General features: G+C 40.2%; 3 protein-coding genes across 9 annotated transcripts; 1 reads left to right on the top strand and 2 right to left on the bottom strand.

The window, feature by feature from the left end:
- Window positions 1-51471: 51471 nt before the first annotated feature.
- On the bottom strand, window positions 51472-75299 carry LOC308384405 (zinc finger protein 516-like). Of its 7 annotated transcripts, XM_080862954.1 has the most exons (7): window positions 74892-75299; window positions 67310-67350; window positions 66605-66688; window positions 58643-60155; window positions 56468-57751; window positions 56023-56087; window positions 51472-54596 (listed from the first exon to the last, which is right to left on the bottom strand). In XM_080862954.1, exons 4-7 carry the CDS (start codon window positions 59973-59975, stop codon window positions 54546-54548), a joined length of 2733 nt encoding a protein of 910 aa, XP_080719080.1. In that variant the 5' UTR covers window positions 59976-60155; window positions 66605-66688; window positions 67310-67350; window positions 74892-75299; the 3' UTR covers window positions 51472-54545. The 7 variants fall into 7 exon arrangements, with proteins under 7 accessions (XP_080719080.1, XP_080719078.1, XP_080719077.1 ...); XM_080862952.1 differs by lacking the exon at window positions 66605-66688 and having other exon boundaries at window positions 74552-75299; XM_080862951.1 differs by lacking the exon at window positions 66605-66688.
- Window positions 75300-84535: 9236 nt separating this feature from the next.
- Window positions 84536-85888, top strand: LOC308384882 (relaxin-3 receptor 1-like). Its single transcript, XM_080863516.1, has one exon. The coding sequence runs from the start codon at window positions 84649-84651 to the stop codon at window positions 85852-85854; it is 1206 nt and encodes a 401-aa protein (XP_080719642.1). The 5' UTR covers window positions 84536-84648; the 3' UTR covers window positions 85855-85888.
- A 6501-nt stretch (window positions 85889-92389) lies between these two features.
- On the bottom strand, window positions 92390-140890 carry LOC308385265 (ras/Rap GTPase-activating protein SynGAP-like; the record flags this gene model as incomplete). The annotated part of the gene is made up of 19 exons (XM_080864097.1): window positions 92390-96156; window positions 99026-99098; window positions 103230-103441; window positions 105930-106091; window positions 106186-106704; window positions 110074-110652; window positions 111050-111254; window positions 113334-113524; window positions 114356-114557; window positions 117827-118063; window positions 118450-118594; window positions 119405-119549; window positions 122900-123235; window positions 123332-123571; window positions 123712-123810; window positions 125408-125561; window positions 130241-130362; window positions 130525-130613; window positions 140737-140890. 19 exons carry the CDS (start codon window positions 140888-140890, stop codon window positions 96130-96132), a joined length of 3891 nt encoding a protein of 1296 aa, XP_080720223.1. The 3' UTR covers window positions 92390-96129.
- Window positions 140891-144179: the final 3289 nt, after the last annotated feature.

Below are 144179 nucleotides of genomic sequence, written 5' to 3'. Positions count from 1 at the left end.
ACTGATAATTTGAAAGTCTTAGTTTTGCTGTGTTTTAAAATTATTGGCTGACTTAAAGGTTAACAGTCATCTCATCAGATGAATATGCACTCTGTTCTCAAGACAGACTGCTCCTGTCTGTAGCGACACAGAGGTAAAAGTTTGAAAGAGTCTTGAAGCACAGGGGTCATAATAAATTATCATGTCATCTGTGTTCCTCTCCCCTGTCTTCAAAACGCTGCCCAAAGACTTACAAGTCTTTAGAAGATGTGTTAATAGAATAAGTAACAATGCCCAAAGTGATATTGAGGCATTTTTGCAAGTCCACAGTTGAGATTCTGCTTTCATTGCCCACGTCAATATCATGATTTAGTACCAGGCCCTGCCAGTCCTTTGTCACTTGGGCACTGCAATCTTTCTCTGTCAGTTGCCAGGGGGAAGGACTGAGATTCAGTTTTTCCAATAAAGCTAAATGCATCGCCAACAGCGCATGGTCCAATAGCTCATGAATATGAATATACATATAAATAGACAAGTTGAGGAGGCGGATGGATGTTGGCCTGTCACTTTTGCCTTGCCTAACATCTCCACCGAGGGTAACTCATGTCCTGGATCCGCAACACAACCAACTTCCTGCAAAGTCAAACCAGGCCTCCCCCATTCTCTCTTTTACTCTTTTAAAGGCACTACATATGTTATATCTCTGTTTTTATTTTCTAGCCCCAAATTAAGTTGCTATCACTGGCAAGTGTTTGACATCTCTTTAATTAACAGTTATCCAACAACCATGATCGCAGCAGAAATGAGAGTGACAGGGAACTGAAGGGAGGGGGTGGGCGGTGGAAGAGCGGTGACGAGCGTGGACATTGCACTAAACTGAATTATACGATGAGCTAGTTTGGGGAGCTGAGCACACCCACATAGCTGTTTTAGCAAAGAGGACTGGCTGCATAAGGGCAGATTTAATCTGAGGCCATTATAAGTCAAACGAGAGATCGAATTTGAGATGTCTATCATGTGATATGAACTCTATAAACAGCACTGCTGCAATCTGGGGACACTGTGACTGTAAACATATCAGTGTGGTTTCCATTTTTAAGCGAGTTTGCAGTCTCATGGCTTGCTTTTACCTCGTTTAAATCAAATTAAGTGATTAGCTTAACTGTTGATGTGTTTGACTCTCACACCATTTATTTTTGCTTCTTATTTTTTAGTGGTTTCTATGCAACAATAGCCTCCACAAGATGTAACCATTGTAACATCACCTATTGGTTTGTGGACTAAAGACGTGTGTTTGGCATTTCAGCCGTCACCACCTTGTTTTTTTCTATTTTTTGTGAGTGGTTGAATTTGGCCTGGAGAGGGAAGCACTTTAAGTAGTTAGTAGAGAAGGACAATATAAATGCCTCGCTATTTCATTCTACATTTGGTTTAATTCTGCTTTATTTATATAGCACCTAATCACAACAGCAGTCACCTCAAGGCCTTTATAATTTAAGGTAAATGTCCTACAACACTACAGAGAAAACCCCAACAATCAGACAGACCCCTTTGAGCAAGCACTTGGCAACAGTGGGAAGGAAAAACTTTCTTATAACAGGAAGAAACCGGGCTTAGGGAGGGGCAGCCATCTGCTGCGGCCAGTTGGGTGTGAGAGAAGGAAGACAGAACGAAAGACACGCTGTAGAAGAGAGACAGAGATAAATAATATAATCAGATCTGTGGAGTTGTCACAATAGAAAATGAACAGGATGGCAACCTCCTCACAGCTATCACAAATCAGTGGTTGCTCTGCGATTTTATTCAATTTCTTGCATTCAGGGACCAGCTACAAGTGGTCGAGGTAACTAACTAGTTGGTTGAGGTTGAGCTTGCCTCGCCCTCAACCTTTTTGTCACCACTAGGTGACCACAAGGTGCTTGCACTGGTCATCTGGCGGGATGTCTCCACACAATCGTGCTCTGATTGACTGTAATCACAATCAGACAGATTGGCGAAGGTTTGCAAATTATTGCAAAAACTTCCAATTATAAATGGAGACAGACAGCCAACACATCACATTCAGAGCACCAATCTTCTACAGTGCGTGTCTTTGCAATAGCGGACTCCTCTCAACTTGTTGTTTTCTGCTTTATTTGGGGAAGCTGTGGCTCAGGTGGTAGAGTGGGTCATCCACCAATCGGAAGGTCAGATACTGAACGGAGGTAAGATACTGAACCCCGAGTTCCTCCCAAAGCATCCATCAGAGTGCAAGCGAGCGAATGTTAGTCAAAGTGTTTATATGTAGAATAAAGTGCTCGCACAAAAGTGTGTGTGAATGAGGAATGAGGCTTGTAGTTAAAAAGTCCCCTGAGTGGTCAGTTATAGTAGAAAAGTCGTAGTCAATGCCATTTTGCAGCAACTACGTCACTATTCTATGAGGTTCTGGCCGGACTCTGAATGTAAGTATAAATGTGAATTTGTGTGCACGTACACATCAGCACATTTGCAATTTTTTCATCACAAATAATTGCCAAATTACTACAGATTTCATGTAATGATGCATAACATAATACAGTTTTGTGGATCAGATCTCTTTTTTTATTAATACTCCAGAGTTAGCCACATTAACAGAGGACTGTGGAACCTTAAGAGGCATTTGCAGTAAGTGGAAGATCCACATTGCCTTCAACCACTCCTGATCAGAGATAGGCCAATTACTTTTTTCAAGTAAAGAGTAAAGTAAGGGATTACTATTGCAAAAAAGGTAATTAGATTACTGTTACTTTCCCGTAAGCACGCTGCGTTACTGCGTTACTGTGACGTAAGCGAGTGCGACGTTCATGGCAACAGCTGTGTGCAGATTAACAATGGATAATATATCGAGTGCGGGAGAGCATATGACTGTGCAGCGTTTAATGCCTGGAAGTACCTGACCTTACTTTGAGTTTGATTTCGTAAAAAGTGACAAAAACATTAGCGTCCGCTGTTCACTGCGTGGGAAGAAAACTTCTTTTTACAGCGAAAACCCCCCCAAAACTTCCGAGCAAGCACAGAGTGCGCTGCCACATAATGGGAAAAATTCACAGAGAAACTCGCGGATTCTTCCACTGACCACGGCACACCTGCACCAGGGTACACCTCCGCCTGCCACACTCCTGCTATACAGGTGAAAATAGAGCAACAGGACCGCTGAATCTTTGATTTTATTTATTTTCTGCTGTGTTTCACTTGCATTTATTTGAAAGACTGAGTGTAAACACAAAAAGCTGTTTTATTTTATGTGCTGGAATGTGCAGAAAATAGGTTTAAATGTTAAACAAATTTAGGGGATAAATCATGCTTTAAAAAGTAACTAAGTAACTAATTACTTCTGAAAATAAGTCATCAGTAAAGTAACGGGATTACATTTGGGGGGAAGTAATCAGTAATTAGTTACTGATTACTTTTTTCAAGTAACTTGACCAACACTGCTCCTGATACAGAATATATATATATATATGTATATATATATATATATATATATATATATATATGTATATATATATTTATATATATATATATATATATAAATTATAATTTTAACACATTTAATGATCAGTGCTCAGTTAATACAATAAAAAGTGAATCTTGCACTTTTATCAAAATGAATGCAGGTGTAACTGATACGCTATCTGTATACTTACCTGTGAATAAATCTTTTTTTTTATTTTATTTTAATAATTTGTTGGTATAATAGGACTATTGTGTGTTGTTGCTTCCAGTCAAGTCAGCTGCAGTCATGAGCCGTTCTTTTTTATTTCACTCAGCTTCTCAAACATGACTCCTGCTCAGCCTCATGCACTGTGGAAAATGTTATTTTGCTGAATGAAAATTATTAACCTTAGATTTACCAAAAAGCTTAATTCAAAGCTTTTTGATCTAATACGAGACCCACACTGTTTTGAAACTGATCGATTCTCACTTGAACTTTGCCTTTATGCATAATGCAAACATTATTTCAATTCAGTGTTCAGGAATTACGCTCTGTGTAACACAGACAAACAAATTCTTGTTCTTAAAACGAAACCAAAGTCTTGCTGCATGCAAGATAAAGTCCTGTTACTTTTGTGGGTTTTCATTTTGGAGATTCATCTTGTCTTATCTTCTAACTAAAATATGAAGGTTATTAAAAATTGTATCTGCTGGTGCATAATTTGAAGAGTGCGGTTTCAAGCATTCTTCTTGGGGAAACTACAGTTATTGCTCTTGTCACACCTGTCCAAGACACAATGCACGGAGCAGCTCTGCTTTGTTTGTCAAGATACTCACCAAACTCTGCTCTCCAACTCCTGGTTTAACTCCCACACTGTCAGGTATCTGGCTTCCTTCTCCACCGCCGTGGGAGTATTAACGTATGACATCTACAATGGCCCTAACACAACACGCAGAGATTGAGTTCCTCATGCTGCCTGTACGCAACTCTTCTTACCTTCACTCTGAGTTAAGCCAACCCCAGTGCTGGGAAAGAGATGTGACAAAACCAGGGGGAAGGGAAGTGGGAAATAAGGCAGAGCCAAAGCCGATCTGCCACTCAGCGACAGGCGTTTTGACAATCATAGGCTGTCATCACGTTCTGATCAGACCTGTCAGCAAGAAATGCGGAAACAAGACAGCACTGCAGAAGGAACATCCACATGCCCCCCACCACCCCACCTCCTCCCCACAGCCCTCCTTACTGCACACAGATATTCAGAGTTGTGTTATTTATGTACACACACATCATACAGAGACATGCAAACACATCAAATGTGTCAGAAAGTGCTAGGTACCCTAAGAATAAAACAGGTTTGGTTACCGAGTGTAGAGTGAAGTGGCTGCGCTCTGCCAGTGCCGCAGGGATGTCCAGAAAACCCAACGTGATGCCACACTGTGTCTTTCCACAGTGACAGCTGGGGAAGGAAAAGTTTTTTTTGTTGCCTTTTTTTTCCTTCCTCAGCTAGTTAAATAATTTCAGCACTGAACGGCGCACAGGTAAAGTTCTGACAAACACTCGGGCCCTATCCATCTTTTTAGCTGCGTCGTCCTGCTGTAGAAATATTAAAGTGAGAGTAAATTACATTGAAACATTTAAGTCGCTTGTTAAAGTAGTCCGCCTCCTGCCAGCGGCGTAGTGTTTACTGCTAAAAAGCAAGAAATCGGCAGCAGTTTGAAAACAAAATGGAGCTATAACGGAGAAAAATTGAGAGAGTGCCATTAAACAGATCCAATTATTATTCTCTGTCCAAACAGAAACAGAGAAATGAAATAACATCTGTCATGTCATCTGCCAGTCAGGGAAGCCAGGCTGCCATCTGTGTGAGTGATGGGAAAGGAAAGTGATCTCAAATCGTTTTTCATTTTTCATTTTGAATTATTTAAAGACACAAAGTGAGAGGACAATGTCTCACTTGTTTTAAGGAAATGTGATTTTGGATTTCTGTTCACTGTTGTCCCAGATATATTTTTAAGTTTTAGTCAGAGATCGTTTTATCTAAGATTTCAAATATTTAATACGAATGTAATGTGTTTTTGTTTGTAAAGAATTAAATGTGGACCAAAAGACAATCTAACTGGATTCTTACTTATTTGTTCCTAAACCTCTCTGAAAAATGCAGAACGCAGACTGAAATATGAGCTAACCACAATCATGCTAAGAGGTGTAATAGTGCATATACAGCATGGGAGCTACTCTTGATTATATGTTGTTTCTTAAAGATCAAAAAGGTTTTTTGCCTTTGGGAGGAAAGTTTGCCGCAACTGAGAATGAAGGAAGTGCCTTAAAGATTCGTTTTGAACACAGTCGCTGCCCAGCTGCATTTGGCTGTGAGCCTGCCTAACTTGCCTTTCTTTGCCAGTTTAGCGGCGGGTATCAATTTGCGACGAGTCCGGCATCACATTACAGAGCTTTGTTTAACATCAAGAGAGTCTGTCCGAACACCCCATTCATTAGCTGTACATCTGTTACTGCTTATGATCAGCAGAACGCCAACAGCCACTAAAGCTGCAGTACTGAGAGACATCAGAGAGGCTTGACTGGCAGCTGTCAGCTTCACAATGACTGAAAGTAAATGTTAACGCCAGCTTCTTCTACAGTGCAGTGGATTCACTGATGATGATGATGCACTAGATTTAGTGTGTAAATCTTTTACCTTTATAGTTTTATTTATTCATTGATTGAGCCAACAGTCAAATTGATTATGTTGCTAAATTACATGTGTATTCACCTGGATATCAGCTGTTGTTTTTCACTTTTTTTTACTCACACATGACCGTATTTGGACACAAGGGTAGAGCAGATAAGTTAGTTTATCTTATCTCCAAAGTGCATCTATTACTGATGCTACTTCTGACTGGTTAAAAACAGACTCAAAACTAAATGTGGCAGGTCCTGAGACTTGTCAGCCACCCTCCTGGAGACTCTATTCTGCTCCAGAAACCTCTGTGATTGTTTAGGTCACCACCAGTTTTGTGTGGCCGCCTGCAGTTTGTATGGACGACACCAACTTGACCAACTTGTCTGCCGCATTAACCAACTGCTCACCGAGTGATGGTGAAATGTGAAAAAATGCAAACAAGAAACATCGAGTGTTCATCTTCAGCGTTAAAGTTGTGACTTACTCCCACAACAAACACAATTCACATTACACGGCTTTTACATTCTCTGGTTTGTCTCATTTTTCTCAAAGCTATTTGGTCTTTTGTGCAAACTAAAGGCTAAGGCCTTAGCAGAAACACTGAACAGCTGTCTCCTTTAAATACAACAGAATTTTGAACAAGTGAGGACACTGTGTGCTCATAAGCTTGCTGAGTAAGCACTTAGGGTTTGGGTAAATGTGGGAAAAAACCCCAATAAATATTATAATATCCCACTATATATAGTGGGATATTAGAAAGAACACCCTCCGGTCCCTCTTCTTGAAGATGGGAACCACCACCACGGTCTGCCAATCCAGAGGTCCTGATATCCATGCAACAATGTCCAAATTTCCTTCGAAATGCTGTTGAAACTCTGCTGACAGTAGGAGCTGAAGATCTTGCGGACTGGGGCCTCTGCCAGGCGTTCCACCAGGTGGTGATCAGTTGACAGCTCAGTACCTCTTTTCACCCAACTGTCCAGAAGACGGATCTGATGATACGATTACAACATCGATCATCGTCTTCCACTTATCCAATTCAGGGTCTCATTGGGGTTGAAGCCTACCCCAACAGTCATCGGGTGAGAGGAAGGATACCTGGACAGATCACCAATCTGTTGCTAACACATTGAGACAAACAACCATTTATGCTCACATTCTCACCTGATCTTTGTTGCTAATAAAGTTCAATAACTATGAAGGCTTCAATAATCTTACAGTTTTTGATCTTTTTATAGATTTAAATGTTATTATAGTATCTCTTTTGACCTCTGCCTCTTCTTCCAAGTCTTCATTCAATGAAGGATAAAAGTGAAATTAAATAGAGAGTAAATTTTATGCAGAGGTTAACAGTTTTAAAAGTAAATGAGAACAAATGGAAGCAAATAGGAATAATGAGTTTGCTATTCAAGTTTTCTTTTAATGTAAGTAGATTTGTTTAAGTGTTTGCGTTGGGCTTTTGCATAAAAATCAAAGTGTGACTGAATTTTCTATAAGAAGAACAGGTGCAGAGTGAAGAGTTAATGTGTCTGCTTTAATCCAACAGACACATTCAAGAAGCAAGGGGAAGAATACATGAATGCATGCAGACATTAATATGCTTCTTAAAGGGAAACTTGACCCTCTCATACCTCTTAGCATTACTTAAGAGATATTTGAAAGCTCAGATCTTTAAAAAACTAACTTCTTTTACATTTTCACTTTGCCATTTGAAGGCATCATACGATTGTTCAGTCTCACACATTTTTCTTGCTTGTTTTTTCCTTTAGCTGTGATCGAGCATCGTGATGGAAAAAAATAAAATAAAAAATTCTTCATGTCATCTTCACATAATTAGAAATATCTGCACACAATGGTCAGTTCTCAGAGTCGCACCCTCATTGTTCTCCAGGTAATTATGACAAGAGGGAACCAAAGACAGCAGCGGTGTGGCAGGCGCACGCATAAGAAGGTTCTCTGTGTCATCCTCTGAAGACCCTGCCTGCTGGAAAACCAACAAAAATAACAACCAACAAGACAACACACTCGGCTGATTTGACTCGGTGCTCTCGGTACAACTTTCTGTTCAGAAGCTTTTTCTCTCACTCCTTCTTCTTCTTTTTGTTTTTAAGTTAAACAGCAAAACAAACAAGCACAGCTCCCACAACCTTGAGAGTGACTGTTAGCCTTCATCTCATTGACTTTTATTTTTTCCTCTCTTTTTCATTTCTTTTCCTCCCACTCAGGCATCACTCGAACAGACACCAGCCCGCTGTTTGATGATCCCGCGTTAAGCGCTCGGCAGCTGAGGACGTTGTTTGCGGTGGCTCTCCGTGTCAAGGTGTTTGCAGATATTAAGTGATTGTTACACACAGACTAATTAAAAAGGTGAATTTCAAAAGCAGTAAATGAATATGCAAATGGTCTGTGTCTGCGCCTCGTTTTCTGAAGTGGTGATAACAATGTGGCTCTAAGCTCTTCTCTTAACTCTAATTTTCCTGATCCACCGTGACAAACAAACAGAAACGATAATCCTATTATATTTTTAATGGCACAGTTTTGTTTTCTCAAGGCAGTTGGTGAGAGATGTTGTTTTTTCCGCGCACGGTTTTCTTCGCCGTCACTGACAGAACTTGAAATCAATTTTCAGCCATTTCTCTTTCAGTCTTCACAGTTTTTCATACTAATTCTGCCTTTCTCTTTGTCTTCATTGTGATGCGTGTACGTACGTCCTAGCAGCGGTCAACTAGAGAGAGCACTGTTTCCTTCTCCAGGGCAGAATTTACATTAAGTAGCTTAGCTTTACTCTGGGTTATTATATGCTGCCATTTTTCATTACTGTAGGAGAGATATGTCCATTTGTTCTGGAAGGTTTTTCCAAAACCTTGACATTTGGAATATTCTGTTGTCTTTCTTATTAAAGCATTTAAATTAATGTCTCCCGTGAATTGTTTTGGGGCTTTATTCGCATAGAGCACTCTGTTTTATTAACCTCAAACACAACAGGAGTGTGTTTGTACTTGTGGCTGACAAGAAAGTCAAAGCAAATATAATTCAACGGCTTCTCACAGCTAGGCATTGCAGGCAGCAATGTGCCATCTGCATTAGAGGTTGAGTAATTGTTTTTAAACCTGTATGGGCTGTGAGTGATCTGCCGAGGCCACATAGCAGCTCTGTTCCAGATGTGTCAGAAGAATTTGAATTATAGTATTGGAAGTGTAAGATTACAACAAATTATTGTGTGCAAGAAAGTTACATGGAAGAGGAGACTTTGTGTTGTGGCAGGCAGTGGTAAAAGCTGCCCAATATGCACTTTATGATTGCCATAGCAACAATCTAGGCAGTGGATATTTGCTCAAAGAAAGAGGAACGTGTTTTCGAAATCAGATGTAAGTCACTGCAAGTCAGAACTGCATTCTTTTAAGTCTGGCTTTCCAAATAAATACTGAACTAACATTCGTAAGAATTCATTTTCCTACCAGTTTTTTCTTAATCGACGCCACTGTCTGCAAAGGCTGTGCGTTGGCTATGTTGCATGTTTTGCTTTTTGGGTGATGTTTGGTAGCTTACAAGACTTCAGCTTTTTTCCTGTGAAACCAGCTCCCAGTTTAGATTGGGAGACAGTCTCTGCTTTTAAGAAGCTTTCCTTTTTGATAAAACTTGTAGTTACAGCTGGATCAGATGGCCCTGAATAAGCTCAGTCTGCTGCAGGACTTCCTATGAAATGTTCTTTTCTTCCCCTATGTGCTTATAATGACAACAGCAAATTTTCCCTTTATCTCACATAGTTTGTGTTTGCTCCTCCGTCTTGTTTTCTCTTTCCCATTTCCAGAGAGATGCTGGAGGCCACCTCCTGGTAAAAGGGAGTTTTTCTTCACTACCATCGCCAACCACTTGCTCAAAGGGGATCTGCAGATTTTCTTTTTTTTTTCTTTTAATATTGCAGAGATTATACCTTGCAATGTTTAGCGCCTTGAGCTAGTTGTTGTTATGAATGGGTGCTATATAAATAAAATGGATTCAAACTGAACTGAATGGTTGGAGGGAGAGTATCGTGCAGTTTAGTCGGATACGGTCCACAATGCATGAACTTAATACTCAATACCAACTCAAAGCCAGGTTTCTTGAACCTTTCCTAAAGTGCTGTTACAGTCACAGATTCTGGATGTAAACCTTGCTCTGTGCTTTGTTTACTGACTGTCATAAATGTGACACTCTAAAATCGGTTAAAGAAATCCAGCAAGTCAATATTTTACTATGGAATCATAGCTGAGAAAGAATTTAGCTGTGCATAACAACACTACAAATGTATTTTCGAGAGAGGCTCGCCTCAGAAACAAACATCTGCTCATTAACGTGTTTCGAAGCTTCAGTGGCGTGGCATAGTTGTATTCAGTTTGCTCAGGATGTAATGTGGTTGAAGGCTCTAGATCAAGCGAGCAAATGGACACCGGGTTCATACCGCTTTGTCAAACTCCCGTTTCGAGGGTCGAGACACTGTCAAAATATTTTGACATTCAATCAGGATTTCTTAGCATTTCTGTACAAAGAACTTTCCTCCACTGGTAAGACAGGTACCACATGTGTCTACACACAGTTTTGACAGTCACATCTCAGCCTGCCAAATTCATACAAATGGCCACTCATGTTTGCATTCAGCAGCACCGGTCACAGCTGCTTGAATGTCTGACAGGCACATCTAGAGTTCAGCCACCCTGTCTGTGTTGACAGCTACTGCTATTAAGAACACCAGCAGTCCACGGCTTCCAGTCGGGCTCCTCGCTGGTTTAGAGAACACAGGGTGAATGTGTTTTGCTTTAAAATGCCACAGATTTTAAAGTGTTCGTTTACTAATTTCCAGCTGAATGTCGGAGGTAATGGCCAGATGAAGGCTTTGGTTTGAGACAAGAGGCAAGAAACAGCAGCGTGACAGCTTCTTCGGGTGTATAGTTCAGTATAAGTAACTTCTAGGACATTTGTGCATGTATTAAACCATAAAAGAGCTAAAAAAAAAAATGCAATATGAGCGCAAAATGTCAACCCTCGAGGATACCGTCAAGAAAGAGTTTTGGCATGGCTGCCTGTTTCCTGATGACAACCAATGGCACATTCATTTCCTAACTAATACCTGAACTAAATGACTTATTCCTCCTGAACTCTCAGAAGGCTTCTAACTGTGATGGCATTATTTTACGATTTTCTCTGCCATGTGCCCTAATCAGTGAATAATAGCGTTAAAAATTCTCAGCTTGAATAAACACCAGCGAGTGCTTATGCTGACAATGTAGGAGTTTCATTTTAAAATGTTTTACCTTCTCTGCTGGAAACGAAGAAAAGTCAACATGTAATTATTGTGGAAGTGTTTGTTTGAATCTTAGTCGACAGAGGTATTTAAGAGTCTGAGCCAAATCCTTATGCAGTCTCCCTTGAACCCGACAGAAGACACCGAGACCCCTTTAATCTTGGAGGTAATGCACTGACAAGCTCTTCTGACGCACCTTTCATTTGAAATGTTTTAATGTCTCTTCACATTCTGCTCCTGTCGTCTCCTTCTCCTTTGCTTCTCCGGGCTCCTCACCCCTCTTTCAGGAGGTAGGCGTTGTCAAACGTATTTAAAAAAAAAAAAGAAAAAAAGAGGGAGCTTGAACTAACTTCTGAGGAACATCAGTCCAACCTTAATCAGAATGTTAGTGCGGCTTTTTAGAGAAGTTCATTTAATAAAGTGATGGCATTTGGAGGAAAGTGCTCAATACCTGCATTCTCGGGGGGGGGCGGACCCAGTGTCTTCTCGTCCATTAGTGGATGGTGTGTACAGTATTGCATGAACCCCACTAACATCCCCTAAACTAGGCAAGATGCTGTGCACGACTCATACTGGTGTAAAACCGATGCAAAGATGTGGCTTTTTTGTGTCCTCTCTGGCTTTATTGCCTGCCTATTGCTACCATTTATCTTTTTCTTGTCCACGGATGGATGGATCTGTGTCTTACATTTCTTTGTGGTAATTTTGTTTGCAGTCTCTTACTGTGTGATTTTGCAAATGGGTTTTGACTACTTTGGTCCTTTGGCCTTTCCCAGTGGTCCCGCTTAGCAGTTCATCAATCTGGCTGAAAGTTCTAAATGAAGCCTAAACAGCCACATTCGTTTTCTCTTTTCAGGTATCTTCTCTTGCATGAATAAGCTAAAATAAATAAACCTATGATGTTATTTATCCATGTCTCTTTCATCACTGAGTCTGTATAACAGACTTTACCAAGAGCGATCCTTAATCTCATGCACTTTGTTAATTGGAACCTCTTAACTGTCTGTTTCTTTTCAGACATCAGACTAGTGTAAGAGGATTGAAATGCTTCACATACTCTTCCTTTGAGACTGATTTGTCTTAATACCAAATGAGACATGAGAAAGATTTTTAGGCTTGTTTAGAACAGTGGGAACAAGGTTGATGTTGACGAAACCGCTCTGCTTCCCACTGTGTCCACCACAGGGGTTTGCAACTTACCATATGGTCCTGAGACATTCAGGTTTGGCTCTGATCCAAAGCACGGTACATTTTTTATATCGTAATATATGTTGTAATAAAAGAATCCATAGCCGCAAGCAGTAGATCGTGTTTTTTTTTTCACCAATTACTCTGAGCTGTGTGTGAGTTTTAATTTTATGCTGACCATAAAGCGCTCCTCCTCTAAGCGTCAGTAATTTAAAGGCCCTTAATTTTAAAATACCTCGAAAATTAGGCAACACTGAAATCATAAACAAGGCCATAAATCCTCTTTCAATTATACGTAAGGTTTAACATATTAGAAAAGAATCATCTGGTTCTTACATGGACAAAAATTAAGTCAAAACGTGGAAGCATTGTGTAAAAAACGCCCTTACTGCTTCCACAGGAGTTGAGATGGTAAGTAGCTGCTAATCAAATGTACTCGATAACCTGATCGTCAGTGTTGTTTCTTTCCTGGTCTGGAGTATTCATGTGTGTGTTAAGAAAATGCCAAGCAGGAACATTTGGAATAATCTGAGAAAAGAAATCATTGCTGTCTGTCAGTCAAAGAAGGGTTATCTGGTCATTTCCAAATCATTTAAAGTCCATTATTCTACAGTGAGAAAGATTATTCACAAGTGGGACATTCAAGTCAGTTACCGATCTTCCCAGGAGTGGACGTCCCAGCAAATCCAACCCAAGGTCAGACGGTGCAATGAAATATTGCGAAAATCAGCCCAAGAGCTACTTCTCAGACTCCACAGACCTGAGTTATCATGTTAAATGTTCCAGTTCATGACAGAACAGTTAGAAAAAGACTGAACAGGTATGGCTTGTTTGAAAGGATTACCAGGAGGAGTGATGATTTGGACTGGGTTTTTTTTTTTTTTTACCTGGGCACCTTGTAGTCACCATGTCAACCATTAACTCCTCTGTATACCAGAGTAGAGTCACATATGAGGCCATTGTAAAGAATAGTGTCCAAAATTCCTCCGTAATGGTGTGAGAGACTGACAAAGATATAGAGAAAACCATTACAGAAGTTATCCGGTTGTTCAGTCTGACGTCACTAGCCGTGTCTGGACCTAAACTCCGCTGCAGGTCCATATATCAAACGATCACTATGGCATTACTGAGAGTTGAAAAACTGTCTAAAGTCTTTCATCTTTAATAAAATGATCAGCGTTCTGCTCTACCAGGTGTAACAATTGAGTTTAACATCCAGGCATCCATGAAAACGGAATTTATGACATTTAACGGAGTTAGAAGTTAGCAGGAAGTTAGCTCGCTAGCTTCTATCTAAATACAATATAGCATGTCCTGACTGCGGGGTTTTGGAAACAAATTAAAACGTACAGCTCTGCTATCACTTCCAGCATAAATGAAGACAGGAAACTAAACAGCAGTGACGTTTGTAGGGTTACTGAAGTTGGGCTAGCTGGTATATAATGATGTGCTACGTGACCGCTAGCGACACGGCTATGTTAGCATAATATAAACAAGCTAACTTTTTTCCACTCGATAAAAGTTAACGTGAGTGTTCTCGGTGGTCAGGAACTGTAATCGCATGGCAGGATGCTGTAAAAGGACCAAACTTCAGCCAGGAGAACAACTGAGATAATCCATCCACAATACGAGGTTAGTCATTCATATACTGCTGAATGGGCTGGGCTGTAGTTACATCCTAAGGTTTTAAAAACTGAGCTTAAATAAATGATTAGCAGTAATAAAAGCCAAGGGAGGTCAACAGTGATCACTGACTGTTTTAGGAGCTTTTTGAGATCAAATAAGAGAAAATACAAAACATTAAACATGTTAACAACACAAAAGCCATATTAAACACAGACTACTTTAGGCCCGGAAGTAGGATTCGTCGTGTCATCACTGAACAACCGGATTGCTCCTGAAGATGGTTCTACATGCTATCGAATCATAGGGTGTACTTAATTTTTTACACACTCCTCCTTTGGTTTAGGTTTTGTTCCTCATAAGATTTTTTTATTACCTTAGAATTAAAAGAGTCTGTAGTTTCCCTTTATCATGACTGTACATCGCTATTGAGTGGTTTTCTTAATTATTTTTTAATGAGGAACATAATCTGTGCCTCCCACAGTCCAAAGACATGCATAGGTTTAGGTTAAGTGGTGATTCACAGTTGACTGTGAGAGTGGATGGTTGTCTGGCTTGTTATGTTAGCCCTCAGGTTAAGCCTAAGGTGTACCCTGCCTGTTGCCCTATGACAGCTGGGATAGCCTTTAGTCCTCCAGAGACCCTGGACTGGATAAGATGGCTTGGATGGATAAACAGTACCTGTGTTATGTTCACGGCCTTTTTTTCCTTTTTTTAAAAGTAAAATTTTCTACATGAGACAGAGTCTGTGGATTTAGTCAGATTCAGGGGAAATATTATTGCTTCATATACAAATATTATACAGTTCAGTGGCCATACAGGCCTAAACCTGTAACCCTCTTCTGTAAATGCATATAGATACAAATGCACATCACGGAAACACACACACACACACACACACACACACACACACACACACACACACACACACACACACACACACACACACACACACAGATCATTAATGTATTTCACTTCAAAGTCTTGGCAATTTTTTGATGACATTCACACTCCTCCAGGGTCAAACAGCATCTCACTGCCTCCGTATCAATTATTAAATATTTTAAGAAGCATCCCACCTCCACCTCCATCACCCCCTCGAGACCAATGCTGTTATCATTTTTGTCAGAGTCAGTTTCCATCTGCATTTGTCATCCCCACACACATTTACGAGTTATCAATCGCTGTGTCAGGATGCAAAATAACTGATGTTCTTTGGGGCAGGATTGGATGGGACTATCTCGGGCTTTCAATCAATGCATATTCTCTCTCCTCCTCCTTTCTCTTTCTCTATCTCCCTCTCTCTCGCTCCTGTGCCACAACTCCCTCATAAATCTCAAAGCATTGTGGGGCTGTAATATATTTGTGGGGGGTGGAGGCTCTGCTGTGGGTGTGGATGGGGTTGGGGGGTTCTGGGTGACAGAAGCAGTAGTTATATTATCAAACATTACACCTTAGGGTGAACACGGTATCAAGGGCTTTCAGACTGTGTAAGCTCAGCGCAGAGGCAAAGAAGGAGGCACGACTATAGCGCGCAGGACGAGAAGGGATTACTTTCTGTCGTCCATAAATCAACTCTCCAGCTAAACTAATCTTTCTGGCTGGATGGCAGAGTAAATACACAGGGTACAGGGATGTAATGTGTGCTTGATGCATCTGGTTATTGCTGCCTGGCTGCTCACAAGAAGGGTGAGAGGCACTCTGCCAGCAGTTACGAGTTTGTTACTGTATGCTCCTCTGCCTGCTATATCCTTCTCTATCTTGTTTCAGATGGCTGTGATGGGTCAGCCAGCTGCACAGCTCTTCATCATATGTGTGTACAGGTGTGCGGATATTATCACAGGCACACAAAAAGAATTTAAGCTCTATAATAGGAGCAGTGGTCATTCTTTTCACAGACAAATGAGAGGCAGAGAATCAAGTCCAGAGAAAAGTTAACATGCATGCATTAAATGATTTCCCTTGGATACCTACTTACTTTCTTTTTTCCTTCCCCAAGGCACGAACCAAGGTGGAGATATGTGATAGGTGCTGTTTGTCTGTCAGCAAGACTAAAGAGGAAATAGCAAGCTGGGTTTTATGAAACTTGGCAGAGCCTAAGCAAAGAAAAAACAACATTAAATGTAACCGCGGGTGTGGTTAATGGGCAGAGGATGCACTCCCAGAGCTCCATTACATTTTATTAAATACAATATTTAACATAGTGGTTTATGTGCTTTTCAGGTGGACCAACTTCCGTTTCTATCCAAGGAAAAGTCAGCACGTGGAAAATGTGTTCATTTAAAACTTTTCAGAATCAGATTCAGAGTACATTATTAATACAAAAATACAAAAAAGTATAAATATGACTTTTAAAAAGCAATACAGTATGAATGTGAAATTTAGAAAAATATGAACTGTAATACAGTAAAATAAATATTCCAAAGTTTAACAAAGTTAAACAATGTAATGTAAAATGATTATGTTACTTAATTGCTACTTGTGTCAACACAAGTAGCAATTAAGCAGTTACATGTTTGTGTTCACTTATATATGGATAATGCTGATAGAAGCTCGCTGGTTTCATTTTCTATGAGCATTGAGATTGGCATTTGGACGGGTCTGAAGGTGAAAACCTGTGCTCATTGGCTAACCACCTTGTCAATTACACGATGACTGGAGAATTTTATTACATAGTAGGACCAAGATTTCCACAGCATGTCTTTTATCTGTGTCTCTCACCCCAACCGGTCGCAGCAGATGGCCGCCCTTCCCTGAGCCTGGTTCTGCTGGAGCTTTCTTCCTGTTAAAAGGGAGTTTCTCCTTCCCACTATCGCCAAAGTACTTGCTCATAGGGGGTCATTTGATTTTGGGGGTTTTCCTCTGTATGTATTTTTGTAAGGTCTATCTTATAATATAAAGCGCCTTGAGATGACTGTTGTTGTGATTTGGCGCTATATAAATATTGAATTGAAGATTTACAACATATACTTAATTTTGTTGTTGTTGTTTATGACCCCAAATAAGTGACTGAACACATAAATTCAGCACGAAAGTGTTTGTAGAAGTCTACACAGGAGTGTAAGTCATTTTGCAACTATAGCTATCGACGTCTGTTGGACTTCAGACAGAATGCAAATTTAAGGTGCTTCCATATTGGCTCAGTTTTTCCAACCCAGAAACCACATCCATGTTTTATGCTATGATATTGCATAGTGTGCACTGCTGCTCCAGCCGGGCAGCAACTTTTTTATTTGTGCAAGCTTCCTAGCTGTTCAAATTTCGGAAAACCAACAAATTTTAGAGCGTCCATTGACTTTCATCAGTCATGCCTACAGCAGCTGAAAAACACCATATTACTGCATTTTTCATCCAAAATAGTAGTCCTAATTATTTTATTAGCCTGTGTCACTTGGGTCAGTAGCATCATTCTGAGGAATCGTTTGCAGAAAACACAAAAATTATATAATATAATTATAGTCTTTTCAGTATTAATTTCTGGTAGGTGATTTTATTAGCTTTGGACAGAGTCAGGGTGTTTATCAGTTTTCTCCAGATGTTGATTTTTAATTAATCAACATATTAAGCAGACAGATATGAATGATATTGATCTGATCGAATTCATGGGAAGAAACTGTAAATGGTATAAGCATATTTATCAAAATGTTATATATTAAATTAAAGGTTTTAATATTTTTAAATATAATATTAATATAGGCATCATATTTTAATATTTGACATTTAAACTGTAATATTTAATTATTAAAAATCTAAATACATTTTTTTTATCCTAAGAGGCAGCGTTCGACCGTGTCTGTGGATAGGTCTTTATTATAGGGTGGGAAAAATGACCTACATTACATTTAGCTTATTCTTATTTTTAATTGTGTAAAATGTTTCTAACATATGCAATAACATGTTTTCAGTTATAAAGAACTGAGTTTCTCTCTTCTTTCTTGTGTGTTTGTTACTTGGAAAATAAGACTTTAAAAACCCTCCACAGCAGTTTGACAGATGGTTATACAATAGTAATGGCGGTAAAGAATGAGGGCATTACCATTTGAGAACACAGTACACCTGGGGCTCCCTAATGTTAGAGCAGTAGGAGGGGCAACATAATGAGAAGCCAAGCCAGGTCTTCACAGAAGCAATTTAAGTTCAAATCAGACCTCAGGGAAACAAAGAAAGCCCTGGTGACATGTAGCCTGCTCAGACTAAATCACCTCTTACATTGTGTCTGGGTTCACCTGATAAGTTGTTGGGTTTTTACATTTCCTTGTGAAAAGGATTTTGTCACTGCGGTTGAGAACACCACGAGGGACTCGGGACCTAAATGACTATCTGGAATAGCAGCACGGACAATCCTGCATCCCTATGGAAAACAATAATTGACCCAGAAGATGCATAAATGGCTGTGGAAATTCTAACAAGGCGTATTTCTGTTAAAAATGATCTCAGCAGAGTACTATTTCATTGTACAGTTAGGCTGGAAGTGCTCACTGAAAAAAAAATCTGCAAAATCGCAGTTACCGCCTGTGCCAAAGTGCCGTGGCTGTACTAATCATCATTTAACATTTTAAATCAAAAATTATAAAATATGCGACACTGACAACCTCTGAGTTCTCAGGACTTGTCAAATATCAGTAAACTGAGCATCCTTTAATATAATCTCCCCCATTTTTCACTATTTTCTCAAATCTGACACATTAAATACTTATTTTGATTGACTTAAAAATATCTAGGTTGCAAATTTCAACTGATCTTAATCAGATTTAATACATTTCTTAAATTGTTATTGTTTTTTCCACAGGTTCCTTTTCCTGTCTCGTTGTGTGAATAAGTCTGAGGAGTTTCTGGTGATAAGTGAAGAACAGATTATTGACAAAGGTGGAGATCAGCCATCGTGCACGTCAAGCTAAATGACAAATCAGTAGCTGTGGGAAGGAAAAAAAATGAAGGAAGGAAATGTTTACAGCTCTATGCTTCAGTCTTGATCCTTTCAATCTTCAGATCACGTAATGTTTTTGTTTTTTTTACTTAAATCCACAAAATTACAGATAAATAAAGCTGTTACAATACAAGTAGCTAACAGCAACCTTTTCACTGCAATAAAACTGAATCTTTAAAGGTAAAGGTGCTGCTCGAAAACTGGTGAAATACTGGAAGCCTTTTGTTCAGATTACCTCAAAAACTGTAAGTGTGAATTTTAACTGTTAGCTTAAACCTTTCGCTCTACTTAACTTGAACTCCTGCAGGCCAGGAAGATGGTATGATGGAAAAAAGTGACATAGCAAAGCTTGAGTTACACTGGAAAAACCTACATGATCTAAAGGACAGCAGCAGCATTTAAAAGCATGCGACGACTCTTGAGTCATGATTTTTTCTCAACTAGCACATTAACTGTTTTTCTCATTGACTGATTCTTTGTTCCTTTCATCTTGATTTCTCATTTAAAGTTTAGTATTCATTATTATTATGTTTATGCATGTATGTACATTTAAGAAAAAAATATGATGAAAATGCTAAAGTCTGCCTTAAAAGATGTGATGTGGCTTGTAGACAAACATTTTGGATCTAATTTAACACCTAAAGCCAGTTATAAGCTGAAATTCCCCGACGTTTATAAATCCCATAATTTTAACTGATTTAAAACTTACTGGACATGCCCATCCTGGGAATGTTAACGTTAAGGCTCTCAGCCAGGTACTTCTGATCCACAATCCTCACTTATTCTCATCAAACTCTTTAGTCGTTTTCCTGCAGTGCTGGTATAGTGGAGTCTCTTTGGAGGAAGATACTGAGAATAACAAGCTGTTTACTTCAAGTTCAACAGTGCCTTCATATATGAAAACCACCAAAAGAACAAAAAAGTGGGGAAATAAACTAGAAAAAGATTAAAAACGTAACAAAACAAATTAGATGGAAGTAGACGCGGATAGAATGGGCAGGCTGGTTGTAACTATATCTCCAGGAGACGTGGATCATGTATCACACAGAGTAAAACCCCAACAGGATCTGTTGACCTTCCTCCTGAATGCTAACGTGCACTCACCTCCTTTTCATTCCAGCAAACAGAGCTGTTTGCCTCCACGTCGACTTCTATGTGTCTGAACGTCATTGCCTAGATCCAACTGGCCAGCTGCAATATTGCATTATTCATAAAACATAAACACGCAAAATGGATTCCTCTGGTCCACTCCCCACCAAAGTCAGAAGATTAATGAGTCACTCTTTAGGTTATAATTCAAAGTTCATCCTCACATACATCATATTTTGAAGCACATAGATTATAAGAGAGAGAACATTTATCATGCGACAGGGCATACACAAGCTCCCCTGCACACATAACACACACACACATGAGTCCCGTCTACAGTCACACACACACACACGCAATTTGTTTTAAGCAGCAGGCCTCACCAGAGTGAACCTCCTCTTTCACATCCAGTTATTCTAATTTTATTCAGACACGTCTCTGAAGCATTAAAGGGCCATTTGCACAAACAGATGAAAGATAATAGTCTAAGAAACTGGTCATTCCTATACTCTGCTGCCCTGTGAGAACAAGACAGATGATAATCATTCATCACAATAATCAAACCGTGAGGCACGCGCAGGATCTTCAGCGGCTTCCTAAAATATCTGAGTCGTAAAACTGGTGCTTTGAAACAGGAGAAGGTTCAGGCAAACAGCAGATGGCCGGTTAGAGAATTTGAAATGAAGTGATTTATACGATTTTAACTCATTCCCCTAATTAGAAAATGCTTTCGAATAGACGATATCGCCTGTGAGGTTTTTCTTCTTTTGAGCATATTGAGCACCATTTATGTATTAATGAGAGAAGGCTAAATAATAGAAACACCTCACATTATAATGCAATAAACCTTAATAGCACCACACAGATTTTTAATTATAGTTCTAAAGAAATATTACTTATTATGTTTTCTGTTTTTTGTTTAGCTGATATTATTCTTTTTTGAGAGGTGCCTTTAAGAACCAGTGTGAAGCCATATTTGTTGAAGGAGCAGTCTGACCTTCTGGGAAGTAGACTTATTTACTTTCTTGCTTAAAATTAGGGGATGCTGAAGATCTGTCTCATAAAAGACTGTCATTTTGCTTTTTGAAATACTGGGTAAAAACTGGTAAAGGTGACTAAAAATGTGCAGATGATTTCTAAGGCATAAGCAGAAACCGTCCAAGAGCTTCCAATAGTCTTGAACATCTTCTAAAACCCAAGTATGTGGTTAAATTCTATTTATGCAGATCACATAAAGACTATAGTTAGAAATAATGGGAAACACATTTTGTTACCTCTATGCCAGTGGAGGCAGTTGTTTTATTGCTTACTCAGTTGAATCCAGTTTTGCCTTCAGAACTGCCTCAAAACTTTGTGGCATAGATTCAGCAAGGTGCTGGAAACATTCCTCTGAGATTTTGGTGCATATTGGCACGATAGCATCACACCGTTGCTGCAGATTTGTCGGCTACACATTCATGATTTGAATCTTCCGTTTCGCCACATCCCAAAGGTGGAAATTTGTGCCAAGTGAATATGGCCACACTATTCCACCCCCAGCATTCCACTCAACCAGAAGTATTGATATAAGGCAGGATGGATCCATATATTCATGTTCTCCACAGCAAATTCTAACTACCATTGTAATCAGATCAGACCAGGTAAAATGAATCAAGTCTTCTCTTGTCCAACTTTGTGAATTTTAGCCTCAGCTTCCTGTTCTTAGCCGATGGCAGTGGTGTGGTCCTGGTGTGGTCTTCTGCTGCTGGAGACCATCTGTTTTAAAGTCATGGTTATTAGAGTTACTGTTACTCCTTTGAGCATGAAGCAGTCTGACCATTCACCCATGACCTCTGAGATCCCCCATATGGAAAAGAAATAGTAAAAACCTATATGTGATTACTCATGAAAGTGGCCACTTTCATGAGTAAATCATATAAGGCTTACATGATTTTCTCATGAAAGTGGCCACTTTCTCATTACTTTCATACATTGTTTTAGTAAGTATCCAAAACATACAAGTTTCATTATATAATTTTTCAAGGGATCTTATATCTGTTTTCACTCTTATATGCTTTTCATACAAGTTTCACACAAGACAGATACAAACTTTATAAGATTTATATATATCTTTTCCATATGGGTCAACAAGGCCCTTTGCCGCTCACTGGATATTTTCTGTTTGTCAGTTTTGGAAAAACCTCAAGAGGGCAGGAAAATTCCAGAACATCATCAGTTTCTGAAATATTGGCACCATCCAGAAACCGCAGCCACTTAAATCACCTTTCTTCCCCATTCATTTTGACCATTAATGGGAAGGATGATGCTATATTTCATCATAGTTTGGTTAAATCTACATACTTAAATGAGTTGCTATTAAACGATCAACCGATTAGAAATTTGCATTAAACGTGCCGTTACTGTAAACAGGTGTACCTAATAAATTGTAAATATAAATTTATTTAAACAAACTCCTGGCAAGAAAAAGGAGATTACCAAATCAAACGTGTAACAAAATTACGATGGTGTTTAGCATCAATGATGAGGATAACGTGCTGTAAACGTTTGGAAGAAAACTCTCAAGCAGAACCCTTCAGGACAAGTCGGAAAAACTTGCGCAGTGACAGTTACATTATGGACTGTATAAACATGCATGAAATTGACAAAAAAAAAGGAATGGCAGCCTCATCAAAAATAATTCATCCCAGAATACAAGTCTGGTACACTGGATTAGCTGCTGGTCACAAATGAAACACAGACTTCATCAACTTTCTAGCAATTTGTACTGACAGCTGATAACCTCTCAAATATCCCGGCAAACATTAACCCTGCCTCTCAAAATGATAGACTGTATTATGTTCTAATCTTCCCTCAAATACTTGATAAGAAAGGCTAATTTGAGTGCTGATGGAGTTGAGAATACAGCTGAAGCTCAAGAATAGATACAGATATGGTATCGTAATCACAAAGAGGCCTGACTGCACATATTTAGAAACAAATTGGGCTCTTCACAAGTCCAATCACACTTTTGGAGAGTTGATGCCAGAAGATTGAATTCTCTCTAAATTGGCATGCCAATGTCACAGATGCCACTTCAAATGAGGTTTGAACATATATTCATTCTGTAGCTCATTGGCTTATGTTAATCCTCTCCATTTGCCACTTGTCAGAGGCAAGTGTCTTTTAGCGTCGCCATCCTCTCCCAGTCTTTCTGTAACTCACACAAGATGTGTCAGTCTCTCAATCAAGCAAAGGGCTTTGAGATCAGCTTAAACTTTTCTAGCCACTGATTAGATAATAAATTATGCCAGAAATGTATCCAATTTAGCAAAATTTAAGCGCTTTGTAGAATGATTTATAGACCAGGGGCTATGTGGAAGCAGCGGATGTGTCCACCCAGCATTAAGTATAGAACCAAGACCAAACATCATAAGCAGCTACAGGCTACACGGCAGATGGAGCCATGAAACTCTACACCCTGCTTCCTATACCTCATGACTGCTGTAGAGTTGCATTACTGTTAGTTTGGTATCTAAAACTGCAAGCAATGCGGCGTGGATTTGTAACACAACCACGGATACTGCTTTTTAAAATTGCATTGTGTGGTTTTCAGATATTTCACTTTTTTTTTTTAAAAAAAAAACCTTAAAACTGAAAAATATCTTTATACCTTTTTAATGTATTTTTTTAAAGCTTCAGTCAAACTGTTGTAAAAATTGCACAGCAACGTACTTGCAAGCAGTAAAAATCTGTGCTTTTCCAGTGATTGCAGTGAATTTTTTGCTGCCATAGGCCAACTGCAAGTAGTCATGGCAACCAATTGCCCACACGCAACCTCTGAGCACCACTTTTGATCACTGGTTGCCTGGGTGGAGGCGACCAGAAATTGGCAAAAGTGAATAATTACTGTCTAATTTATAAACGCATTGCAGTATATCTATTTTCAGAAGACTCAACTCTCCTGGTTGCCGACTGGTTATACTCTGGTTATATTCCTGTGTTAAAGCAAGGTTTGCAGTTAAATTCCGATCCTGCAGCAACTACGTCAATTTTTGTGGAGGAATTTCTAAATTTCTGTTTCAAATCTACAACGATCAAGCTGGACTATGAATGTAAGCTGTAAATAGGAATTTCTGTGCATGTAGACAGTGACAGATTTGCACAAAGATTTATTATAGTTCCTGTCACACCTCAGATAGATTTAATTTATTCAACCATACAAACTGTTAGCAGACTGACTTCATCCAGCTGCCATTTTTCACCATGTTGATGCACTAAAGAAGGCGATATCTGACGACGCATGGTTGTAAACTTTATCCCAGCAACAGGATTACAACTTCATTGCGCATCGTTGCAATAATTTTGGTTGTGCCACAGTCTCCAACCACTATGTGGCCATCATAATCCGATTACTTTTTTTAAGTCACGAGTAAAGTAAGGGATTACTATTGCAAAAAAGTAAGTAGATTACCCTTGCTTTTCCGTAAACATGCTGCATTACTAAACTGTGATTTTGTTTGTGAGAGTGTCTCATGACAATGACTTAAGCGCATGCATGTCCATGGCAGCAACAGATGTGTGCAGATCAACAATGGATAATATGGAGTGCGGGAGAGAGTACGACTATACAGCGTTTAAAGCTTGGAAGTGCTGACGTTACTTTGAGTTTGATTCTGTAAAAGTGACAAAAACATTAGCGTCCGCTGTACACTCTGCGTGGGAAGAAAACTTCTTTCCACAGTGAAAAATTACGCTTCAAATCTGAGCAAGCACCGAGCACGCTGCCAAAGGAATGTGAAATTCACAGAGAAACCCCCGGATCCCCCCACTGACATGACCGCTGCGGCACCGAGCGAACCTCCACCGGCCCCACTCCTGCTAAATAGGTGAAAATAGACTTAAGATCGACAGGACTTAGTGCTGCTGAATCTTTGATTTTATTTATTTTGTGCTGTGTTTTACTTGCATCTATTTGTTAAAGTGAGTGTAAACACAAAAAATTATTTTATTTTATGTGTTGGAATATACAGAAAATAGGTTTAAATGTTAAACAAATTTCTTCAAGTTAAAGACAGTTGCATATAATTTAATTTTTGCTTGATGCAATGTGAATAAAGTTAAAAGATTCAAACTAATAAAACAATTTTTAATAAGAGACTTTTCCATTTGATTCAGTTTTATATGATGGATTATGCAGAAAAATAGAATTGGGCTGAAAGGTCTGTTACTTTATTACGTATTCAGGTTGTGTACCATGTTTTTTTAAAAAGAAACTAAGTAATAAAGTAACTAATTACTTTTGAAAAGAAGTAATCAGTAAAGTAACGGGATTACTTTCTTGGAGTAGTAATCAGTAATTAGTAACTAATAACTTCCTTGAAGTAACTTGACCAACACTGGTGGCCATCGCATAATCAACCCTGTGCTGCTCACTCACGTCACATTCAAGCTGAAATGTTGGTGATAAAGATTCAAACAAGAACAAAGATGCACTTGAGAATTCGTTGTCACTTTACACCCGACCACATTTGAACATTTCTGCTCACATTGAAGCATCAACAAGAATTTAGTTGAAACGTGAAAAAATTAGCATATCAATGCTACGGTGCAGTTAGGTAGACAACTAGATTGATCACCTGACAATATCTCCAGGCTGTAACATATATTGAACGCACCTTTGGCTGCCATGTCAAAGCTCCGCCCACTCCTTTGCCTTGTGCACTTTCTAAACTGCTGTGTGTGCTGAATCTGAAATGTAGCACTCTTAAACAAATCTACCACCAAACAGGATGAACTCTGGCCCGCAGCCTAATTACATTTGGCCCGCGAGGCCATACCAAATTACTATTATTAGAGCTGGCCCGCCGGTCTTAAGCAGCGCATGTACCGCTAATACTACAACTCCCAGAATGCTCTGTTGGCGTTTTGGCGCGTCAGTCAGGACAGGACCAATTAACGCCCTCTCCTCTGTTGACTGTAGTCATAGCAACCGCGCGAATACTGCCGCGCTACCTCTCCCAAAATGGCGAAAAGAAAGAACGAAAACAGGAGCTTCCTGGACAGGTGGGAGACAGAATATCTGTTTACCTATGTAAAAGACAGACCTGTTTGTTTTGTATGTGGAGCTCATGTGGCTTTAACCAAGGAGTACAACATTAGACGACACTATGAAACGAAACACCAAGAGAAGTACAAGGACCTGGACATGACTCAAAGGCGCCGGAAAGCAGAAGAGATGAAAAGAAGTTTTGTTTCACAACAGACTATGTTCAAAAAAGCCATATCACAAAGTGAGGCTGCTGTAAAGGCTAGTTTTGTTGTGGCAGCAGAGATCGCAAAATCAGCCCGGCCCTTCAGTGAGGGAGAGTTTGTGAAAAGTTGTATGATGAAAGTTTGCGACGTTGTGTGCCCAGAGAAAAAGCAAGCATTTTCAAATGTTAGCCTGAGCAGAAACACAGTAGCCGATCACACGTGAACTTGCCAACAATCTAAATAACCAGCTGATGGAGAAGGGAAACAGTTTCGTTGCATTCTCCCTCGCTGTGGATGAGAGCAGCGACGCCTCTGATACTGCCCAGCTTTCAGTCTTCATCCGTGGTGTGGACTCAACTCTCTGTGTTACGGAAGAACTTTGAGGATTAAAATCAATGCATGGAACAACCACAGGGAAGGAAATATTTGAAGAGGTTTCCAAATGTCTAACTGAAATGAAGTTGCCATGGGAAAAACTTGTGGGGTTAACGACAGATGGTGCACCAGCGATGTGTGGTCAAAGGAGCGGACTGGTGGGCAGGGTACGGGAGAAGATGCGAGCGGAGAACTGTGCAGGTGAGCTGACTGTTTATCACTGCATCATACATCAAGAATCACTTTGTGGCAAAGCCCTAAAGATGGAACATGTTATGACCGCAGTAACACGAGTAGTTAACTTTATAAGAGCCAAAGGCCTGAATCACCGCCAATTCAAATCTTTTCTTGAGGAGTGTGGTTCGGAAGACGTGCCGTATCACACGGAGGTGAGGTGGTTAAGCCGAGGGAAAGTACTGAACAGATGTTTCGAGCTACGCGAGGAAATATTTCAGTTTCTGGAAAGCAAAGGGCAAGACACAGCTGAGCTCAGGGAGCAAGAGTTTCTGTGTGAGCTGGCCTTTATGTGTGATATCACGAGCCATCTCGATGCGCTGAACCTGCAGCTTCAGGGACGGGGGCATATCATCACAGATATGTACGCTGCAGTGAGGGCTTTTAAAACGAAATTGTGCCTGTGGCAGAATCAGATGCTACAAGGAAACCTGGGCCATTTTCCCTGCTGCCAAACGATGAACATGCAAATCTCTACTGCTGTGTTCCCATGCGTACAGTTTGCTGAAAAACTCTGTGTACTCAGTACTGAGTTTACCCGGCGGTTTGCCGACTTTGACGCCCAGAAATGTCGATTTGAACTGCTCAGTAATCCTTTTGCAGTTGACGTGGCAAAAGCACCAACAAACCTCCAAATGGAGCTGATTGAACTCCAGTGTAGTGACACGCTGAAATCAAAGTATGATGCTGTGGGCGCTTCACAATTTCCACATTTCATCCCTGACACAATGCCTGGGCTCCGCACCCACGCTGCTCAGATGCTCTCCATGTTCGGCAGCACTTACCTATGTGAGCAACTATTCTCCTCAATGAAGATGGCCAAAACATCTCACAGGAGACGTCTGACCGATGAACACCTTCACTCGATCCTGAGGATTTCCTCAGCTCAGAGCCTGAGCCCAGACATTGAGGAACTAGCATCCAAGAAGAGATGCCAGGTATCTGGCTTGGACGCATCAGAGTAGATCAGTGTGTAGCAAACTGAGCTATAATTACCATTTTCTTTGTGCAATTTGTCTTGCTACTCCCAGACATGGGCTTGAATGGTTTCACGTTTAATGATATTTTTATTAGTTAAGTGGTTTATTATTGTTATTTTATTTTTACATTTATTATTAGCCTGGGGAAAAGGTTTACTGCTAAAATTTAAATCAGAAGGCTGCAAATACAATTTTTATTTAAGAAATGCATTCCAGTGATATGTTATTTAATTGGAATTTCAATTTTGCATGTGTGCAATATTAAGTTATATATGTTTATATAAGTTCTATATCGTTCAGTATTAAGCGTTGCTTATTCCATATTCAGTTTTTCAGCAAAACTTATTTGAGTCTTTAAGAAAAGGTTCCTTGTTATATCTGGAGGAAGATTTTTTTCAATAAATATTAACGTTGGCCCGCGACTTTGTTCCAGTTTTGAATTTTGGCCCACTGTGTATTTGAGTTTGACACCCCTGCCTTAAGGTTTATTCTGGGTTTCTATTTATGAAATCACCCAATGGCCTCAGTGAGCACTTCATGCCGGATGTAGAGTTTTACTGCAAATTGGGATATCTCATCTTGTCAGATCACCTTGCAGGATTTACTGCCCTGCTTCTCCTCATCAAGGTACGTGTTTGTTGCTTGGTGACGTCATGTCTAGGCCTCGGTCACATAGCGCTTGTTTGCAGTAACATAAAGCTTTGGGGCTGGTGACAAAGGTACGGTACACTCTTTAAGATCTGCACATGGGATGTGTTTGTCTTTGATGTCTGCGCGCTGTGTGTAATATTTGCGTTTGTATTATGTTCTTGTGGCGCACACAGCTATCTGTCCCTGCTGTTTGGAACTTTTTCTTTATTTTATGTGGCTTTTTAGTGCATACTAGCTTTGGGGATGTGAACATGAATATTGCAGACAACTGTATGTGATCATGTTCCATTAGTATTTGTTTCCTGGGAAGTTAGCAAAGTATTCTCAAAACACAGGTCATGAGTCAGTTTGTTTATTATTCATAATAACTAACAGACAAGCTGTTTTATCCTTCAGACTGCTGCTGCAGCTGTCTTCAGTTTTATAAGTACTTATGGTCATCTGCTGCTTATTTAGAGCTCATCAAGCTTTTAGTCATCTTCTGCATACTAATGTGTCTGACTTTCTGATGTGCACTATATCAATTACAATTATCAATAATGATTTCCCTTCATTTGTATGTATGGTAATTATAGTGGGCCAATGTCCAAGGACCAGACCATATTTGTTAGAAACACACAACTGTTGCCGATTATTTATAGTAGTACTACAGGTACTAATAGATGTACAGTAGGGTCCATAGTTTGTTGGACAATTACACAACTTTGTACTTTTTTTTTCTTTTTTGTTTGTTTGTTTTGTACACCATTACAGTAGATTTTCAATCAAACAATCAACATGAGATCCAAGTGCAGACTTTCAGCCTAGTTTTCAGTTTCAAGGGTTTTAACAAAATCTTACAGTCATTTTTATACACACTCCTTTTTACGAGGCTCAATTAGTGGACAAGCCATCATAATTCTAATGATCAGGACTGTTTTTAATTCTTCAGTAAAAACTGTTTGCAGTCAGTGACTGCCTGAAGTCTGGAACCCAGAGACATCACCAGATGCTGCGTTTCCTCCCGTGAGAGGCTCTGCTAGCCTTTACTGCCGTCACCTTCAGTTGTTGCTTGTTTGTGGGTTTCTCTGCTTTCAGTTTTATCATCATTAACTGAAAAGCTGAGGTACTGAGGTGAGATCACGTGACTGACTTGGCCATTAAGTCCCATTTCTTTGCTTTGAGAAACTTTTGCATGCTTTGGGTCATTATCCATTTGCAATGAAGTGCCATCTGATCTGATGTAGCCGATTTCTGTCTGAACAGAGAGTATAGCCCTGTACACTTCATAATTGATCGTCCCACTTTAATCATCATAACACTGATAAACAGTCGTGGCTTTGTTCCACTGACAGTCATACATGCCCATGCCATACTTCAATTCAATTCACTTTTATTCGTACAGCGCCAAATCCCAACAACAGTCGCCTCAAGGTGCTTTATATTTTAAGGTAGACCCTACAATAATATATACAGAGAAAAACCAGCAATCATATGACCCCCTATGAGCTTTGGCAGCGGTGGGAAGGAAAAACTCCCTTTTAACAGGAAGACTGGCCATTACCTTACCTCCACTATGTTAATGCACTCTGCTTTAGATCATGAGCTGTTTGTCCTTCTCCATACTTTTTTCTTTCATTTCATTTGGCCACACGTTCACCTTGGTTTCATCTGTCCAATCTGTTCTTGATTATACACCTTGACATTGTCAATGACACACCTACCTCCTTGAAAGTGTTCTTGACTTGGTTAGGTGCTGTTAAGTTTTTTTGTTACCAGAGAAATAATTCTGTCCGGTACTTAAGTCGTCTTCTGTGGTCTTTCAGTCCTTTTTATGTTGCAGAGCCGGCCCGTGCTTTCCTTCTTTATAAGATTGTTGATTGGGCCATTCTTAAAGTTCTGCCACCCCGATGTTCTCCCTCAATTTCACTTGTCTTTGGGTTTCATATTTAAAATTACAGTTAAATTAAAGCTATAAAATACCAGTTCAACACTTTGAGTAAGCTTGAGATATTTTGCTTTCTTCATTAATCATGAAATATTACCTGGCCATGAAACTGCTTCTCTGTCTGTGATGTAAATGTATATTATTTTTGAGCCTGTGAGCATCACGACTGTTCGATTTCAAATCCACTGTGGTGTTGTGGCAAAACTAAACTAACTCAACTGTTTGACTTTAATCAAATTTGTTGGAATTTCAGTTGAATTTCTTTAGAAAAGGGTTGTTTTTTTTGCTAGCCTTACATTTGTAGGTTTGTTTACCAAATTTGGGGTTTTAAAGAAAGAAAATACATGCCGGGGCTTGATGTTTCATCTAGTGCTTTGTTATGGCTAGTCTTCAGTATGCACCAACTTTACTTTACTGTGCTTATGCTGAGCTGTACCAGGAAACAATCATAGAGAACTGCTCTCAAAAACGGAAATCCTCATTTATTCCAACATGTTATGTAGGCATCAACAATCCCCTTTCAAGTACAATTTATATTGTTATCTGTAGTGTTAAAACAAACACTGACAGCCGCCCGTTAAATTCGCACAAAGGTTGTTACAGCAGTAATAAATCCCTAATTTGATTACAAGATTAAACAGTTTTTACAACACAAAAATTCCGTAAGGCTTCAATTACAGCTCTGATTTTCCCATTTTATGTTTAGACAATACTCACAAAGCCACAGATCATATTCTCTGCTACTACAAACAATTCCTTGTTATTATAAGGCTGATTGCTAAATGTTTCCCTTGCTTTCCTTTTCCCCCGTGTTTTCACTGGCTCACACACTGCATCTGCCGCCCGCTTCCCTTGAGGAGCATTGTGGGTAGGTCATATGATCTCACACTACTCATCATCTTCCCTTTGATGAACAAATGAGAAGTCCTGTGCCCTTTGAAGCATTTTTGTGTGGCACATTCAGGCAATTAATGCGTGCGTAAAAAGCCAAAGCGAGGATAGATGAGAGCTGATGACAAGGATGGCGGCAGGAAACGAGAGGAGTCAGAGTGGAGGGACAAGGCAGCGAGAGAGGCTGGTTTCAAGCTTCATCACCTCTTTCCAGGTGTCTCTGCCCGCATGATTTCTTCTGTGCACTGCAATCAACTTCCTTAATGAAATAAGTAATTAACATATTATAATTGTGCTGCAGTTTTATTTGCCGGAAATCATTTCCCACATCTAACACTATGCTAATTTAATCTGTTTCCCATTCAACAACGTGACCTTTTGTGATTAAGTTAATGGCAGATTTTTTTTTTTCATTGTTCTCACACGTATGCGTGAATGTATGGGAGAGACTAAAAATGTCAAGATTTTAATGTTTTTGCTGCGGATACTTGTATTATTTTTTCTTAATGGAGAAAAATAAAGTAGTGTCTGCATTATTATTATTTTCTGACTCACCGAGTGTACATAAATCAAAAAGCAGACTCGCCGCGCAATCTTGTACACCTTTATTTCGATTCCTTTGTTTCTATGCATGCATAATCTTCTTGAAAAACTTACAGGCTTGATGCAATAACTCTTGCAAGGACGTGGCCATTTTTATTAGGCAGCACTGGGCGACTACGGCCACTTTATTAGGTACATCTGTTCAACTGCTTCTTAAGCAAATATCTAATTAGCCGATCAATCTGATTGGCTAATTTCAACTCTTAGACAGGGTCATGGTGAGCTGCTGATTTACTGAGATTTTCTCACACAGCCATCTCCTCTAGGGTTTACTGAGAATGTCTGAAAAAGAGAAAATATCCCATGAGTAGCTACAAGTTGGATGGCAAATACAGATGTGGTTGCAGCTTTAACACAATTTAACATAGCTCCACCTCTATTCTGGAAAAAAAGAATCTTTCTGGCAGCAGTTGCATTTGGTCTTGTGATATCTACTGGAGGGGTTGATTTCTTTTTATTCTGATTGGGATTATTTTGATGCTGCCACTAAATAACGTTTAACCAGAAAAGCGGGACACACGAGTGTTTAAAAGCTAGCTGCTTAATATCGTATTGATGCCTCCACGCAGCCAGAACAGCTCTGCCTCTATTGCTGCATGAACACAGGACCTCTTGGGTTGCTTGTAGTGTCTGGCACAGAGACGTGGGCATCCAAGGCCATAGGGGATGCGCCTTAGTGTGCAACATGTCAAAGGAACGTCCGCATGAAAGCCAAGACCCAAAGGGTTCCCTGCAAGAACTGAATTCTTGAAGACGATCGGCATTATCCGCTTCTCCTGTCGGTGGTTTTAATGCTGTGACAACACAACCTCCTGCTGTATTGCCAAATAATTTAAAAGAGAAGAACAACTGTGGTTTCAAAGTTGCTGGATTGATGCATTATTCTGACACAATACAGTGTTTCACAAGCTGCTGTTGGCTACAGAGCATCCATGTGTTCACGTTATTATTCCAGTTCTTGTACATCGTGCTTTGCTTTTAAAGTTTTTTTTGGTTGTTATTTGTGGCGCTCTCCACTTTACAATGTGGCAGGCAGGATGTAAAAAATATTCTCTGAAAGAGCACAATTCTGTCATCGACACAAGAGCAAAAAAACTCAAGCAGTAATCTGACTGCATATTGTTTGAATGTTTTTGGGGTTTCCAGACAGCCAAAGAGTCCCCTGGCTCTTAAGTCCTTCTACTGGCTGACAATCAAACTCATCAGGCCTCGCTCTTTCCAAGAAAACAAGCTGCCTTCAGCTATCAGCAGACTAGCAATCATGCTCATGGGAGACTGCAGTTACGGTGATCACATGAGACTCAAGCTATCATGATCACAAGCTTTCGTGTATGGGAGATTTTACCCTCCAGAAGAAGCAAAATAAATATCATTTTACGTAATTACAAAAGGTCAAACAGCCTGCAAGAGATGTAGGAAGTGGAGAGGAAGTAATCAGAGCAGCAGTCTGGCGTTAGGAAGACTGACAGAATATGTGCCAGCCAGTAACGAGACAGCGTATCGCTGAGGTTCTTGTTTTGCTCCGTGATGGCTCTGAAGCCTCGGGGTGCACTGACAACATTACCATACTCTTCACCTCCTATACACAATGCTCGTGTCATCATCGCCTTGGTGTGGCGTCGCCCGTTTGAGACTTTGACACTGTTGCTATTTTAGAGTGTCACTTAAGGTTTCAGGCACAAGCTTATTAGTTCAATCAGACTCAGAGCGGATGCTTAGTATGTGCCAACTTAAAATCAAATCTGGGCACGCTGAATCCCAACTTCGCCAAATCTCTCCACGTGGCTCTTATAGTCAAGTGTAAAATTTGATTTTAGAGAAGAAGGTGATTTACGGCAGTGACACGTCTGAGAGGAGGCCTCTCTGGTGTTTGAGGAAACGTGCTGGATTTTTAAGGTAAACCGTGTCGCCGAGAGCAGACACGGGAAATACAGCCGAGCAGCTCTCTACGTGTTGTTATTTTCTAGTTTCATTGTCCATTTTGATGCGTGCCTACTTAGCTTAATTCCCCTGGGATTTCCTTTCCTGCAACATATCCTTTTCTCACTCTCTACTTTTCTGCACAGTGGAGTCAGTCACGAGCATGGCGACTTCCTGGCTATTGATTCTCCTGTGAATAGGACCAAGCCCAACAGCTGAGGTGAAAATAGATTTGTTTTGCAACTTTTGCTAGCACGCTGCCTTTTTTTCATGAAAACTGTGAAAAGGATTGTTTGTTTACGTCCCAGCAGTGGACATACCACTTTCACATTTTCATACTGAACACATGCAGCATTATTTACAGCAGATATCCTGTTTATACTTGACTGTATGACTTCTTTTAAAACAATTCAGCCGCTAATCAGACACGTAGGTACAACTGCCCTTAAAATCACTAAAAATCCTTTTTTAAGGGAAGGAAATTCACTAACATATTTTTTTAAAATTCAACTGTTGATCAATTTCCTTTTTAATTTTGCGAGTTATCGTGCGACAATCAGGTCAGAAAGTAGTTAAAACAGGCCCTTTCAGACCCAGAGGCTTTCTCCATCTTTTATGTACAGTCTACTCTCCGTCTTTAAACCCACAGTGAAAAATTTAAAAGAGATTTGTAAAAAGTAAGGCAGAGAAGGTCAGCAAATAGTCACAGATGAGCATCCATCCACCCGTCCTCTGATGCTTATCCCAGTCTGGGTCGAGGGGGCAGCAATCTAAGCACACCGAGGGTGTTCCCAAGCGAGCCAAGAGCTGTAATCTCTCCTGAGTGTCCGGGATTTATCCCGGGGCCTCCTCCCAGTTGGACATGCTGGGAAAGCTGAATCCCCCTCAGCTAGCTCCTTTCTGTTGGGAGGAGTAGCAGCTCTTCTTTAAACCTCTCCTGAATGAGCTCCTCACTCTACCTCTAAAGCTGCTGAAGCTCATTTTGTCTTCACAGTCTTATAGTATACATAAAAAATAACCCTTGGTATAGTGTGGAAACATTTAGTGTAAAAATTCTATGAAACTATGGAATACTCAACACATTTTTCACTGATACTACACATAACACATAAAATATTAAATTCCTTGTATTTAAATATGTAAAGGACATTATCCATGCAGTATGCACAGAAGCTGATTCTGCTAATTTACAGTGTCTTACATTCTGGCACATAATAATTCACACAAATTTCTAACACTTTTTTTTCTGTACTCTTGTTTGTAATTGAAGAAACATCAATGCAGAGGATAAAAATTCTGTCTGGGTTTTGTGTCAAACAGCTCAACATCTCATCATGCAACTTGTTTTTGTTTGTGGCATCAGATACGTACGACGCTGTGATGGATGCATACAGTTCCCTCAGTGTGTCAGGAAGGGAAACTGTATATATTCACATTCACAATGTGTTGGCGTCAATCAAGCAACATGTTAAACATCTGGTATGCGAGCGATCGAGAAAACAAAGGGTTTCTTTGTTTTAATTCTTTCTTTTAACTGAAGCAAACAGAATAAATATAAAATAGCAGGACTGCACCGCAGGAACGCCTCCATTTAGTAGCATTCTCATGATTTTCAAATCGTAAATCAATGTATTTTTTTTTAAGTACAGTAGAAGTAAATTGTCTATTTAGTTTTATTCTAATGATTTCACTGCATGTGTGAGAATGCATGTGGACGTGTTTATGTTTGTGCCCGGAAGGGGAAAAGAGCTTCAGGTTGGCATGGCACAAGCTTGTTATTCTACCCAGCACTCAATCACACAGCAGCTCCATGAAAAGAGAATAATGTTGGAGAATCATCCTTCTTGGTGCTTTCCTCTTCTTCGACCTCTGTGTTCTCTCTCCCTCTCTCTGTCTTTCTCTTTCTTTTCCCCTGCAGTGTGTGTGAGTGGTATCCATCTGTCAGTTGTCAGTGCCAGGGAGTGATACAGAGAGCTGTCACTTCTCATCAGCCTGCATTGGTGAGGCCTTTTGCAGCTGCCCTGCCTGACTCGGGGCCAGAGGAAATGCGTATGGGGAAGAAGGCGGGGTAGGGGGGTTGAGAAGAAAAAGAAAAGAGAGACAGGCCAGAGAGGCAGACTAGAGAGAAGGGTATTCAGGGGGCAGGAAAGCAATTAATTTGGAAACAATTGAAGGAAAGATGAAGAGAGACTGGAACCAGCACAGGACACACAACAGACTGTAAATATCACATTACCTTAATATGCTCAACAGTATCAGTATGTGCTCTGAAGGGCATTCAGCCACCCGTGACCTTTACCAGCCTCTGTTGGTGACCAGCAGGAACTGCAACAATGTGAGAACACATTTCCTTCAGTGTTAGATCCATGTGAATTATTCCAAAGAGAGATGATGAGCATATCTAAATGGAATTATCACACAGAAGGAAAACACAAAACACTGCTTTGTTTTGGATCTGTTAACCCAAAACACACATCTGCAATAAAGCCTATATCTCAACACATTATTTTAAAAAGAATCTTTTTTTACAGCACTGTGACAGAGACAGTAGCTGATATTAGCTTCCTCCATTTAGGAAGAAGGGAACACTGAAAGCCCATCTGCTGATTTACCTGTTCTTACTAACCTGACGCTCTGGTAAACTACTTTAATGAAAACACTATGGGTTGTGATACCACAGTAGAAAAACGCATTTTACTGTTTGACTTTTCTTTTAGCTTGATTTAAAACCTTTAATGTTTTGATGTTTTCTTGACTGAATAAATGTGCTAATTGGTATTTGTTGTTTCTGTACTGAGCCATAGAGCTCTGTAGGGTACATTTTTTTAATGTATTATTTGTATTATTTGCAATGTGTGCATATAGTCTGATTGTGTGCAAATTGTTTCGATGTACGGTGGCCCTGAGAGGTCAAATGCTCTGCCACTTAAGAAAGGAAATAGAAAAATGCTTAGAAACAAGAAACTTTGAATGAAATACAACAGGAATAGAAAATGGAAATGGATTTTATTCACATTTTGTTGTGTTTGTTGTGCTTTTTGCTGCATTTTTCAGTTTGCTGTTTGATCTCTCACAGCCACCGTATCTGTGGAAGAACCGGTCAGTCCCAAAAAACTTGTGTGGATGGGCCACTAAACAGATGTTCTAAAAATACTTCACTATAATAAAAATCATCTTCTTTCTTTGTCATTCTCTCCCAAACACAAACTTATAGAAGCATCCATAGACACACCAGAGGGTGTCTCTGCCACTCTGGTATCTATGGCCCTGGAGGAGAGTTACAGACAACATGAAGAAATCTAACTGTGAATTAAAAATGTCACAGTTACAGTTAAGGCAACCTGAGACAACAGTTGCAGCTTTTGCTGCCGAAGTGACCACTGTGCGTTTAGATGAAGCGGCCTTCATTCGGTAATGTTTGGAACATGTTCTCGCACTCTCATCTAATCAAATGTTTATTTAAAAGATCAAAATAATGACTGTACAAGAAAGGCTCTAGCTTACAGCGAGGGCTCCACATGTGAATATTTCTTCACCTCAGTCCCTCCCAGCCTTTTAGATGAAGCGACCTTCAGGAACATTGACATGACAAGCATGACGAGTCCTGTGTAGCGGTGAGGGATCCGAGTGCTGAGCCTCAGGGGCCCTCACTGGGAGAAACACTTCTTTTCACTTTATCTTTCATCTCTCCGTTGAGTCTTTTCAAATAACTCAATAAAGAAACAAAGATCATCTACACCTGCTGCAGCTTTGGTACTGATTGAAATGCAGTTTTACTCCAAAGATAAAGATTTTTTTGTTGCAGTCGGGGAGAGTTTACTTTTTATGAGACAAGCAGAAAAATGTGTGTTTTATTTGCTTAAAGTGCAAGTGTATTTGTAAAGAAGTTTGCAGGAACTACAATACAATTTTTCTTCATGTTTGTAAGAGACTTGTGTCGTCATTCTGTCCTTTCTCCTTTTCCCCCCACTTTTTTCTCTTTTTTTTGTGGTCAAATTAGGATGACTAATGTCACAACATGATTGCCACCTTCAGGAATGCTATAATTCAGAACAGAGCTATGATGTTGAACATTTCAGCAGGAAAAATGTTCACATTTCAGCAAATTGCAGGCTCAGCACAGTTTATGAATCATTTGGCAACACGACATGAACGGAGTCAGAGCACCAGTTTTACAGCCAGAAATCACCTCGGTGATGAATAACGCACATCGGCGGGAAAAATGTCATTTTATTGTGCAATACTCTGAAAAGGTAAGTTCAGCACCATTTTTATAGCAAAGTCAAGAGGCTGCCTTTGCGGGCGACGTAGTAAACACACACAATATGTGGACTCTTTTTTTTTTAACAGTCATATTTATCATTTAATTTCCAAACAAGCTTGTTTTTCTGTATTATGGACATTACAAATTGCTTCTAGGGTTTTTTTTAATAGAATAATTTAGAGTTATATAATGATTTGTCTTTGTCTATATTTTTTTTTATCTGTTTAACTTGCGTGATGCATTAATAAATGATTGCACCACTTTTTATACCACAACAAATATTAATGATTAAGACTTTCCTCAGTTCACTTGTATTTTTAATCCACACCCTGTATATCAAAGATGTCAGTGCGGCCAGTGCAGAAGTAGCTTAAAGCTGCATTCTTTTTCTTGCCACCAGGGGGCTGCCACAAGACTTCCAGTTCTTAAAGTCAGAGGGGGAAAGACCTCATTAATCACTTTCCTAATGCTTTACAGGCTCAATCACTTGTTTAAAGTCACACTAAACAAAATATTTCGGTCGGAAAAGGTTCTAAGATGGCAAGAGTAAAAACTCAAAGTTAAAGGCTTCATAATTGACACATCGCAGTGGCTACGTACACCTAAATGACTGACTGTGGCTCTGGCAAAACTAGGTCTGTATCAGAAGTAAAGTCAAGTTTGTCACAAACTAAGCTGTACCATCATGGCAAACAGGAAACGCACACAACTAACACTTAACAAACTGAATTTAACCGACCAAAGACCATTTGCCCTATAGTTTGTTAGTGTGGGTGTGGGTCGTTATAAGCATAATATTGCAGTACAGTTTAAAAATATCTGGTTTTAATGTCGCGAGTCCCAACTCTGCTTGGGTCAGCTGATTGCTGTGTTTGTGCCACTCCAAGTTCCTAACTGGCTTCTTGTAGACAAACGATGCAGCATCAACACTCATATCATGGTTGAAGGGCGATCCTCCCATCTCTACTTCTTAAAAGTTTCCATTTATCAGCCCGTTTTTAATTTCAGATATCGATAAATAGCTAATATTGGCTAATATACCCGGCCTTCTGATATATGTGATGGGTGTTAATGCGTTTCGCAAACTCTTCACTAGCTCCATTTCTAAAAAGCTCCTGATTCGGTCCAGTCAATCAGAAAATGATCTTAAATCAGAATTTACTTAATGAGTTTTCATTAAGTAAAGATGAGTCTCTTGGTTGTGGTCAGTGGAATGCTTGCTAGATGCTCATCCTCTGAGGAAAATTATATAATTAAAATCAGCCCGGACGACTAAATAAATCTGAATATTATAATCCAGCTGGTATACACAGCATTTTTAATTCTCTTGGGCATTTCCTTTTATTCCACAACTGACAGCAGAGAAATGAGACCACACTCAAACCAAGGATGTCTCTGTTCGTGATCACCATTAAAATCGGTGTACCAGGTTTTTTTGAGATATTGACGGCTATGAAAGGATAAACACATACACCAAAGAGCAGTTTTAGTCGACTTTTCCATCTGTTTTATATGAATATACGAACATTTATAATCCCACAGCCTGGCCCAGTAAACGTAATATTTCTCTGATGTCTAACTATGTCTCTGAGTGTGTGCGGTAAATTTTGTGTGTGTGTCTTGGATACGTGACATTAGCAGGATAAATAAAAATCAAATGCTGTTTGGAGACAAGAAAAACATTGCACACCTTTAAGAAAACTCTTCTTCAAAGCTTCACCACCAAAGCTAGAAATTCCTTCCTGAGGCATCAGTGAAATCAAAAACAACAAACACCGCACTTATGCTCCTGTTTAGTTACTCAAATGTTGTTTCTTCTGCTAAACTGGAGTTGTGCTACAGCAGGAGAGAGAACAAACCATCAAGAAAGTTTCAAAGTTCAAACACACGTATGCTCACTGTATCAGTTTTTGTCTTTCTTATCTCAGCATGTTCACCGCAGACACGAGCAGACTGTGTTTTTCTTTTCTTTTTTCCCTTTTTTTTGTCTAATGTGGGTTTGTGACAAAGGGTTGGCAAATTGTGACAAATTGCTTTTACCTCTTCTTTGGTGGTTGGCACCATCGTGACTGAGTTTGAATTACGATCTGAGCTATTTGCATAGTTTAGTTAAAGTGAGATTAAAGGGAGTTATTATTATAACTGCATTTAAAAGGACAGAATTTTAAGGTAATATTACAAAAAAGCTCATTTCCACAAACTAGACAGACTCCTGCTGAATGAGCTTTTGTAAAATGTTGTTTTCTCACACGCGTTGTTACAAATGCGAATGTTGGTTGTCGACGGGAGAGGTTTTTTTGTGCGTTTCCGAAGATGCCTACACGTGAGCGAGAGAGGCAAACTGAAAGAGATGCGTGGAGCTCTTGCCCTATATACATGGTCCCCAAGGGAAGGGTGGAAAATCTTTGATAGTCTTTGAGTAGGCATTTTGTCATGTTTTATATCATTCAACTAATAAAACACAAGTCCTTGACTAAAGACTCGGGCTCCCTCTGGACGTCTGCTCTACATGGGGAGCAATTGTTTGCCTTGACTCACTCCTCCATCTCTTCCCACATCTGCAATTACCTAATGCATTGTTTACTGCTTAAACATGTTCGTTTACCATACATTAGAGATTCTTGCCTGGATGATTTTTCTTTTTTTAATCCTACCATAAGAGAACTGTAGCGATACTTATTTAAAGCTCCACTTGGCACAGTATCAGGGTCCATTACTTCCTCTTTTTTTCTGAATATTTATAACAAGGAGGCAACTGTAAGCTCAGACAAAACATGCCAGATGGTGCTAAATAAAGAGTTAATGCTGTTTGGAAAATGAAATGTCTGCTTTTGAACCCATGACCATCATCACCTTGGTTTGTTGGAGGTAGAGTATTAGTAGTTTTCACAAAGTAAAGGGGATGCACAAATTCCTCGAACAGGTTGTCAATGCAATCTTGAGTTACTTTGTTGCATTAGAAACGCTCCAAAAGGCACCAGCACCTCATAAAACGGTCCAGTTAGGTCAGTCAAATTAACCAAAGGGAGGCATAGAAGACAGCTAGCAGCTAAACCTCTATTAATGCAGAATGTTAAGCTTTAATAAAATTTAAAGAGTGAATATTAGCATTGTCAAAAAACTAAAATTGATGACAAGAGTCTAAAATCTGATGAGAGACCTACTTGCAATAATAAAACAGTGTGCTATTTTGCCTCCTCTTGGCACAAAACTTCAGTGTCACTGCAGACATTCGACCCCTCCCCTCACTAGCAGCTGAACGCATAAATGGTAGCACAACAGACCTAGAAGAGCATCTTAACGACTGTCACCGTGGTCTGTAGGGCTCTGTCGTATCATATTGTCCACAATATAAATTTTTTATGTGATATAAAAGTGCAATATCACATTGCTATAGCAACGCCATGTGTTTATGTTTTTTTTTTTTGTTTGTTTGTTTTTCCTTCCCCCCTGTGAACAACAACAACAAGACAAGCCTGGGCATGTTTCAGAGCCACGTGTCAGATTTAGTATTTAAAAAGGGAGCTATCGCCAACAAAGCACAGTGCTGTGCAAAAATGTGGACTTCTGGAGTCAGTCTCAAGTAACCAAATGAAGAAATCAAGAAATTTAAATTAGGTGTCAGAGAGTCAGTAAAGGCATTAAGATATATAGTTTTCAGTCTAATGTTCAGTCTGGATTAAAGTGGATGAGCAACCAACCATTTCACGACCTGACATTGTCAATCCACTGTTGTGCTGCCTATTTGCCTTTCAGTTCTGAGTACTATGGTCAGCGTCTTAACTGTTTGATTGACACATCAGCTCTATTCCTTGATCTGTATCATGCAGATTAATTTAAAAATAAAAATAAAAAGGAGGTTTTTCTGCATCTAATCCAACAGTTCTGCCCCCCAGATGTTTCTCTGCCTTTGAGGAATTTTAAAAGGAGAAGGGGAATTTCATTGTTAAGTGGGCTTGGACACAGTAAAGAGCCGAGAGCTGGTGTTTAACAGGACTATTAACAGCAAGATGGGAGATCGATACAGCAAGGTAGTGAGGAGGCGCATCTCTGTCATCGTGATGTGTTATTAGTGCCCGACAGTGGAGGGGTCTGGCTTCTTTCCAGTTCCTGGGCCTTGTCATGTACTCCGCTCCACAGCAATTAAACCAAAACCCCTCTTTTCACTCTGCTCTACAGATTCAAAGCCTGTAAATAACCATTTCATAAATTACAAAGCATTAACAAGTGTCGCCGCACGGCGAGCTCTTTGACATAACAAATAATACCTTTAGCTCAGAGATTTATTTTGGCACCGTGGAGATAATATCCTCTCGGTCTTTTTAACAACTGCAGTATATGGCTGTGATATCTTCAAGGTCTTGCATAATGCAGCTCTCATATTCATAACACAGTCAGGTTACTCTTTATTTGGCGACAGATGCTATTGCTCCTCCTACTGTTCCTTTAAGGGGCCAAATGATGCACAGCCAATGCAGCACTGTTCCAGGATTTCTTGAGGTGACAGAGATGGCAGAGCAGCTTTACTAGGCATTTTCAAAAAGAAACCTCAGATGTAGTAAATAGTATCCATAAAAGAGAAAAACCAAAGAAAGCCTGACAATATCTTCACATCCAAGTTGTATGAGAAATCCATAGTCTGCTGTTCTGAAACATTAAAGGATGTGACCAGTGAAAGTTTGTGTGCGCGCTCTGAATCATGACCTTTTTAATTTTCTGGTATTTCTGCTAATGCTGTGCAATACTGCAAATTTGTAAATACTGTAAATACAATACAATACCAGTACCGATACCTTTAACTCATAAAGGCAGCTTATGTAGGGGATAGCAGTGTGTCATTATTTATCATCATCAATTTGCCAAATTCTGTCTACTTTTTGATGACCACTAACTCACTGTGATTTTTTTTTTCTTTCCAAATTTCTTAGTCAACACAACAAAACACACGTGTCAGCTTCTCATGCATTTTCAAACAGGAGAGCTGGAATGTAACTATGCCTTTATCTAAAGCATTTTGGGTCTGCTTCTGTTGTTTAAATGTGCTGTATGCTATAAATAAAGTGGATGTGACAGTCAACACACAAAAAAAAAATCCAGACATTTTTTATGTGTACTATGTTGTGCATGTTCGGGTGGATGCTATCGAGCGGGGATTGAATCGATACCAATACCAGCATTGTTATTGATACTGTCGATAATTTGGATCGATATGCCCACCACTAAGTCCTGCTATTAAACCTAGCTCTTTATGCAAAATATGAAAAGAAGCTTACAGACATTTTCCCCTAAAATAACAACATATTGTCACAAACCTAAAGTCCTATTTATTTATTTGTATCTCTGGTATGTGTGGGCAAAGATGTGAAATCTTCCTTTCTTTCAGTATCTCACATAACACTCAACTCTGCCTTAATTTTCTTTTGGCCCTGACTTTAAAGTGCATCTTACCCTCATACTTTTGCACTTACTGCTGAAGAAAGCACATTCATAAATGTACTGCGAGATGCTGGATTACATGGCACTGCGGTTCAAGAACACGATGGAATTAATTTCCAAAGCAGTTTCACGGCACACGAATGCACCACTTACATTTACGACATGGTTGTGGACAGGGTGAAGAGAAAAATGCATATTTGTTTCCTTTTCTCAGATTCTTTTTCGTTCCCGTCTTTAGAATAAATACATTGCCGGGTTTCATCTTTAGCCGCGCTTTCTCTGCAGCTAAATGCTTGCAGACGAATGACTGTAGCTCTGATGGGTAAAACCCAAAAGCGCTGCCACAGGTTAGATAATGTTTCTCTTTATTTTTCCCGTGTTGACACAGAGAAATAAAAATGAAAAGAGAAGCTGGAGGGCAAAAACCAGAAACTCAGGGATGTTTTTCGTTTAAGAGAATCGTTTAAAGATCTGCAAAACAACAGATGACGTACCTGCTTACAAATGATTCCCCATCACACAACACGAAAATGTGTATTAATGTATATGTACAGAGAGTTAAACACTAAACTCCCTGACAAAGGCTTGTACACCGGACCACATAAGAATTAGGTTTATTTTTTCAAAGTAAAACAGGACCATGTAAGGAGGTACTGCTCTGTGTTGGGGGTCTGGAACTGACAGCCTTATGCCAGTGGTCTACTTTCTCCAGTGGCAAATATGCGAGGGTCCGAGACATTTGTGTACACTCTGAGGCGTTGTGCGTGCATGCATAGGGGGTGCCCTTATAGTGGGCACCTCCTATGCATGCGTGTACCCTCCAAACAGTTCTAGAATAGCTATTTATATTTTGTGTCTGTAGATGTTTGGGTCTTTCTTTATTTTTATTTTTTATTTTTTTTATGAAATTAGGTGACAATGTGAAAAAGTGTTTTTCCAGTAATCGTAAGTTAAAGGTGCTGGGATGCTCTTTACCCTCTGAGATGGTAACTGCAGTGCTCACTTTGTATTCCAGATGCAAATCGAACCTGATTAGTGGAAACAAGCAGAAACAATTTTAAGCAATTAATGAGGTTAGTGAAACAGTGGTCTTAAAGATGTGACGTCCTTGTGTCAGAGTGACTGAAAGGATTAAGCTGATTCATTTTATGCATCTTTGTTACCAAATTGCATCATATTGACTTTTGCCAGCACACCCCCATTTGCCAGGAGTGATGGATGTAGGAGGTCCGAGATGATTGTGTTGGTTTGATTTCAGTATTTTTAATGGATGGTTCAGACTGCAGCTTGTGGGTGTATGTGTGGGGATGAGGCGGGGATCTGTTTGATGAAATGTAAGGTGGTGACTCTGTTTTAACCTTGCGGTAGCATTTTGCAACAAATCATTGGATTTTTCCCTGTTTGTTGTTAGTATTTTACTACATTAAAGGCACATACATTCATTTTTTTTCACCCCCTACCCTTTGGAAGTGTGTCATAACTAAGTGTGCAGTTACTGCTCGAGTTTGTCCTCCAGATGTCTCTGTGAACTCCAGATGCTCTCAAACGCCATCTCCTGCAATCATCCTTCTTCATTCCCACTAACAATTAGATAATGAAATATTGATTTTTAGTTAGATTCATATTGATGCTATTAGCTTTGCATTGATAAATCACTGATGCTGGGAGCCAGACCAGGAAGACATTACTGTGTGTTAATCTGATGGATATGCCTTCTTCTGTCCTGTGTGTCTCTACCTGGCCTGTCACACGCTGTCTTTACTACATATAGAATAGCTTCATATCATGGCCCAAATAACTTGTATTTCACTGTATTTGAGGTCTTGTGTTTGCAGACAGTTGAGGATTTCCTTGTTGATTAAGAACACTGTAAACTTAAAGTTCATACTCCTGTAAAAACCTCCTGATGTAAACAAACCACTTAAAATCACCAGGATTCCTGCATGAAACGGTCATAACATATGACCTAATCTTTGTCAGTGTCATGAAGAAAGAAACACAACAGAATTAAGCTAATAACAAGCCAAAAATTATAGTAATATGTATTTATTTAAAAGCTTATGTGGCAAAAAAAAACCAACCCTCCGATTTAGACCCTCCTTTACCAAACTGCTCGAGCTTAGCCATAATTTTAGGACTTCCAGGGGAAACGGCTACATCTTGAGGTCACTGCACAGCATCATTATTGGGTTAAAGTGCTTAGCTCTGACTGGGCCACACTGAAAGGCAGATTTTCTTTGTTTGAAGTCATTCTGTAGTGGATTTACCTCCAATACCAGGGTCATTACTGAGTCTCCTCTGTATTATCCTGTAAGATACCAACTTGGGAGGCACAAAGAAAGCAGCCAGCCTCAACACAGCTTTCTTCTTGGTGTGTCCTGCCATCCTTTGCATTGATGCATCACAACTTTCTTATGCTAGGCTGAGATATTAACTGCTTCATTGATTTCTTTTGGTTTAGCTATTACGCTTCACTTTAAAAAAAATAAAAAAATAATTTATATATATATATATATATATATATATATATATATATATATACTCTCAGTGGCAAGGGAACAATAAGAGAACAGCACCACCAAGGCTGGAGACGGAGCAATACTGGAAGAGCATATGGGAGAAGGATGCAACCCATAACGGCAATGCTCAGTGGCTAGAGGATCTGAGGGCAGACCACAGCGACCTCCCTGAACAGGGTCCAGTAACCATCACAGTGGCAGATATCCAAGAAAGGGTCTCCAGTATGAAGAGTTGGACAGCACCAGGGCCCAACATGGTTCACGCCTACTGGCTGAAGAAGCTGACTGCACTCCACGAGCGTCTGGCAGCACAAATGAACCAGCTGCTAGTTAACGAGAGACACCCGGAATGGCTAACTGAAGGCCGGACGGTCCTGATCCCCAAGGACCCCAAGAAGGGACCGGTCCCCTCCAACTACCGACCAATAACCTGCCTCAGTACTACATGGAAGCTCCTGTCAGGCATCATATCGGCTAAGATGAACAGGCACATGGGTCAATACATGAGCGGGACACAGAAAGGAATTGGCAAGAATACCAGAGGCGCAAAACACCAGCTACTGGTAGACAGAACAGTCAGCCGAGACTGCAAGACCAGACTGACCAACCTGTGCACTGCCTGGATTGATTACAAGAAGGCCTATGACTCAATGCCCCACAGCTGGATACTGGAATGCCTAGAATTGTACAAGATCAATGGGACCCTAAGAGCCTTCATCAGGAACTCAATGGGGATGTGGCGTACAACACTAGAGGCCAACTCCAAGCCCATAGCACAAGTCACCATCAAGTGCGGGATCTACCAAGGAGATGCTCTGTCCCCACTGCTGTTCTGCATAGGCCTGAACCCCCTCAGTGAGATCATTAACAAGACTGGCTACGGATACCGACTACGGAACGGAGCAGTTGTCAGCCACCTCCTGTACATGGATGACATCAAGCTGTATGCCAAGAGTGAACGAGACATCGATTCACTGATCCACACTACCAGGCTATACAGCAATGACATTGGAATGTCGTTCGGACTGGAGAAGTGTAGTCGGATGGTAACAAAGAGAGGGAAGGTAGTCAGAACTGAGGGGATTGAACTACCAGAAGGCAACATTGCAGACATAGAGGACAGTTACAAGTACTTGGGGATCCCACAGGCGAATGGGAACCATGAAGAGGCCGCTAGAAAAGCTGCAACCACCAAGTACCTGCAGAGGGTCAGGCAAGTCCTGAGGAGTCAGCTGAATGGTAAGAACAAGATCTGGGCCATCAACACGTACGCCCTGCCCGTGATCAGGTACCCTGCTGGGGTAATAGGCTGGCCAAAGGAGGAGATAGAAGCCACTGACATAAAGACAAGAAAGCTCCTTACCATGCATGGAGGGTTTCACCCCAAGTCCAGCACCCTGAGGCTGTACGCTAAGCGGAAGGAAGGGGGCCGGGGACTGGTGAGTGTCAGCACCACAGTCCAGGATGAGACAACGAACATCCAAGAATACATTAGGAAGATGGCCCCAACTGACCGAGTGCTCAGTGAATACCTCAGGCAGCAGAAACCCAAGAAAGAGGAGGGAGACGAGGAACCATCATGGAAGGACAGGCCCCTGCACGGTATGTACCACCGGCAGATAGAGGAGGTGGCTGATATCCAGAAATCCTACCAGTGGCTGGACAAAGCTGGACTGAAAGACAGCACAGAGGCACTAATCATGGCAGCACAAGAACAAGCTCTGAGCACAAGATCCATAGAGGCTGGGGTCTATCACACCAGGCAAGACCCCAGGTGCAGGCTGTGTAAAGATGCCCCAGAGACAATCCAGCACATAACAGCAGGGTGCAAGATGCTAGCAGGCAAGGCATACATGGAACGCCATAACCAAGTGGCCGGCATAGTGTACAGGAACATCTGTGCCGAGTATAACCTGGAAGTCCCGAGGTCAAAATGGGAGATGCCCCCAAGGGTGGTGGAGAATGACCGAGCTAAGATCCTGTGGGACTTCCAGATACAGACGGACAAAATGGTGGTGGCTAACCAACCGGACATAGTGGTGGTAGACAAACAGAAGAAGACGGCCGTAGTGATCGATGTAGCGGTTCCGAATGACAGCAATATCAGGAAGAAGGAACACGAGAAGCTGGAGAAATACCAAGGGCTCAGAGAAGAGCTCGAGAGGATGTGGAGGGTGAAGGTAACGGTGGTCCCCGTGGTAATCGGAGCACTAGGTGCGGTGACTCCCAAGCTAGGCGAGTGGCTCCAGCAGATCCCGGGAACAACATCGGAGATCTCTGTCCAGAAGAGCGCAGTCCTGGGAACAGCTAAGATACTGCGCAGGACCCTCAAGCTCCCAGGCCTCTGGTAGAGGACCCGAGCTTGAAGGATAAAACCGCCCGCAGGGGCGTGCTGGGTGTTTTATATATATATATATATATATATATAAACTGAGCAGCTTCTACACTCCTCACTTCAAGCTTACATCTTATAAGCAGTTTTTCTCATATGCATATCTGCAAATCTAAACTCATAAAGGTGTAGATTACCTTAAAACACTTTCCAGCTTAATGGAAATTGATGCACCTTTTTTTCCCTATTTACATTTTTTTTTTCATTGACTGACTGGATTCTCTCTGAATATTTGGGACATGTTTAATATGTGAAAGAAGTTTACAAAGAACTGTGTTATTAATTTCTTTTTTTCTTATTACAATTTAGTGGATGCTTCTCGTCAACCGAGTCGGACTGCACGCATTCAGGTAGGAATCACATATCTGACCCGGGTCACATGATCTAACAATCAGGGTGTACAGAACATTTACAACCACCTGCTGAGGCTGCTGGGAAATCTCCTTATCGGTAGTGTCCACCTGTCTGAGGCAGCGCTCAGTATTTTAGCCCGCTGCCTAGTCATTACTGTCACAGTGGGGTCTCAGTATGTAAAACTGAGGCACAGCAATGCACTGTAAGGCCAAATTAAAACCTGCTTTTATATGGAAATATGGCAACATCCACAACCAGAAAGCCAACGCAGAGCTTCATGAAGCGCATGCAAAGGTTTCAAAATCAAATAGATGGCAGAAGATGTGACAAAAACGGTGTAAAATGCAACATGTCTGTCGTTTGCGACATAAGGCCGAGATCAGCGGTTGTAAATATTATTTATTTCTTTGCTCATTCATTTATTTATTTTCCGTGGCATGAATAGAAAACTGTGGCTGTTTAATTTTAGTGATTTAAGAGGCTTGAACAGGTAAAACTGTGGTTTGGTTTTGTTAAATACAAAATAAAGTGGAAATAACAGTTTTAAAAATGCTTGCTAAATTTCTGTGTAACACTTTATACTTACTACTGTTAAAGGAAAAGGTGGATCTTCTCTGTGATCTTCCTCCTGCCTCACAGCTCCATCTTCAACGTCCACTATCCCTCCTCTTGCGCATCACACCACACCATCTTAGCTTTACATCTCTAACTTTCTTTCCTAATTTTCTCTTTCAGGAGATTTTGGGACCAAGGATTAGTCCTAAAGTCCTACATTATCTTGTGACCCCCTTAGATTACGTTTGTAATTTCTGTTTAGCGACCTAAAGTCCAATCACTGAAAATAGCCGGTTATGGCTTTGTGTGTATAGGGTTGAGATTTTCTAACCAAAAAAAGCAGCATGTTTAAGAAACATCTTGCTTCTGTGCTTACACTGATTGCACTTAATTTAAACCCTAAAATCAAACTTTGATTGTTTAAATAATCACACCCAGCTGTCACCTTTCACACACTAATTAAATCTTACCTTTTATTATCCTTAAGCAGAGCATTTGCCAGCGGAGTTCACGACAGTATTTATTATCTGCTTACCAATTTTACAATTTTATAGAAGAGGAATCTTTTCTCTAATCTCCCAGTGGCTTATCATTGTTTTAATTATTTTCATGTATTATAATGTGTGAGACTTTTCTTCATGAAATCAGAGAACTCAAAGCCTCATAACTTTCGTATGATATCAAGATTGTGATGTTTTTCTACAGAGCTGACGTCAAGTCTGATTTCAAGCTTTAATTTCAAACTAACCAAATTCAAGTGAGCAAATTCTGACCTTTAATCCACCCAAAAGAGCATTTTTAGGCACTTCCTATAATGAAAACACTCAGTTAGAAGGACTAAAGCTCTTAGGTTCTCTTAGCAGTAGCTCTCACACACACAGAAAGCACTTCCTGACAGCTGTCACTCCCATTGGCCACCAAACCGTCTCCCCCTCTCTGCCCGACAACATCCAGGCGTTTCCCTGTCAGACAACATATGCCACTGCATTTCTCCTGCTCCGAGCTGCCTGACATTATCTACTCCCAGTCCCTGTGGCCGGCACCAGCTCTCAGCCCCCTTGCTGGTGGCTCTGCGAACATGATCTCTGATGTCTCTCAGGCAGCAAACTGATGCTGTCACTGCACCAAGATTCAACACGACCCGCTGACAAACACATTGTGACAAGGACACACAGGCACACACAGTGTACACGCAGACGCACAGTTGTGCTCATGTCTCGTCAATATGCTGCACAAGAGTCAGTGCAAGTAATGCCTTTATTCAGTTGTTATTTTCTCCTCTGTCAGACCAGGTCAGCGGCACACACGCCCCGACTTAAAAATTATGCTTTGATGTACGTTTGTGAATTTTTATAATTGACACACAAAAAAGGAAGAGCTGCTGAAAGTTGCACGAGGAGTTTGAGTTTAAATCTAAAAGATCTGCTGTAACTGTGTTTTTATAAGACCACAAAGGTGGATGATGGGGAGAAAGGTTTAATTCATCAGCGGTCGTTGTGATTTCTTTGCTGTGAGTTGTACACACAGACAGCATATAAAGGAAGTCTCACTGCAAATAGGAGAAAGAGTTACTTGTTAAACAGTGTAGAAGAAATAAGGTATAAAGCCACTTATCCAAGAGCCATGAGTAAACAAAAGCGGCTTTCAACTCCTTCATTTGTTGACATTGTCTGCCACCTGCTGGTAGAAGTGATACACTGCAGCAAGAATGACCCCAATTTTTATTTAGTTTTGTCATTTTGTTTATTAGAGCAGAAGAAATGCTTTGTACTTTATTCGAATATATATTGTGCAAACTAGAAGAAGAGAGCTGAGTCTGTTAAACTGCTGAGAAGGAACGTGACACAGTGACATGAGGCTTCTGAATGAAGATGATGTGTGATGGAGAAAAAAAATCCAACGCCATCGCAGATCGGCATCAACCAACTTTATTTGAATTTTACAGTCAGACAAAAATTGTTGATCTGTCGAAAATATAAATTCTGAACCAACATAATAACTATGAAACATGTTTACATAGTCACAAAAATGAACCCAGCGAGAGCTCAACTGTAAGCTGGAGGTTTGCATAAGAGTTCAGACTTGCGTAAATATCCCTCTCTCAGTGCTTCCTGCCTCTTTATGCCAAACAGGAGTTACAGTTACAGGGTCGTTGCAAAACACAGGCTCAGTGATACCTGCTGTGGGAGCATCACACCCCGCTGACCCTGACCTCAAAGGTGACGAAAATTCAACATGTTTTTAACATGTTCTGCTACTACAAATATCAAATACTTTTAATTGTTGAAGCAAACAAACAAAGACCATTAAATAAAACTATCATTTACAATATTATCAAAAAGAAGAAAAATCTCTCCACACAGTCAGTGCTTTCATAATTATGGATTCTTAAGATCGCCCAAGAATCCATAAGTTGATGGCTTTTAGTTAAATGCATAGACTACGTCTCTATGGGATATGAATACACTGAGAAGGAGGAATTGAAATGTAAACATACTAAAATCTGCAAACAATGAAACACATGAAAACAACTGGAGACTGAGGTGAGTTTTGGATCAGTAGAAATGCTCATTGCTAAAAGTTCTACTTCTAAAAGAAATAAATCACAGCATTAAATGGCTACATCACTAGAATAATGCCAAAAGAAGTGCAGATGTCTGCGCTCTAATTGAAAACATAAGAGCAAATTGTTGCATTTAAATTTTAAACTTGGATTTAAAATAAAAATAAAAACATGGCAGCACTTTTCATTGTTCACTGGTTGTTCTGAGACCCTTTTTGAAGACTGGCTTCAATGACGAGCGCGAGTGCTCATTTTTCACATCAATCCTGGACCTAAAGTTTGGAAAATGGCCAACGACTTTTCATTAACAAAATACAAGATAAACACTAGGGCACCGTTTCTGGTTGTGCTGTTTCACTGGTCTGCTGAAGTTACTGTAAACTACAACGGAGCAGTTTGTTAACCTGAAGCAGAGCTAGAGGACTCGATGGCATTGCTGTGCCTGAAGCAACTGAATTACATATCTGACCTTAGGAGAAATACTGATTCCAAACTGACAGGAAAAAAAAAGCACTATTTCTGTCTTAGGCCCTGGTCACACAGGGATAGCGACCGTTTGGCAACCACCTTTCAACCATCAGTTGCTAGGGAAAAATGGGTTGCTTGTTGTTCTGTGAAAACATCTGCTAAAACCTTAGAGCAGGGATGTCAAAGTCTTTTTACACTGTGGGCCACATACAGCCCACTTTGATTTTAAGTGGACTGGACTGGTGAAACTACATGAGGAATGTGTAAAACTGGAGAAAAGGTTTGGGTAGGGTTCAAAATATAAAGTTTTGAACACTGAAAAAAAAAATCATATATATTAAAATAGCAGAGCCTTAAAGACCAGGCAGTGATTAACCCTGTCAGAGATTTTTAGTAGAGACACCTGTGTGTTATTAATTTGAAGCTCCTACGTCTCCTCATTCTCGAGGTATCGCATTTACTGGCGTCCACATCACCAGGCGGGTGGCTGCTTGTTGATATTGGTCATCAAAAAGGTGCCGCAACAAAAACCTTGTTATTGCTTTGGTCTCTCGATTGCTGTGATCCCCTGCAGTTTATACAGAAGATGTTGCAAACAGTCGCCAACTACTTGTGTCGAGTGTCAGTCAAACAATGAAAAGTGGGAGTAGTGAGGTGCCCATATGCCGCATGGCTGAGAGCAGCCAGCCTGGGTTTGCATCTGACCTGTGGCCTGTGCCTTCCCTGCTCTCGCTCCTCTGCTTTCCTGTCATTCTTCACTGTACCCTTTCAAAGAAAGCTGTAAAAAGGCCAAAAAATATTTAAAAAAGAGAAGTGGAAAAAGTGCAAACTGGACAATGTAGAACATTTACCTTTAAAGTAAGAGTTGTGCCTTCTGAAATGTCTTGGTTAAAGTGACAAGTTGACAAGTGCTAGCATACAAATCAACATTTCCAGTGTAAACAATGAGTGATAGCATTAATATGCTAATGACCAAAGCAATGACAAGAAGATTTTTGGTGCAGCACCCTCCTCGCGACACATCTCACTCAGCAACCTCCAGGAACGACTCACCAGCTGTTAGGGTACCAAAAGTCTGCCAGGGGTTTGCAAAGGGGTCTCTAGGCCTGTGTGACTAAGGCCTTGGGTCAACACTTGCATTTTAAAGGAGAGTCCTTTGAATTTGCCCAGACTACTCTTGAGATGGTGCATAGTGACAAATAACTTTTGACCAAATGAAAACTGGCAAACTCAAAACGTTGACTCAAAAGCTGTTTGCGGTTTTTAAATTATTATTATTATTATTATTATTATTATTATTATTATTATTATTTAAATTGTGGGCTGAAAACACAAGTGACACCATGTTATCTGCAACAAAAATCACATACTCAACCAAGAAAATTAAAAACTTAAAAAGAAGACATTTGTACATGAAACAAAACAACAAACTTAAACTCGACACTGATATACAGCAGTTAAAAACATGTATTTGCATCACAGCTGTTTTAGTGGAATTATGAGTTGTAAGATTTGGTATGTTGTATTGCTCTGCAAGGATCTACTTTTTGTAACCAAAAACAAGCAGATATCTGGGCCTAAAGCCAAGAGAACATCTGTTTAGCCACATAGTTGTGGCTCTACATTTAATTTCCACCTGGCTGTGGTACTTCTACAATGCTTTCCTGTTGTTTTGTACAATAATCCTGAACATTTGCCTCATTTTCACCAAATAAAATAATCAAAAACACATCATATGTGTTTATTTAACTATCATATCTACACTCGTAACATGCTTAACACTTCAAATCAAACAGTCATAATACAAAATCAAACAAGTCCACCGCATTGCTTTGCATATATTGTGCAGATTCCAGAGCCTCTGTGCTCTCCAGGAGTTATGGCTAGTTCCTTTGAAGAACAGCAGGCCTCTCTTTTTTCAGCAGTTAGAACTTTGCAGCCAAGAGAAGCACAATGTTTCGTTACGTTCCTTTATGCAGAGACCCTGAGGATGAAGTGGAGTGGCTGTTCATCTGCAGAAGACAAGTGTGAGTAACACTAGTTAGCACTGGCACAGGTTTTCAACTGGTTTGTTTTTGAGGGTGGCTGTAGCTCAGGAGGTAGAGCAGGTCAACTACTGATCAGAAGGTTGGTGGTGCGACTGGTCCAAGTTACTCTGATGCCTCCAATGGAGTATGAATGTGTGTGAATGTTAGTAAAAAAGCACTTAAGCATGGAAAAAAGTGCCTGAATGAATGAAGCAAGTTGTATAAAGCACTTTAAATGCTCAGGTAGAGTAGAAAAGCTTTATATAGGAACCAGTCCATAGTCCCTGCAATAAATCATTCATTATCTCAACTTCATTTTCATTAAATTCTGCCCACACCCCTCACCCCTGCAGTAGCTTTACCCACAGTTTGAGAACCGGTGGGTCGGCTTTAGCCCTTTAGTTAAGACAAAGGTCTATGAGTGTCCTCACAAAGATGGAAATGAGCGATGCACAAACGCTGTATAAGATATGGAGAAATAGAAATTTTTAAAAATCTTTCACAAAGTCATGTTTCTCCAGTATTGTTTTACACCTCACATACAACTGTTGTCTGGCTTAGAAATCCTCAACCCTGAAGACAGACAGTGCCCATCACTCGTGTTCAAAAAGTTGCCCACACATTACTCTAGGGGGAATAGGAGAAAGCAAGAACAGTTGTAGGTAGCATCAGGGTAGGCCTGACTGACAGGCTGATGACACACCATATGGAGATGCTGTGCGAATTTTACCCTGAGGGGGACAACAATGTTTTTTTATTATTTGTTTGCCTCATCCCTGTCAGCTTCTGTTACGGAAACGAGAAGGAAGAGACAGCCAGGTTGTGGGAGCTGACAGCCACGCACGTAGATACAAGACAATACGCAGACGCACGTGTGCGCAGAAATGACAGACTGTGCTCAGACACAGACGAAGTACAGACACAGAGCAGGAACACGCAGTTGGTAAAGACATACTGTACACGGGGTGAGCAGGGACTTTATGCTGTACTTCACTCTGGAAAGTGAGATAACTGATCTACGGTTAACTGGCTTGAGTTACCTTTAAGATGAAACTGTAGTTAAGCTTTGAACTGTGATACAAATATAAAGAGAAACACTGCCCTGCACCAGATAACTGACAGGATTTTAAAAACATAAACACAAAGTTAATCAATAATGATGTAAAGGTAGGCTTATGTTTTCAGATATAATTGGTTTGGAGCACAAAATGCTATTTTTTCCATTTTTAAACCATATTTATATACTTTATAAGTATATATCCACCAACCTAGTTGTATAACCGATTATGATCATCAATGATTCGAAAAGTCTTAAAGATTTTAAAATGAAAGATGCAAAGATTATTTTAATTCACAATTCTTTTTGCCTGAAATACAAATCTAGAAATTATCAGTAAAATCAAAAACATACCTGTTTGGAAGCTTCAGACGAGGAATGGACTTCATTTCCAAAGTTTCCATTTAACTGCATCGTTGCTGTGAAAGTAGAAAGTAGTGAAAGAGCATTGAAACATCTGTTTCTCATTCTGAAAGCAGTAGATTTTTATAATAGAAATCCTATTTCCTAAAACGTTAGGCCTCCATCTAAACCAGGGGTGGGGGAACTCCAGGCCTCAAGGGCCAGTGTCCTGCAGGTTTTAGATATCATTAGTTCATTACCAGGCCTCTGGAGAACATGAAGACATACTGAGGAGGTAATTTAACCATTTAAATTATCTCTGTTGGATCAAGGACACATCTAAAACCTGCAGGACACCGGCCCTTGAGGCCTGGAGCTCCCCACCCCTGATCTAAACAGTACTCAGTTCTTTGATCATTTACAGCAAATAAAGCAGAAAGCAAAGCTTCCTCCTTACCCTGTGAAACAAGCCTGGGATCAACAAAGCCCCAGTGCTGATAGAGAGCTGCCAGATCATGTGGACTGTAGTTTTTCAGGATACTTAAAATATCGATGTCCGTTGGCGTTTCTCCTGTTGATTCACTCTTTCCCTGAGATATTCGGAGTGTATCTAAATATGCTTTGCTTCCGTGTAGCCCCCACATATTCATGGCAGCCCAGAGATCAGAACCTTTGGGACCTGAAGAAAAGTCACTTGAATGCCTGCGAGAGTGGAGCTTATCTGTGTTAGAGGAAGAAGAAGAATTCCCACTGCGATTTCTTGCCAGCATAAAACCCAAACCCTCCTGTGGGAAGTTCCCCTCCACAGTGGCTCTGTTGCCTCTTTGTTTTGGGCTGCTGGTAGGCTGCAAGCTCTGGAGACTCTTGCTGTTCACAATGCTGTTCACAATGCTGTTTGATGAAGTAGCTTGGGTGCTGGAGCCTTTAGATCCACCCCCCACTGTTCGGTTATGCTCCTTCTTTTGATTTTGGAGTCCAACCTTGCCACTAGACTGTGTCGCATCTGAAGGTCGTGAGTCCTTTGACTGATGCTTGGACTTCAGGGTGCTTGATTGATTCTTGTGGGACGACTGCTTATTGCTGCTGCTGCCATGGTTTGTGACCCCGGGAGGCTGTGTGCGCTGCGTTCTTGGAGTAGGCAAAGCTGGACAGTCCTTGCCTTCGAGGAAGGGTGGCGGCCCTGTGCGTCTCCACTGAGAAGCACCTGCCTTTAAACTCTTGAGACTATTAATGCTAGGTGCCCACTTGGGTGCCATGGTACTGCTGCCATCCACCCTGTGGGCAACACGCTGATGGATCCACAGTACTTCTGGGTAGTTGGTGGTGTGGGAGCAGTATGGGCACTGATGTCTCACCAGGCCCTGTGTTTTTACTGAAAAACTAACATCAGTTATGGGTAAAGAAGAAAGATTGAGGAGGCTGCTAGCATCGCCAGTAGCATGTCCCTGCTCTTTCACCTCTGAGCCATTTGTCTTTTCCATTTTAATGTTTGACTCTACTAACTCCTGGCTTGGAGAACATGAATATGGATTCCAATATGGCTGACTGAGCAGGATGCTCCTGCTTCTGAGGTAGTCCATGTATCTTGAGGCTTTGGAACCACTTCTGCTTATGTCCAAATTGGTGCTCTGTTTGCTGTAGGAACTCAGGAAGTCCTGGTGCTGCGTGTGCAGGTGAGACCTGAGTAGCGCGGTGTCAACAGTGTGGAAATCACAGTGCTCGCAGAAATATTTCTTTTTATCTGCAGGTAAAAACAGAAGGGGACATTCATAACAAATGAGGTCAGTTTTTTTTACATATACAAAAAGACTGTATAATAAAGACAGAAGGATCACACATCTAGCTAAGGAAGGAAAAAACACCCCTAATTAGACAAAAAGATAGAATTATGTATTGTGCTATTATTAAATGTAAATTGTGTTTATTTATTGGTCATTATAAATGCAGATGCCAAAATATTAGCAAACAGCTAATATTGGCCCTATTAGCTTTATTTCATGATTACTGGTGCTGCCATGATGAGTATTGACAGTCATTGTGGTAAGTCAGACTGGTAGAACATAGCATCAGCACGTTTTAATAGTAATAAAGAAATTTGTCATTAGTCTAAAGATATTGTACACAAATAGAAGCTGTTACATAAAATTTTCCATATTGATATTTTGTCCCACCCCTGACACACAATTAATAAATCTAAATCTGAATCTACAAATCCAACCAAAACAGTTTTTTAAAGATTTGTTAAGACAATAAAACAATTATTAATGCTGAGATTTATATATTAAGAGTCCCTTAAAAATATTAGGTAAGGTAACCTTACTGCGTTTGTATGTTTACAGACATTCTTGTGTAAAAAAGGGCAATTACTGCTGCTGTAATCCATTTAGAAATTCGCTAGTGATCTCTCCTTTACACAATATATTGCCAATTTAACTCATTTTTGTACTAGAGTTGTAGTTTCATTTACCTTTCAGAAATCAATTTGTATAAAATACAGCCCTTAATTGATGCTTTGATGCTTATAAATGGTAAAAGTACAAAACTGTTCTAAGTCTGATCAACGAATATAAACTCTTGTCTAAGCTCTGTCGTGGATAATGTATTATGGTGTGTTGTGGTGTATTCGGCTCACCTTCCTGGTCTAGGCTCTTGATGTTCTTCGTCTGTTTAGATGAGGAGTGAACATCTTTAACGTTTTTAGTCTGTAGTGCTTCATAAAATGCTTGACCAAGTCCATTCAGCAGAATAGAGTCCTTCTGGCTAATCTTTTTGTCACCACCTTTGTGATCAAGGCCTGCATCACCCTTCCTCTTCTTAAGATTGGAGCCGGCTGTGTCATTTGGCTTTCTCTTCTTCTCTTGCTTCAAGGGGACGTACTCGCCTTTTTCTATGTCATATGCCACTTCCGCATCAGCTAATCTCTCCTCCCATCCCAGACATTTTTCTGTAGCCTCCACTAGCCGTCCTCTTGTAGCTAACTGCCATGACTGGTAACTACAAATTGGATCCAGCTCAGGAATTCGACTGCCCGGCTTCACTTCTGCAGGGCTTTCCCTGGGTCCAGCAGAAATGAGGTTCAGGCTTTCCAAAAACTGCCTCTTAGCATCTTGCACCTCGGAGGACTCCACATTTCCTTGTGTTGGATTCTGCATCTGAGTGCGGGTGTGGTTCAGTTTATGCAACTTTTCATGTATCTGCAGTGTCCTGCGGTCATTGAAGAAGTTACCGCAGCCTGCACAGAGCTCATAGAGGCACTCTTCATTCGTCAGTAATGCTGGGTCCTGAGGAACCCCGTTGATGGTGGCAGGCGGTTCGTTGCTTTTGCTGCCCCTTAGCTGGGCTTTCACTCGATGAATGCGCATGTGACTTTGGAGGAACCACGCTTGGCGAAAGCGTCGTCCACATATCCGGCAACCGTGATCCTGAGAGCCACGGTGCCTTTTCATGTGGGACTTGAGGAGTAATACCTGAGGGAAAACCTGGCCACAAATGGTGCAGGAAAAAGGTCCGTCATCACCTCCATCGCTAACCTCGACACCATCTTTAACCTTTTTCTTGGTTGTTTTCTTCTTGACCTTTCCATTAATGTTATGAGCTTTATCAGGTGGGCTGCTGAGCTCAGGAGGGTCAGTTATATCAGCATCCTCTTTTTGCCCTTCATCTCCATCCCCCTCCCTGTCACTGAGGTTTTGGCTCAAAAGGCCCAATTTATGGCTTCTAATATGGGCCTTTAGGCTGCCCTTCTGAGCTGTCCTGTGCTCACAGTAGGGACACTTGTAAGGCTTCTCCCGAGTGTGTCTTCTCATGTGCTGAGATAGAGAGCTTAGAAGTGGAAAACTGCGACCACACACCCCGCAGGTGTGGCATGGGGTTACCTCATCCTCTGCCTCCACTTTAGCTGTGTGTTTTTGTGAAACATCCTCCCTTTCTTCTGTCTCCATCACTTTTCCAAGACCACCGGTCATCAAGAATCACCACAGCTGTTTAATAAATCCTCTTTGAAACTCTAGAAAAGTTATTCTTCCAAAACTTATTGAGTTCTCAGCACAGGTAACAAAAACTTGCCAAACATCACAGCTTTAGTATCCAATCCCGATCTCTGAAGAGAAGTTCCTTCATCAAATGGCATGCTGTTTTTATGATACCTGGAAAAAAAGAAACTGAAATGAGTCCCATGATAATTAAATTAACTACCAAAATTCAGAAAAAAGCCAGTTAAAAAAAGTCTGTCCAAATGGCTTTAAAATAATATGAAAACATAAATGAAAATACAGTATTTAAGGAAAAAACAGAGATTGCACAAAGACAACGAGCTTGAAAGTTAATCCTTGGTATGACCACCTTAATTCTTTAGTATTCTTCTGCTGTAGATAGTTTTCGAGGTCTGCACTGCACAGCATGCTGAGACATGCCAGGTTTTCGGGTAATAGCCGTTCCAAAATCACCAAAATGGTGCAAAAATAGCGTTTTATGTATTTTTTTCATAAATTCAACTAAAGAAGTAGGAACACTTCATATGATTCCATGACAGGCTGCTGGTAACAAAGTGTCTAAAGATACAATTTAATGCAATAGTTGCTTTTTTGTCCAAGTTGACACAACATTGGTTTTTATGTGAGCTCAGTGTTAAGTGGCCTAACAGATGAATAAACATGGTCAGGTACAAGGACTGAAAATGAGTGAAAAAGCAGCTGATGTCCAAAAAGAAAAAAAGGAAAACTTTAATTCTTCAGAACTGAGAAGCCACACAGAAAAACTATTAAAGCTTAAAAGTGAATGTGACAGTGGCCACAGCATTTGTGACTCACTATCTTATAAACCAGATGTCACGATCCTGGGTCTTATGACCCAGTGTTTTGAGTTTTAGTTCATTTTGATGTTTTAGTTTATGTAAGCCCTTCAGGTTCCTAAGTTCATTTGTTATCATGCTTAAGTGTTTCTAGTTCTTATTATTTCCCCCTCGTGTTTCCAACTATGGTAAATCTCCCCTGCTTTTCATGTGTTTCATGTCTGTGTCTTACATTGTGAAGTTTGGGTTGTCATGTCTACGTCTCATTATGTTTCCTGTTTTATTGTGAAGAGGTCTGGTGTTTCTGTGTTCATCGTGTTCAGTTTTACTCTTCCCCTGTGGCGTTGTTATGTTCATGTTGATCTACTGTGCCTTTCTGTTCCATGTTTCAGATCCCTATGTTCTGTCTCCCCCAGTCTGTTAAGTCCACATGTCTTGAGTTCCGTCAGTGTGTTTCCTGTTTTACTTTCACAGTCTGTTCTATGTTAATGTTTCTAGTTTTGCTTCCCTTGCCTCGTCCTGCTTAATTACTCTCAGCTGTGCTCTCCTCCTGTGGCTCATTCCCCCTCGTTATCCCTCAGTGTATTTAAGCCCCATGTTTCTCTTTGTCAGTGTTGCGTCCTCCATCATAGCTGTGTGATTTTTCCCTGTGGCTCCTTGTGCTTTAGTTTTTCCCAGTTTAGGTTTGTGTTAATTTTGCTTCAGTTTGCCTTGCCCTTTGTTTGTACCTTTTTTTCCAGCCATATTAAACGGCTCGCTTTTTGTTAACATTCAAGTTTTGTTCCCTGTTCCTTGGAGTCTGCATTTTGGGTCCTTTTTCAATTCATACAGTCTGCCCTTGCCAGACTGTGACACCAGATTGTATAACAATCTATACCAACAAGAGATTTGCAACATGTAAAAAAGCACTGCAGTGAGAGTAGACACCCCTGGTTTAATTTCATATCTTTAAATAGAATAAACTAGTGATGGGCAGATGAAGCCCCATGAAGCACTGAAGCTTTTCATCCAATTGGTTCACCCCAACGCGAAGCTTCATGAAGCTTCATTTGCTCTAGCAGGACACCTACTGGACGTAAAAATAATAGCTGGTATGAATTTGAAGAGTGTGGCATTTTGCACACAGCCTGTAAATGTCAACAACAAAAGGAGTGTGTAAAACATCTATATTGTAGTGATGCAGTATACTGTGTATATTTATGCTGGCAGTATGGAAAGACAATAAAAACAAAGCACAAATTTAAATATCACACACGTCACTTATTGCATTGTATGATATTGTTATATCATTTAGTAACATTACAGCATGCTATAGTATCATGGCATTTGATGGCTCACCTGGTCTTGCTCCACAATCGGTGTTCCCCTTATTCTCATGCATAGCTCTGTAGTGCCTAAGCATGGATGAGGTGTTGTTGTTATATCCCAGCTCCCTGGCACATAGCAAACACCTCACCTTGTACAAAAGTACAGACAGCCTAACATAGGTTTTATTGCACCATCAGTATTATGAAAATCCATCTTCTGTGGAAATTCACATACCTTGTTGGGAGGAATAAGATCAAAATGTTCCCACACAGGGGAGGACATCCTCCTCTTCTTAGCTGGCTCCATTCTCTCCTGACTTTCTCTCCTCACTCTCATAAACCTCCAAACTGTCTCCAAACTCTCACTAACCGCAACTCTTCATCAAACACCCACATTTTGAATGAAGTCTGAGGGGTTTATATCGCTCTCATAGCTCGCGGAAAAAATTCGAACCGCTTCATGAACCAGTCACGTGGTACAGCCGGGCAGCGAGGCTTCGGACGTCATCATTTTCAGCTCCTCCCATAAATGAAGCAAGCCTCGATACGCGCTTCGCGGAAACGCCCCCTCATTACTCGACACACGCTCCGAAGCCTCGATACAGAACGTCCCATCACTAGAATAAACTGATGACTGAATAACTGAATAATATTTTGGTTTAAAAACTGTTTAAGATCAAGCAGTTGTTGATTCACATTAAGGTTGTTTTACTCTGTGCTAAGAGAGGGTGAGAGCTCACTGAGGCAATTTGCATCACGGAGATTTTGGAATAACCTTTGTCCTTTACTGGATGAACGACGGCTGTCTGTACCTATTAGACCACGGGTCAGTGTCTCAACATGCATGTGTCTGTCAGACCTTTGGTTGCTTATGCCGAAATTGAGTGTGTGAGGTGAAGCATGAAGAGATGTATTCATTCCTGGCCGGCCAGGATGAGCCCCCAGGGGCCATCCACTCTAATTCACGATCAATAATCCATTATCAACAAACTTCATTTTAGAAACTCACTTACTCGCACATACAGAGCACGGATTCTGGGCTGAGTGCTGATGCAAGATTGTAAGTAAAAAGGTAAGAATGTATATTTGTAACTTTTAGTATCAAAATAATCTAAATCTTTAAGGTTTTACACACAAATCATTGTTGAGACTGCAGGTATAGTGATGTAGCATTTGTCCAGATCCCTGACCTGGTTTATACCTATATTTTTGGCTTTTTTTTTTTTTTTTTTTCAAGGATGATGATTTTTTTTTTTTTTTATCTTAAAATAGCTTGCCTCGGACAGTAATGTTTTATCAAAACTCCAAAAAACTTTGGCAACACGAACACAAGGCTAATCAGCACATACTGGGTCATTTTTGCATGGCCTGCGATGCTGATTCATAATCATATATTTAGTGGTGAATCAAACAAGATTCAGTAGCAGATAGAAATGTTGGTGACCGTGAAGTTATAGGAAATGGTATTTAAAAGGGTTAATTTAACACATTAGCTAAATATTATCATATAATACATAAAATAACCATAAAATTGAACTTTTTATGTTTGCAGCACATTTTTTTGGAACAGCCTAGGGCTGGGCGATATGACCCAAATTTCATATCTCGATATTTTTTAGCTGGATGGCGATATAAGATATATATCTCGATATTTTTTTTTAAAGCCATAAAGTAAGAACAAAAAGAGAGTTCTTAGTCAAAGCTGTGTCCCAGATGTCACACAGGCACTTTTATTAACATAGAGCAGATGTACATAAAATTTACTCAAAAATAAATTATGAGCATTTATTAAATAATAATGCTCCATAAATAAAAGAAAACAATGTTGTTTTTATGCATAACAAAAAGCTCACAATTGTGCAGTCAGAATGTAAACTAAAAGACGCTGAGCATAATAACATAGACAGATTTCACAGCTGCTCTGTTCCCAACTTCTCCTGTGTGACTGACAGCCTGGAGTTTGAAATCCGCTTCGTAACCACGTCTCTTAACAGGTGCCATTTATGGTCCTTATACACACACAATACGGTAATATTACGCTGAAGCACAGTACGTATCACTCCGCGAGGCTCAGCCGTAATGCTCCGACAATCCATCAAGCGGTGCAGCTCCGTAGCTTACCAAAGTCGTACTAAAACATTTTGACAGATTGCTGAGCGCCGTGTACCACATAAAATCGGTTCGCGGCCATCAAGCACAACCAGAATTCATACAAAAGGCGCGCTGTCAACTTTTGAGAGAATGAAAGGGTTTTAGGCCGTGCAGCACCTCTGGGCTGCATGGCGTTAGCGTGGTTAGCTCGTTAGCGTGGTTAGCTAGCTAACACGTTGACGCGGTCCAGCCCCACACACGGGGCGATGCGCAGTAACTCGTTAACGCAGATTTGCCGTGTCCATCTTGTTGCTTCCTGCAGGTGAAGCGATGGGGGAGGAGGGGGAGTTGTGTTGAGTGAAGGAGAGGCGAGGCCGAGTAATGTTGCGTAAAGACAAAAGTGGACGAAAGAGAGGCAAACTTGCGGCTCCACAAGTATAATTATAACGTAACATAGACTATATCGATATAAAGGATATTGTCACATCTTATATCTCGTATAAAAATATATCGATATTTTTTAAAAACTCGATATATCGCCCAGCTCTAGAACAGCCTGTCCAATATATGCTTTGAGACTCATCTTGAACAGGTCAGCTGCTCATGTTCGCAACATGTTTCTTTTTCTACTCATATAGGGAACTGTTTTTTTCTTTTTTATCTGAACGACCAACTCGTGAGATACAAGATTCTCCCCTTTTTTTAAAAAAAACCAAAACAAAACATGATCACTTCCAGGGAAACACTGGGGGGAAAAAATAAGTTTGTTGTTCTATGAATTGACCTCATAAACTTTAGAACAACTTCAGTGTTTTTTTCCATAATGCACATGTAGGCGAATATATTTCATCATAGTCATCAAGTTCACCAAAGCAAGAATCAAAGTAGTTACCAGGAAAATTATGGAGATGGGTAAAAAAACAGGACATCTGCCCTTTTGTGTCATCTGGTGAAGTTATAAAGACACTGGGAAATGATGTACCTGATATTTGTTTTGTTGTATATACATCTGCTGCACCTGCTTTGGCTGGTGGGGTAAAACATGTCAGGTAAAGGTGCCTGTAAAGCCACTCATTCTCATTTAATTATTTATTGTTGTTTATTGGAGAGGTTTGGGGATGCCCAAGTTCAAACCATCTCAACCTTTCCTCTCTAACTTTGCCTATAAAAGCAATTTGTGCATCTTTAACTCTGCTAGCTCCCTCTCAGCCTTATTCAGTCTTATTTTACTACAAAATATGATATTCTGCATTGAAGAAAACCAGGTTTTTGCTTGTATATGCTGACAGTTCTTAGAAAGAAACACCAAATTGACAAAAGTCTCTATCAGCAGGTCAAGCTTAGAGAAAAATCAGAATTGCTTAAAGAAAATTGGAATCTAGCGATAAATCTTTCATCATTTTAGAGATAAATGATCTTGTCTGCCAGGAAAATGAGTTTGATGTGAGAAGCTCCTTTAGAGACTTCTTATCAAGACCTCAAAAAATGACAAACATACAAGCAGCTGTGGTGCTCTACATAACGAACAGTGCATGGCAGAGGCAGCCTGATGTAGCTAAACATGTTCCTCAGGCAACGACGACCATTTGTTTGGCTGTTTTTAGTGAAAGAAGGTACTCTAGCTCAGCCAGGCAGTCAAAAGAAAAACCTGCTATTGTGTCAGCCGCACCAGAACTGTCACATCGCCTCATGTCTGGCCCTCCACCCCTCATTAGGGGGTCGAGAGAGTTATTGTTAAACCGAGGAGGCCTGGGCCTACCCATCACTGTCTTCAAATGGGCGAAGAGGCGAGACAAAAGACAACGTTTGTTTGTCTCGTCTTTCTTTGAATGCAAGGGGGAAAAATAGGTACACATACTCATAAAGGCTAAAGCAAAAACACTGACTCCAGCATGATTTCCAGGAGGTGAGGTTGTTCGTCTAATTATCTGCTGTATGTGCATCTGCATCTGTCTAAATGCGTGCCTGCCTGCTTGCTATCATGTGTGCTGATCCGCTCACGCTACAATGGGTGCTGAACCCAGAATCTGGAGGAGTTTAGGAGGGTTTTTTCTGGACATGGCAGGTGTTTGGTAGGCAGACGCTATCAGATTAACGCACGGGCAATGTGGCACACTGTCTCCAAGAGGGGGGAGGATATGGGAGAGAAACTGGAAGGTGGCAATTAAGGGGTTATGGTTAAGGCGAATGTAATGAGTTAACACAATGGGGATAAAGTCAGAGAGCTGAGGGCAACAGATGGGAATAAACAGGCCATCAGAAAGGAGGTAGCCGCCTCTACAGTATGAGCTTATGCCTTTGTCAAAGCAGCCTATCTGCTTAGTGAGTGCTAATATTTGCATCTGCAGTGTCCTACTACTGCATGTGTACACAACAAAAATAATCGTGAAAACTCCCCTTGTCTTACCCCCTCCTCTCCTTCCTGTACTCGGCTATCTTTTCCACCTCTTCAGCCTTTATCCCATACAACAGTCAAAGCCCATTGGAGGATCTGTAAAGTAATGCAGATAGCCAAACATGTTGCTCTGGGGCTTAACTCATTTCTTTTAGAATCCCTCGCTCCATTTTTCACTCTCTTTTCTCTGGCTGATGAATAGGCACGTCCAGTCAGCTGTCCGCACACTGATTCATCCTGACGTCCCAACCAGCTCAGCACAAACTCCCTATGGTCAGGGCACTGATGCTGAGAGCCTGCGTTCTGCGATGTGCGTGTGTACTCGCATGAAAATATCCACAGCGTTGCATGTTTGCGCACTGACTGTGTGCCCGGTTGCTGCTGTGGACTGGAAGTCTCCCATCTAATCTTTAAAAACACCTAAAAAAGCCTCAAATACCAATTTTTCCTTTTGCAATAAAGAAGTGTCCACAACAGCTGACGTCTGCGCATTTCTGTATTTGCAAACTAGTGAGAGATGTGAAAAATCATTGCTGTGTGTATACCCCATGACTGTGTGCATGCATATGTGCACACAGTGCAAGTGTGTGTGTGCATGTGCTGAAGTCATCCAAATATTCACATCCACAAACCTGTGCCAACATACCCCTGACTGGAGATGGCATGTGACTGTCCTTATGCTAGTGTTCAAAGCCACAGTGACTCGCTAAGCCTCACCTCGCATCTACCGTTTTGTGTCCAGTAATCCTGTCCACCAACTGCAAACACAAATGAAAATATTACACGTTATCTTTGCTGCAAATATAGTCTGAGTCTATATTCAGGATATTTTCTATCATATTGTTCCCATCTTTAACTTATCCAGATGGACAGTACAATAAATTTAAGAAAAACCTTTCTGCCCATCAGTCATTCCTGACAGTATGATTAATCTTGTGTCAGTTGTTAGCGGATTACAGGAAATACAGTGTTGCACAAGGGATATTTCACAACAAATTAAAAGCAAAGTCGAGCTTGCCACATCAAGTCCTAGTGGACCAGAGATATCCTCAGAACTGATAATTATCACATCTTTCATTACGAAAATTCTGAAAGTGTGGGGCGGTTTAAACCTACAAAATGTTCTATTCTTACATGCTGAAGAAGAAGGAGGACGCCCACAAGCATAGCAAACACTACATGTGGAAGATGGTGACTCGTGCAGCTGCTGCAATAGCTGCACCCCAACCCGATGATAAGAAAGGCAAAGAAAGGCAGCAAGAGTCAGATATGGAAATACTTTGCATTTGCAAGGAGGATGATCGGGGAGTGATTATTGATTCACAAAAGCCAATGTTCAATGATGCTACTGTGATTTTTAGAACAAGCAAGAAAATAGTTAAGAGAAGAACCTAAAAGCCCGACATCTAGACCAGTTCACAGAATGAAAGGCGACCGAGTTTCAGTTCAGCATTTAAATATGCAAAGTATCATGTTCTCCTGAAATACATATTACCATTTTGTTTTTAAAAGCAAGAACTGCTGTTGTGAAGTTAACTATAATGGCTAATGATTTAACTAATTTTACCTTTTAAAGTTAAGCTACTCACATTTCAGTCCATTTCCTGTTATCAAAGTAAAATCTTAACATTTCTTGTTCTGTACTGCTTTTATTTACAGATAATGTAATTTTGTAATGTTCAAGTGTTTTTTTTAATAAAGGAGTTGGGTATCGGGAATCATGTAATTCTACTGGTATTGCTACTGACTTCTACATCGCCAGTGTGTGAATGTGTGTGTGAATGGGTGGATGACTGAATGTAGTGTAAAGCGCTTTGGGGTCCTATGGACTAGAAAAGCGCTATACAAATGCAGGCCATTTACCATTTACCATTTACATTTCTGGCATAGATATATCTATAGTAGGCACAACTGAAACTCAATGATCTGTAAAGATTAATTACTTTACTCACTTTACTTTTAATTAATGGCCTTCAATCCCATAGAAATCTACGTGAAAGGGGATTTCTTACTTGACCTCTGTAGACAATTTCCTGCCCTTTTTATGCACTCAAGTCATTCACTGTCGGATATACTGAATAATCAAATTCACAAAATTTGTAGATCTTGATCATACGATGGTTCAAAATGGAAGTATGAAACCACACACTCGCACACTCGCAGCTGTCAATCACAAGTCATTGAGCATGTGGTCTCACAGTCAGACCCGCCCCTTCTCGAGCCATCTTAGTTTCTGCAACCAAGAAAGCGACAGCAGAAACGCTCAAGGCTTTAGATCAGGTGATGTCACAGCAGCTACGCCCATCTTTTATCGATCTTTTATGATTACCTACTCTTCAAAGCAAAAAGGGCCAGCTTCTGGTTAATTGATATAATAATTTTTTACTTTGAATGTCAATGTTAAAAAACAATAAATAGTTGAGTAGACATTTAAATATTGCTGCCCTTCCAAGTTAATGCCAGAAATACTAGTGGATTAAATGTATTATTTATTTTATTAATGTTCAACAGCAGGTCCCAGTTCACTACCCGTTTCTCTCTCTCTCTCGCTCTCTGAGAAGGGGAACAAGTAAACAGATGATAGCCATGCTAACCGGCGCTGTTGTGCAGTACTCTGATGTATGAAACAAGCAGGTGTATGTCAGTTTTGTGTCAGGGTGTCTTCTGTCTTTTAGACTCGTCAATTCACCATTATTTTCTCTGGTTAGTTTAAGATAATTTCTTACAGGTTTTGTGGGCTCAACACAAACTCCAGGTGCAAGCATGACTTCATGTGTAGCAACTATACAATACAAGTCAGCAACTGGACATCAGATATATTGCCTTGAATACAAACTCGTCCAGTTAACAAAAGAAATATCAGTGTGTTTTAAAAAAAAGCCTTCCTTCTATCCTTCAGTCAAATACCTTCTATAAAAATATAAAGAAATATGTGTCATCATAAAAATGTTAAATGTCAAGATATTTTTCCACTTGCGTGGTGTGACTGCAGAGCTAACAATGACTTTCTCAGAGTAATACAGGCATGCTTCTTCCCATCCTGCCAGCGTGGCCTGAATGCAGCAGTAGAGGTCTTAGAATAACCTAGTGACCACAGAACAACCTCATTAGAGTGAAGTCTTGAAAAAACTGGCAAAACAAGATCAACACACATTGATAAAAGTACACAGCTCAGTCCTTCCAGACAACTCTCCATCCCACCACAGCTGGATTATCCTTTTACAGCTCACAAGCAACTCCTGTTATTATTCAGGGCCTATGGCGTTCCTAGAATGACTTAATTGCACAAAAACAGTGAGGCCGCAAGGCGCTGTGGGCGACCAGCCTAATGTACCTAAAAGATTAGACAGCCATGAGCTCAACAGTCACAAGCACGGACAAACTTGCGCACATTCGTGCCCATCCCCCTTCTTAGGCAACTCTCCACTTGGTTACACAACATATACAGGGATTACTCTTCATTGCATGAGATGAGCTGCTCAATGAGTGGCTTTTATCATGGATGCCCCTTTGTGCACAAAAGGGGGCATCCGTGGCATGACAGAGAAAAGACGGCAGCGGTTTTACCTGCTGCAGAAATACACAGTGGTCTCATGCAGACATCAGAAACTACCTGAGCAGCTCCACTAAAGAGCAGAAAAGCAAAGATGAAGAGTTGTCATTTTTAGGGCTATTTTCAATAGGTTATTATTACTGTTGATTTATCCTCCATGGTAGGCCTGAGGATCCACTGTGTACCCACTCTCTTTTCGGTTCGGATTGGCTAGTGTGGGAGACACTGGAGTATAATCTGCTGGCATTAACTTGCTCTCTAAAAAAAGCACTCTCGACAGGGATTAGATTATCATGGCAAGGTCAACTCAAACTCACTCCGACTGTCTCCCTTTATGTCTCTATCACTCTGGTTTTACTTTATCGGCCTTCCTCTCATCGTTCGGCCTCCTGTCCATAGGTGTAAATTCGAAGACACTGATTTCATTGTCACCTAAATGCGAGTCAAGCCACTAAGTAAAAGAAATGACAGCAGATTAAAGGAGATTAAGCCTACAGAATAAGGCCAAGAGAAGCAGTAAATCAGAACACTTATTAGAAAATGTTTTGTTGATTTAAATTATGTAAAAGTATTATTGTTTTGTTAAGCCTATTTATGATTATCATCATATTCTAGTTATTTTTCTGGTGACTGACTAATAGGTTCATCAAAAAGGAGGCTGTCACTGTAATCTTATGCATCTTAAATTGGAGATAAACTTTAGCTTGAGTTGATCCTCAGACTAATGAAGATTGAGCCCAAATAATGGACACAGCCACTTTAACTGTACAGTAAATATTATTTTTATGACAGGTTTGCAGTCAGAATTAATGTCTGCATGCAAAAAGTGCATCAGAGGCTGAGGAGGCTGAATCACTCCCCTGCAAATCAGAAAGAAATTTGACATAATTTTAACTAAAATAAATACAAAATGCTAAAGCTGATATTTCTAATCAAACGTACTTTAAGTTGCTTTGGTTTTGCTTTTTCCTGACATCTAATGTTGATCTCTATCTGCGTAAAAGATCATAATTCTCAAGTTACGTAGTAGATAATGATTTGTAACGACATGTGTGTGTAATTTCCCGTTTCCTGATGATTAAGGTAAGGATTGAAAAAGCGTAAGGGGATACCTGCTTAGCGATTTTACCCTGGAGCAAAAGACAGCTGGCAGGAGGGTCTGGATTAGGTTTCCCATAGGGGTATTGCATCTTTTACACCACCACTTCTTTGGAATAGAATGAGCCGATAGTAACCTGATTCCTCCAGACCCATCCAATCTCGTCTCATTGGTCTCAATGGGACCAAACAGAAGGGATCTGTGAACGCCTTACTCATCCCTCCCATCTTCCATCTGCCAGTGTCTGCACTCCAGTTCCTCCACCGGAGACTTAAAGGCCATGTTCTTCTTTCTTTTCTTTATTGAGGAACCTATATGAATCATCAAAAACTATAAATGTTCTCCGCCCATTCAATTCTTAATTGTGCTAAAATAAAGAAACGCTGCTTTGTGGTTTTGTAAAAAATGACGCAGTAGCTAAATTAGTGTTGCCCAAAGAACTGATCACAATAAGCTCCTAAAGAAAATTCAATTTGTTTTACATTTACATTTTCAGAATTTTTTTAACATAAATATGAATATTTTTCATTTGTAATTAGAAGACAAATTTCCTGATTAATTAATTTGGTGTCGAAAAATTAGCAAACACGTTATAAAAGTTAAAACTTTGAACTTTAGAAAAGAAAAGAAAAAGCATGTTTAAATATTTTACATTTATAATTCTCTTTTTTTGTTTAGGAAAAAATAGCAATTTGAGTAGATTTACTTGCTTAAATTTTAAATGCTTAAGCTTGTCCCTAAAGATTTTCTGTAGGATGATGTTTCTCATCTGTTTACATAAGGCCCAGGTAATGTGACCACCACCACATGCTCTGAATGCAGCATGTGATCCATCTGTATGATGTGCTGTTAGGTAATCACATCAAAAGAGAGGATGCACACTCAGCAAGAACGCGTACGCCTTTTAGCCACAGATTCACCCGCTGCAGACATTTGGCCCACTGAACAGTGCAGATGTTTTTACGTCTAAGTGTAAAGCTCAGTTTCCTGTGTTTAACCCACTCAGAACTTGTTTTCTTTTTTAGGGGTTTTTAGTTGTTTCATTCTGAAAAAACTAACTCCACTGTGATTTGCATGTATGTTAAACATAACTGAAAGATTGTTACACCTACTATAGATGTTACACTGAGAAATAAATTGACTAAAGCCACTTTTCCCTCAGGGACGAGGAAATCTTTCAAAGATGGTTTAAAGTTACATGACTGCATGATCTGGATTGCTTAAAACATTTGGGGCGGAGAGTGTCTGTATGAAAACAGTAAGTGATAACAGAGGTTGTGATCAACAGCAGCACTGCAGCTCATGTTTGGCCATTTGTGTTAATATGACTTTTTTTTAACAACGCTACAGGAAACTGGTTGAAGTGTTTGCCGCACGACCAAAAGTACTGAGACCAGGTGCAGTGAACTTGGAATTTTACTGCCTTTGAAATGGCTGTTTCAAAGACTGGGTTAGGTAGGCAGTTTGTGATCAATCTGAAAAATTACAATTATAACCTGAATACAACTAGTTGCGTCGGGTGCCCTATTGCAAAGACACGTGTTGAATGGGAGTTTCCCTCATCAGTGTTGGCAATTAGACGGCAAATTATTGGAGACGGGTTGCCTGTCTCCAGGAATAGCCTTATGATCGAAAGTGGCCACCCAGAGGTTGAGGATGTTGCACACTCAGCCTGTGGGCGACCAACTGGTAACGCAGCCACTTCAATCAGTCGCTGAATGCAAAAAAAAACAATCAAACAAAAACTACAACTGAAGTTTGTTGTTTGTTTTTTTGTAGATTCGAGGAGGTTGTCATCTTATTTCTCTTTTGGTGTCACTGAGACACAAAGCAGAAACATGAAAACATGCTGAGTATTTACTGCTTCATGCTGGATTCACAGGGAACAACGGTTTAATGGTTTCAGGGATTTTTTTTTTATTGTAAACTGAGGTTTGTAAAAATAATTTAAAGACTAAGAAGCTTCATTTTCATTTGATGAGGTCATTGACATTCACCCCAGATTAAAGTGCTGCCCACTAAAAAGAAAGGAAATTGAAATGATTATTACCACCCATTTTAAAACTTGTGTTTGTGCTTATTTTCACTTACAATAACAATTGCCTTTGTTTTGCAACCACAAAACAGGTTATTACATAAAAACATTAGCATGGGCAGTGTCTTATTTTCAACACAATTTCCACACAGAATTTCCCAATCACTGCATCCCTACTTTCAGCCCACTATCACAATGGGTGCTGCCCAAAGTGGAGATGGCCTGACCCCTCACATCCTCCTGCCTGCGCTGTCTGCACCCCTCCCCCTTCCAGCAACAAGCCTCTGTCCAGACCCCCGGCCTCCTGACCTAATCTAGATGATTAAATCATTTTTTCTTTAGCACAAATTTTGTCCCCCCCACTAGTCTTGTCTGGTAGTTGTCGCACACCCTCCCCTATTGATCGCCATGCTGAGGAGATTACCCTAATAGCTGGGATTACCTCCCCACATGTTGGCTGGTTACTCTAGGGGAGGAGGGGAGGGCTGGAGATGGTGCATGATGTGCAAGTGCAAAGAGGGAGGGGGGGAGTAAAACATATTAAAAAATTAAAATTAAAATCTAGACCTGGATTTGTTTGTTGCCTGTGAGTACTATAAAAGACAAACCAATATTACTCTCTGTGGGATGTAAATAAGACTTTTAAGCACCCACATAACAATCTTTATCATTCAGTGCTATGCTGTGCATGATCAGTCATAAGACAAGAGCTTTTTGAGGCAGGGGTAGACAAACAACACCCTCCTAGCCCTTTCTGACAAAAATTGGGACCGCTCCTCCTGCTTAGCCCAGCTGAAATCCAGTTTGAGTGCTAAATCAGCCTCAATCTTTATAAAAGGTTAAAAGTTTCAATTATATTTTGTTATAGATTATTATGCGCTATTTTTTGTTTCTTTTGCTTTGTTTGGTACTAATGGTCAGACAAAAGAAGCAAAACACACACCATTTTTTTGACTTTTGGACCCTACTCATCAGTCCTCTCCTGATAACAATACAGTTTAAGTGGCCCATCCACATGTTTCACTGAGGCCTCTGTGGTGTGGAGGCTCGGTGGGTGTTTTAGCTCACTGTTTCTAACAAGTGCAAGGGGTGAGAGTGGTTAGAAATCAAGATGTTAGACCCACTGTGACACGAAGGCAGGCGGGCAGGCTGAGAGAGAGGCTGGAGGCCATTCAGACAGTGCAGAGCAGAGAAAAGGAATTCCGTTAATCCGCCGCTGATCCGGTACAATGGCAGCCTTGTTGTCTGTCCCGTTTGCGCTCACTTACTCACCACAAGTTTGCGTGCGTCGACCGCCTTCACAGCTGTGCCCGAACAGCACCGGAGATGATGGTAATGGTTAAAGAAGCGATAATGTGTGGAGCTGGCAGGGAGGGGGTGTCAAGTCGCTACATGTAGGAAACAGCCTCGCTTCACGGGACACACGACTTCTCCCGAGTGCGTTACAAATAACTGACATCCATATTTAGTTGCCAACTAACCGACGGGGATGTTGTAGTCAACTTTCGCCAGCACAAACTCAAAACGGAGCACTTCTCGTATAAGCTGCTCCCGTCCGACACCCCACCGGGTCTCTTTTGTTAGTTAACCGTCGTTTGGCTTCACTCCTTACCTCCAGAGGGGTTAACGATAGGCGGCAGGTCGCTCCTGAAGGAATCCCATCACGGACCGAGCTCTCGCCTCGCAGCGGATAAACACTTGTCCACAAACCGAAGGGAGGGGAGCGGAGGAGGAGGGAGGCGGAGGGGGGCTATCCTTTGAGCGGTGTGCTCATCTCCTTTCTGCTCGGTGGCGTCAAAACTTCCGCGTATTTCAATCACAGCGGTGCACCTGAACCGCGGTTCCCGTTCCGCTCCTCGGCTGCTGCGGCGGCCGTCGTCGTCGCCGGGGACATGAGTGACGCGAGAGATAACGTTATTAACGTTAATAACAAGCAAGGGCGAGTGATCTCTGCGTGCGCGCGCCTCGCTTCCATTCACTGCAGCTGAGCCTGACTGCTGAGAGGTGACCGGTGCGCGCGCGTGCGGAACATTGAGTGAGGTCGAGCTCGTGTTTGCGGCCCAAATGGAGGTAAAAGTGTGCCCACACCGCCACTTCACTAATGCCACCTTGAGTAGAAACGAGGAGTTTACGGTTTGGATTATTGTTTTGCGATGTTTTGCAACAATAGTTGCAATAATAATAATAATAATAATAAAATAAATAATATATAGACTTTTCACATAAGCAAAAAACTTTAAATCCTATTTTAATGGCTTATTAGTTCACACGTTATATGATTTAAAGCAGAGGCGATTCTAGGATTAGAGCTTTGGGGGGTGCTGAGCACCCAGAGAGCTGCCCAGCCAGGCAAGATAAATCATATAATTCTTAAATTCATCAAGTCTCCCTGTCCCTGGGTCCTCGTCTCAAAACATGACATCACTGTTTTGTACATTTTAACACAATTTAATCCCCACATTTGTGAAAGAAAAGCAAAACACTTTTTTTGAAAAGTCTGTAACAAAACCATCAAATCTGATAAAGGTTATTTAAATGCTGCAAAAGAAGAATGGATTGGAATAAAAAAAAAAATACATATCCTAACCTTAATTACTGGGGGAGAATAATGAATTATGCACATAGTGAGTAAAAAGCAAACTGAGTGCATTTTTTGGACAGAGATTCACTTTTAATGTGTATGTATAATATAATACAGATACATAAAAAAACACTCCCAAAACAGAATAAATTATTACAAATAAAAATCTTTACTGCAGACACTAATTTTACTAATTTAATAATACTAATTTTGTGTCGTGAGATTTATGGGTTTCATTCTTTCATAGTGGTACTAGGGAGAGCTTGACATTTTTATCAGGTGGTACACGCTGTAAAAAGTTTAAGAAACACTGATAAGTGTATGTGTGCTTTTGGAAAACATTTAAAGTTGCGGTACAGAATCTTTGAAACAAGCTGGCTTGAAACATTTTTAGAATATAAACAGAGCACTCTGCTTCTCTTTACAGCTCCTCACACCACCAGGGCACCGTTTGGCACTTTCTGATAGTGTGCAAATGTGGCGCACGTACTGCGGCAGTCATACAGACAACTGGACGGTCCAAAAGTTGGTCTACCCATTACTGGCTGAGGTTTTAGTAGAGTTGTGTCTGAACCACATAAAAATATATTATTAATTTTAATCTCCCCGATCAATTATAATGTTATGTTGGAATGTTGTTAAAGAGGGTCAAAAATGTTTCAAACCAGTTTGTTTTGCAGATTCTGTATAGCAGCTTTAATATAGGGAGAACACAACTTCCAGACTGTATGAGTAAAATAAGGTTTTTTCTCTTTGCCAGTTTGCAATGGCAGATCGTGGCTCAAGAGTTGGCAGTTCGCCTTGTAATCGGAAGGTTGCCGGTTCGAGCCCCAGCTTGGACAGTCTCGGTCGTTGTGTCCTTGGGCAAGACACTTCACCAGTTGCCTACTGGTGGTGGTCAGAGGGCCCGGTGGCGCCAGTGTCCGGCAACCTCGCCTCTGTCAGTGCGCCCCAGGGTGGCTGTGGCTACAATGTAGCTTACCATCACCAGTGTGTGAATGGGTGGATGACTGAATATGTAAAGCGCTTTGGGGTCCTTAGGGACTACTAAAGCGCTATATAAATACAGGCCATTTTAATAGTTTCTGTTTTGCCTGTCACTGTTCCCTGTCTGTTTTCTTACCTGGTTCTTCCTGACCTTGTACTTTCTCCTCACATTCATCTCTTTCCTCTCTCCCTCTTTGGACTGAAAATCATACACAAATAGATTGTATTCAATTAGATGAAAAATTACATTAATATGAAAAAAATACTATTAAGATCACTAACAAAAAGTCCTCTCTCAGTTTACTTTCAAGCAAAAGGAAAATAACCAAACCACGTGAACATCTAATAAAAGATATAAATACACATCCAGTCATCCACCCATTCACACACACATTCACACACAACAGGAGTTCTAAGGTTAATGGGCATTCGGTCAGTTAGCTAGTTAGTATCCATTTAAAACAGGACAGTGGTAAAAACAGTAGGCTACGGACAATTTTAAGTTTTAGGTTTTAAATAGCCTGCATACATTTCAATGGGAGCAACAGGACGGTCAAATGTCGCTGATTTTACTACAGTGTAGGACTTGTTGTAGGGTAGCAAACATCGCCTGAAAACAAGTTTTTTTACACCCAGGTTACCTGGGTGTAATGTTTTTCAGCTAAAAAGAAACATGTTCTGACTCCTACCTAACTATATAAAGAGTAACTGAAGGTTAAATGCAGCTAATATGTCCTGTTTTAAGCCAGGCACTAACACCTCCGCTCCGCAGCGTCTCAACCACCATCGCTCTGGCAGCAACGGTGCTAGAGCCAGAGTAGGGGAGAGGCGAGCTGGAACAAACCATTTTGGGAGGGGGGTTCTATACTTTTGTTGTTAAAATGTTATGTCTCAACCAAGTACTGTATGCTTTTTATATTTTTAGCAGTGTGTCACACAAACAACAAATATTGTCAAAAAAAGTAAGAAATCTTTGGGGTGCTTTGATTCATTTTGGGGATGCTGAAGCACCCCCAAAAATGGGCTAAAATCGCCCCTGATTTAAAGTATATTAGAAGCATATAAATTAAAAACTTCCTCAAATAAATGGTATAGATTTTAAATGCTAATATTTGCATATACAGTCGTTCTATTACATTTTATTTACATAGCACCAATTTAGAACACGAGCCACCTTAATGTACTTTATATTGTAAGGTAAAGACCCTACAACACCAGAAAGAAACCCCAACAATTACACGAACCCCTATGAGCAAGCACTTGGCAACTGTGGGAAGGAAAAACTCACTTTTAACAGGAACCAGGCTCAGAGAGGAGGAGCCATCTGTGAACAACTGGAGATTTTAGCAGCTAGCAGTCTTTTTGAGTTTGATTAAATACAGCAATGGTGTATAGACTCACAGAGTGAAAAGACGTGAGAGAAACATCAATCGGAAATCATCAATCTGTTTCTAATGATAGAGTTAATGCAAATGTCCGTGGGGAAGCAGAGAGAAGCACAACATAAAAGTAATTTGAACCTCTACTTTAGTGAAGGACTTGAGTAAACATACCACGTTACTTTCCTACTACTTATCCAGGTGTTTTGATCACTGTAAAATTAAGAGTACTAATTAATAGAGGCAGACAGTTGATGCAGGTGCTACTTTGGGGGCAAAAACTTTATTATTGCATGTTTTTCTTCTTTATTCTGCTAGAAGAATGTGACAAATCCATAAGCTGAACAGTAATGTGTTTATTTAGACATACTGTTTAGTGAAAGTCTACTAAATTTTTACCATGCCTTGACTGTACAGCACAGCAGCTTGTTTAGAACATGTGGGCCAAATGTCAGAGATTTTCACAAATGAGTTACCTTTTGAAATCCTTTAAATAGATGATGTAAGAAACAAACTCTCTGTCATGCCAGTTCCAGCAGTATTGGGATCTATGGCAGTGAAGCATATTTTCAGAGGCCATATTCTGCAGCATATCTGTCATACTGAAAGTGAGGACATATTTCAGTAACTCCTTGATGTTTTCATCCCAACCTTATTTCATTTGGCCACTTGGGGGTGCAAAAAGACTGCTTTTATTTCCAGTCATCAAGTTGCTTAAAGTACTACTACTGCTACTTATTTCATATTGTGTAAATCTACTATGCAGTATATGTACATCTATATATGTTAACATAGGCATTGATTATTAATGGATGGCTCATATGAGTGACTGACAGACATGAAAAATGAAAACTTAAGCTATGGGAAGGTGTAAAATATTCAGTTTGTTTTTTATGCTATAATGTGTCTTTCCACGACTTTGTTCACACTATCAGAGGCATTTCTCATAGTCTAGGCTCCCCAGTGATAGGCTAGACTATCTGAGTTATAGTCACCACAACATACAACTGCAAACATTACTATAAAGGTGAATCGATTTCTCTTTTTCAAACAGTTTTAACAGAAACATAACTTTACAAGCAGTAGCGGTGTTTGATACGGGCGACACGGGCGGTTGCCCGGGGCGGCATCGTGGTGGGGGGCGGAATCACGTGCATCGGCAAAAAATAAAAATAAAAAAATTGCTCGGACCCATGCTGCCCCGATGTCCTGCCAGCGCATATTGGGAATGGTATAGGCACCAATCGGTTTTCTGCCGCCCATTTGCTGGGAGTAAGGGCGCCCTCCGTTTGCGAGGTGCGCCTGCTGCTTGCGGCACAGGGAGGAGAGGGCGGAGCGGCGGTGGATTCTCAGACCGGCTGGAGCAGCATCTTATAACCAACCAAAATAAAAACTAAATAAAAACAAACTAACAAACACGAAAACACCAGACATTGTGATACAGACTTATAATTTGCACCGATGTTTTTTCGAAATTCTATACACGAAAAGTGAGCGCGAGAGTCCTCGGTGCGCCTGCTTGCTGCTGAAGTCAAAGTAAACTTTATTGTCATCTCCGCTACATACAGTCCAGTATATAGAGACAAGACGACGAGGCTCCAGTTACAGCAGTGCAAGTAAACAAACAATATATATAAGAAGTTTGATGATTTAAAGTCTCACACACAACCCGTGGAAAGGGGAGTGTTCGCCCAGGACGCCAAATAGGACCACCACTGTTTACAAGCAGTTATTTTGGGGTTGTTTTGTAGGTTTTAGCCACATGCACTGGTCCCAGTAGAACAGCAACAATTTAGTGAATACCGTGTGCATTTCATTTTAATTATGTAAGAATCTCCAAGCTGCCCATTGCTTTCATTTTCAAACGTATTGATTTAGTATCACTGAATTATAACTGAATGTTAATAAACTGCACTTACCTTACATGGTGCTTTTTATTCCTTTTTTTTATCCTACTATCTGATCACTAAAACAACTTTTTATGGTCACTACAATACCTCAAGTTTCGTTTTTAATTTGATTTTTTTTTCTTGGTATACTTTGCATTTATTGCCATCAATAGGATTACTATATCTCATTAAATACTAAAGAAATAGAAAAACAACCTCAAGTAAAAGTAATAATCTGCAAAATCTGCAGGCTATTGAAGCCTCAAAGTAAATGTGGTCAGGCTGCATGTTGCTGGCTCAGGCATTTGACACTAGGGGACTCACTCAATCACGCTCTCATTTACATTTAGACTCAAGTTATCTGCTGTTTTCTCATTTTTACACAGGGTGGCGACAAAGCCATGTCTCATTCTGCCCACAGACCTTTGTGCTCCCTGAGGCAACTCAGCTGGCACGCTCAGAGATGGACACACCATTGTGGTGTAGGTGGGATCCATACACTTAAATAGTCCTAGATTTATGGCACCACTGTGGCAACTGTGGGAATTAATAAGTAAATCCCATTGAACTACATTTAAGTGTATTTATCACATCTGGGTATCTGTTTTGTTTGTTTGACACTGGGAAGAGTGATTTATTACCATGTTTAGTTACTGCTTTGGAGGCCCGCCTGAAACACTCAGTTAGATAAATATTTTCAGATTTGGAAATACTCACATTCTTCCGATGATACAAGATCTGCAGGAAATTATCCGGAAATTTCAGGGGATTGCTTAAGCTTAGCTTGGTGCAATGTCTGCAAACAGGATGAAACTTTTAGCCTGGCTCTGGTAAATGTTAACAAAGACCATCTAACAGCTAAAGCTCAAATGATAGCACAGCATATAATCTTTCACAAAACCATAACCCAATGTTTTCAACATTTGTGTTTAATGCAGTTTAATAAGAACACAGAACATAATAACTGCACAGCTTTGGAGATTATTATAGACAAGCCCTGGACAATAACTAATCTGCTATTTCAGTTTTTTCAAAATATTGTTTGCAAAGTTCTCACACAGCTCAGAATCCTCTTCTTTTGTCGCACTATTAAGATAAAGACCGGTCACTGAGAAAAGTACACAGGCTGGAACTAGCATGCAGTTCCTGAAAACCTGTTGCTGGCAGTAAAAACAGGAACACTGAGAGCTGCTTGTTTTGTTCAGCCAGTTTATGGCGATGCCTCAGCTTAGACAGAGCAGCATAAATCAATTTCCCCACTCTTCCGCTTTTTCCCACCTAATCTCATTTCGTAGGTCACTGCTGATGTCCCTTCCACTATCAACAATTTGTAACAAAGAGTCATCTCGGCTGCTCAATCTAATCTCCAAGCAATGACTCGGATATAAATAGAAGAAAAAACAAGAATACAAATTAGTGCTGTTGTACTTTTGTGTTCATAATCTTGTGCTCATAATCAATATGTCAAACACATTGTTACCTGTAGCCGCCTGGCAAAGATCCTTAGAGGAAGATTAATCATTCAAAGTTATAGGATTCTGTGGAAGAAATTTACAGGAAAACTGTAGCCTTTTGGAGCTAAATCAAGAACTACCGTATGGTCTATATACTGTTGCTTTAGAAAAGAATAGCAAGTAAGAAATGTCTAAATGCTAAAATGTAGTAAAGCAAGAACTGAATAATTGAAATGTTATTACTTTTTTTCTCAAGAAATCTAAATGTGGATTTTATGTTTTATAAAATCTGTTATTCAGAAGTTTTTGTAGTAAAATTAATAAATCAATTTACAAATTAAAAGACAGTGTAAGAAAAAAATAATTCAAGTTTATAAGCATGTCTCAGTTCTTGCTTCTTTACTTTACAATCAATGTCTTTTGAAACCAGTCAAAGAACAATTACTCAATAAGTAAGTACTATAAATACTAAAGTGTAAGTGTATCTACTATGATACACTTGCATATATATGCAAGTTGGTGAAGACTCAGTGGTTTATCCTATCATCTTAAAGAATATTCCTTGCTCCACCTAGAATCAGGGTCATTTATGTCCATTTAGGTATATGTGGAGCTTCTGCAGTGTGACTTCGCGTGGAAGGGACGTTTCTTAGTGTTTCGAACTTTTTAGCTGATTCTGAATATGCAAACTGAAAGACAGAATGGGGTGGAGCTGCATGCACTCAGAGTGGGTTGCATGGACATTCTTGCTGTTGTCTGACACGATGCAACAGAGGCTACAAAAACCTGCTGAAGACCTGCCACCTTTTGATAGTCGGGTAAGATATAATTATGTAAATTTTATTTCTATTTATGAAGTCGTGGGTAAAAAACTTTATAACAAGCTGAACTGGATTATTACCGTAATCAAAGACACAGTCTTTGTGTTTTATTATACCCTTTTCAGTTGCAAGGTGGGATATAAATGTAAGCTTGGCACTGTGCCAGTGTTTCTAACTTTTCTTTAAAAGTAAAGTCCTCACAAGAACAGGGAAACGCGTTACATCTGTCTGCTTCTCTCCTGCTTACTCACATCAGCCAGCTGATTACAAATCCCCGTTCACACACGTTAAAGGACGGCTGTGCTGTGGCTTCGGCTATGTTCACATGTAAAACCAACGCTCATAGAGAAAGACCGAAGCTACAGTCACACTGTTAAACGTTAGTTATCGGTAAGGTAACTAACTTTTCCTCGTTTTCGACTTGACAACCTTCCAGTGTTGTGCCAAAAAGTATTTCCCGGCATTTCCCCCCCAAAACTTAATGAATTTAAACGCTTGATTGAACGAAAATCTTTCAAACAAATCTCTTATGAATGATGTCGTGTCATTTTGAGCAAGAAGGACCATTCCTATCAAAAAGTGAAAGCTTTTTCTGGGCAAAGTGGCTGTTAGATATTATTTATGTATCCATCAAAAGTCTCACTGACATTAAAAGTTTATTTTTAAAGACAGATTTAGCCAAGAGGGCGACAGAAACTGTAGCAACTAAAACTCACAGTTCAATGATCATATTTTAATCGACAAAAAGCAAATCCAAGTTGATTATAATGTAAGTAAAATAATTTTTTGTATATATATATATATATATATATATATATATAGCGAACACTTTCATTAATTCTTCACACTATTTACCAATATGATTATCTACCCTGATATAACATATTAGATCGAATGAAACACATAGAAAGATTGGAAATCAGGTGTTGGCAGACAAAAAATGGAAAGAGGAGAATGAAGAGATGTCGTGTAGCAATACACACATTACAAAAAAGGATAATGTTTTAAAAAGCATAGAAACACGTTGTGTTCGCCCCGCAGCTTGTAAATGGGACCGTTTAAAAGATGGCAGATGTTTTTGTTTTTAAAGTCCCCTGTGGTGAAAAATGTTCTGGTTATCAAGAAAACTTAAAAAAAATAAATAAACTTACGTTTTTAAAATGTTTAGATGCAAATGTGAAAATATTTATTTTACCCCGTATAACACTGATAGCGATGCTCTGTAATGTTTGCCAACACAGATCACATGCTACAGCCTGTAGATTAGTGTGAAATCAAGCTACACAGAACATACGTTTCTGAACTTGGAAAAAACCCCTGTGCATGCGAGACAGTTTACCTCTGCAGGTTGATGCCATGATTTTTCAAGTGAAAATGTTTTTAGATGATAATGTACTCGTATATATGTCTATGTAATTAAAGTACTCGAACAATTAATTCCTCTAAAGCGATAAGAAATTCACTCTAAAACTAAACAACAACAAAAAATTAAATCCAGGAGTGTATTTTAATGTAAAAAAACATTTCGATTCTTATGTTTTCCTTTTCGCTCACAAATAACAGGTCTCCAGGAGATCTGTTGATCTCTGAGCTGATTTTTCAAAATATGAGTATTTACAACTTTACAACATAATGAAATGAAAAAAAATTACTGCGCTTGAAAAGTTGAAAAGAAATTTTATTAAAAAAATAAGAACTTATTTTTGTTTAAAAAGAAATCCTTGTTCATCCGAGGGGCTTTTCCGGCTTTGACCGTCTCAGGGTCCCAGTATATTCACATATTGAGGTCATCTCATGCTGCAGCTTAAAACTTGTAAAATTCAAAAGGAATATTTCTTCATCAAGCAACACTTGCAACACATCTGTTATCTCCAAGATAACTGATAAGTGATTTACTAATAAATCGAGCACTTATCGGGAATATAAGCAATGTGAATCTATTTGGCTGTTGTCAAAAAGAACTTTTATTTCATACAAGAATAACTGCGCCATTACAAACTAATTCTGGGGCTTTTCTGAACTCTGTGGCTAACACTTTAGTGTAATTTGTTTATCTGACAGAGCTAATCTACTTATTTGCTCATAAACTCCAGCGCCTATTATGCAGTAATAACTTCCTCTTTCCTTGCAGGGACCGATGATTGTCATCTAATAAACAGACTGCCAAGACTTACATTTTTAATTTATTGTAGTTAAAAAGAGGACAAGCGGACACATCTCGCCATCTTCAGGACAAACTTCACCTTCACTTTGACAAAATGTCAAACATTGACTTGCACAGACTTGAGCTCTACAAAAGCATCATGAGCAGTTGCGGTTCAGGCACATTCTGTAACAACTCTGAGCTGATTTTTCAAAATATGAGTATTTACAACTGGCTGGAGTTTCCTAATCCTCCCCACTGGCTAAGGATTGTCATCTCTGTGGTCTACTTTATTGTGGCTACAGCTGGAATACTGGGGAACTTGTTAGTAATGTTCCTCCTCTACTCTACTCACACCATCACCACAGGCAATATCAATTTCTTTGTTTTTAACTTAGCTGTGGCTCAGCTAATGTTTTCGCTGGCGTTACCATTTTGGGCTGTTGATACTGCGCTGGACTATAGCTGGCCCTTTGGCTTGGGCACATGTAAGGCCGTGTCCTTATTCACTGGGCTGAATGTGTTTGCTAGTTGCTTTTTCCTCACAGCTATGAGTTTGACTCGTTACTGCTATGTGGCAACTGCTCTCAAACCAGGCGCTTCCTTCTGCAGCAGATCCTGGACTTTCCCGCTGGCCACAGCTTTTATTTGGGCCGGAGCGCTCATTTTGGCCGTACCCCGAGCTGTGTTTGCAGAACTGAAAAATGTGGGCCTTGGCAACGACACAATATGCCTGCTCCGTTTCCCTGTTACAACATGGCTCGAAGTAAACCACCTCCTGCGAGTTGTGCTGGGATTTCTGCTGCCCTACACCATTATCATCCTCTCCTACCTGCTTCTGATGCGCTTCCTCTGTCGGCATAAACTGAAAGGCGGCAACTCTCGGCGAAAGACTGATATTTCAAAGTCGGTGGCAGTGGTGGTGTTCTCCTTCTGGGCCTGCTGGTTCCCATACAACATCCTCACGGTTTGGAGAGCCCTGATTCATTTTGACGTGGTTGATATCAGCCCCTCGTTCTACTCGGCTCAAGCGTACTTTTTCCCTCTGGCCAACTGTCTGGCTTTCACCAGCAGCTGCTTCAACCCCATCATCTACTGCCTGGTTAGAAAAGAGTACCGTGCGGCTCTCCTTAATGTGCTTTTCAAATTAAGTTTAGCCATTACGTCCAAGGTGCCCTATGGTATAAATTCTGAGGCGGGGTCAGGGCAAGCAGGCCAGCTGGGTATTCCAGTCAACAGCATTTTCAGCCACACGTCCCAAACTGACACGAGGAGATACGTCCCTCTGTCAACACTGCCAACTGTAACCTCCACGCTGTGAGGTCACAGAAACACTTACACCTTTATGAAACACGATGGAACAAGGATGGATGCTTTCCGAGGTTTCAGTGTGCAATACGAAGGTTTCCCATCTAAGATTGTGCAAGATACATATTTGAGATATGCTGTGATACTAAAGCTGCACCGAAGCTTTTGTGTCTGCATGAAGCTTTGTGCTTTAGTCTGTAACACTTTGTAAAAATGTATTCACTAATTCAGTATAAATCTAATTAAAAGAGGTCCTGGTAGAGTGCACGCCCCATGTGTGGGGGCTGGGTCCTTCCCGGCTTCCGCCACCAGACCATTTGCAGCCTGTAACCTGTGTACTGTCTCCCCACTTTCCTGTCATGTAACTATCACTATGTAATTAAGGCAAAAAGGGAGGAGATCCTTCCACTGCCTACATTGCTTTGCCAGGTTGATTGCTTAATCTACTAAAATGAAAACTGCTCAGCTGTATATGCAACTACACTCTCATATAGGGTTGAGACGTGATTCCACGCTTAAAATGTCAAGCAACTCTTGCCCTTTTTTAGCATGTAAAACCGCCACCTGCAACAGCTTTCAGCAATCACACGGTAATTGCTCTAAGAATGGCTCTTTCTAGTGTCTTGTCCAATTTCTTTTCACTTGCATCTTCCAGTTGCTTGTACTATTTCTTAAAACACTATACAATAGTTTAAATCTTATGTGTAGATGTATTTGGAACAGTTAGTCAAAATTGTGATTGTGTTGGTTTTACACTGTGCGAGTCATTTGTTTGAATACAAATAAAAAATAAAATCCATCTTAATCTTAAACTCGTGAGTTTGTATTGTGTGTTTGCTCTTCACTCAAGTGGTCCAAATGATGAGGTGGGGAAACAAAATATTGAGCACATCACCAGTTTTCTAGGTTTTCTAATATATTTCTAAATATGAGATTTACATCAAATTCACACCAGATGTCAGTAACAACCCATCCATTCCACACATGCAAAGAAATCACACATGGCAGATCTTGTAAGGTGATGGGAGCAGGCTTGTTTTTCCAGCACATCCTATACTCAAAAACTGACACACTACTGACTGTAGTGTGGGGGAATTTGTAGGCCAATCATCTTGGCCATTTTTGCACATTCTGTGCTTTGTTTCTGGGTGAAATGTGTATATCCCAGGAGAAATTTGCTCTTTTGTTTTTCAGTTCACCTGTCAAATATGGCTGATTTCTGTGTCTCACTTCCTCACTCTCTCGAAAGAAGGATAAAAATGAATATATGTGATTAGTGGTCATAAAGCAGTCTGACACTGGAGTACGCCACTAGATGGCACTATTGTTTTTATCTTTAAAACCAGATGAGGCCCAAACTCACAGCATACTAACATTCACATTTCAGAGGAGGCTGTTATCCAGTGAAAATATAAATTTAGTATTTTTTTAAAAATACTTTTTTCAAAGATAGGAAAATATGCTAATTTACTGTCTTGTCTCTTTAACATGTAACAGGTTAGCTTAATAAAAGTAACGGCCTGTTTTACTAATGAAGAAAAGTGTTGATTAAACAAGTAAGGAATAATGCAGTAATAGTGTTACGGTCACTCTGTGGAAGACAGCAGTTGAACAATGCAGCATGACAACAATGTTTGCAACCATGTGCAGTGTACTTGCTTTCAAAGATGGGGACTAGGTGCATGACCAGTTGCAGACAGTTGGCTCTTTAAAGCAACTTTGGTGTTCAACATGTTGATAAAGGGGGTAGTAAGACCGATTCATGTCTGATATCACTTTGCAATTAAATGGGCCAAATGGGGTCAAGTTGGCATCTACGTGCAATCTGTTTGTGATAATGCGGTGATTAAGTGAGATAAATCTGCAAAAATCAGAAATCTGTTGCCATCTGTCGATGTCTACATAGCGAAATCTACCTTTAACAGAAATTCACATTAACTGCTGCCACTCAGAGCCAGACCTTCAAGCTCAAAGGGGGAGCTTGGATTGAAAGTGACTGGACTTGTTTAAGTTAAAGAAGTCTTCGCAAGCTCCTTAGAGTACTATGACCTGGATGACAGAGAACCTGCACAGACATGTCCTCCACAAATAGTGACTTAGTTGTTACAGGATGGCAAGTTAAGAGCAAAATGGCATAGGCACTGGGAAACCTTGCTGTTATATAGGAGTATAACCAGAAAACCACCAGTCTGCAACTAGCTGAGTTGAGCACCCTGTTTAGATGCCTTGGGGCAACTGTTGTTGGGATTTGGTGCTATATAAATAAAACTGAACTGAACTGAAGTTAATGGAAAACCTTTGTCAATCTGTCTGACAGTGATTTTGGTCAGTCTGAGTTGGACCATGGCCTCACTTCACGATTCCTTGGAAACAAGTTGCCTGACACCAGGTGAAATGTGCAATCGCTAGGCAACCAACACTTTATTTTTTCTCTCAGTTGCGAGGAAGTTACCATCCTTTTTTTGTTTTTACTTTAATGTGACTGAGGCATTAGAGGTGTGGATTTTATTTCTTTCAGACTGAGCCTGGCTAGCTGCATTTCTCCTCCTCCTAATTGTCCACTTTCTCCTGATTTACGTTTAACACACAGACACGAGAGTGATTTTAATGTAAGGACAAGAAAGCAGGAGAATACTGAAATATCGAGCTATTCCCTTAAGATGCTACATTGAGTCCATTACCTTCTGCATTTAGCTAATCCTCAAGAATGGCCTCAGAAATCCTCATGGTTTTAATTGTATTTTATAAAGCAACTTACCCCGATAAGTAGCTTATGCACGAATTATTTCTGTCAGTTTTTAACGATGCATAGAGAAGTCATCATAAAAAAAGGAGATCTCTCTGTGTTTTCACATTTAAATGAGCTTTATTGACATTGAAAAACATGACTCAATTCACCATGAAGCTGTGGGCTTCTGCAGACATATAAGTGTGGCAATAATTAGCATAAATATATTACAAGCCAACGGGACTTGTGAAGGAGTTGCTGAGAGGAAACCGAAAGAGCAGCAGAAGCTGTGAAACTGATTCACCTTCATTTTCTTGCAGGGTACCAGACATTTGGTTATCTGCAGTCCTTTGGCATCATGCAGATCTCTGATGGAGAGCAGCTGACATCCCATTACCCACTCAGCCATTGAAATGACAAGGGAAAATGCTAAGCCAGGTTGTTACTTGAGGGGATGGATTATGATTAGCCTAGTTGTGACACAAGGAATCTGCGAGTTTGCAGAGGACAAGTTCTGTTGTAGTGCATTTTGACTGAAAATAGTTTGGTCTTTATTCCTTTGTAATGACAAAGAAGCTGGCGAAGCTTCTGGCAGTATATCTGAAAGTTTAAAGCATTAAGAGGTATACATTTGGGAGGTATTATAGCAGCTTGAGTAGCATCAGTAAATATAGATCGACTTTGAGGCCAAGCTTGTCAACATTGGAAGATTTTATGACTTTGCTGAATGCGAAACTAAAATGTTGTTATTGTGGTATTGCACCAAATAAAACACTGAACTCTCATTGTAATTATCTTATACTGTGTCATACCACAGCTGCAGGCAGTTGGCTTAGCACAAAGACTGAAAATAAAAAGCAGCAGCTGGGTCTGCCTAGTACCTCCTTCAGCTGAAAAGCTAATTGATATGTTATATTTGTTTAATTCATACAAAAATTCATTTGTACAATACTATTTTTCATTTTTTTAGAACTTCATTGATTGCCTGGCACCACCAGTCTTTGTGTTGTATAAGAGAACCCAGTTTTCCCAATAACGGAATAAGTGCGCTTCCTAATTTGTAACACTTTTTCTTTAAGAGAAGCATTTGTTTATTCATTTAGCTCCTTACTTGACTACTTTAGGGCATCAAAACAAGATGAAACCATCTGGAATTTTATCGCCCTCTAAAGATGCCACAAAAAACATGTTTAGCACACACATTCAGCAGCATCCAAAATTATCAGGGGTTTGATATCGTTTTTCTTATGTTTATATTAATTCTCCATGTAACTCTGTGTTTGGACTCTCCTGGTGAAATATTTGGCTCTTTTTAGAAGCAACACGGCTGCTGAGAGTGAACCAAAACAGTAAAGCTGTTCAATAGAGAGTAGAGCTATTGGTTGATATTCTCTGTGGGTTTGTCCTTCTGGATGACCTCTTTCACATTTCACTTAGACATTTCGACTGTTTTTACTATGAAATATTGATTGGTACAGCTGTCAAGTTCATTTACTGAATCTTAATTTTGCTTATTTAAGACAAGAAATGGATTCAGACAGAGGACTGGCACCTCCTCCACAATGAGTGGGAGACTAAGAATGATCTGGGGCTGTGCGTGTGGATTTTTAATCAACTGCTTTACTGAAAAGCTCAGAAAATGTACCCCAGGCTGTCCCCATAAAAGTCTCACAGTGACTTTTCTGTCTTTTCAAATGTGCTTTTATGGTTCTTAGATATTGAATCTTACAATTCTCCAAACTGAGCGCACAGTCAATTTCAGTATACATATCAGATGTGAATTCGGGGTTTTTTATGTAGCACCAAACAACAACAACAGTTGCTTCAATAAATTTTCTAAAGTAAAAACTGCAGTTTTGGAGAGAAAACCCCAAAAATCAGACAATCTCCTAGGAGAAACACTTGGTGACGGTGGGAAAGAAAAACTCATCAACAGAAAGAAACTTCTGGTAGAACCAGTTTCAGGGAAAAGAGAAGAGAAAAAAAAAAGCACGGGGAGACTGAATAAAACATCCACAGAGAAGATACCGCTTAATGACATGCAGCAGTGGTATATAAACCACCATGTTTATGAAGTTTTTAGGGTCAAATACCGTAACCTCGTTTTTGTCTAAATTTAGAAGTAGGAAATTAGTGGCCATCCAGGCCTTTACATTTTCAAGACACCATAATTTAATTAACCAATTTGCATTATCTGCCTTAACAGATAAATAAAATTGGGTATCATCTGGCTAGCAAAGAAAATATATGCAACATTTCAGATAATACTGCCTAAGGAATGTATGCATAATGTAAAAAGGAGTGGTCCCAGCATAGAACCATGTGGAACTCCATGGGCAACTTTCATGTGTTAAGAAGATTCCCCATTAAGATGGTTGGGATCAAACGTGTTACAGTTCAGTTTAAAAGTAACTTACTCAAGTACTTTAAATAACAGATTCTTGATTAGGGATTTAATAATTTATTTAAATCACTCAGAAAAATCACCTGAAAAATGAATACATTCCCTTTGTTCAAACAAAACAAATCATATCAATCAAGTATACTTACACTAATAATAATAATAATTACAAGCGCAATCATACCTACAATAACTACCATTATAAATAAAACTACCAACATTAAACATCCACCACACAACATCAGGGGACTGGAGGGTATGGCTTATCAATGGGGCATGGCTTATTTCAAAAGAAATGTCAAGTAAATTAAGGTATTACATCCACTAGGCCTAATTCAAGTCAGAAATCCCACTGACTCTATATTTGTGACACATTAGGTCAATTGTGCAGAATAATAGCTGCCAAGAAAAATATTTTGCTTCATTCTAAAATGCTATACATCCATTTTAGAAACATAAATATGTTGATGTTAAGTACCCTTATTTAAAATATACAACATATATAATCTCATTTATTGTCATTTATTATCTTGTGTAGCTGCAGCAAAGCGGCAGTTATTCTCCCTTGGGTCAACAAAGGTTCATACGACGTCTAAAATATGTCATGATTATGTAAAGATAAAGCACTTCTTCAGTAGCATCTTATATAATATTCCTCATCAAGTCTTGTTACAGTGGGGCATTTGTCACATTTTTTTTATTTGGACCAAGAAAATAAACTCCTCTTCCTCTTATGTAACAAACGCTAAAAGGGAAGGTGTAAATTAAACTATTTGTAAGAATGAGATGAGAGCAGAGAGCCAGCCCAGATAAAAGCAGAGCGGTTGCTTTAGCGTTAGCACAAACCCCTCATTTAATGCGCTCTTTGAACTTTGTGTTGCTTCGGCGTTGAAATTTGTAGTTCGCTATTCTGTGCGTCAAATCTCTGTGTTCCTCATAACACCTGAGAGTCAAATACCTGGAACACGCTCAATCTCATCCCACGATTCAAAAAACATTAGTATGACTGCAATGCTAATGGCACTTAAATACAATAGCAAACAGGACAGACTTTAGAAACGGTCCTGCGATGGCAACGGTTTCATACAGGAAATCCAAAAATAGAATTAAGCAATTAAACAAGCAAAATTATAACTAGTTTGTTAGCAGTAGCTTTAAAATAAAAGGAGGATTTTTAGCTTAATGGAATAAAGTACCCTCTCAGGTAACGTTACGAAACAGAAAAACAACCTTAAATTTCAAAGGGAGATGAGGGGAGGATTTCAGAGGTAGCACACTGTACCACTGCAGCTAATACAGAGAAAGTTTTCAATAATACATGGGTATACCATTTATATATATATATATATATATATATATATATATATATATATATATATATATATATATATATATTCTTTAAAAACATTTTTCGCAGATTATGGATTGCAGCTTCTTGTAAAGTGAAAACAGAAGTGCAGTATAACATTTCAAAATACTGTATTGCAATGCAGGCCAGATAAATAAACGTATATTTCCAAAAGAAGACTGCTTAAAACTGCAATCCAGCATTTGTTGAAAGCACCACTGCTAGTTTGGTTACACAAAGTAGGCGAGCTATTAAGACGAATCTCTTGTCGTATTTCATCTGGAGCAAAAATGAACTTAATCAGCTGTCGTCCCACGAACGCAGCCGCAGCGCTGCAGTTTCTGGATTGCAGCATTAAGAGTTAGAATAATATAAGAATCAAATTCTTTTTTTAAACCACAACTTCAACATGCCTGAAGGCCTACCCTTGATTCGAATACATTTTACATATAAGAATAGATATACATGAAGCTATTTTATACAGTTCTGGTAACATAAACATTTAACTTTGTATCATTGATATTTATCTTGAAATAAAATGTCTTTTTAAAGGCAAAGAGGTTAGGATAAATGATATCAACCATGAAATTTGCAATGTAAATGTTTCTAACATACAGAGTTAACCAACACACTGCTTATTAATTCATCACCTGACTACAAAAAGAAAAAGACATTTAATATACAAAGTTTACAGCTTTTTTGTATTGGCATTGTTATTTTGGGCCCTGTGGCACAGACTGTAAGGCAGTCAAATCCTATGCACATATACTACATATCCCTGCTTGTAAACGTCTTATTGTTCAGTTGGTTTCACTGTGTCCTCTCTCGTTTCTCGGATTTCTGACCATTTCTCACTATACTCCCATGTTGTATAATGCAAAAGGCTGAATGCCACACTCTTCTGGAAAAAAGCAGAAGAGTCAGCAGGTTGGATTAAAAAAGATGCCTTCCAATTAGAAAGCCGTGTCAAAGTAGTTTTCTTTTTTTTGTAAATTTTGTTTTTTGTACATCAGTATATCTGACAGCAAACCGACTTGCTCGTCCTTGCATTTAAAAAGCACATGCAGAACTGTTGCACACCTATGCTTCAGAGACATTAAACACAACAGATGAGTAACTCACTACTTGTTATATAAGATTTGCGTCCGGGTGCACGTCTCGTTTTAAGACCATGTTTGTTAAATTTTCTTTATTTATATTTCACTTTTCAAACCAGGGTTACAAAGTGTCAAGCAGCAAAATCAACACAAAAAAACCACATTAAAAAAAAGATACACATAAAAAAAAAATACCAGGCATGATAGGCTGGTTTAGGCCAAGTTAGAACCACTATGCTCAATGAAATATTCCTAAAGCCTAAGGTGATGCTTTCAAATGGACATTTTGCATCGCTAAGAGCAAAAAGAAAAACCCAAAATAAATCCAGTTTACTTTGTAAGAGAAGCATCAGCCTAACACTGTTTGATAAGCTCATCATGAAAACGGTTGCTGGTTAATTTTGTTAGTTCACTGAATTGCTCATTATTGCAGTTCTACTTGAAAAGAGCACACAGGCAATTAAGGTAACCAATTAAGTTCCTATGAGGTCAGGAAAACTGTGACGAGCTGTGTTAGTGTTATCTTTTCAAGACATTTCTGAAAACATATCATAAACAACAAGAAATTAAGTAGTAACATGACTTAGGATCTGCTGGAAGTTAGCACAACAAACGTCCCAGACCTTTAGGCTGTTTCCGTCTTTATTAAACGTGGGGAGAGGTTAACCTTTGGACCATTAAGTTATAGATCACTTTCTTTAAAATGTTAAACTAAGGCATCGGCCTTGGCCAGGGGAGTTAGGTAGTTATTAGGAAGGAAAAACTGTCATGTCCCCAGTCCCAGTTTGTAGCACAAACCCTGGGAGTCTTCAAAGACCTGTGTTTCAAAGCAGGATTTAGCCTCATCCAGGTAACTTGAGGCTTTGCCCTGGATTTCATTATTACAAAAGGCGCTAGACTTTTAACCCGTGTACATCACCTTGGCAACTTCTGCTGCTGACCTGCAGTCCAGAGCAGGTTATCTTTGAGATCAGAGATCAACAAATACAAAATCAGTAAAGTATCAACCAATTCACTATTCCTGGAAGATCCCTCAGAGCACCTATTTGTACTTGTGGACTTTATACCAAATTATATTTTAATATTTGTTGCTCTTAGACCCTTGAACACCAGCTGCAGGAATAAAAGCTAAAACCATCCTGTAAGCAACAATATTGATTTAATGGCGTATCTATCAGATTTCCCTGTGACTCAGTGACAGAGCACTGATACTGCTTCAGATAGGTTCAACTTTCTAAATACAGCAGGTCTTTCCAGCCTCACTAAAAAAAGCACTTAAAGCGTACACACATTCATGCACTGCTTTTAACACTACTCTACAGCGCCTTTCTACTGTTTTGTCTGCAGCTCTGTTGCTTTACATCTGTATTGTGTTTAGCTCTTCATATTTTTCTAATATTATAGTTTTGCTTACTTTTGTAAAATCAGTCGCTCTGCTGCTAGTGGTCTCATGGCTGCTAATGCCACCCCTTTAACGTAAACGTAGCTAGACGGATAAACTCTGGGTGAACTTATTAAGTTGATAACCACCTTGATGTGACCGCTGAGCCTGACTGCAAATGTTAGGGTAAGTGAAGCCAGATATCCTGGGTATGCTTAACTTGCTCCGTAGCACAGGACTTGGTTCAAGCACAGATGGCATCACTGACAGGATCACTTTCTCTGATCAGCCACACCAAGAAGGCTAACTAGTTCTCTCACACTGTATAAAACTGGTGAAGTGCATCTTTAAACCAAATGTTTACATTCTCCCATAATTTTTCTTTAATGCTGCGTTGAAACACTTTGTAGCACTGTTTTGAAATGTTAGATTTACTGTAGTTTATCACAATTATCACTATTAATAATACTATAAAGTTAATTTAAGCTTATTTTTGTAAAGTATTCGCCGTTATTGCAAAGATTTTAGTAGCTTTACGAAATAATTTTTCTGTACACTGAAAGTCAAGGCTTTACACTGCGTGCCAGGACAAAGTAAACCAACGAGAAGATTCAGATTGTACTTAAACACTTAAGGTGACTGTAGGACTTGTTTGGCATCTTTTTAGATGGAATGCATGGACTAAAAAGGATGCAAAAAATCATGATAACCACCTTTTCTTTTTCTTTTTTTAGTGAAAATACTTTTGCAATGACAATATTTTACTATATGATTTCACCAGAGCCAAATAGTAAAATATGTCTTTGCTTGGGCCCTGCATCAGAGGATAACAGCTGGCAAATGATTCGACGCCTGTCGCTCGTCACAGGCGTCACCATGAAGGGATATTGTGCTTATAAAAAGCCTATTTTACATTTTGTCTGCAGCCACCTTAGCGAGAAGAAACCGTGCTGCGTGTAGGAGGGAACACCGTGAGCACATCTTTATCCCCCAGAGTTTTGCACACCTCTTCTTACTTTTTTCCCGATTAAATAAAGAAACTCAGTAGGTATAGTATTGCCATTGTTGTGGCACTGGCTCATAAGAAGATTCACTTCCCACATTGGTCCTCGTGCTAAGCTGATTGTCAAGTTCTGGTACAGGCTAAGTTTGAATATGTGCAATATTTATTTTTTTGTCATTATTTATTTAAGAATGTGAGTTGACGCCTCCAGTAGTCCTGCTGGATCCACTGCAGAGCTTTGTCTTGATGGGGGTTGTTAGAGAAGGGTCTGAGTCAGTCTTCTTACACTGAAGTGACCATCATGAACTCTGGTCACTTTGGAACTGGCAGTCAGGATCCATATCCCTGGCTGATAGACTAAAGGGAGAGAAAAAGGGTCAAATTACTACTTTTCTTCATTTAAATCTTCATGAGGGTGGGAAATAGGATTTCCAGCTGAGAGTTAGATGACAAAACTGATACCACACATGTTTGTATAGCATATAAAAAGCTGGTTAGCTTTGTTTAGCACAAAGACTGGTAACAGCTACTGTGGTTCTGTCAAAATCTGTTAGCTGGTAGGCAGTAGGTGCTTTCACAGTGCAGAGACTTTTTCAGAGTCACTGTCAGTCTTTATAACTCAATGTACTCGATTATTATTAGGTCGTTAACACAAAGTAAGTACTTATATTTAATGCACAAGAGTTGCCAAAGCAAAATATAAAATGTTGGTTAGCAATTACCCCTAACTTGCTACTGGCCATCTGCTATAACAAGAGGTTATGTTATGGTATCAGCTGCTCTCAGGTCAATACAGCACTTCAGACCTCCTATTAGTGATGAGAATGCAAATACAGGGAAAAAGACTTCCAGGCTATTTAGTTCACAGGTTGCACTCCACAGTTGGCAGTCACAGTCAGGTGCAGTACTGTGCAAACACATCTTGAGCCACCATTTATTTCTTTATATTTTGCTAGAAAAACTGAGAAAAGGTGCAAACTTATTAAACTTATTAAATGGACATAAACCAAAAACAGAATGTACAGTTCTAATGATCTTTAAAGTCAACACTTGGTAATGACCACCTTCATTTTTCAGCACAGCCTGAACTCTTGTAGTCAGCTATCTTGTAGTTTCTTAAGTAGTCTTCAGGAATTGTTCTCCAGCCTGCGTGAAGGACATTCAAAGATCTTTTTGGGATGTTGGCTGACTTTTGTTCTGTTCATCTTCAAGATGATCTCACATTGCTTCAGTGATGTTGAGGTTCAAGCTCTGTGGAGGCCAATCAGTGACTGAGGGTGTTTTATTGTTGTTCTATCCAGGTATGAATTTACTGCATTGGCAGTGCTGAAAAATAAAGCCGCTGCCAATCAGATGACTTCCAGATGATATTGCACGGTAGATCAAAATTAATATTTTTCTGCACTAATGATTCCATCAAATTTGAAAAGATCCCCAACACAACTAGCTGTAGACACAGACTGTTGTACCTCTCTTCTGACCGCCTCTGTAAACATTGATGATCACTTTCAATCCAGTTCTTGTGTAATTTGTCATACCTCAGTCTTTTCTACCCATTTCCCTTCCTTAAGAATGGCCTCTTGGGTGGCCATCCTTCCATAGACATCATTTCTAATAAGGCTTCAAATGCCTGATGAATCAGCTGAAGGGCCAGATGCATCTCTCAGGTCTTGTCAGGTCTTTGCTGGATTTTTCCTGTTTCTACAAGACATGACTTACTGTTCATCTGCTGTAGGTAGGTTTTTTTTTTAGGCCTGACACTTGTTTTTTCCCCCTCCACACTACACATCATGCCAAGATTTCAGCTAATAGCTCTTTTGCAATCACCTTGTTGGTATAAAAATACTGTTTTATGCCCATCAAACTGTGTTTTCATTGCCATTTTTTGTAGATTTAACTGAAGAAATTGGCACAAATTGTGTATGTCAAAAAAAACCTCATAAAGAACTGAGGGGTGACTCAAGATTTTGCACAAGACTGTAGCCACCAGAGAGGTTTGGACTGAAAGCAACTATTGCAAAACAACCAGCAGAGGTTCCAGACCAACACATAACCTACTATTCACTTTTAATCTAGAGTAAACCAAAACAATGCAGGCTCAGTTTCATAGATTTTTTTTTAGTTTGATATTAGCTTTAATCCAAATCTGCTGTTAATACATCAATAATGAGGCTTCTGAGGTGCATGAAAGACACCTTGGAAAAGGCCAGAGTAGCTTTTTTCCCCCCAGTTTCCAGTCTTGGTGTTAAGCTAAGCTAACGTTTGCTAGCAGCAGTTTCAAATCTTCTATAAAGATTTTTTTTCCATCTAATTCCTTTGAAGAAGGCAGACAAACATGTCTTAAACCATTTGTTTAAATTTCAGTTTCGGTCATGAGGAGGCTCATCGTAATTAGCACAACTCCCCCGATCTGAAGGAATAACATTTCTCAACACATTTATTCTTCTTCAGCGAGTATTTACCCCATGACAGCACTTTGAGCTAAAAGACTAATCCTACTTAGCGCTTAGCCCAAATGAAACTGTTTTACTAGGGTCTAAATTTGGTTGCAAGGTTTGATTGTTTTTCCTCATCACTCACTCACATTTGTTTGAGAAGTCTGGTGTAAAAACATTTACAATCTCACAGCAGGCCCATTGAAGATTTCTATGTGTGGTCTGTATTTTCGAGAGGCTATTTTTACTGTTTGCTCCTGACACCGAGAGCTTCAAAAGAAGGTGACAGTATATTTTTAAGTACAGCACATTTCGGCACTAACTCAGCAGCCGCGCGCAGCCTCTTCACCTGCGTCACCATTCAGCCCACATGGTGCATTCATGAAACCAAGCCCTGAAGGATTACTGTGATGCTGCTGGTGAATCACAGTCAAGGTTTTCTAATGATGAATGCGTGTTTTTGTGGTAAATAACATTCGGTTTCTGTGTTGAAGACGTGCTATTCCTTCACATAGACACACTCAGTACATAAACCCCAGGTGTTGATTTTGAGAATCAGCGCCATTCCCCCTTCAGGCGTGTGCAGTAAATGGTAAGATGTGATTTCAGATGTGACATATGTACTTTTGAAAGATGGGGATAAGCGGCGTGTATGACAGCTGCAAACTTTTCCCCTGCACTGGCTTTGCGGCAAATGCTCTGGATGTGATGCAAGAATGAAGCAAAAGTGTTTTAGGACATGACTGGATTAGCGAATAGGGATGATAAAAGAGGTAGACACAGGCACAAACCTGGTCTGTGAGGATTCGAGGCTTAATATCAGGAATGGCACCCCCTCTCAGCTCATCTTCCACAGCCATGAGTCTGACAACAGGGAAATAGAAACAAACATACCGGTTGACAAAAATAGAATAATGAAGCCGGTGTTCTTCATTTTTACTGTAGGATTATGCGGCCATATGATGATATTAAGGTCTTGACATGTTTGTGGGCACATTCAGCCATCCTCAGAGCTGCCTGAAGCTGAATCAGAGCCTCCGGAGGCTCTGATTCAGCTACTGAGGAAGTTCACATTCAACTGCGGAGATAGAGAATTTGTGAAATGAGTGTGTTTAAGACGGTTAAGTGTACACCCATCTTTTCATATGGTTTCAACCCAATGAGATGACATGTTAGCTTTGTGCATTTTGTAAAAATGTAGCTTTCAGAAAGGAATTTATTGTGGTACACCAGCATCTCATTAGTTATAAACTCAACTTCATTCCAAGTAGTATTTGCCCCAAAGCTATCATCTTTGTTATTCTGGCCTGGTTTCCTCCTCCTTTTAATACTTACTACAGTAAAATCAATGAGTGTTAAATAACTTGACACATAACCACACCAGAAGTGTTTACATTGATATTCTAGTTTAATGGGTGTGAAGTTTCTGGCATTAGTTATATTTAAATGTACCACATTTGGGAATTATGCCTAATTTGCTTTGTGTTTGAAGGTTTGAGATTATCTCGACTCTACTCAGCAAGTAAACGGTACCCTGTGGAAACAAAAGTCTGATGCCATTTAACCAATGTGGAGAAAGGAGAAAAACAAAAATAAAACAAGAACAATAATGATGCTGTGTATGCGAGTCACATCTCAAATGGTGGAAAACTGCAAAAACAAAATTAAAGAAAATACTGGCAGCTCTCAGTGCTTCTCCTCAGCCCCCTGGTAGATGCAATTATGATATCAATTTCAAAATCCTACCTTTTTCTTCATCAAACTCACAAGATTATTAGAAAACTTGACCTCTGTCCTTAAATTTGAGAACACTGAGAATCAAACTCAGAATAATAATGAGTTTTAGTAGATGCACCTATGGTTTCAGTTTTAAACTCTAATGTCACCTCGTTCTGTAGTTATGGCATTCACCAATACCCCATCAGTCTTTTACTGCTGATATATAGCAGCCGGATAGATGTAGTCATACTAAGTGTTAGCAACATCAGGAAGAAGGAACATGAGAAGCCTGAGAAATACCAAGGGCTGAGAGAGGAGCTTGAGAAGATGTGGAGGGTGAAAGTAACAGTGGTCCTAGTAGTAATCGGAGCACTCGGTGTAGTGACTCCCAAACTGGGCGAGTGGCTCCAGCAGATCCCAGGAACAACATCCGAGATCTCTGTCCAGAAGAGCGCAGTCCTAGGAACAGCTAAGATACTGCGCAGGCCTCTGGTAGAGGATAAAAGCTTGAAAGATACTAGGCCACCCACAGTGTGTAATTTTTACATATATATTTTTTTCTTTTTTAAGTACTACACTACACTACACTCTTCATACCCTTTCTTGGACTTATTAAACAGAGCCAGCTGCTGATTGGTGAATAAACCTCCGATTACAGGTTATGCACAGCCAATATGAACGGTCTCCCTCGCTGTTAGTTTTTTTAATTTTCCTGCAGTTTTTGTGACGAATGACACATTAGGTGGGAACGGACCATTAAAGTCTAACCACTCGCACAGATGGGATGTTTTAGTCTAATGCACTAGTGGCACATCTATAATAAATCTGTTTCCTTCGTTCTTTAATGCATTTTGTTTCATGCAGTGCTCCCAAAATTTCAGCCTTGCATACTTGTGAATATACAGCATGTATGTATAAGAGTGGCGTGTACATAGGTGGACTACATCTTATGCAGAAGGTGCAATGTGAAACAGATACAACTCTGCAAGGTGGTGTCAGGGGAGCATCGGATGGCAGTGTGTAGGTTGACACACAATCGAGAAGAGGAAGTGAGTAAAGACAAAGATTAAGTGATGGAAGTTGAAGAAGGAAGAATCCTGCACAGTATTGGATGAAGAGTACAAAGGTGGTTGACATATTTGATGTGGAGATATCTAGGAGAGAGGGCAGAGCATTTATTGACCAGAGTGGTTAACTCGATTTTAGCACATGAGATGTCTAAGGAATGTAGAAGACATGCACTAGAACCAGTTTTAAAGAACAAGGGCGATGAGAAGAGATGTAATAACTACAGGGGGTGGAATAAAGCTCATGAGCCATACCATGAAGATATGGGAAAGAGTTGTTGAAGCTAGGCTGAGAGGAGGCTTGGAGTTGGTGGCACTAACTATAAGACAAGTGGTGGAGGTGGAACAGCTGAAGATAAGATTTTCATTGGAAAGGACCAGAATGGACAAGATTGGAAATGACTACCTCAGAAGGATAGCTCGGGTTGAGCTTTCCAAAGAGGCAAGACTGACATGGTTGGACATGTGCAGAGGGAGGATTGTAGATCCATCGGATAAGAGACGCTGACTATGGAGATGCCAGGCAGGAGGAAAAGAGGAAGACCACAGAGGAAGTTCATGGATGTAGCTGAGGAGGACATGCAGAGTGTCATCCTTAAGACATACGGAAAAAAAAATCCAGCAAAAAACTGACACAGGAAGTGAGAGATGCATCTGGACCTTTGGTCAGTCTATTGTTTGTTCACTCAAGCCTCATCATAAATAATCTGAATAGAAGAGTGGCTGTCAAGAAGCCATTCTTAAGGAAGGTAAGCAGGAAGAAAAGGCTGAGGTATGGCAACAGGTCTTAAGGAGTGATGAATGTAAATTTCAAATTTGAGATAAATGTTTACAGTCATCTATAAATATTCAGAATTTAAGATAGCGTTATTAGAGATCGCATGAAAACTGAGATAGGTAATATTAGTTTTGAGGTGCCATGCAATACTATCTGGACATCATAACAGCAACAGCTTCATTTATTAGCATGACAATGATCCCAAACACACTGCCAATGCAGTAAAAGCCTACCTGGATAGAAAAATACACAGTGGAATGCTATCAGTCATGGATGGGCCTCCCCAGAGCCTGGACCTTAACATTATAAAGCAGTGTGGGATCATGTTGACAGAAAACAGAACAAAAAAAGCAGCCAACATCCAAAGAAGAGCTCTGAATGTCCTTCAAGAAGACTGTAGAACTATTCATGAAGACTACTTAAAGAAATGACATGAAAGCTGCATCAAGGGGTTCAGGCTGTGTTGAAGAATAAAGGGGCGGGGGGGTTAAAATTATATTAACTCTGTTAATTGCTACATCTATTTACCATTTTTCCAGGCAAAATATAAAGAAATGAGCAGCGCCTCAAAACATTTGCACAGTGCAGTATCCACTGTATGTGCTGTGTAACATGCGTAAAAATAGGTGGATGAATACACAAAAGGTGACGATCAGTTGATTTTACACAAAAATTCCACAGAGTCAAAGCAGGGGGCGTTTAGCTTGGCGTAAAGAGTTTTCAAAAGTAAGTGAGTAAGTAAGAAATACATAGTGAAATCCTCTGAATCCTATAAAAAAAAAAACCAACAGAAATCTAAAAACTAATGCTAACGCTACGGTTAAGCTAATGCTAACTGTCTCCAATCTTCTCTCTAAACTCTCTGCAAGAAAGAAAGAGAACGTTTCCCAAAATGCTGAACAATGATACATGTGGCATGACGCAAGCTGCATTTCAGTACTTAATATTTAGTCATAGTTTGTGAAGGTCTTTGAGTTTAGTTTCGAATGGCATTTAATGCTGCTTCCTCCACTCAGCCGAGCGGTGTTATTCTGAGCTTCAGAACAGCTAGAGGCAATTTCTGGAAACCTAGAGAAGCTGGTGACCATCTTTTAACCACCTTTTAGAGCTTCAGTCTACAGCTCGCAGTGCTTTTAAACAAAATGGACTGCTAATGACAGAAGTCTTTATCTGACCAGGTCCCATGAGTGTTGAGTGTAACCCATGCTAAAAGCACCATTTCTGTTTCATCGCACTCCACTTTACAGTTAGATATTTTATTGTGATGTTGGGCATTATTTTGAAACTTAGTGTTGACTTAAAGTTTTGGTGTGCGAGCCAACTAAAAAAAATGTATATCAGTGTGATAAATCTCATTAGCACGATGAAGCCTGGCAGTAACTGGCACAGCCTCACGTCTACCAGCCTGAGCTTGAACGCCACACTAATCACCTGTTGATGATGCCTTTGATTTGAGAGTCCTTCTCCATTTGCTGCTGCTTCAGGCGGCGCTCGCTGTCTTCCAGGCGGTTCTGATACTGCTGCAGGATCTTGTTGGTCTGTTGTTCCTGCGACAGAAGTCGCTGCTCGTATTCTTCAAGTTTGCGATGAGACATCTTCAGTCGCTCCTTTAACGAGTGAATTTCTTCTTCGTATTCTCTAACCTGAAAGAATGAATGAAATAATTGCACTTCACTCATGTCATTATTGGTATTCCGAAAAAAAAAAATCCTGAATGATGAGTGATTTTATCCATGGAGACGACACTTTGTTGTTCAGTTCTCTTTTATGCTGAGCAACAAGTGGGATAAATGTGAAGTGGAGTAGTGTTGGGCTTTAATGTGCACCAGTTTCAATCTCTTAAGCACTGCATTGTTTCTAAAATAGGCGCAAGTGTGGGAGTTATTCATTATACAAAATGCTTTCTGCCAATACCCCTGCATAATTGTGTTAAAGCTCCAATCTGGAGGCAAGAGAAGCATGCATATGTATAAAAATCAACTGCACTCTTTTTATATTTAGCCAATCTTCCATTTGAGGTCATCTCCTTGTGCACCTCTGGGCTGCTTCCAGCGTGGCTGCTATTTTTACAAGTCCTGTTCTGACCATTTGTGCATATGTGTGATTTCACAAGGGAACTCAAACTTGTGCACAGAGCAAATATCAAATTCTGCATCAGTCTGATTCAACTGATCCACACAGAAATGAAAGATCCTCACACACCAGTTTGTCTTTTTGTTGATTTTTACTGTGTTGTACAATTTGTACCCTCAGGGCCAATCTGTCAACGCAGTATCCTAAACATTATGAGGCATCTGAGGGAGAACATTTGGTTGACGACCTCAGCTGTGACAGATGCCAGCATACGACAGTCCTCCCGCATTCATTGACTTTAAAAAAAAAAGAATTTGCATTTTTTGTGTTTGTTTTATTTTTTAAACACAGCAACACAATATTCAGTCATCACCATGCTTTATAATAATAATAATAATAATAATAATAATGGATTTATATAGCGCTTTTCAAGGCACCCAAAGCGCTTTACAATGCCACTATTCATTCACTCTCGCATTCACACACTGGTGGAGGCAAGCTACGGTTGTAGCCACAGCTGCCCTGGGGCAGACTAACAGAAGCGAGGCTGCCATATTGCGCCATCGGCCCCTCTGGCCAACACCAGTAGGCAGTAGGGTAAAGCGTCTTGCCCAAGGACACAACGACCAGGACAGAGAGCCCGGTGACCTTCCGGTTACAGATGCGCTTCCCAACCCCCTGAGCCACGGTCGCCCCAAAATTTCTTTATAAGAAATTTGAATCTGCACAGCTGCTTCTTCTAAATTAAACTTCAGTTAAAGGATCCTGATCAGACACAATGAAGGAGATCCAACACACATCGCAGATGCACAAGTGGTCAGAATGTGACAGCAGTGATCAAAGTGATTCATGGCTACACAAGGATGACACCTTTACAGCCCTATAAAAAACTAAGTACATCTTTAAAGCTTCTATAGGAACTAAGAGGGTAAGCAGAGGGCAGGTGCTGCTAATCAAATGCACTTGATTAACTGATCTTCAACAACTGTGAGCTCTTCTAGAAAAGCAGAAGTTCTGGCAGTTTGCTGGTCTGGGGCATTCAGGTATTAGTAAACACAATGCCACAATCTTCCTCCGAGTGGACGTCCCAGCTATTTCATCCCAAGGTCAAATGGCAAAATGCTCAGTGAAATGACAAAAAATCCGAGAGATACATCTCAGACTTTACAGGCCGCAGTTATCCTGTTAGATGTTAAAGTTTATGACAATAAAATTTGAAAACGACTGAACAAGTACGGTTTGTTTGGAAGGGTTGCCAGAAGAAAGCCTGTTTTCTCTAGAAAGAATAAACCAAAATACTTTCACAACAAAACCCTTTGGACAGACCAGACCAAAGTGCAGATGTCTGGCCATAATGACCAGCACCACGTTTTGCAGGAACCAAACACCAGCACAAAACACCTCATACCAGCTGTCAAGTGGTGGAAGGGTGATAATTTGTGCTGGTTTGCAGCCACAGAGCCTAAACACATTGCATTAACTGAGGCTACGTCCACACGTACACGGGTATTTTTGAAAACGGAGATTTTCCGTTTTCTTTTTAAAAAAATAATCCCGTCCACACGTAAACGCAGAAATGAAGGAAAACGCTGCTAGGAACATGCCAAAGCAACAGGTGGCGATATATTCCTAACCGTGTAGAAATGTTGGCCAATCAGAAGTCTAGAAGCCTCGGTGGGAAATAGTAAACAAGGATGGAGCATAGAAGCAGAACCGAGTGGTATGTGTGGAGGGACAGTAACTGTGTGTATATGTAAGCATTTAAAAACTGCAGAGAGTACAATTAACAGTAACAGTATTGTAGAAATTCATTTCACCAAAACAATAACGTGGCGCACAGTGTGACGTCAAAAAAGGCGCACACCTTTGATGCTGCGTTTTCTGTTTTTCTCATCCACACGTAAATGCAAAAACTGAGTTTTCAAAAATATCCACCCTGGCCGGAGTTTTTAAAAATCTCCGTTTTCAGTGACCGAAAACGCCGTTTACGTGTGGACGAAAGGTGCAAACGTTATGTGTATTATTTGAAGAGGTGTAGGGGGGGAAAAAATTGCTAACCCTTTCCAGCCGTGACTCATCCATACTCTTTGAGTACTCTTTGAGTTGGCCCTCACGGTCCGGCCGCAGGCTCTCGATGTCAGCAGAGAGATGTGGCATGTTGGACACCCAGGCAACCGTCCGCTCATTCAGGGACGGGGTGTTCAAAGTGGACTGAGAACCCTGAAACAAGCACGTATTGGTCTAAGTAGTTAGATTCTGTCCCATGACATTTAACAGTGATTCTTGTGTATATTTTTGTTGTTTTGAAACTCACCTGCTTATTGACGACTGGCTTGAGCAGATGCTGCTGTGGCGGCTGCAGCTGTGACTGCTGAGGCTTCTTGGTGCTTTTTGTGGGCGTGTCCGTTGCCTCCTCTGCGCCTGCCGGCGGGACTTGGTTCTCTTTGGCGGAGCTCGTCTGGTACGGGAGCCCAGGAGCCGGACTGTCTGTCACCGACAGCTGCCCGTCCTGCTGCGTCTGCACCGTCGGCTGCTGCGTCTGCTGCTGCTGCTGTTGTGGCTGCTGCTGAGCCTGCCGGGATTTTGGCTGACTGCCGCTCGAGTTTGTTTCAGAAGAGTTAAGGAGGAGGTTTCTGCTCTGAGGACGGACCTTTGGAGGCGTGGAAGTGGCCGGGGTGTTAATGGACCGCTGGGACTTGAGGTGCTGGGCGGCGATGGATGTCTGGCGGACAGGATGGACTGTGGTGGGAGGCGTGGCCAAAGATGCAGGCGTGCCTGTGCCTGTGGGTGTCTGAGATGTGACGCCCATCAGGTGCTGCTGCTGAAGAGACTCCTAAGAGAAGAGGAGAATTAAAGGCAAATAATTAATAATACTCACTCAACCTTTCTGACTTATTGAACAGGGGTGCATGTGAAAACACAAAAGCAGCTGATTGGACATCAGCCTGTCTTTAACCTTTACTTTGCTCTGTATTTAATGGCTACTACCTCAGTGCCACACATATTAATTGAAACCCAGGGTTTCTGGGTTCGGCCTTCAGGTGAGTATATAACCACCAAAAGCTGATGTTTCGTTCTGACACTGGAGACATAAACACACCCGCCCCAGTTAACCCGAGAGGTGTGGATGGTCATGAATAGCCATTTAGTGCTAAAACATCAGACGTATGCATATGAATAAACAGATAGATGGAAAGGTAATGAATTCATAAAGCACTCTCCTGATTACACCATCTGCATTAATACGCAGGAGGCTTGTGATGTTTGTTCCATTAAAGCCCCACGCATCAGGACAGAAATAGCTCAACTACATGACACCGTCATTAAACGCTATCATTTTACACAGATGTCATAGTAAACTTGTCACTGTGATGGATCAACAGCCCCAAAAAGCCAAAAAGTTCACTACAAGCCGTTTCATTTACATTTTTTGTAAAATGTGAGAATCTCTAAACTCTATTAAACAAATGGGAGTTTAACTTAATTGCTTTAACTCAAGTTTTCAATCTTACGACACAGACTGATTAATAACTACCCGCGTAGTATCTGCATTTCAACACTTTTTCCTGCCCTATTGACCGACCGCGAGTATCCAGCTCCGTCGAAATGAGGACACAGTGTGTGATGGATGTCAAGCGCTCTATAAAGTTCAGCAGAGCAGGCGAGTGAATGATACTTCAGTGCGTTGTCTGTAGCCTGTCAAGTACCCTTAGGTTTCTGTCGCATTTGCATATCATGCAGCTCAGGAAAGGGCCATTTAAAAAAACAAAACAAAAAAACATTTGAGCTTTATATGCAATCTGACAACCAGTCTCAACACAGCGAAAACAAAAGTGCAAGGAGGACCTAATGGACTCCAACTGCTAATCTGAATTCAGTGACTCAGTCGAGGTGTTAAACTCACACTAAGAATAAATGGCAAGTATGTTAGGCAATTTGGCTGGGAATTACAAAAAAAACAACCAAAACAATACAGATCTTTTTTAACAGAGCTTGGCTGTGGCCGTCCTCATCACAACATGCAAAAGACGCAGTAGTGATATTTTAAATCATATATTTAGGGAATTAAAAAAAAAACAAAAAAAACTTGTGCAACTGTTCTGAATCACCTCCTGTTGCTCTATATTTGCTAGGAAAGTGGGAAATTGGCGAAGCATTTATTCAAACATGGAAATACATGGAAATGCAATATATGAGGTAAAAACTGCTATATAATTCTAATGAGCTTAAAAGTCAGTGTTCGGTATGACCATGGTTATTCTTCAATGCAGCCTTAACTAACTGACAAAGCTTTATTATAATTTCTTTAAGTAATCGGCATGAATAGTTCTCCAGGTTTCTTGATGGACATTCACGGCTCTTTTTGGATATCTGCTGCCTTTTATTCTGTTTTATGCCAAGATCCATGACTGACAGTGTGCCATTGTGAGTTTTTCTATCCAGGTATGCTTTTACTGCATTGGCAGTGCATTTGGGATCATGCTGAAAAATAAGGCTGGTTCCCAGATAACATTGCATGTCTATCAATTTTAACCAAATCTGCAACACCAGTGGCAGAAATGTAGCCTCAAACCATGACAGAGCCTCCACCATGTTTTACAGATGACTGTAGACCCTCATGGTTGTCACTCCCCTGAGCTCGTCCATATATAATGATGATAACTTGAACCAAAAAATTACAAATTTTTTACTCAATCGGACCTGTTGTCATTGATTTTCAGTCCAGTTGTGTAATCTGGCATACCGAAGTCTTTTTTCCATGCTTCCTTTCTTTAATAATGGCTTCTTCACAGTCACCCTTCCACTGAAACTATTTCTGATGAACAGTAGTTAAACTGAAGGCCCAGATACTTCCTTCAGGTCCTGTGTTAGCTCTCTGCTGGATAGTTTCCCCGTTTCTTCAGATACTGTTCATTTTTTGCAAATAATTTTTTAGGCCTACCGCTTCTTTTTCTGTTGTCCTCTTGTTCAGTTTCCTCAGATTTTTTTTAAGGACGCACTGCACACCAAGCTAAGATATGCCAAGGTTACAGCTAATCAGTCTTTGGGAATCACCTTGTTGTTGCAAAAATATTTTGCTTTTGGGCCTGACAAATTGCGTTATCTTTGGCATTTTTCACTGATTTAAATACAGGGAACAAATGAGGTGTCTATAAAAACAAAGTAACAAAATGGCAAAATATAACATCTAAATTATTTTTTTGCTAAGTTATATGTTGTGTGTAGAAAACACTGGTTTATCCCTTGAGTAAGGTGCCTTTTTATGCCTTAATGATTCATAGTTTAGAGTTAAGTGAATCACAAAAACCAAACAAAACACTCCTCCGGTTTCTTTTTCACTCATTTTCAGTTCAGTCCTTGTACCTGACCATTTTCAAAGTCCAAAGAAAGCCTGATGAAGTACCGTTCAAGACCATTTTTGAGAAAAAGTGAAAAAAAAATGAAAGTCTGGCTCCTTGGAAGCAAAAATATAAAGAAACAAAGTGTTACTCCAGACATTTGCACATTGCTGTATTACAACACAAAATGATACCCGTTTTAACAAAAATAGCCAGCATAAATGCATTGTTTATATAACTTTTATAATATCATTTTTTTAATTAATATATTCTTTTAAGAAACAAAGGGGTGCAGTACTATTTAATGCTTTAAATCTACTCTGACATCTCCAAGGAGAGCAGACGCAAAACATGCATGTAAAACAATGAAAACACTGATGACAACAGATAAAGATGGCATGAAAGGAGGAGGTTGCAAAGTGGCTTGCAGATACAACTGTTGTCAGGCTAAAGCAGCTTAAATAGTAAGTCCTCTAAGAGATTTGCTTCATATGAGATCAGAAAAATCAAAAAGCATCAGATGAGCCACCATATAATTTTTGAAAACTCAAAAAAATCCTCATATTTAAAAATTTTCCAGTCTAATTTTTTTGATGTATAGAAATGGCTGCAAATTCCTAAACAGTTAATGACATACATTTGTTAAATCCCTTGAATTAAAGCCCAAACTCTGGACTTAAATCACGTATTATGGATTGTTTAATTTAAAATCCACTGTAGCTGTCTTCAGAAGCAAACTGCAAAAATGTAGTCACTGTCCCTATACATATGAGCCTAACTGTATATGTTTTGCTGTTATTTATGAAACCCAAAGAAACATCAAACTTTCTTATTCTATGTGTCAGGAAAAATTAGACTCCTACCTGAACCTGCAGCGACAGCTGGTGCCAGGCATAGTCATTGCTCTGATTCTGCCGGGTGAAATCATCACTGTAGCTGTGTGAGTGGACGATGCTCGGCTGTACCAGACTGCTCTGTGACCGCAGGGCGGACAAGTCCTCGCTGCGAGAGAAAGCACTGTTGCCAAAGGCCGGTGGGTAGTCGTGATGGCCATTCTCAGGCTCAGGGGCGAGGAGAAGAGGAGGGGGAGGCTGGGCCGACTGAGCCGGGGAGTTCTGGGCGGCCAGATGGAATAGTGGGTTCTGGAAAGACAGGGGGAAGTGCATAGCTGCTGCTGCCTGCTGCTGTTGCTGAGAGATGGATTCGGTCGGGCCCCCTACATGACCCATCTGGCTTATTCTCAGACCAGAGCCCGCTGAACCACTCGGCAAATGCCCGCCCATACGAAGAGGACCGCCGAGGTTCCCAAAGCTGTGGCCGAGACCTGCGATGGAGGCCTGAGAGGAGGTGAGCATGTCTCCCACAGAGTTCAGGTTGGAAATGCTGTTCATACGAGAGTCCTGAAGGTCCATCATAGACACACTTTTGTTTACACTGTGGACCTGAGAGACAGAAGAAAACAATACAGCACCAAAGAGAAGCATAGATACTAATAAATAGCTTTTTTTGGCTCATGGCAAAGAAAATATATGCCTATATGTTGTTTTTAGGATGACCATCTGTCAAGATGGGAAAAACAGCTCTGGGACCAATCTGAAGCTCATAGATATGGTTACTAATGTGGACTGTCCCTTTTAAATAACGAACAACCAACCAATTTGTTGTCCGACATGGGACGCCACTGACTGTTAACAGGGTCTGAATTTCTCAGACTCTAATAGAGTCATTAGTGGTTTGTTGTTTATCCTGGGTGGTATGAACAAGTGTGGCAGTCTGGCATCCATGAAAAAAAAGATTTTTGAAATTTATCACACATGCAAGGTGACTGACCCACAGTACCTTCGGATCAGGTTCTGTGATGTCCGAGCTGCTCGTGCAGTACGCAGGGCTTGATCGAGCCAGGGGTGGGCGGGTCACATAGAACACTTCCCTCGACGAACGAAGGTCGCGTTCAGCGTGCCGCCTCATGTTCAGGTTAGACGTGAGGGATTCTACAGCTGACACTCCAGTAGTGGGGGACGGCAGGCGAGAGATGTCTATTGAACTAAAGAAAAAATAAACAGACACCTTACCAAAGAGCTCCATCAAGATATTTCTGCTCATTATCTTCGATTATCCCATTTGATTGTCATGTGGCTTTGGCTCAGGTGGTAGAGCAGTTCAGCAGTCCAGCAACTGCAGAGCTGGCAATTTTTTTTCCTTGATACAAAGGAGGTATTTTAATATTGTAACCCCTGTTTATTGCTTGTATTGATTTAAACTAAACTATATATATATATATATATATATATATATATATATATATATATATATATATATATATATATGAATAAATCTGAATAATCAGATAAATAGCTTAAATTTTTTCCAAAGTGTAGCAGTCGAATTTGAAATCGCACATTTGAAACTAAATAAAAGTGCGTTTTTCAGTAGTGAGTGATCCAGCAGGGTAGAATGGGTGACACACAAAATGAACTCTATAACCATAATTTCCACACCCCATCTGAAGTACAAAAAAAATAAATAAATAAAAACTGTATACGTAGGGAGTATTTATGGGAAAAGTCTTAGTTTTCGATTTTGGCGGACTGATTTTATTTTCCTACTAGACACTAGAGGCCTTGTAGCAAGTCATGCATTACAACTATGAGAGTACAGTATACACTATAGAAAAAAAAACAATTATCTAATCCGACGAATGATTTCTGTCAGTGTGATACCTCTTGGAGTTAACGCCGGCAGGTGTGTCATTCCTGATGTTGACTTTCCAGGTGTTTCATCACTGTCCTCTTAAATTTGCAATGAGCAGATTTTAAATGAATTTTTACAGTTTTAGTTCTGGTCTCGTCCCTAACAAATAAAATGTTTGGTAAGGTGAATTTAATTGCAGTCATTGTGGAGGAATTTGGGTCCACTCTTTTGAAGTTTGCAGGCATTTCTTCATGCACGGCTCTTTTAAGGTCTCATCACAGCATTTCAGTCTGATTAAGGTCTGGACTCTCTTAGAGATTCACTGCTCTGCTTAGTGTTCATTGTTATGTTGCATGACCCAATTTCGTTTTCAAATCTAGAATATTTTGGTATACAGACGAGTTCATGGTTGATTCACTGACTGCAAGGTGCCCAGGACATGTGTCCACAGGACAAACCCAAATCATCACCACTCCACTGTCGTGCTTAACAGTTGGTATGAGGTTCTTTTTGCAGAGATGCTGTGTTTGGTTTTCTCCAAATGTGGGGCTGTGCATTACATTTAAACATCTCATTCTGGTCTCATCAGTCAAAAGGACATTTTCTTGTTCTTGCTCAATCTTTTTCTAATTGTACTGTCATGAATTTTAACATTTGACATGCTAACTGAGGCCTGTAGACACTAAGATGTAACTTTTTGTTTTGTTCTTTGTGCAGAGAAACTAAAAATAAGTTTCCAGCATTGCGTTTAACACACACCTGAATGCTCCAGACCAACAAACTTTCATAAAGCTGATCACACTTGCTGATAATCAGTCAATCAGGTACCTTTGATTAGCAGCAGCTGACTGCTACTTACCCTCCTGTGTAAGCAGTAAGGGTGTACTTATTGCACAGTCATGTGCAAATGTTCTTTTCACATGACTGCACTTTGCGTTTAACAAACACAAAATATGCGCCACAAAATGTAATCACTGTTATTCACGTTAAAGGGCCATTTAGACAGGCAGTCATGGCACAACAGTCTCTTGACAATCTGACAGCGCTAGCATGAATGAAAGCACACAGGGAAAAAAGCTTAGGCAGGAGAGTCTGGGAACAGATGGTGCCCACATTTACTGATTGATAAAATACTTTAAAAGCCTGAAGAGGTGCATTAGCATTAGCATTAGAGGCTCTTAGAAATACACCCGTGTAGTCCTGAGCTAATAAAAACTCTCTTATTATGTATTCTTGGCCTTTTTATGTGTTGTCGCTAATTACACCCTTGTGAAACTGTCTTTATGTGGGTTGAGTGAGCATAATATATATTGTCTTGATAGAGTCACAGCAGGGACTGATCCTGCTGTGGCTTTGTTCCCTTTGGGTGTATGCAAATATATTTTCATGTCCAGAATCGCTGGCAAGAAAAAACACAAACACAAGAAGGTACCTGTTTAAGTCACGCATCATAAGACTTTGGAAATCAGAGGACATAAGACGATTGAAGGACGGGCGGGAGAAGAGTCTGTCCTTCGGTCGGTCCGGCTGGTGATTTGTCGGCATGTGAAGCTGCGGGTTCCTCAGAGCGACGCTGATGTCGTTCAGCAGTCGAGGCAGGGGTCCAAGTTTGAGTATAGCATCCTGCAGAACGGACAGGTTTTCAAAATCAAGAATAGACAAAAAGCTCAAATGGTTGCAAACAGCAGTTCCCACACTCTTTTTTTTATTTTCCCGCTGCAGGCTATTTTATTGACCATGTTTTAGCAGCACTGCCAACTGGGAGAAAGATCCAACCGGAAAAAAGACGAGATAAAAAGGTAAAAGGAATTATTTTGTGTATTGATGAGCTAGGTTTTAATTCATTATACTGCTGGTGAAGGCTTGACAGGGAGTGATTTTAAAAAAGGGCGCAGAGACAGGAAATTGCCATACAAATATCTTAAAGCTATAATAAATATTTATTAGAGATTCAATGAAACTGACTCATATTCTACTTTATTAAACATGCAGCCAGTCCACACATCACATCAGTCTTTTGGGGGTTTTTAATCGTGTGTTCCAGCTTTCATTTATAACTTGCATCCTTTCACTCAGGGGTCTTATTGACAGCTCCATTCAGCTAGCTAACTATCAGGAAATTGAGCATTGCACAATTCCTGACATGTTTACGGATTCAGAGGGCCACCACAGGGCGAGAGGTGGACAGATGACAAGTCTTGTAGGGCTAACACACAAAGATAGACAACAATTCATGCTCATATTCACACATATGGCCAGTTCACTTAACCCGATGCATGTCTGTGGACTGTGAGAGGAAGTTGGAGTTTAATTATAAAACCAATTATATCTCAGTTTTTAGAAAGCTGATTGCTCTCCTGTGTTTGTCAGAAAACTATGGTTCACTTTCCACTAACAACAACTTTCAAACAGACACCAAATGTTTATTTGAACTCATCGAGTTATTCCACCTACCTTGCTAAGCTGGCCCATGACTTCCCACAGTAAGCTGTGGAGCATGGATAACTCTCTTCCGAGGTCAATGTAGCCCTCGAACCCTCCTGCGTTTCCTCCAGTGTCCAAATTGGAAATCTCATAGAGAAACTGCTGCATGGAGCCCCACTCCATTTCCAGGAACTCATTCATGAAATACATGTATTCCTCCTTGGGTCCAAATCTGCACACACATCACAGGCAACATTTGTAGGACACGTGAAGACAAGAGATGAATTTGGAAACACGCTGCGCGCTCTGTTAGCGGATCTAAAGCGTAGGGTTTGAGCTGTTACAGTTTTATATGAAATACACTCAAAAGGCTCGTTGACTTTCTTGTTGTTCTGTAATTCTGATATTATGAGTGTGTTACAGCACGCTGCACCAAATAATGCGCAAATCACTTAACTCTAATGTTTAAATAAATGCAAATGTTGTATTTTATGTTTGCAACATGTGTCAAAAGAGCCAGGACAGGGGTATGTTTACCACTACATTGCATCACTTTTTTCTTATAACGGCACACTGTGAGCATTTGCTAACCATTTTCCTATTCTTGCTTGATGTAGGAATTCAGCTGCTCAGCAAGTCAGAGCACCTTTGTAGCATTTTTCATTTTGAAATGCATCAAATGTTCTCAGCGGGTGACGAGTCTGGACTGCAATCACCGGTTTTGCAACTGGATTCTTGTACTACAGAGCCATGCTGCTCTAATGCTCTAATACATGCTTAATGTGTTTTGTCATTGTCTTATTGTAAAAAAAATAAATTAATAATATTCAAACAAACAAAAACTAGACCTTCCCTAAAAAGATTATATCTGAATGGTAGCATGGGTTTGCTCCCAAAAGCTGCATGTAGCATTCAGGAAGCTTTTACAGAAGTGTACTATTTCACCCCCATACCATCACGGATGCTGGCTTTTTAACTTTATACCAAAACCAAGACTCTCTCTTTTGGCTTCTTTCATAGTTTCCAAAAAAAAGTTTTTAATCAGACCACATGACAGTTTTCTTCTTTGTCTCATTTATGTTTTCCCTTTAATTGGTGCAGTTAATGACGGATTAAGACACCTCAACATGTGTATCAATAAAGATGTGGTTTAACGACCATTGCAATTGGTTCCGAGTTTTTCCGAGCGTAGCTTCAGTAAGTAAACTGGAAGTTCTGGAAGTGGGCCGGAAACCCCTCCCTTCAGGAAAGAAAAAAAAGGGTTACCCTTAATAGGCAACCAAGCGGGAAAGAGCTAACATGTGTTTGTGGATGCATAGATGTTTAGAGCAGGGGTATCAAACATAAGGCCCGAGGGCCAGAATTGGCCCAGCACAGGCTGAAATCCAGCCCACTGGGCACTGATGGAAAATGTCAAGGAAAGCATAAATTTTGGACTTTTACATGTATTTTAATAGGTTTTACAGCTTTATCCACTGATAGAGACCATCCCAGGGTCTCAGAGTGATTTAGTAGAGGTAAAAAATTAAATGAGAGAAAAGTCCAAAAATTTAAATAAAAAATTTCCCGGAGGTCTTTTGTTTTATTTTGTATTTTACAGTGTGTCCACTTTTTTTTCTTTTAAGTGATTTTTAAATTTTCTGTTTCATAATTATAGGGCAGTCTGGGGAATTAACTACTAAAGCTTTTTCTGTAATTTTTCATATTTATTTCTTACATTTTAAGCCCAAACAAGCATACTGATTTATTTTAATTTACTACAGCAGCATCTCGTTATCGTGTAGAAAAACTGAGATGTGCTGTTGAAATTGCAGTGCTTGTTCTTATATCAAGATATATCAGGGATTAAATCTGTAGTTAAACTTCATTACACTGACAGAAAGGGGAGTTTTACTGGTCTTGAATGAAAGTGTGCTGTATGTGGCGCACGATATAAAATGAATTAGACATCCCTGGTTGTTGAGTGTAGTGACAGAATCACAGTTTTTAATGTTGCATTAGTTGGTGACCTTAAACCTCACAGAAGGAGATTTCCCTTGTTTCTCTGAACCTTTTAAAACATTTTATACAGTAGACATATTAAATACCTAAATTCTTATTTTAACTCAACAAACACTACTGTTAAATGATTTTACTTTGTATCTTATTACAAAAGTGTTCTGATCCAGCTTTGTTTAAACCATGTTGCTGGCATCAAATTTTAATAAGTACAAGAACTGAAGATATTCTGCTTGATCGCCTGATTTTCAGTACGCTCGGTCCAGACTGGTCAGCCTTACGTATGTCGTATTACGAGCCTGCCTGTTTCATGGATGCACAACAAAGCACAGCAGGCAAATAGTCGCTCACACACCCACAGCCACACGCTATAAGCAGCCAGGTGTTGTTACAGTTTGGCTGTAGCCATTAGCACGTTCTTCACTCTGAGCGAGAAGTTCAGTAAGCAAGTAAACAGCGAGGGATCATCATAAAAATGTTCAAAACAACAAACATAATTACACACCTAATCAAACCCCCGGTGAACTTAGACATCTTAAAGACACTAATGAAGGCAAAGCAGCTAAAGCTAATGCTATCCAGAGCATTAGCTTTAGCTAAGGCAGCCACAAGCTAGCACTCTCGGTATGAGCGAAGGATCAAAGCAGTTTTGAAGAAAATTATGGAGGCAAGTGAGGAGGAGAAAAGGGTGGATTTTTATTGTTATATGAATATGTTGCACACACACTTTAAAAACTTATAACAGGAATCCTAGTGTGCACTTTAAGACACTCCAAATTAATGGCCTGCAATTTTCTGATCAAGTTCACCTGAAAATATTTGTACTGGATTAGTTCATAACTAAGGTCTCTTCAAAGATACTCTTTTATATAAAATGTGATTGGCTACTTTTGATGTTTTATTATATGTACGTGTGGAATTAAAAACTCAGAGTATGACTGGAAGAAATTACTTTCATTATCTCAGTGTCACCAAAGTGAGTCTCTTTTATCAGAGTGTTGTTTTGATTTTTTTTCTGTAACTTGTTTGACAAAAAAGTGCCCATCCAGAAGGTTAAGTTTAATCAGTTAATTGTTTCAGGTCTGTAACTGTTAGAAGGGATAATTAAGAATAAGCCTGAGTTTCATCTTAAAAGTTATTTTTGGTATAACAGGTGTGACCTTGAGAGCACATCCTAAACAGTTCTTTAAAGCCGTCAAATAAATTACCACTGTGTGCGATTTTGATGTCCTAATCACAGGGGCCTAGTTACACCAGGGGAATTCGTTATGATGTTCAAGACAGTTCTTTGAGTGCAGAGCGGTGGCTCAGAGTTCAACGTCGGTGAGTAACAGCTTATAACCTGGCAGTCAAAACTGCAAATCTCTATTTGCGTGATGTCAGTCTGTGACACCCATCCCACCTAGCACAAGTGTCAGACGCCTGCAGATTTAAAACTGAACTGAATCAAATGAGTGTAACGTCACAGCTGGCGTAAGAGGGCAGGTGAATACAGACACTCACTTGCTGAAGCTGGCCAGGTTCTGCATCACCTTGGCTATGAGCGTGAGTGTGCGGGACGTGCGTTCAGCGGGATACTCCTGCATTAAGTTGAACAGGGAGGGTGACATGATGGCTGGGCACATGAAGCGAAGAAACAGAGAGGAGCTGATGAGGCTGTCAGCGAGATCCTCTCTTCCGCGCTCAGCACATCTGGCTCTCCATGAGGCAAAAACTTCTTTCAGCTCCCGGGGAAATATGCTGAAACAAGAACATGATTTTATTTCCCACTGTCAGGGAGAACAGCAAGACAAAATGCTATAGCTTATGCGAAACCCTTGGGAATTCAAGGTCAGGAGACTTAAAACATACAGAAAAGAGCAGTTTTCCTTGCTCAAAACAATGTATTTGTTCAGGGTTTATTTTAATAATTCAGTTTCTTTTCCTCAGTTTAAAAAATGTTTAATATCCTTTTTAACTGACTTCTACTTAATTCTGCAGCTTTCAAGGAAATTGAGAACATGACTCGTCTGGGCAAAATGTACGGCAGACTGAAAGTTTCAGTCCTCTGTTACTTTCAGGCACCAATTAATATGCAATGAGAACAGTTCTGCACATACAGAGCTTTCTGAGGGCACAAGACTGACCAGAGAGAGTTGATAATCTTGCAGAGTAGGAGCTCGCAGCACATTCGAAGGTTGGCTTGATGGTCAGCGAGGACTGATGGTGGGACACGCATGGGGTCCACCTCGCAGTTCTCCTCAGACTCATATAAGGCTCGAATAAAGTCACCTACAAAATGTAGATTACGTAGTCTTTACTTTTATAGGAAAAAAAAAACTATATACAAAAAGAAGCCGCAATGACAACTGAACCTGCACACAACTGCACATACTGTACATTTGTTTCCTTTTCCCTAGAAAATGGCGCAACTAAAGTAAATAAATGTAAAACTGTGAATATAACACTGCTTTAATAATGGCTGAATCTTAAAAACATAAATATAAAATATGCATAGTTTTTACTTTACAGATTGTTTTATAAATGCAGAGGAGTATTTCAAGGATTAATAAAAGTGGTGCTGCACGCACACACAGAGATGCACAGCTTAAATTCTCACCATTCTTCATTTAAATAATGAAAAATAGGATGAAAGTGGAGATGTCTAAATGTGTTTGATTTTAGCTAGTTTTTATAAAAAGAAAATCAGCTAGTCTAACTAGACTTGCATTAGTTACACTTGTCTTACACCGGACACCCCATTCATTTGTATTTTGAGATGTAAGCTAACAAAAAAGACATTTGCATTTAATGTTGTGCCACAGAAATCCTATTAAAATATAATTTGTCTCTGCTGATGCGACAGACTATTTTTCATAGAGACTGCATTTCTGAAATTGAGCCACGACAAACGGGAGTAATTGTGCATGTCACAAAAACAAGCACAACATCAAACAATGGCACAATCGGTTACACTAAATGCCAGATGCTACTTATGCATGAACTTGGCCTATTTTAGTAAGAAGTAAAAAGGTATTTACTTAGAGCTTCAAGCACACACACCTTCATTCAGTCAGCAGGGCACTGATAAAGCAGCCTTACCTATAGCCTCCTTGAGGTATCTGTGACCTATCAGTTTGAGGTACTCTTCCACGGCCTTTGTAGCGAGTGTGTTTTCCCGAAAGATCAAGTGCTCTCGCTCCATGAATCGATCCACCTCACACATCGCCATGTCTGACAGGAACTCCTGAGAAGAGATTACACTTACAGTGCAGCTGAGTACACATACAGTTAAGTCTATAAGACACTTTTGTTTCGTAGTTTTGCCTCTGTACACCACCACAGCAGATCTGAAATCAAACAATCATACTGTGCATGCATTGAAAATTAAGCTTTAATTCAAGGAGTTTAACAAAAGTATTGCTTGTCAATTAATGATCTAATTACTTTTTAGGCTCTGAAAATGCCTCATATGCCAAGCAGGCATAACATTATGACCACCTGCCTAATATTGTGTTGGTCCCCATTTTACTGTCAAAACTGCCTTAACCCATTGAAGCATAGATTTCGCTAGACCCCTAAAGGTGTGCTGTGAAATCTGGCACCAAGATATTAGCAACAGATCCTTTCAGTCCTTTAGGTAGCGAGATGGGGCCTCCATGGATTGTCCTTATTTCTCCAGCACACACCCACAGATCTTGGATCTTTTGAGGCTAGGTGAACACCTCAAACCATTCCTGAACCATTGTTGCTTTGTGGCAGGGTGCACATCCTACTGAAAGAGCCATCAAGAAATACCATTTCCTTGAAAGAGTGTACATGGTCTGCAACAATGCTTAGGTAGGCGGTACATCCACGTGGATGGGACGACCCAAGGTTTTCCACCAGAACATTGCCTAAAGCAGGGGTCGGCAACCTGCGGCTCTTTAGTCCTTATACTGCGGCTCCGCATGGTTTGGGAAAATAAATGACAAGTATTTAGCTGAAGTGTATTTTTTGTATTAGTTCTTTTTAAACTTGTAGTTCTAAATTGGAAGATTATTGTGATACTGAAATATAAAAATAAAATTATATTTTATTATTTTTCGTCGCTCAAAATAAGCGTCACACTCGCGGAAGCCGGTGTACCCGCCGAAACGCTGTGCATTTACTGAGACTTTCAACCCCAGGTAGGCCAATTATGGATCTTTGGATCCACATTATGTCAGCAGCTCCACCGCGAACTATGTTAAAAACAAACACCGCTCACGCCTCACAGATGACAGCTTACAGTTCTGCGTAAAGATGAAAGTGACTTCACTGTGCGCAGAGGTTCAGGAGCAGAAGTCCCATTGTAAACATATCACGGCAGACCCGACGATGTTTCCATGAACATGCTTTTCAGCATCTCTTTATTGACCACTTTTCACACACGGTTGCTGTACGCATAAAGCCGGCTGTAGCTTTTCAGCTCACAGCCCAACAACACAACAGCAAAGAGAGCACAGACTTTAAGGTGGCGAGGCGTGATTGCGGGTGCCGCTCAGGTGCGTCCGACTCCCATGCAGCGGCACTGCAAACTAAGCCTCGCCACACACATTTACCATGTAAAATAAATATAAGTAAATAAATAAATATTTATGCAGAATTTTGCAAATATTTATTTTTCAATTTTTTAGTAGCAGAGTGCTTTACACCAATTATTTTTTTAATTGAGGTCAAGGCTCTGCTACGCTCCAAAAGCTCAAAGGCGATATAAGGGTGGCAGTACACAAGTTTTTCTTTGCTACATGGATCATTTTAGTTCAGCTGGGTGTCTTTCCTTTTTATTATATTTCTTTAAGAGTTCAAAATGTGTTCATTGCATAAATAAAATGTAATTTTCTCTTTAGCACTTCATAGATTTCATAAGCAACACTCTTTATTTGTTCACACAAAGCATAAAGGTAAAAAACAATATATACAGGATCTTCATTTTAGATGTCAAAAAGTATTTGCGGCTCCCAGTGTTTTGTTTTGCGTGGAAACCGGGCCCAAATGGCTCTTTGGTTGCTGACCCCTGGCCTAAAGCATCACATTGCTTCAGCTGGCCAGGTAAAAGACCACACGCACCTGGTCATACACATGAGGTGAAAGAACACATGACTCATCAGACCAGGGCACGCTCTTCCATTGCTCCGTGGTCGAGTTCTGATGCTAACATGCCCATTGTTGGCGTTTCAACAGTGGACAGGGGTCAGCATGGGTACCCTGACTGGTCTGTGGTTATACAGTGTATCCTAGAAATGTATTATCAGAACCAACATCAACATTAACATTACAAATAACTGACCCTTGGCTGCCCATGAACCTGCCGCTGGTTCATCACTGTTCTTTCTTGGCCCACTTCTGTAGATATTGACCACTGCAGACTAGGAACACCTCACAAGTGCTGCAGCTCTGGAAATGCTCTGACCCACTCATCTAGCCAAAACAGTTTGGCCACAGTTTGTCAAACTTGCTCAAATCCTTATGCTTGCTCATTTTTGGAGCTTCTAACACACGTAACAACTAAAGTAAATAAGCACAGTGTGCTTTGAGGTAGGAGCCAAAAAGGGTGTAGTTTGTGTGTGTGAGCACCCGTGTGTACACCTGTGAGCATGAGCGCGCTTGTATTTAAAAGGTTCCTTCATGTAATGATCTGCTAGAGGGTGTGGGGGGCCACAGCCCCGTCCTCCTGGGCATGAAGCACGCATGGAGGAGATCAAGACTCCAGACATCCAGAGGCCCCAAGAGCAAAGGAGACCAAGGGAGGGGCAACCGTGCCACTATCCTGGAAAGAGCTGAGGAGAGCCCCAGATGAGGGGTCGCTCAGCAACCGCGGAGCAGAAGCCAGGGGGGGTTGCAGTGACGTGCCCGTGAGCTCCGCCGGCAGCCAGCTGTGCCAGAGTGACCGAGCCCCAGGCCGAGAGGCCGAGGGCACCCCACCCCCGAAGGAGCCAGAGCGAGCCCCAGGCTCCAGGCCCCGACAAGCAGCCACCAGGAGTGAGCCGGTGGGTACCTGGACGCCCATCCCCGGACACAAAGAACCACCAATGCACCGATGTCTGAGGGCATCTGCAACTGGCAGGGGAAGTGGTGGGGGGAGATAGGCCTCCATACCTTGGAGGGCCTGAGATGTCCCCAGAGAGGTGGCGTCTGATACCCAACCTAACACATAGACACAAACCAACAGGCACACACAGATACAAACATCCATTCCCACCCTCATGCTCTCATATGCAATTACTCAGCACTCACCCAACGTGGAGACAGACATAAATAGACACTGTACACACAAACACACTGTAATATCTGTAATTCCTAAATTGTTCATTTAAATCTTTTTTTTTTTATAAAATCCCTTGAATTAAAGCTCAAAGTCTGCAGTCTTGATTGTTGCTTGATTTAAAATCCACTGAGCTGTTGTAAAGAGGAAAAAACACAATAAAATGTGCCACTGTCCAGAAACCTTTGGACCTAACCGTACTTCTGTAAAATTCTTGCAAATTAAAAAACACAAATCAAACAGAAAAGAGGGAGACAAGAAAATAAATTATTTAAGATACACCAACAAGCCATAATTTGACCTCTCTTTACCTTTGTCTTCCCCGTGCTTTGAAGGATGTGCACCAGTGCAAATGCCACCTCCTCTTTGCTCTTCACACTCAACAGAGGCTCCAGAACCCCACACAGTGTTCGGTAGTTGTTGGTAATGTACTCCGCAAACTCCTTGTACAGCTCCATCGGGAGGATGTTCATTGTCTGGTAGCGAGACTTGATGCGTAGTGAGGCGTTGATAACTTTGGTACTTCCAACACCGCCACTTTTGGCCAGAACACTGGACTGAATCACCGGGTACCACTGCTCGACGAACTGCCTGCCGGTGATGCTGGATATGGGGATGCTAACAAGGCCAATGTATGTGCTTTTTTCCTAGATTTTTAAGAAAAAACATGTTTATTTCACGTATTTATTGCAAATGTTTAGGCGAAAAGCATTAAAAATGACTTCACGAGACACTTCCGTTACCTTGCGTCTTTTTTTGTCCGTTTCCTTGTAGAGGTGCAAACGAAGGCTACGAATGGTAGGCAAATTGTTAAATTCAAAATGCTCGCCCCAGAAGACGGTGTCGGTGCGGGGCTTGCTGGTGGTGCGTGCATACAGCATGTCATCCAGACACAGCTCACAATAATAGCGTTTCTTAGCTGGAAGGTCTCGCGCTTCGATGATCCACAACTTGAGGACATTATCCACCCGTCTGCTGTTATCCTGGAAGTGAAACGAGGAGTTCTGTTACTGCATTATAACAGTCCTTACTTAAAACTGTCTCATAATGTTGCAATGTAGTCGATCCTTTTCAGTGAGAGTGTAATACTAGGATGAAATATAATCTGTTCTACTGAATCTACCTTGTTGGGCTTGATAGCTCGTTGCAGGTTTTCGATCCATTTGTCTCTTTCTGAAGCTGAACGGCAGGCAAAACATTTTGTCCCTGAACTAGTCGTTACCTGTGGATAAAACATATCACTTTTTTGCGTTCATGATCAAGAAAGATTCCTTAGAAAACTATAGTTAACAATGATTTTTATTTTTGATCATCTTTAGTGTTTTTCAATTAACTTAGTTCAGCTCATAGGACTTTTTGTTGGAATCTGTAACAGTATTTGTCATCGAGAAAGGGGCAAAAAACATTGTCAAGGCCACCAGTTGGGCACCCTCTTTCACTGGTGTTTCACTGACAGCGCCATGACACCACCAGAAAGCTCAACTGCAATACCTGGCACCCCAGGTATATGCCCGTTCTGCTTTTACCCCCCATGGCAGACATTTCTTAGCCCAGTTAGAGTCCTTCCTCTTCTTCCAAAGCCTTTTGCTGCTTTGCTCAGTCGCCTCTGAGTGACTTGATAACTTGTTGGAAGGCCTGTCCTTGATCCCCCTCATGCTCTTCAGAAAAGTGGCTCACCTCATGGCCAGAGTTCCTCTGCATCCCACCTCTACAGGGGACACCTGAGTACGCCAGCTGTGTTGTTCTGCCTAGTTACCTCTCAGTGTTTCAGGTTTTTAGCCACATTTCTACACTAAGATTAGCCCAAAGTACATAAAAGTCTCTGCATGCGCACACACTGAGCTCTGCAACATCACAAATGGACTTTTGTGTCATTTTCTTATATTATTTTTTTTTTTACTTCTCTCTAGTAACAGTTTTATTACATAACAAACTGAAATAAAGACAACTATGTCAATCAGGTTTCACTAATTCTAATTTGGGATTTTGCAAAAACTGCCTATATTTGGCTTTTTAATACATAGCTGCACCCCCACATGGTCTTACTTGCACATTATTAGCAGCTTTATAAACATCTAGAGTGGCCAAGACCATAAGGTAAATAATATGTGTTCGGGTTCTACACGAAGGTCAGCTGCTATATGCTGATTTCAGGTTTATACGTCTATAATGAAGCAGTCTTTTCTCTGAGTACGTTCTGCTATCTAAGCTGAGGTCTAACATCTAGGCTGTCTGATTTATCCATAAACAGATGCTACATCTTACACAGTCTCCATCACTTTCTAATAGTAAAGTTAGCCCTCGTATCAAAACATATCGATTCTCCTGCAGCTGAACTGGCATGCTGTTGATGGAGAGAAAAACTTGCGCAGATCTGATCATTTCTGACTCACTAATTTGTGCTGCTCTTACATCATATATCGCATCGGGTCACTTGTGAAAAGTATTTGCTGCCCATGCTTATAGATCACTTGCAGAACCTTACACTCCATTGGCACATTTTTGCAGCCTCGAGGTACTTAGTCCAGTTAGTAAATCTGGTCCTGTGTCTTCAAATTACTTCTTTTTTTTGTGCTTTTTGGTAACTCCGAACAGACCAAACTCTATCAATTCTCAGTTTCCAATTTTATATAATTAACTCAATTATTAAAGCACTAATTCCATAAACCACTGGGTCACCTCATTTATTTTTCAAGTGAGGTGTGAAGTGGCTTTGTAGTGGCACCTGAATTGCAACATAAATACAGTGAGATAAAACAAATCCAGCAGCAGGGAGGTGAAACCACGGAGAGGGAAAAGGTTAAACAACCGCAACGCACCTCAAAGCAGTACTCTTGTCCTAAAATGCTAGAATGGACGGGTTTGATTATGGCGTCTTCATCCAAAACTAGGTCCAAAGCCTCTGCGGCACTGCTAGGAGAAAGGAGGGACTCATGGGAGTGGGATTCTTTGAAGCTCTGCATCAAGCGAGTCCTAGAGAAGAAGAGGAAGATATTGACTTACTTTCAGAATTCAGATGTGATTATGGTGGTGTTTTCACACAATATGAGTCACTGTAGCTCAAACATCCTCATGTGTCACTCCTGCAATTTCAACACAATTATTTTAGATGTGATCCTTTTATAATGAGTTTATGGAAAAAGTAAACCACACCAGATTTTCAGTTCTTGCGTTTTCAGTTTGGTGTATTGACTTTGCTCATGTGACTCATAATGTGTATTAGGAAACGGCCTATACCAGCCCAGCTCGTGGTGTCATCTGAAAATGCAAATATACCTTTAACTAAACTACAGTAACAAAAACTGAATTTAAAGGTCGATATTACCGTCTAGTAATGTAAATTCAAGTGCTGAGAAGCAGCTCAGCAGTGTGCACTCTAGTGCAGGTATAAAAACGCAGGGAGGATTATGGCTTGATCATGGAATAACCTTTGAAGAGGGCAGCTCTGTCAAAGAACAGAAAAAGTGGTGGAACTGAACGCAGAAATGTGAAAGAAGCTGTCTTTAACAGGCAACAGAACTGGGAAAAAATGGAGCAAGGAAAGGGATTTTGTTGCTCACAGTAATGGGAAAAGGAGGAAACCTAAATATAAACTATTGTTTAACTTGCTGTGTGTGTTACCATCTCAACTAGTGAGTGGGCGCCTGTCCTTTTGGTTTAACTGTAGCTTTTCAGGCTGCAGCAAACAGAGACTGAATGAGAACCATTAAATTGATTTGCTGGCAGACAGACATTAGAGATGTAGAGGGCTATGGGCTGCTCTATAGTCACGACTGGAGGCTCAGTTTAGACTGAATGGTTAAAAATTTTATTTTTAAATTCTGTAATTAAAAATAACACTCCTCGCTTTCTAGTTAGACGAGAACTGGAATTAACGGCTGATTCCAAAGATATGGAAATAGATTACCCAAAATGTCAGTCTATTCCTATAATGTTTTCCAAAACTGGCTTTAATGAAAGAAAAAAAAGGAACATACAGTGTTTATAAAATCTTATTAAGCAAACACCTAGCTGTTCTCCTAACAAACAAAATCCTCGAAGGCTCGGTCATTAACCCTTTATATACTCCATGCAAGAAATAAGAAAAATACAGTGATTTTGAATGTTTTTGAGCTTTAGATGTTCCTGCAAGCCAAAGCAACGTTAACCAGCTAGTGAAAACTGAGATTTAGTCTTGCGATTTTTAAAGGTGTGTTCCTTTATCACCTTTTTTTCCTCTTAGATATCGTAGTATTGTGTCACTGTTTGTAGGCTTTTGACTGATAAACATTTCTGTACGGTTAAGGTTATATCGCCACATCAAGTATGTTGTTGTGGCATTTGCATTTTGATGTAGACAGGGATCTTTTAAAAAAGAATGGGGAAAAATAATGTATTTGTGAACAAACCTTGGTCAGAAAGTGATCAAGCAAATTTCTCACAATGGAAGCTTTTCAAAATTAACTTTAAAGTACGATTAGCAAAAGAATATGGGGTCTAATTGCACCAAAAGTATGACTCAGCATGTAGTGGTGCTTTGAATGCACATACTTAGCGCAGCATCAGTTACGCAGGTCACACACATTTCATTTGATAGCTGTTATTGCAGTTACTACACATCTGCAAGCCACTTTACAACCCACCTACATCCCAGCTTTTCTTTCATGTTGTATCTGGCCTAATCAATGTCATATCTGTAGTAACTGATGCCTGGAGTAGCAGTAACTGGTCCATGCACATTATATACCCTTATGATGATCCCAGAGCAGAATCACGCTGCTATAAATATAAATTACTGCAACAGGAAGTAACAATCTTCTGACTATCCTGGTCCTGACTGAATGGATAATGATGCAGTAAAAGGAGAAGAGAAATTTAAGGCTGCATTTTAATACTGATCAGAAGACGAGTGAATCATCATGTTAAGGGAGCTGACGGTGCCATCGCAGAACGCAGGACATGGTAAACCGACTTGGCAGCAAAGGCCGAGCAGCTGCGTTGGAAAGCTAGAGTGTGAAGTTGAATGCTGTGGGTTTATTGCAAAGTCAACTTAACACTACTGAGTGAATTAAGCGTGTGTGGGCAGAACGCGGAGCAGGCTGTGAAGGCAGCTGTCTGAGGCAGCGGTGAACGGCTGTGGTTAGAGGGGAAAGGCAGATCGACCAAGGCAGACTTTAACCCCATCGCCGTTTAGCTCCCGCCACCACCTCCTCCTCCTTCACTGCTGCCCCCACAGAAACCCTCGGGTTAATGCAAAACTTGCTTTAACATCTGAACCGGCAATCTGAATTTTACAACAGAGGATTTCTACGCGCTTTGCAAAAATGACACACTGATTACTTCCAGGATCGGTCAGCCACACCTGCCCTAAATGCGTCTGTTACAGCATCTCCTGTAGTGAGGGCAAAGTGTAGTGTCAGCATTAGATTTTTACCTTCTCCCTCTCTACATCTTTGTACTTCCCATATGTGCATCGTGACTGGATTGTGTGAGGACTGCATAAAATTTTGATCACAATGCAAGCGAGAATCCATCGGGATGTGACCTCAGTTCAGAATGCAAAACAAGAAAAAGCTGCGGTGAAAGCCTCTAGAGCTGCAAGCTATTGCATCCCGACAAGAAAAATCACACTAGTGTCTCCACTGCAATGCCCAACGGATTTCAACACTACACTCATTTCAGCTCTATTTTCCTGACTTTGTGCTGATGAAAACCAGTGATTCTAATTGTATATATGAGCAGGCTTCTCATACAGACATCTCAATAAAAAATACATGAGTATGAGTACATATTTAAATAAATGTGCATCTAATTAAGCTGCTATTGTTTAATCTTTTTGTGCAGACATAAAACAAACTGAAGTAACAAACCTTTTCCGTGTTGTGATAATACAAGCCTTCACCCCCTATTTATTTTCTGTTCATCTGTAATAAATCGCAGCTCAGAGAGCATCGTTGCAATGATTGGATAGACTGCTCTTCTATTAATATCACTCAAATGAAGATCTTTCGTCACTGGCTGAAACCATCTGTGAAGGTATCGCTAAAGGCAGCGTCCTTCTTTCAACGGGGCTCTGCTTTTGTGGCTGATAAGGAGCTACAGTGGGAGCGAAGGCTGTCATGAGCTCCTCGGAGATTCATACACATTCTGCTTGAGCCACTTGAGGACAAACGTGTCCCTTTAAAAGCACAAAATAGATTTGTGATGAAAGGATTAATGCATATCTCTAATCACGGTAACACAAATCTTAATGATTGCATGTGAGCATGACATGTGAGTAATAATCCGAAGCGCAGGTACGGTTGATTTAAAGACACCGTTTAAAGAAACGCCCTAAGAGAAGAAAAGAGCATTTCAATCAGTGATAATGGATTTAATATTATCATGCATAGAGACCTATCATAGAATAGCCAAATAATGATGTCAGCATTGATGTAGCCAGTTCAGTGTTTATACACTTTTTGTCACCATTAAAGTTAAAACAGTCCCTTTTTTACCCATGTTGCCTAAGCTATATTTGGAAGCTTTAAAGCCAGCGTGCAGACCCGTTACTTTTTTCTTTTATTGATCTGTTGTCCTCCATAGGCCTTTTTCACAGCAGACATCACAGCTGGAAAAGTGCAAATACAAAAAAATGAAAATTAATAAGTGGCACACTTGAATAGAAAAGAGTCAAAGTTAATCTTACTGGAAATAACACCGACTTCTCCAGCTGTGATAAGTCAGATGTTTGCTGCAAAAAAGGTCCGTATAGATTAATCATTTACAGACGAATGGTTCTGGATGAGTGTTCGGACCAGGCGCCTGACAATAAAATGTATTTTCTGTTGGTTAGAGCTTGCTAACATTTTGGCAACTGGTCATTCATACCAGAGTAAGTAGGGCTGTAACAACAAAATCCCTGAGTTTACTGAAATGAATCAGCTTGTCAGTCGGCTTGTAACAGGCAATCTTAACTGATTGCCTCTCTACTCTACTGACATTAGCAACTCAACGAAAAGAAGGGGAAAAAAAACCTCACGGCTTTCAGGAAAAAAGTTAAGAGGTTTTGCCATTGTGATGTGAAGTAGCCACTGAAATAACACACAGTGCACAAAAACAGAATTGTCAGACACCCAAGAAAGAACAGATTCTGATTGCTGATGGTTTAGCTCCCAAGCTCGGTGCATAAATGGACTGTATCCACTATCTTAGTGATGGCTATGATACAATTGAGCTCGTTATAACCAGGACGTTACTAATTCCACACCTGCTGGCGATATCTGCAGTCTAATTTTTCCAGCTTACATCAGCTAGCAGAAAACAATGTTAATGTTTACAGCCTCTGGTTCTTTATATTCAGTTGCGGTTTGTCTGTGTATCTTCTGCATACTTTAACTTCCTTCAGCATTCAAATTCATGCTCTAATCTTTTTTTTTATCTTTTGTTTTTGTCATAAAATCAGTGAAATGGCAAAGCAGTAACTTTCCAGGTTGCCTTTTGTCTCTGGATTACAGACCATTACCATATCAAAAATTCTCTTTCAAACTGCAGCCATGGCCTCCTCTGACTTTTCATTATGAATATTGGATGAACTGTGAGCACATCGTCGCTCTGAGGTAATAATATTTAAAATCTGGAATGGAGAGCAATGGACAGATCACAAACTGGAAATATATATTATGATTACTTACCTTTCTTGGTCAGCACTACGAAACCGGGGCAAAATCATCTGTCTGAAGCTGCTGGTCCGGTCAAGTTTGGGCTGACTTTTTGCCCTCTTGATGGAACCCTTCAACCTTCGATTGAGAAAGCTCTAAAAATAAAAAAAAAAAAAAAAAAAAACAGGAGGAAAATAAGTTATGGTTTTACAGTGGGAAGTTTACAGAGGAGCTAGCTACCCTATGGGGTTTTCTACACAAGCATAAAGCTTACATCACATACTTGAGCGTGCATTGTATGGTTTTATTGTACTTACCGGCTGTCTGAAAGGCTGTGGGGTCGTATTGGGAGGAGTTTCCATGCTTGACTGTCTTGCAGAGGCAAAACTTGCCCTGCGAGATTGGTCTATGAAGAAAAAGTGCCAAACAAAAGCAGCAAGAATAACAGAGTTAAACAAATAAGAAATGGAAAAGACTGAAACCTTCAAAAATGCAGGAGCACAACTCGAACACAATAATTATTAAACGCTGAGACTTTGTGGGGATATCAGGGATTGAAACCAGTAAGAATTTTGTAATTTTAAACTTACATCTACTTAGTTCAAGCCATTTAAATTTATCACTTATTGTGTCTTTAAATTGGGTTGTATTTACATACACATTCAGTTCAATATTTATGTCAACCAATGTTAAGGCAACTCCAGCTAGTACAATCTGGCAGCCAGCTCTTTATTGTTACATTTTGTTTCATTCTCTCTGAGGTCACAATACAGTTAGTTTTCCATTAGTTAGAAATGTTTTACTGCTTTCACAACAAACTTCCTACTCATAGCTTGCGTCATTACCTTGCAGCTGCCACTTCAGTCCCATCAAGAAAGGAAAACATCATCAGAAAACACTGACAGAACACACATTATTAGCAGGCCAGATACCAGCACAGAGAAGTTCAAGCTGAAGAACACCAGCAACAAGAACATACATCTACAGCCCCCCGAGAAAAACACAAAAAACAACACAGTGTCTGAAAAAAAACTGCATGCCCAAACAGATATTCGTCATCAGAAGGGAAAACTTTTTATATCTAATGCCAGTGGAAAATGACGCAAAAAAAGAAAAAGAAACCCTGATGTGAGAACTATATTCGGAGGAAGACCCACACTCTGATGAGTCATCTTGAAACCCATGGTCTTGGTTTGACTTTAGGCTAGTAGCAACTGAGTAAACATGGTGATGGATCTATCTTTGAGACTTTCTCTGCACGAGTGTGTGTGTGTGTCTATGTGGTGACCTGGAAGGCAATTCCAGCGCAGAGGAGCGTGAGGGTCACAGAGTACGAATATATCCATCCCACATTATCCCCATCTTTAAATATGAACGACAGAAATCTAAGAGAGGTATTCATTAACTGTTCAAGTTCCTCAAACACCAAGTTAAAATAGTAACTGTGGGAAAAACTGGAACACTGATCTCACGATAACACTCACATAACACAGAATCAATAACCAGTTTGTTGGATTTCATCAGACCGCAAGGCCAAAATGTTTCTGTGTTTGCTGACACGGTCAGATTAAACTGGTTAAATTAAGATGCGTCAACTTTTTCCTTTACTTATGTCCAACTAATACCAGTTTACCATTAGGACTATATGGAGCTATATGATATTGGTTTTAGCACCACAAATAAATGCACTCTCTCCAGAGATTATAATTAATGATATAACACCTTACCACCCACCATAAAATGTGATGCAGCATTAAAAAAAAAAAAAAAAAAAGCCAGTCAAGGACACAGATCGAGAATCCCAGCTGTGCACAAAAACAGCCAAGCAATGAGGCAATGAAGAACAACCAGACTTTCCAATATTTCCTCTATTTGCTCTTTCTTTTACTGACTGCAGAATCTCAATCAAATTACATCTAGCTAACCTAGCTAGTACCTAGCTGTTCCTGTAACACATTTTCTATAGTTAACATGATAATGTCACCATCTTTAATTCCATTGGCCACTGTAATCATACATAGAAAATCTAATGTCTTGACTGCCCTATCTGTAAGTAAATATCAGGCAATGGCCTATAACTGTTTAGCTTTAGCTAAAAGAAATAAAACAAGGTCGCTCTAGTCTAAGGTTACAGGCCATAGCTAGCAAATACTCTGGAACATAAACATCAATAGAAACCACAACATTCAGTTTTTAAAATGTAAACAAATTACTTAATCTATATTTTGTTAATCTGATCCCAAATGTACCTTCGCCAACTTCGCTAACATCTTCAAAGCTATTTTAAGGCAGAATAAAGCTAGCATGTTTCCCTCTCTCTGAGTCAAGCAGATGCTAATCACCTCCTGGCTATTGCAACAATCACATCATACATATGATATCACTTTATATATATATAGTCTTCAGATAATAGGCTGCTTGTGTACCTTTATGTGCAAACCTATGGGAGCACAATCTATATTTAGCCTTTCCTCATGTCCCCAAGAATGAAGGTTTTTCTTAAAAAAAGTTTTATTTTTTAAAAAGCAATCACATTTTCAGCTACACACTGTTCAGCCTTTCACAAGTGGGAATGTGCCATGTCAAAAGCTACAATACGGCCCGCAAGTGAGCCCAGGTTGTGCAATACGGTCATATTCCCTTTTATATGCATGCATTCTTTTAAGCTAGCTTCAGAGCGTCCATATGTTTCACAGCACATAAGGAAACGTGATCGTGTTTCATGTTCACAGTCGCTCTGCTGTTCTATTTTTGTCTCTGATTGATCTGCTGGAGCATTTTATTTATTTATTTATTTTTCCTTTAGAAGTTACCCATTACCCACGGGAGCCCTTTTTTCTTCCCTTTGCAATGCAGAATCAAGACACTCTGTCATCCTATGATTTCCTCACTCCCAAAGCCTCTAAATAGGCGACTCTCCAGGTTCTATTCTGAATCCCAGCTAATTGTTTGGTATCCATGGAAACAACTCCAAGGGCTTCTACTTGAACTGCAGAAGATACGGGCACACAACTGCACAGTAAAGATGATGAAACACACCAACACGCAGCACAACGCATCTGTTTCTCCCGACAGACGCGTGAGAAAAATGCTCAGACCTGTCGGCCCGACCACGAGGGATGGGCGGGAGCGGAAATCTTCCTCGATCGTTGTGGGGCTGAATCCCAACTCTGCCTCGTGTCTCAGCGCGAGAGCAAATGGATCAAATGACCAAGCAGACAAATATTTAGGTTGTATTTTCACCTGCCACTGAGAAAGTCACTTGCAGCATGCAGTGATCTAAGGAAACGTGACATATCAGAACACATGGATACGTTCGCATCGGCTATTCTGAATGTAAATTGCTGTCAGGACTGAGTGCGTGGGTGGCAACAGCCTCTAGCTAACTGTGATACAGAGAGAGAAAACAGAAAGAGGAAGACTGTGAGTGGGTGTTGGAGAAACATACTCAACCTTTAGCATGTATATCTCTATTAATACATATCTGGAAACTTTGCTTTTATAGAATCATTTGAATAAAATCATTTTCAGGTAATAATCCCCCCCCATCCTCAATCAGGTGCGAAAGCTGATGTATATAATAATGAGTTATCCTTGAAACTGACTGATCACGACAGCATGATTTTTCTGCAGATGTCTACAAAAAAAAAAAAAAAAAAAGATCAAAACTCTGTTGATTCCAGAAAACACACTTGTGAAATCTACAAAAAACACTAATAACCCACCAGTTCACCAAATCTACCAAATAAGCATTAGCTGAACCAATGATGCCGTCACAACAGGCAACCTCACTAATCCTGCGTCTCATGCCACCTTACATAATAGGACACTTCAAAAAACACTGGACCGTAGCATTACTGGTGCTCAACAAGACTGAGGGGCTGCAGCCATGCCAGAGCCTCTAATTCTCCACAGAAGGTGATTTGAGGTAAACACTAACATTAGCACGCTTTCACTCATAATGACAATGCTATCTTGTCAGATGTTTGCATCCTAGGATGATAATATTAGCTATAATGAGAACTCTAATTAGACACTAGACAACTGTTTTCCCCTCACTTAATCTGTTTTCTTGCTTTTAGCCTAAATAGAGGATGGGATACACACAGACACACACACAACTTACTCGTTGCTAATTAGAGCTAACTCCAATATACAGTGAAGCTCATTAGTTTTAAAGGTATTTGATCATAAACCTTTCTATTTCTGATGATGATACCTGCATGAAAAGTTAGGGGACTGTCAGAGTTTAGTAGTCACTTCCCTTAGATGAAGAAAAAAGAAAATTCAGAGGATCACCAAAGGCAGCTGCAGTAATTACAGTCTGTGGAGCTCAAATCTTCACAGCAATCAGTGTAATGAGAGGCATAGTGCTAGCATGTTAGCTGAAGGCTGGTATCAGATCTGCAGGTACCCTGAGATGAGGTATTCAATCAGTATCAAGCAAAAAACTGAGTCTTTACCTAAAATAATACCATAATTAGTTCTTGGATTTTGGCTGTAATCAAACAAAAAAAGAAAAAAAAAAGACAGTCCTAAGACTCAACGTGAGCAGGTTTTCACACATATTATAAAAGCTGTTAATAGCCCCTCGCAGTTTTATTCGCTCATAATGTTATTTTAGAGTTTGTGTCTCTGAAGCGCACAACTATGACTCAAAAAGAAATAAATAAACAAGTAAAAGTATGGCTCAAATTCCCACAGACCATAGCAGAGGAAAATGTAGGTTTCAGGGTTATTTAGTCGAATGTAAACACAATGCAGAAAACATATTGTGCTCGATTTATGTAGGTTAAATAAAGTCAATAGGTTTATAAAACGGCGTCCTCTTTGTTATAAAAGTTTTTAAAAATCAGTTTAAGACAATTAAAGTGCTTTTACTTTTAACACCTTTCCATAGTTTCTCCCTCTGACATAGTACAGTACATAATCGCTTCTGTTTGTTTGTTTGTTAGCAGTCCCCGCAATTTTTTAACTTCACAACAATATACCAGGTCTTAGGGGACACGAGTACCTAGGTTGGCTAAGCTTGACCTTCATTGTTAGCACCCAATGAAGGTCACCTTGAAAAAAAGCATTTCTTGAAACCATATCAAGTAATATGTCATATGGAAGGGCTTGGAGAGAGCTGTGCAACACACTTTTTATTTTTTCAATATGACGCCCTACAACGTCACAATATCAGCATAACAGGCCACGGTGAGCATGCTGTAATAAAAACATAAAATAGTATAGCTCTTGGCCTTCAGGGAGAGTTGCTCTCTCTCTCTCTTGTTACTGCATCTCTATTTTCAAGCAGGATAAAAATCCACATTCATGCTGCTATGTTAGACGGCCTTTGAGGCCTACGTCCGGTTTGTCCCGGAGTGACAGTGTTTCCAGTTCACACGCACCAAATCTCGTTATGTGTGGTCTGAAGCATATGACAACAAGGAGGCTCCGGTGACTCACAGACCAGGCCTGCTGGGGCAGATGTTGTTTTCATGTCATATGGAAGTCTCCGTAATTGCCATATTCCAATGAGTAAATACTGCCATGTCAACAACCAACCCGTGATTATGCCATGGGAAGTTGCTCTTTTTATGACAGCTCCGAGTACCCATAAAGTAAGCCAAACTGTCAAGGTAGCGGCAGTTAATCCTACCCTAATGGTAATGTAACAATAGGCTCAGCAAACTATGGATTAAGATTTCATCACTGTCTATTCGGGCTGCACGATTAATCGTTAGAAAATCGCGATCTCGATTCATACTTATGTGCGATCTCATTTCCAAATGACAACGATTTAAAAAAAAGACGACGACAACGATTGCACCGCATTTTGATCCGGGACGTAATCTGCATGAAAACAAGCGCTCACTCTTCCTGCTTGACAAATGACAAGGGAGGAGCCTTATACCACGTGATACAGAAGCTGTGCCGTGTGATGCTAACATTAGCAGGGGAAAAAACAACGGAGAGCACGTCAGGGATGACGAGAAAGTGACAGGAGAAAATCCGTCCCGGTCAACCACCCAAACATCAATAACGGGAAATTTATACAGCGCTTCCCTATACCCGTCGAACTTCCGCAGGCACAAAGAAATTACGGAGGCTATTACTTATCACCTGACCAAAGATATGGCTCCCATCAACACTGTGCAAAACAAGGGATTTAGGAAAATGATCAACACCCTAGACAAACGCTACACAGTGCCGTCCCACAACTATTTTTCTATTGTTGCACTACCTGCTCTATACACGCAGCGTCGAGCAACGGTGGAGACGGAATTTCAAGCAGTACAACATTTTGCGGCAACCACAAAACGTGAGACATTTGTTGTTTTTATGTTTATTTATTGTTTTTATGTTCAGTCTCAACTGTTACGAAGTTGATGTGCAGTTAATAAGTGCAACAAATATTTATACTGGAAAAGAAAATCGTGAGAGAATCGTGATCTCAATTCTAAGCCAAAAAAAATCGTGATTCTCATTTTATGCAAAATCGTGCAGCCCTACTGGATATTAAGTTCAAGTGAATAGAAGTTTTGTACATTTAATAACTTATAATAACCAAATATATGTTTTACAATGTCTGACAGTTAACCCTTTAGACAGGTCATGACTTTCACTATCATAAGCTCTGAAATGGTTTAGATTGTCTATAATATGATACACAACTTCATAATTCAGTGAAACAGCTGGCTGGTATTTTATTACAGGGTGAGCATGCTGATTGGCTGAGGTCTTTCTGTGTGGCATTTCTATGTTCTCCCTGCGCCTGTGTGGGTGCCTCCTCCCTAAGACGTGCATGACAGGTGAACTTGTGAATCTGTACTGGCCGTAGGTGGGGATGTGAGAGCGTGCGCTTGCCTGTCATTCTGAGTTAGCCCTTCATGAAGTATCCTGGCTCTATGACAGCTGGGACAGGCTCCAAGGAAGAAACAGTCTGGATGTCGTTGCATGTCCCGTACATTTATATGCATATTGGATTTTCCAGCTACATCAGTGATAACCTTTAATCCAGGTTACAGTGAGATTTGCACATACACAAGCATATTCAGTACAGTGCATAAGTCTTGAGCCATCCCTCATTTCTTTACATTTTAACTTTGTCGTAGTTTTTTTAAAGTTTCTCTTTTGACACCTGACCATTTTCAGATTAATTATTTTTTTGTTGGCGTTTAGAAGGCATCTGACTCAAGAAATGAACCAGTGTTGTGTTGAAACAAACTTAAAAGAACCTATTTTAAATTGTATCTTTACGCACTTTGTTACAATTAGCCTTTTTTTTTCTTTTTAAACACGTCTTAGGCGAATATAAGAAAAATGTCAAGTTTGACAAGCATCAATTTTCACCAACAAGGTGATTCTCAGAGAGCCATTATCTGAAAACTTGGTGTGTGTCAGAATGGTGTGCAGTGTGTCCATAAATCAATTCAGATAACTGGACAAAGAGGACAAAAGAAGAACTGTCAGGCCTAAAAAAAAAAAAAAAAAAAACCCTAATCTTTAGCAGATCTGAGACATAGATCTGGACCTTCCAATTGAGCCATGTACTGTTCACCGAAGCCTCATCAGACATGGTCTCAGTGAAACGATGGCTGTGAAGAATCCATTCTTAAAGAAGGGAAACCAGGAAAAAAGGCTGAGGTGTGCCAAATTTGACAACAACTGGACTGAAAATCCACGAGAACAGGTCTGATGGAGTGGTTCAAATCTACATCAATACAAACAGAAGAGCTCAGAAAAGGCGCAACAATGAGTGTCTACAGTCCTGTGTAAAAAGGTGGAGGCTCTGTCATGGTTTGGGACTGCATTTAAGCCAGCGGTGTTGGGGATCTTATTAAAATTGATGGCACCCAAAAAAGTGCTGTCAGATTTTGATCCAACATGCAGATCAAAATCTCCCCAGAGCCTGAACCTCAGGATTATTGAAGCAGTGTGGGACCATCTTGATTAAGAACAGAACAAAAGTTCTTTATACCACAACGCTTAGAAATTTGTTACGAAAGATTTTAGAGATGTTTTTAAAAATAAACTTTTTAAAAAGTGTATTCAAATGTTCAACTGGTGAAATGCATCTCCCTCTACATCACAGTTTAGGGCAAGGGTTTGTGATTCTAGTGAGAAAACAACATTCTAATACAATTATGTCGATTTTTTTTGTTTAAACTAGTAAACTGGTCAAATATAAACTAAAAAGGATTAAAATCACATTTGAAACATGCAGCCTCATTAAAGTGTGTAATTTAAGAACGAGTCAAAGTGTTGATGTATCTGAGATTCTCTCTGCGCCCGTATGATGAAAGTAAACGCAACTTTGTTCATGATGGCAGAAAAACTTCACTTTGTTTTTTTTAATCACTTCATTACACTCTTGTTTCAAGTGTCAGACTATAGTGTTTAATCCAGTAGTATTTATGGCTTTTTCCAGAAAAAATAGGCAACTGAATAGGCCATGGGCATAAAGGCATTCACTATAATCTATAAGAAGAAATAGAGAAATATAAGAAAACTGCTTGCACGGCTCATTAACACAAGAAGCAAGTGAGAAATGTATTTTAATGTATTTTAATTTATTTTGTGTTCATTTGTATGAACTGACTCTTCAGAGCCAGAGTTTAACATCTAAACGCCAAGTACGACCCATGGTTCATCCACCATTGTGAATTCGAGCAGCGTCACAGGTGCTGAAAAGCAAACGCAGACGGTGTAATGAGTGTAGAAAGTTAAGGCCATTCATTTACAGCAAGCTGTCCAAACAATCATCCTGCATGACTGACAGAAGCAAAACCTCGCAGCATCAACTCCGTGGCTCTTTGACAGCCCGGCAGCCTTGCCCCAGGAGGTTTGACACGGTTTAAGTGTGAGCAGTGATTTACCAAACACAGAATGACACGGGAGATGGCGAGCGCAGAGAGGTACAAACTGCTGGCATTTAGAGAATCAGATAAAGTATAAAGTCCTGAAGTGCCCGCTGCATTTAAATTTGAAGTGAGAAAACATTAGGGCTGTTTAGGAGACTTAAAAACCCTTTCGAGCGAGGACCCAAAGATGACGATCTTACTAGCTCGGTTTCATGAGCCCAGCACATACACCCAAAAGACCGAGATGCTTTAAATTCAACACGCCTCACAAAAATGTGGACAGCTGGCTTTATTCTAAGTAGAAAAGCGACACCTCTGACTCTTCGGAGCCACTCTGCTTCTAAGTTTAGAAGCAGCACTGTAATCAAGGAGAAGTAAAACGCACAGAAGAGCTGCAGGATGAGAGAGGAGAGGTGGGTGGAGGGGTTGAGGAAGCAGGGGCAGTATGGGAGCGAGGGAGCCACGGGGAAGAACCTGCGATCGGCTTGAAAACTGGCAGATATTTCTGGAGAAACACTGAGTATTCTGCAGTGTAACCGCTACTTCTGAAGGCCAAGACAGTACTGTATAAAAATGGCCTCTGAGCGGAGGAAGACACAAGAACAGTAACCCGAATAAACAATCTAAAGTTGCTCTCCATCACGTGTGTGTTTTCTGTCTCTCTCCTGCCTTGTTCCTCCCTCTGTGTGTGTGTGTGTGTGTGTGCGTGCGTGCGTGTGTGTGTGTACGTACTAGCCAGGGGAAGTGTGGCCTAGTTACCATAGGAACATGTTCGCAGCTTGTGCACTGCTCTCTATCCAACTACCTCCGTTTTTGCTAATGTATTTAGAAGCTCTAATGCTATGCTTGTAGATGAGCAGATCCAAATTAAAGAGCTGAGAACGAAGATCAAGAAGCAATGTGGATACCGCTCTTGATATCGACCCCGCTAAGATATTATATTATTTCGTGAAAGCACACATCAAAAATGAGGCGATTCTCAAAAACCATCCCCCCTACAGTCGCCTCTGACCGCCCCTTGTTTGTTTTGTTTCTAACATGTTTTTTTGTAGGCCTTAATGTCGAAAGCAAAGACAACAGCTTTACACACTGCGCCGACTAATAAAATGATTTCTCTCCCCGTCCCTGAAGGGAAAAGAAATGACTGCTTTCATCTGGGGAGGTAAAGGGAGCACAGTGAGGAGGAAGGAGGAATGAATCAAAGCCGAGTAAAAAGGCAAATGGCGCTATCAAACCTAGAGGATGTCAAAATAAAACTCGGAGCGCGGCTCTGACGGTGAGTGACGCTCCAGTGGAGGATCGAGTGGTTTAAAAAAATAAAAAATAAAAAATGAAATCATCAATGTGCTGAGGTACTTTTGTAAATCTTTATAATGCTGAAAAGGATTGGGAAACCATGGCAGAGGAGGGAAAAGGAAAAAAAAAAAAAAGCAGGGCGGCATATCTGAGGCTAGTGCATGTTAAACCCTTCATTAACCACTAGCAACAGCAGTGTTGATGCATTTCAGAAAGAACAGAAGACTAAGGGGGAGGAGGGGGGACATAGAAAAACATATATAACAGATAAAAACCTTACTGGACCATGACAGACTGGAGAAGAGGCTAAGAAATGACAATACGCAAAGCTGACGATGGAGAAAAAAAGGAGACTTTGACTGGGTCTCGGCTAAACTGACTCACTTGGGGTTAAAACTCCAGGTCCACCACCACAGCAAGCCTCCGCTTGACCAACCAACCCAAACTGACTCTGATGGGGCAGCCACGTCTTTGAAGATGTGTCCATGCAGCTATATGGCACAGACACAAGTAGAGTTTTCCCTTTAGTTTTTGACATCAGTGAACTAACAATCCCCCAACCCCCAAAAACACAACAATGACAAAAAGTTTTAAAAACAACCAGAGGAAAAAACGTGAACCTGTTATTGTGCCTGAAAATAACGGTAAAGCAACATTAATAGAGAGAATGTGTCAAACTGTACAAATCAAATGAAAGAGAAATGTAATTTTATAGATAGTAGTAAACAGCGCTGAACGTGGAGTTGAAATGACTTTTTACTGTGCAGCAGGTGGAATCGTTCTTCATCTGCATGGTATGAATGTCTTTGAGGTTTCTGTTGATAAAATGTTGCTGTAGACAAACAGCAGCGGGAAATTATCTTTCAGGAAAAAAAGAAAAGAAACAGATGTTTAGCTGTATGACTCAAATGCAGTAATATGAGAGGTACCATCTGGGGCTGCTGTGGAGCATGCGAACACACAAACTTGTCCATGTCATTAAAAAGATATCAGTTTTTGGGCTGCAAAGCACGGCATGAGCTTCTTCTTCATCCACCCCATCAGATCTGCCCTTTTTTTTTAGATCTGCTAGCTAAATGTCACGATGCTGCAGAGCCACAAGCAGCTTCCATGATTAATTGATAAGCGTTCCTACAGACATGGATCCCCTCCAGGTGTGGTGGAAGAAGTATAAAAATATCCTGCTTTGAATGATGATTTGTTTGTGATATGATTTCTCCAACAAAAAGTTCAATTTCCTGCTTTTAAATTCCCTAAAAGGACATTTACGGTAGCTGCCTCTTAAAAAAAAAAAATCAAGTATCAATGAATATGCTAATGTGCTTTTTTGTTTTGTTTAAAAGGTTAAAAAATACTTGATATTACACATCATATTTTCAGTATTTAACAAATGAAGGCTTCAGATTTTCGCATTATACTCAATTTAAGATGCTTACCGGAGCAGGGTTGACCTCCAAATTACACAGAGAAAGAAGCTTAAACACACAATTTTAGCCGAACCCACCTTAAGCAGATGGATGTGAAAGAAAAAAAGCCCTGAAGCTACACTTTTCTGTACAGTGACAGTTTGTCATCCAAGAGATTAAAAAAAAAAAAGTGAGTGGATGGGGTTAGCACACTTTTTTTTAATTTTTTTTTAAAATTCCTGGTTCTTAAAATAAAACTCACATTACAGGTGAGATTTTTGCAGTCATTTTGAAAGCTTTAAATAAATATTCTATGACATCAGGAGAGTCCTAATCAGGGCATCTGACTGATTCGTAAAATACAGCTGTATGAGATGCTAACAAGGGAGACTACCCACAGAAATCTGAGGTGGGTTATGGCTTTAGTCACACTAGAGCAAAAACAGAATGGCAACCAAAAATAAATCTCTGGTTCTTTAGTGATTGCGTTGCATTTTTTCTACATTCGGCACCCAGTTGCATGCAGTTGCAGTTACTAACGGACCACCGTGCAACAACCTCGATCCCTGGGTGACCACGTTGGATTGCAAGGTGAGGCAACCTGTTTCTGAATAATTTTGATCTGACTGCAATCACTCTCAGATTGTCAAATGTTTGCAGATAATCACCGTTTAATCTATAAGCACAGACCTTTCTCACTCACTGTGTTTATACACCTCTCTGCATTTAATTATCAGTTATTATTGATCTCTGGCTCTCTTCCACAGCACGTCCTCACCGCCAACCGGTCGCAGCAGATGGCCGCCGCTCCCTGAACCTGGTTCTGCTGGAGCTTTCTTCTTGTTAAAAAGGAGTTTTTCCTTCCCACTGTCGCCAAAGCGCTTGTTTATAGGGGATCATATGATTGTTGGGGTTCTCTATGTTTTCTCTGTACTATTTATAGGGTCTACCACACAATATAAAACACTTTAAGGCAACTGCTGTTGTGATTTGGCGCTATATAAATAAAAATGACTTGAATAGATTGGCAATGTGTTGCAATCAATGTGAGTCAGTGTGAGCCGATGAGCATCTGTGCAATAGGGGACAAAACTGGTTGCCAGCTGATTGTTTTTATATAGGAATATATCCAGAACACAATGTTGCTGAGCACCTGTGTCAGTTCACAGCTACTTTATGTGTTTCTACATGAATTTCTACATGTCTGTTTCAAATCTTCACCAAGTTAATTACCCCATTATCACAAACAGATTGCATTTAATTGCCAACTTGACCTCATTCAACTGCAAATTGAAAGCAGACTGAGTCCATCTCATTGCTATTTCCTTCCCACCCTTGATGTAACAAAGTCACTTTGAAGACTGGTCGCAGACTGGTCAACGTCTTCAGAGCAACCATTGCAAAGGCAACAATATTGCAGGCGATTGCACACGGTTGCAATAAGTTGTCGTGTTGCAGTTTCCAACTACTGTTTCCCCTAGTGTGACTATAGCATGCCTCCAGTGGCTGTAAGAGAAGAGATTAAGAGGAGAAAAATGTGGGGACAGAGTTGAGGGGCAGCTCTGCGAGAGCAAACTGATGAGTATTATAAGGTATTACGTTGTCAGACTGTGTTAAGTTGGAGGAGAGGCTCAGGATAGGAAAGAATTACCAGAACTACAAAAATATCTCCACTTTTTTCTGTTAGCTGGCTGAAAAAAAGAAGAGGATGAGAAATAAATCCATGGCCGGAGGCAAAAGAAAACAATTTGAGAAAATTGCAGGACAGGATCTCATTGACAAGACTCCCAACTTTTTTTTTTTTTTTTTTTTCAGAGAACATTCAGCTAGACTGTCAAAGCCTTGCTGTCCTTGGCAGCAAGAAGAAGCCCCCTCTGTGCATTGCATTGAAGATGGCTGAAGAACAGCAGAATTACGACGGAAACTTGGTACTGGAGCAGAATCAGCTCTTTGCTGGCTGCCGGGCTCCCAGCTGACAACTGTGACAGAGTGGCAAGGAGTCCAGATTCTCAACAGTTCATGAGAAATTGAGAAAGATTAATAGACGTCCGTGATTCACGCCTTTCTATTTCAGCTAAACTAACAAAATAATTTCTGGAGGAGATGTAGGAGATAGGCGTTTCTTATGAAGATACCCATTTCATATGGAGGAGGATGAGGAAATCCTGCGAGGGACAATGAGTCAGACTGAGCCAAACTTATCTTGTTCCATCAAGTGTGCAGCCTTAGACATTTCATTAACTGAAGCACTGCTGTCTCCACTACAGTATGCTTTTTGGTTAGGATGGGGAACGGTTTAAAAAGAGCCTACTGAGTGCAGAGACGGTGTGACATAATGGACCATGAAGATGGTGGTCATTCACTGTCCCAACATCAATCCGTTGCCAGTAGAGATGGAGGAATACCAGCAATAAATGAAAT

This window comes from Rhamphochromis sp. 'chilingali' (assembly GCF_963969265.1).
Source record: "Rhamphochromis sp. 'chilingali' genome assembly, chromosome: 17".
In the NCBI taxonomy this organism is placed as follows: domain Eukaryota; kingdom Metazoa; phylum Chordata; class Actinopteri; order Cichliformes; family Cichlidae; genus Rhamphochromis; species Rhamphochromis sp. 'chilingali'.
This window is presented reverse-complemented; position numbering and strand designations above follow the sequence as displayed.

Coding starts and splice junctions, on each gene's coding strand:
- LOC308384882 (XM_080863516.1), top strand. CDS start 84,649: ATGTCAAACATTGACTTGCACAGACTTGAGCTCTACAAAAGCATCATG.
- LOC308384405 (XM_080862952.1), bottom strand. CDS start 59,975: ATGACCGGTGGTCTTGGAAAAGTGATGGAGACAGAAGAAAGGGAGGAT. Junction 57,752..58,642: donor CAAGAGCCTAGACCAGGAAG/GTGAGCCGAATA, acceptor TTTTACCTGCAG/ATAAAAAGAAATATTTCTGC. Junction 56,088..56,467: donor TCCCAGGCTTGTTTCACAGG/GTAAGGAGGAAG, acceptor CTACTTTCACAG/CAACGATGCAGTTAAATGGA.